The 144,179-nt window shown below is 38.5% G+C and overlaps 2 protein-coding genes across 5 annotated transcripts; both read left to right on the top strand.

Moving 5' to 3' along the window:
• Positions 1–23,620: 23,620 nt before the first annotated feature.
• Positions 23,621–54,497, top strand: CFDP2_12 (Craniofacial development protein 2). 3 transcript variants are annotated; one of them, XM_051210088.1, is made up of 23 exons: positions 23,621–24,041; positions 24,074–24,189; positions 24,222–24,280; positions 24,312–24,398; positions 26,429–26,693; positions 27,263–27,445; positions 30,968–31,052; positions 31,861–31,938; positions 38,798–38,916; positions 40,432–40,617; positions 43,153–43,380; positions 44,757–44,819; positions 45,062–45,108; positions 45,366–45,412; positions 47,607–47,650; positions 47,891–47,940; positions 48,207–48,277; positions 48,384–48,513; positions 49,354–49,517; positions 50,731–50,843; positions 51,701–51,848; positions 52,555–52,691; positions 52,873–54,497. In XM_051210088.1, exons 1-23 carry the CDS (start codon positions 23,753–23,755, stop codon positions 52,948–52,950), a joined length of 2,787 nt encoding a protein of 928 aa, XP_051075582.1. In that variant the 5' UTR covers positions 23,621–23,752; the 3' UTR covers positions 52,951–54,497. The 3 variants fall into 3 exon arrangements, with proteins under 3 accessions (XP_051075582.1, XP_051075583.1, XP_051075581.1); XM_051210089.1 differs by having other exon boundaries at positions 47,610–47,650; positions 52,873–53,066; XM_051210087.1 differs by adding an exon at positions 44,948–44,997 and having other exon boundaries at positions 23,621–24,189; positions 27,263–38,916; positions 40,432–43,380; ... (1 more) ...; positions 48,384–50,843; positions 51,701–52,691.
• An 18,673-nt stretch (positions 54,498–73,170) lies between these two features.
• On the top strand, positions 73,171–139,326 carry MS3_00002485 (uncharacterized protein). 2 transcript variants are annotated; one of them, XM_051210086.1, is made up of 30 exons: positions 73,171–73,525; positions 73,558–73,673; positions 73,707–73,765; positions 73,797–73,883; positions 84,488–84,761; positions 86,531–86,710; positions 90,685–90,769; positions 91,744–91,806; positions 96,771–96,999; positions 100,392–100,534; positions 102,744–102,862; positions 105,739–105,814; positions 109,008–109,566; positions 111,729–111,835; positions 112,799–112,890; positions 115,253–115,318; positions 117,925–118,015; positions 119,679–119,809; positions 124,607–124,740; positions 125,558–125,634; positions 126,740–126,872; positions 128,953–129,026; positions 129,551–129,588; positions 131,680–131,729; positions 133,905–133,972; positions 135,023–135,152; positions 136,122–136,288; positions 136,791–136,903; positions 137,537–137,684; positions 139,121–139,326. In XM_051210086.1, the coding sequence occupies exons 1-30, from the start codon at positions 73,453–73,455 to the stop codon at positions 139,153–139,155; spliced, it is 3,717 nt and encodes a 1,238-aa protein (XP_051075579.1). In that variant the 5' UTR covers positions 73,171–73,452; the 3' UTR covers positions 139,156–139,326. The 2 variants fall into 2 exon arrangements, with proteins under 2 accessions (XP_051075579.1, XP_051075580.1); XM_051210085.1 differs by lacking the exons at positions 126,740–126,872; positions 128,953–129,026; positions 129,551–129,588; ... (5 more) ...; positions 137,537–137,684; positions 139,121–139,326 and having other exon boundaries at positions 73,171–73,304; positions 73,338–73,525; positions 90,685–90,760; positions 125,558–126,648.
• Positions 139,327–144,179: the final 4,853 nt, after the last annotated feature.

Here is a 144,179-nt window from a genome sequence, read left to right as displayed (position 1 = left end):
ACTGAACCACCATCCTTAAAAATCTCAGGAGTAATCCTGTCAGGGCCTGCTGCTCTCCCTCGCTTCAGGTTTCCTGTGGCTTTTTCAACTTCGTAAAAGGACGGAGGACCTACATTAACTTGCCATTCAGGTTGGCTGGAGATCGTGGGAAACAGAAATGTGGTTGGAGGCCAGTTGAACTGATCCCTAAAGTGTTCTGCCCATCGATCCAATCTCCTGGATTGAGAATGTATGATATATCCATCTTTCGCTAACAGTCGCTTTCTTAATACCGGTTTCCCTAACAAGTCTGAACAATTGTCTGCTATTACCTATTGCCGCTGCCTTTTCCATCTCTCTTGCTTTCGCTACCCACCACTGTTCACGATCATTGCGTAGACTTCTTGTCAGCTTGCGCTTAATTTGACTCCGCTCCTCATTATGTTCAGAGCCAGATGGAATGAGTTTCCGAGCATCTATCAGTGCGATAGATGCTACTGAGATCCAGTGTTGCTCCCTAACCTTCTGGTTTACCTTACTAGCAGATATCACTGCTGTTTCCACAGCTTTTTGGATATCATGTAGAATTATGGTCTACTATGATATTAGTGCTGCTCTAATAATAGACCTAATCCTAAATTTTTAGATCTGTCATGATATAACTGCCTAATCTATAAGATCTTACGTGGAAGTCACACCATCGACTACGCCAACTCACTGTATCGTATCAATTACCAATACGTGATGTAGAACAAGGTTAGGCTAGAGAAAGAACAATATATTTAATATGAATAGAAGATATAAGATAACATTCAGCAGGGACCACGCCTGCATGGCCGAGCCATGCCGTTCGATCAACTCTAGTCCATTCAACTCATTCTCCGCGCCTTCCCCATGGTTAGGTATTTCTCCGTGTTAAATATTGAATATCTATTTTCTGAGTAGTCTTGTGTGGTTATGGTCAAATGCCACTACACTACTCTCCCACCAGAATCAACGTGATGTTGGTTCGATACCAAATTGGATGGGATCGTCGCGCGCTGGAGGTTACCAAGGATAATAAGAATCCTCCGGGTATTGGTAAGCTGAAAGATAAATCAAAAAGAAAGCGGCAGCATCTGATCGGGAAATACATGTAATAATTTTAAAATATCTGCCTTCATGCTTAACATGCTTGAAAATAAAAATTTGAGTGAAGATTATTTGAACTATAAAAAATGGGGTTACAATAATAATAATAAAACGATGCGTGTTAATAGCCGTTGGTTAGTAACTTAACGTATAGGTAGTAAGTATTTTGTGTTTAGAAATATTAAAGTAATGAATGTTGTGGAAATGTTAACAGTGGTATTAGTTTTGGTTTAGATTATGAAATCAAATAACGATTATGCCGTTAAGCTGTCCATATGTGTTGAATTCCAATTACATCTGTATTAGTAGGCTAACTGAAAGAACAAAAGTATTACCATGGAAAAGAATTCCAGCTAGTGTTTCAGTTAGTTTGATACGGTTTATTTAGTTACGTGGAGATTTTCTCAACCTCGTTTTTACTTGACCGTGATAGAATTTATTAATACTACTAATACACATGAATGGTTATTAAAACAAAATTTCAATACATGAGTGATAATTATATGAGTTTTGGACAGATAGCTAAGAACAAGTCGTTAAACATGAGTGTATTCGTAAGAGACGTGCTCTAGACTCAATGTTCTGATTTGCGGCAGACTATTTATATTTATACTTGCCGGCTGATGATGCATACACGTTAGTTGCAAGTACGCAGTTTATCATAAGGCGGAATACGATTTAATTGAGATATAGTGGTTATAAGTTATTGAAATCAGTTAGGCCTATGTGTCATATTACTAGGTGATGTGGTGCTACAGGATGTATTCGGCTAAATAAACTTTTACAAGATGATTAACAGTGAGTGATGCTCATGTGATTATCAGGGAGTACATAAGTTTTAACCAGGGGGAGTACACTCCCAACTCATGTCTATGATAATGGCTTGAACCTTAGTCAGTGTTGGGGTAAATTCGACATTGATGTTTTCAGTTTGCGGGAGATTTGCTCGACTGCTTATGTTGGTTATTTGCATGCATTATTGTGTCGCTAAACCTCCAATTAGACTGACAAGGTTCTGAGATATTTACTGAATAAACAACTGGTAGAGAAACATACTGTAATCATCTGTAGTGAATGAAGATAAAAGAAAAACAACACTAGTGATAATTATAAGTCAATTTGCTGACCAAATTTGTTAATAGTTTCATTAATTTTATCAGTCATATTACGTGATTGTCAAGTCATGACAATGCTTTATGACGATATCCTGAAACTATTATGTTTAACTAGTTATAGTGTTGATTGAGGATTAGCCAGTGGAAAAAATAGGTATTTTTGCTTTAGGTGATTCAAAATTATCGGGAATTTATGTTACAGAATCCGAGACGCCTAATTATATTATAATTTTCAATTCAGAAATATTCGTTTAGTGGTAATTTTAGTAGGCTACGGAGTTTTGGTTTTAAACGTTTGTTTAGTCAACAGCCACCTGGGGATTTAGTTATTTGACTAGTGCAGTTGATAGTACTTAAATTTGTAATCGAATTATCTAAACTATGTCTGCATTTTAGGCTGCTACTATGATAAACCAATACATAAACCCAAATACGATTAGCAACAACAACTATGATGAGTTTATTGATAAATGTTAAAGGCGATTCAGATGATTTCTAAATTCAAAAGACATGAAGATATAGTAAAACGTATGTACGGGCCAGATTAACAAGCAGGTTGTTGACGCATATGACGATTTAAAAATAATGAAAATGACCAGAAAATGGTTTTAAAGTTTAGACTGCTTGTGAAACTTTAGGCAGGAATATGATGCGTTATAAACATTCCATAAGGAGTTACAGCATTTAGCCTAGGGACACTTACAAATATATGGCAAAAGGAACCGGAAACATATACATGTTAAGTAAAAAAAATCATTACGTAAAATAGTTGAACTCGCCTGGGTTATTTTTGAAAATTAGATTATTCAGTGGACGACATATATAACGCCATTCGTGAGGAGTAGTAATGATCCAAAAGTATCCAGAATAAAACATGCAGTATGGCAATTAATCCCAGGGTGCTTGATGCTGTTGACGTTTTTGCCACTCGCTCGGATTAGAACAATCGAATGAATTCAGATAATTGTATGGTTGTTATTGAACGAGCCATCTAAAATGACCTTATGATTGCAGAAAACCTATAGATGAAACTCACCGTATGTTTTTGGAGAAGTGTCATCCTTGTTGTTTGGCAATGGAACTCGAAAATATGAAATTAGGCAGGCAGTGGTCGGAAGAAAAGATATTACGGGATAGTGCATAGTTTAAAACAAGATGAGGTGTTAGGTGAAGGAACACTGATAATTAGATCCAGATAACTATTTAGTCCTTGACTGCATTGTTAGTCAATGTATACTTACGCTATTTACAGGTCATATTTACTAGAGCTTGATGTTTAAACAAGTGTATGTTGCTTAAGCATGTAAATGCTATTAAAGCTTGTTAACGAACCATCAAAGCTAATTAGTTGATATAGATGATCAACTTTTATTATCGATTGAGCTAGTAAGTTATGTGAACTAATAGATATAACATTACGATAATATATGTGACCATTAATCAAAGGACTATTAGAATAGTGGGTTTACAAAAATAAAATCCGATTGAGAAGGTTAAGGTGGAAATAAGGATTAACAATAATCAGTCTTCAGTCTTCAGTAATAAGGATAGTAGGTTGATGAACCTGTTTTAATCCTGACACATTGCTTTCCAGTGAAGGTCCAGCTTTTCCTTGAAAGTATTCACTGATGGGGCTGATACCACTTGTTCGGGTAAGGCGTTCCAATGATTGACTACTCGATGAGAAAAACGGAACCCCACTTTAAGTTTATTAGATCGCGGTTTATGAACCTTCTTGCTATGACCTCGGAGATTATTAGTGCTGGAGGGAGCAAAAAGATAAGACATATTAACACCCAAATCATAATTAAAGATACGAAATGCCAGTATAAGGTCACCTCGTGTCCTACGATACGACAAGGGGAAAAGATTTAGGCGTTTTAAACGCTCATCGTAAGGAAGTCTAGAAAGACCCTTCACTAATTTCGTTCCCACACGCTGGACACGCTCAAGGGAGTTAGTATCCTTTACTAGCCACGGGCTAGCTGCTTGGATACAGTACTCTATATGTGGTCTAACATATATGGGATATGAAATTCGAAACGTTTCCTCGTCAAAAGATTTGAACGCTCGGCGAAGTGACCATAACGCACGAAAACCTTTGACAGCGGCTGCTTTGCAATGCGCAGTTGTTTTTAAGTCATGACTTAATATTACTCCTAAGTCCTTATGCTCTTGAACGCATGGAAGAGGTTTACCCTCAATAGTGTAACGGTAACTATTACCGTGACCGACGTGCATTAGTACACTCTTCCTAGCATTGATTTCTAAGCCCCACTCTCGAGCCCATCTAACTAAATCGTCTAAGTCAGCTTGAAGATCCACATGATCAGCCGCACTTTTTATTGTTCGCCAGATTTTTACATCATCTGCAAACAATAATGTCGACGACCTAAGTAACAGTGGTAACTCATTAACGTAGAGAAGGAAGAGCAGAGGGTCTAAGATGGTGCCTTGGGGTACACCACTTTTGACCGGCTTCCAATCGGATAGCGTTCCATTGACCCTAACTCTCTGTCTGCGGTCACATAAGAAATTTCCTATCCACTCATGTACAGTACCTATTATTCCGAAGCTCGTGAGCTTCTGCATAAGACCTACGTGTGAAACCTTGTCAAACGCTTTGCTAAAATCTATGAATATCACGTCGACAGACAGACCGTGATCTAGGGCTGCTGTCCAATCCTCCCTCGCAATAAGCAAGTTAGTCAAGCAAGAACGCTTGTTACGAAATCCGTGTTGTTCAGGAGCTAACAGATTGTGTGAATCTATGTGGCTTAGCAACCTAACCCGAATTATCTTTTCGAGTAACTTAACGACTATGCTAGTTAGACTGACAGGCCGGTAGTTAGATACTATCTGTCGCTGACCGTCCTTAAATATAGGACTAACTATAGAGTCCTTCCAATCTCTAGGGAGTTGAGCGAGTGAGAGGGACATGTTGAAGAGTGTCGCAAGCGGTTTTGAAATAATGTCCGCAAGAGATTATAGCAACCGTGGATGTAACCCGTCAGGGCCCGGTATCTTACCAGGTTTGAGGTTAGTTATCAACGGAAGGACAGTTTCCTCAGTCACCTGTACAGATTCAATGGTTGCCATCTCGGTGTGAGTGGGACAAGTATTTGTTACAATAAACGTAGAGAAGACTTCGCTAAAATAATCTGAAAAAGTCTCAGCTTTTGCTCGATCTGATTCAGCTAGTAATTCTGAATTTTCGTGTAACAGCAACGGGGGAATACCATCACTACGTTTCATTTGCCGTTTAACATACGAAAACAATCGTTTCGGACAAGTACGGCTATCATATACTAACTGTCGTTCGTAAGTGGTACGGGATTTGGCTATGGTTTTCTTACAGATATTACGGTATTTTTGATACTCACGCTTAAATGGTGCATGACCTGTCAACAAGAATAAGTCCCAGAAACGTTTCCTACGCTTTAACAGCTTCCGGGTTTCCTTACCAATCCATGGAGGGCAATGTGATAGCTTACGTGCTGACTATGGGATAAACGGCGACGTTACGGACTCGAATGTTGCCTTAAACTTATTCCATTCATCTTCGATCAATCCATCCGCGTCGACCGACCAATCGGTCAAGATAGCACGGTTTCTGATTTCCGGAATATTAGCTCGCCAGATATTGGGACGGGGTGGAGCAGATACGAATTGTATACCATGCGTCCTAAACTTAAAGTGAATTACAACGTGATCACTGTTCACTAGTGGAGGAATATGCTGGATATCAAAGACATCCTCAGAGTGGTGGGTGAGGGCAAGGTCCAGCAGTGACGGAACATGTTGCAAATCAATATGTGTCGGTTTTGTGATACATTGTACAAGTGCACACTGAATAACGGTAGATAAAAGGTCGCTATCGAAACCACTACCTGGAGCTGTAAGCTCTATCCAGTTAATATGCGGTGCGTTGAAGTCCCCAATGATGAGACAACATTCTGCCATACTCCAAGAACAGATGTGTCTTAGGATAAAGTCGTCAGCCAGACAACACGGACTACGGTAGATTCCCCCTATAGTCACTAACCCATTTCTAGATTTAATCTTACAACATGCAACCTCACATGTGCCACTGATATGAGCCTCCGATACGGTTGATTGTATACGAAAGTGATCCCTAACGTAAAATATTATACCTCCTCCCTTGCGACTTGAAACTCTATCACTTCTGATACAGATATAACCAGCAATGAAAGGAGAACAGTCTATATCAACGGTGAACCAAGTTTCTGTAACAACAATTATATCGGGACATAATTCTTGCACCATCAGACTTAGCTTGGACGTTTTATTTCTAAGACTAAGAGCGTTCGTGTAGCACACACTTAAGGTGTTTTGGAGATCAATCGTTCTACCCATACAGGCCTCGGAAGCATTGGCTTCCAAGACCTGACTACCCGAAAACCCTTAATGGTAAGGTTATTTTCGCCATTTAATTTGCGAGTCCTCAACTCCGTAAGAGCATTCTTCCACTTGATTCGATCCTCAAGCGGCCAATCTGGTCGAATACGGATATTTGAGGCACGAGTTTTTAGTGCGCTTTTCAATAATATGTCTCTTTCTTCGAAACTCCCGAGAACCAGCTTCAGGATCCTTCTTGGTTGGGTCTCGCCTCCAACCCATTTACCAAGTCGTATTACTTTTGTAATATGTACCCCTGAAACCTCTTCAGGTAGTACATTCCTCACCACAGACTCCACTAACTGCAGGTCATGTGCGTGTCTTTTAGCAGGGTCGTTGTCTTTCGACTCCTCTAGATTCCAAATAATTAAACTAGGGATGGGTTTAGCTTCTTTTGAAACTGTGTTCACAGCTTTCGACCGTGACGTTAGATCCTGTATTTTAACTACTGGTAGCTTACGATTAGTTTTTATTTTAACAGAGTCCTGGGAGTCAAGCGAATGACTAACAACAATGTTAGACGAAGCTTTACTATGAGACTTTGGCGGATTGGTCTGAGAGTCCACCAAGGACTTACCAAATAAACAGTCATTAGTTTTAGCTATCTTTCCTACTCTTCTGCGTTTTCGCGTCATCCATTTTCCATCAGTCGAAACGTCTACATTAGAACAACTCGGGACAGTAATTGTTTTATCTGGGTCACCGGTTGCTGCTGTAGCAATATGGCCACCAACGTCTTATGACGTGTCACTCGCTGATCGTTTCGGGGGAGAACGTTTAACTGCGGGTTGCACGGGTAGATGTCTAGCTTGAGCCATGATAGCACTTACGACACTAACGCAATCTTCGCCATCCGTACCAATGTTATCAGTACAGCCCTCATCAACCTTCTTATTAGCCAACACCAGGAGACTAATTGCTTCCTGGATAAGCAATGTTTTGCTCGAGCAACAAAAACTACAAAGCCAATGAGAGTTGGGCTTTGAGCACCTTTTATATGCAGTGGGGCTTAATCGGGTGCACATCTTATGGAACCACTTATTACACTCATCACATTGCATCCCTTCACCCACGGGAAATAAGCAGTATGGTTGTCCACATTTATGAGTAGACCTAGCCATCTTGAAAATCAACTAGAACGGTGACAAAAACAGGATATGTAAAAGGATTTTCAAACCTTAACTAAATAAACCAAGTAAAAGTCGACCAAGTATGCCTCAATGCAATAAATACAGAAAAGCAAAATCGAAACACTCAATAAAATATCACTTTAACTGGGGTAGATGCAATTAAAGTGTAAACAGCAGTTTTGATGCGTAATTTACGATCAAAACAGTTAATTAACTCAACGAGAAAGAATACCACTGTCCTTTTAAATAGAGCGCGCATCAATAGGTTGCGTTTCTTTAGTTGGGCTCACCAATGTAGAATTATGGTCTACTATGATATTAGTGCTGCTCTAATAATAGACCTAATCCTAAATTTTTAGATCTGTCATGATATAACTGCCTAATCTATAAGATCTTACGTGGAAGTCACACCATCGACTACGCCAACTCACTGTATCGTATCAATTACCAATACGTGATGTAGAACAAGGTTAGGCTAGAGAAAGAACAATATATTTAATATGAATAGAAGATATAAGATAACATTCAGCAGGGACCACGCCTGCATGGCCGAGCCATGCCGTTCGATCAACTCTAGTCCATTCAACTCATTCTCCGCGCCTTCCCCATGGTTAGGTATTTCTCCGTGTTAAATATTGAATATCTATTTTCTGAGTAGTCTTGTGTGGTTATGGTCAAATGCCACTACAATCACTCCATGCTGCATCAGGGTGGGCATCACATATACGGCTGCCTAACTGTTTTCCTAGTTGTTCCTGAAATATACTCTTAGCTTGACTATCATTAAGTAGAGCCCTAAGAGGTTTACTTGCAGCGACTTTCCTACGTCCAGTAAGACGCAGACAGATACGCGCTCGTACTAGAGCATGATCTGAATCTAACCATGTGCTCCAGAATGAGCGACAGTCTTCTATCGAGCCCCTCCATCAATGGCTGATTACGATTTGATCTATTTGGGTCCAACGTTAGGACGAATTAGGGGGTCGCCATGTTAAAAGATGTTCTTCCTTATGCTTAAAGTTAGTATTTGTAAGGAACAGGCGGTTATCTGAGCATAGCTGCAACAGACGGTCGCCATTATCTGTTCTTTGAGCCACGACACCATAAGATCCACCCAAGTATCTTAATTTACATACTTGAGCATTAAAATCACCGGCCATTATTATTACATCCAAGCACCTATCTTTTCGGAGAAGGTCGGAGAGCTTTCTGTAAAACTCATCTTTTACATCATCTGTGCTGCAGTCAGTGGGAGAATAGGCAGAGACGACGAAGAGGCAACGACGAGTGTCCCCATCTTTTCGGATCCTTACTGTTCCATTTAGTTGGACAGCACACAAACGACTGTCTACTGGGATCCACTCTAAGAGAGCTAGTTCTTCCCTAGGACTCAATGCTATACCTACGCCGGCGAGGCCACAGGAAGCAGAATCAGGGCTTCCAGATACACGAAGTGTGAATCGAGTCGGTTCTTTATTTTGGCAAGGTGAGGTCAAGTGAATGACGCTACTCGGATCCTGTATGCGCGTTTCGAAGACGCAGCAGACGTCGATGGCGCGGGATTCTAAAGTCCTAGCTAAGGTAGACTGCTGTCCTATTTCGCACAGTGTTCGGACGTTAAAAGCTCCTACGTGTAGTTTAGACTAGGAATAGCATTCCGCGTACTCGAATCGTTTGCCCTAGCGGTGCGAGGTGATAAAGAGACGTGAGGAGGGTTAGTCGGGGAGATAAGAGAGGTATTAGGAGGTGTAGGAAGGATTTGAATGTGACCAACTTGGTCTCGTGTGCTGTTAGGGGTATATAGGCTGGTATCACTTCCCGGCTGCCCACACCGTGGAAGGGTATTTCTTGAGGAATCTGAAATAGAAGTCGGATTAGTGTTGATCTTAACGACCTGGGAGCGTGACCGCAGAGCCCAAGGGACAACTGCTTGAGGCCGGTCACGCACGGCCTTTTCGTGGAAGGTTATTAATGTGTTAGCTCCGTTCTTCAAAGGGCCTTACAGCCGGAGACGGAAATCCGTGAGGCAAGGTGAGGTGTGACATTTTTAGGGTCGACCTTTTCTAACCCCACTCCTCCTTGTGGGGTGGCAGCATCGCTGTCATGCTGGTTGTCCGAGGGAAACACCTGTCACACCCCTCTACAGTCAGCAGTAAGACTTCGCCCTCAGACCTTGAGTTGCTGCTTTTGGTATTACCGTTCTCCAACCGACCTGCCTGGCATGGTAGAACCTACAGGAACATATGTTCCAGCCAATATAGCTCGGTTGGGTCATCACGATAGGCAAGCTCGACCACCGCGTCAAGGTAGCAGCTTCGGTCGAGATGCGAGGAGGTGGTTGCATTATATATGCTTTGGATACCCTAACAACTAACAAAGTTGAAGATGGTTTCTTGAACTGTTTACCATAGTCAGTCTGAATATCAGTCAACACCCTGAATCATAGTCTACTCCTTGGATGTATATACAGAGCTCCTGATAGTTCGAATAATAGGAATGATCTAATTATCAATGCATTCATACATTCATCTTCTCTAAACTTTAATGCTAAGGTTATCATTAAGGATTTCAATCATCCTTGGATTAACTGGAGTACCGGTAGTTGTCAGTCATGTAATGATGAGTTCTCGGCAACCATTAACATGCATTGCTGGTCACAGTGGGTTCGTACCCCAACTAGAGGCGATAGTATACCCGATCTAATATTTAGTAGAGATGTTATCCCACTACCTGTAAAAGTATACGATGAATTTGAAAGCAGTGACCATAACATAGTAGTTTGCGCTCTCCCTATATATCCTATTTATAAGCGACTCATTCAAAAAACATGTCAATTTAGGGACTATAAACATGCGGACTGAGACCTTCTGCAAATGGTTCAAATGGTTGTGGACGGAATAGAAGAAGCTTTCGAGAGGTCATGGGGTAGACGGGATTTCATCCTATCTCTACAAATATGGTGACCCAGATATTCCATTTCTTCTTCTAAAGCTGTTTACTCTCTCCATGGAAACTGGTTTTTACGCTTACTGTTGGAAAACCGCGTACATCATAACACGTTACATATCTGGAAATAAGACTGACATGAACAATTACCGGCAAATAAATATTACTCCATTTATTTCTAGGATTATGGAGAAAATTATAAGTGATGAACTTTCCAACTATTTACTCGCTGAAAAATTTATCAATGATACTCAACATGGATTTCTTAGAAATCGTTCTTGCATGACATGTCATTTTGACTTCTTTAATTTAATCTATTCTCTACGTAGCCAAAGATATCTAAGATTAGTGCTATATCTGGACATTTCCAGAGACTTTGACATGGTTAGCCACCAACTTCTTACAGGTAAACTCGCATCTTATGGGGTTCAAAATCCTTTGCTTGCTTGGCTTGATTCCTTTCTCAGCAATCGACATCAAATAGTTAAAATTAACTCTTCATTGTCTAACGCTGTTCCTGTTAGAAGTGGTGTGATACAAGGTAGTGTCTTAGGTCCTTTGCCCTTTTTAGTGTTTATCAATGATATTTGTGAAAGTTTTTGTGTCGGTAAGCCCCTTCTATATGCAGATGATCTTAAAGTAGTAGAATTGCATCAGCATGGAGCTTAAAAAGGTAGCACAGTGGTGCTTAAAATGACAACTGGAGCTTATTACGGCTAAATGTAGATGGATATGCTTTGGCGATACATCACTCAACCTAGACATTACCATAAATGGAGAAGTGTTATCTAGGTTATACACAGTACTAGACTTATGACTTAGACAATCACAAGACTTAGCGTTTACAGAACAGATATTAAGACAGATTTCTAAGTCTCAATGTCTACTTAAAACGGACAGTGGTATTTTTTCTCGTTGAGTAAATTTCATTGTTTTGGTCGTTTATTACGTATCAAGACTACTGTTTTCACTTTAATTGAATTCATTTCAGTTAAAGTATTCGGCTAGAGTACCGTTTTTACTGTTCTCTCAATTAGTTGATACTCTTGAGTACCTCTTTTTCAACTGTATCTGTTAGTACTTTTGGTCCTAGCCATCTGCAGCTTTTCACGTTTTTGTCATTGATTATTTTTTTGTTTCTGAGCATCATCGCATCTTGAAAAAGGACCCCTTTTATATGTTCGGACAGTGTAAAAAAAGCAGTTGTCAACATCCGGGTTGTCGTTATCCTGTTGAAAGCGGCATGCAGTGCGACGAGTGCAAAGGCTGGTACCACGAAGTTTGCACGAACTTAACGCCTGTGGCTTTCAAACGGTTCGGTAAGAATGGCTGCGTATGGCTTTGTCAACAGTGCTGTTTGGATGCAAACAGTCTGTTAACCGAGGCCATCTCATTGGTTGATGCTGCAAAGAAGTGTTTTAGCAAGCGTAGTCGGAAAACGTTAAACAGCACTCAATCTGTCGACACGCAAATCAACGTGAAGGAAACTAAGGTTAGTCCGATGATAGATGACTCACGCCCGTCAAAGAAGGAAAAGCAGTCTCCAAAGGGGCCCGCCTTAAACAAAAGCTCAAGAAAAGTAGGTTCTTCTGTTCCCCGTCTCTCAGATGGGGTCCAACAGGAAACGCCTAGAAGCCGCAATCGCAAGGCTCGAACGGTTTCAAGCGGTAAACATAACCTGACCTCTCAGGTCGTCGACAACTCTCCAGAATCCAACACTAGGTTTGACGCAACTGTTATTGCTTCTCCCAGCACCGTTGACCAGTGGGTACAGGTTGTAAGGGGGAAAAAAAGTAGCGATATAAATGGTAATCCTACCCTCGCGAAAGTAGTCGTAAAATCGAAAGCTGATCATAGCGACAGATCAGCTCTTTTTCATAGAATCAAGGACAGCGAGAGCTCTGAACCTAAAGCTTGTTTTGAGCATGACATTGTGCTGATTAAGCAGCTGCTTAACCAACTCATGCTTCAAAATATGACCGGGGTCACCTTGCTAAAGGTGTACAGACTAGGGAGTCTAGCGGACTCGAAACCAAATCATTCCAGACTGCTTAAAGTAGTATTCAACTCTTCGAACGAACGTGACCTAATTTTACAAAATGGACACAAATTAAAGGGTTCAGGAGTCTTTATCCGAAAGGACTTACCGTTGGCAGACCGTGTAAAAAGACAGGAAGCCGAAAAAGAACTACAACTTAGGTTAGACGCTGGTGAAAAAGACCTAAAGTTGTAAGTTTTCGGGTTGTAAGGATTCGACAGAGAATGATGTCAAGGCCACTCTGGGTGAAGCACGAAGCCACTTAAATAGGCTTCGGATCTGTTACACTAATGCCCAAAGCTAGGCGTACAGATTGACTCTACAAAGCCAGACATAATTGCAGTTACAGAAACCTGGCTGACACAGGCTATAGATAGTATGGAACTTGATTTCGAGGGTTTCACGTTAGTAAGGGCCGACAGAACACAAAAGCGTCAAGGAGGGGGAGTAGCTCTACTCATTAGGAATGCTATCCCACTTGCCATTATCGATAGTGTATCCCATGAGAGAAGGACGTGTGAATTAGTTAGTTGCCGCTTGAAATGCAAGGGACAAGAGCTGCTGATTGGTTTGGTCTATCGCAGTCCAAGCTGTGAGGTAAATGAGATCCTGTTAAGCAGTCTCAATACTTGGTCACAAAGTGGTCGATATCTCATCCTAGAGGACTTTAATGCATCTATGGTAGACTGGGAAAATCTGCTAACTAAATCGTCGGAAAATTCCTTCGAGCAGGAACTAGTTGATGCGGTTATCACATGTGCTCTAGTGCAACATGTGAAAGAAGCGACAAGGTACGACCCGGACACTGAATCATCCTTACCAGATCTGATATTGACTCACTATGAGGATGATGTTGCAAACCTCCATCATATGCCACCCCTAGGTAAAAGTGATCACGCAGTTTTAACTTTCGACTTCCATATAATTGTCAGTCACGAGCACGCGTCAGTCCAATCCAGACCAAACGTCTGGAAAGCAAACATACCAGATATCATGCACTCAGCAACGTTAGTAGATTGGCCAATAGACCCAGAGTCCTCAGTTGAAACGGCCTGGTACGCATTTCGAAATTCATACCTAAAAGTTACCACACCCCACATCCCTTGGACTATACCAAGGGGGCCGCGAAACTCTCCACCATGGTTCAGTATGGATGTCCTCATCCTTCTCCGTAAGAGAAGGAAAATGTGAGATAGATTTAGATTACTGTGGACCGATGAGACAAAATCTCGGTATCGAAAAGCTCGGTATACTTGTGCCTCGACCCTCCGCAAGTCTAGAAAGTTGTACGAAGAAGACAATGTTAAGGAATCCATAGAATGTCCTAAATGCTTGTATTCTTATATAAACCAAAGGACAAAGAGAAGAGGAAATATTCCTGCTCTGTTGGGAGACAGTACTGCCACGTCACTAGTGGAGGACGACTTTGGTAAGGCTCAAGTGTTCTCGAACTACTTTAGCAATGTATATACTACAGAAGCGCCCTTCCCGTCAGCGCATACAGATCCCCCACATATACACTGGATAGCGTGACCATTAAAGAACTCGATGTCTTTGGTCTGCTAAATAAGTTTGACATAGGTAAATCCACGGGGGCCGATGAATTAGGCTACTGAAGGAATTATCTAACTTCGTTGCAAGCCCTTTGAGTACATGCTTTAACCTATCCGTTACGGAGGGTCGTTTAGCCAAAGACTGGAAAAACGCCATAGTAAGTCCTGTCTTTGAAACAGGTACGAAACACAAACCTGAGAATTACCGCCCCGTTAGCCTAACTAGTGTGGTTGCTAAAATCTTAGAAAAGATTATTCGGAAGGAGCTTTTAAAGTTTCTCGATGAAAACCGGATTTTTTCGGAGAAGCAGCACGGTTTCAGGATAGGTTACTCTTGTCTCACTAACTTATTAGTGGCTCGTGAAAGCTGGTGCGCTCTTAAGGACCAAAAGTTACCTGTAGACGTAGCCTTCATTGATTTCAGTTGAGCTTTTGACAAAGTTCCGCACAACCGGCTGCTATATAAGTTAAGAAATGTCGGGATTGGAGGCAATCTATTGATGTAGATAAAAGACTTTTGAGTTGGGCGTCAACAAAAAGTAGGGATGAATTCAAGGTTATCTAGCAGGGAAACTGTGCTTAGTGGAGTGTCCCAGGGTACAGTTTTGGGGCCAGTGCTATTCCTCTTGTATGTAAATGACCTTCCTTGTCTCCTATCATCATCGGTCTTGCTATATGCTGACGATGTCAAGATATGGAAAACGATACGATGTAAGAGTGATAGCTTAAAACTTCAAAATGACCTGAAGAAGTTATCTGAATGGTCTCAAACATGGCAGTTGCCGATAAATACTTCCAAGTGTGTTGTGATGCACATCGGTCATCAAGGCACAGATACATACACGATGAATAACACTGAGCTACCTGTCGTCCAGACATATAATGACTTAGGAGTTATCGTTAGCCAAGACTTAAAGACTACTGCACACTGCCGTGCAGTAGTCACCAAAGGTTTTAGAACGTTATGGTCAATACGTAGGGCTTTTAGTTATGTCGACGCTAAGACGTTTTTGACTTTGTATACAGCGTTCGTACGTCATAAACTTGAGTACTGCATACAAGCGGCCAGCCCCTGCTTAAAAAAAGACGGTGAGCTTCTGGAAAAGGTTCAGAGAACGGCGACTAAGCTGATTCCCGGAATAGCGAAGCTTCCGTATGAAGCTCGGCTGGCCAAGCTGAACCTTTTCCCGTTGTCATATCGCAGAACTAGAGGCGACTTGATTACAGTTTTCAAATTGCTTAGTGCCAAATTTGCACCTGATATGCCCTCATTTTTCTTGTCTTCCAAAAAAGAGGATTTACGAGGACACTCCAAAAAAGTTCACAAGCCAAGAATAAATTACTTGTCAGCTGACTATCGACTTTCCCACCGAATCATCAACGAGTGGAATTCATTACCTCAGCAGGTGGTTGAGGCTCCATCCGTTGATTTTTTCAAAAGAAAGTTGGATCAACTGAGGGACCACCACTGCCAGGACTAACACAGGCCATCAAGCCTCCTGTCCTTCTCAAAATGAAACTAATAGGTTACATAACCCGAAACCTTTGCAACAATGAGTCACGTATTGTAATGTACAAAGTTTGTGCTCGACCTCTTCTAGAATATTGCACATTTATTCTTAGCAGTGCGCGCATAAAGGATAAATTAAGGCTGGAATCAGTACAGAGACTATTTTCACTTCGTATCCTTGGAGCTGATTGTACCTTAACTTATAATTCTAGATGTAATAAACTTGGGCTAAACTCTTCATGGAGGAGAAGACTCAAACTAAATGTTATCTTTTTCTTCAAACTACTTAGTAAACTATCCTTTACATCCAATCACGTGATTCAATATGCAAAAACTTCTCATTATGACATCCATAATTCCTTGGCACTAGTGAAACAAACTCATTCTAAATCATCTCTTTATATGAATTACTTCACCTGTAAATTTTCTAGACTCTGGAATAACCTACCACAATCTATCCGTACGATAAAATCACTCCTATTATTTGTTCGCTGCATCGATGCATACTGCTCCTCTGAAAATGCATTGAATGGTCTAGCGCCTTTAAGTGTATCTCATTCCACAAGTGATACTTTAGGAACCTTAAATGTTTAGCCATCTTTATTAGTGAATTCCCTTAGTAAAACCACCCACTTGCTGTCAATATGTTAACACCGACCCTAGCAACTTTAACTAATTTGAATAACATGACCAGTATATCACTGTGTCACATGACACACGCATTTAGGTAGACCGGATTGATATATTTTGGTAATTACTTTTTTGTTGTTCCGTGCTCTCTGTTTTCGTTTTAATTTCTCTAGTTGTAGATAATTATCATTATTTCGATCTGGCACACGAATTGACCTTAATTACACCGTTCATAAATCAACAGGCTGTCCATTTAAGAAATATTAAAAATTCCTGGATGATGCATAGGATCGCTGTAATATATATACTACTTAAACAACTACTGAACTAGTATACTTAAAACTTTCTTTTATCACATGTTTGTTCTGCACGTCTAATGTTATTATTTATATCAAATTGATCATGCCTGTAAACTGGCGTGAATTCTGTAGTTATTATTTTCAGAATATAAATTATTATTATTATTATTTGCTACAAGTCAGTCTGTTCCTCAAATGATTCCCGAAAGCTACAAGCAAGCTACTATCAGGAACCACACTCTTCGTTTGTGAAACCCTAAAAGGCTCTGTTGGGCGGAATACAAATGAATTGGTAACAAAAGGGCATACAGGGAATGCAAACAAGTATGGAACATGTGTAGAATTATGGTCTCCTATGATATTAGTACTGCTCTAATAATAGACTTAATCCTAAAATTGTAGATTTGTCATAATGTAACTGTTTAATCTATAAGATCTTACGTAGGTGTTACATCATTATCTACCCTAACTCACTCGTATTGTAACAATCATGAATATGTGGTGAGGAACACATTTAGGCTAGAGTTAGAACAATCTATTTAATATAGATAAAAGGCTGTTACATAAATAGGAACACACCTTCAAGGCCGAGCCATTCCATCTGATCAGTTCGAATTAATTAATTCTTCCCGCCTTCTCCATCGTTGGGCTTTTCTCTGTGTTAAATGTTGAATATCTATTCTCTCAGTCGTCTCGTGTTCAACTTTGAGGATTTTGTGGTTAGGGCCCAATGCCACTACACATATACAAGGTTAACAAGAGAAGACAGACTCCGGTACCAAATAAAGCATATCAGTAAATCCGTCTCCAGTCCGAAAAGCTTATTCCGTTGTGTAGCCTTTCTTTGACAAGCGAAAACTGGAGTTTACCAGCTGCCAGGTCTTGATAGCCTGACCAACAATGACGAAGATGCTGCTAAACTTCTGGCTCGTCAGCACTCTCGAACGTTTCAACCGATCCACACTAACTATATTGATCAAAGCTTCATCTGCACCTGCACAGGACTCTCCGAAATGAACCTGAGCGCTGACTTGATGTACCAGAAACTGCAACAACCAAAAAAACACTTCTCCCGGTCCAGATATAGTTCATTCTGCTATACTGAGGAAAGCAGCTTCAATCCTGGCAACACCGCTTAGCGTGATGTTCTCACACTCGCTAAGCCGAGGCACATGAGCGAAAATTTAGGAGCTGGCTTATATCCCACTAATTTTCAAAGGAGGTCGACGAAGAGAACCTTGAAGCTACCGGCCGTTGGTTCTCCTCCTTATACCTTTAATAATTATGAAGTCCCTGGTATGCGACGGTATATACACGGCCACTTGTTATCCTTAAACTTCTTTTCTCCCCAACAGTATGGTTTCAGGAACGGTTACTCTTGTATAGCCAACCTGCTGACTGCAGTGGACATATGGACAACCATCCTTCATTGCAAGGGGATAGTAGACGTCATTTACCTTGATTTCTCAAAAGCTTTTGATAGGACCGACCATGTATGTCTTATCAATAAGCTCAAACGATTACATAACAAATCACCTACAAGTGACTAGCTTACTTCATATCTAAAAAATCGATATTTTAAGGTTAGGGTTAACTGCACCTTATCTCAGCCTATGGAATGTCCTAGCGAGGTTCCCCAGGGCTCAGTACCAGGACCCCTTCTCTTCTTATATAAATGATCTTCCACAACAGGTATCGTCAGGCTCATTACTTTTTGCTGATTCTGTGAAGCTGTGGAGGGAGACACGCAATCAAGTGGATATACTAGAACTTCAGGAGGATCTGATTCGACTTCGAAGCTGGGCAGATGGCAAAGGAATTACCTTTAACTACTCAGAAACCTTACTTATTCAGCATGTAAGATAGTTCATGCTCGAGTTTCACATGAATACGAACTTCGAAACAAAGTATCTACCGTCAAAGTTGAGAAATACAGATCAAAAACTCGGTAAAACTTCTTCCTCATAAAGTATGCGATAATATGGAACAGTCTTCCCTCCGAAATACACATGGCAGATGAATTACATACGTTTGCAAAACTGCTTGATCAAGCCGTCACTTGCACTGATCTAGCACGTACGAACACATCTGCGCCCCACTCAGACATCATAAGCTCTGTCCATGTCTAGACTAAAATGGACATCAAGTTCAGTTTGCCTTATTTTTCCTATTTTGCAACTGTATTCGTTATTTTTTCCACCCTGTTTCTTCACTTGAAGTAGACAGACAACTCGCTGGACCTATCGATACTGTTTAACTGAACTCGGTTGCTAAGGGACACAAACTACCACCCTAAAAAGTCAAGAGAACCGTACAATCGACTGCCTACTACCAATGGTTTTGCATCTATGGAGCCTTTTACCCATCAACTGGTTAGGACAACACAAAATAACATAAGCACCAAGTTAGTGTGAGTTTCCTCCTGTTTATTATTTATTAACATTTTACTCTTCTGTACACTATGTTGACTAGCAATTATTATTATTTCTCCACTCGTCACCTTAACTACAACTCATATATTTCTATACTTTTCCGCCTGCTTTGGTAAACCATTATTCTATAATATACCCTTCTTATAGCCAATACCCTGATCGGCAACCTATACTTTATACTACAGTCGATTAAAGCATTGCATCGATGACTTACCCACAGTCCATAATTTATAACTGCTTGATAAGCTTGTAAAATGGTACTTATAGAAATAGTGTGAACAGGATGTGAAACACAGAGGATTGTGTGAGGTATGATATATATCCAAAAAATAAGCTTAAATGAGCCTAACATCACAAAAGGAGGGAGGGTGGAGTTACTAACCAGCAAGCATTGATGATGGGGGCGATGACTTCAATCCCCCGGGTTTGTGGGGCAGAACATTTTGTATATATCAGGCTCTTTGTGATTGGGAACGAGTCAATCAATCCGTGGTATAGATTGTCTTCCTATGATCACCACTCGGATTCATGTTTCCAATTTTATGCTGGATTAACAATTCTACTAAGACAACCTATAACATGCACACTTGGACTTTGTGTGGCTGGTGTCGGGTGGACAAAAAAAGAAATGGTGGAGAACAAGCTTTGAGACACATATGGAGAAATTCAAACACTTCACTTCTATCTGAAGTTTGTGCTGATGATGTCGTTCAGAAGAACGATGAAAGCTCCACGACCAAACCATCCAGCTCAGAGAACGAAACTCCAACAGAAAAAGAAAGAAAAAATGAGGCAATAAAAGATAAAGTCGTTAGAATTCTTAACACTTCACCCTCTATGTGCACACTCGCTTCTAACAAACCGCTTTCCTTGTACCAACCTTGACTTCCCTTCCTTCATGTGAGCTTAATCAAACTTGTTAAGCATCACAACTCATTGTTCTTTATTACTAAATTCTCTAATATGGAGCCTCTGACTTCATTTCACTCTAAAAAGAGATAATATGGATTCAATATAATTCATTATACCTCTGTCTGTTCTACTACACAATGTTAAGCAACGTTTTGCCTTCATATCCAAGTGCCTTGCTGCTCTTCTGTTTCTCTTTTTTTCTTCCTCAGAAACTTGCTCTGACAGCACAGCTATGGAACTTCTGACGTCTGGGGCAAACTTGGTGTACGCGCCTCCTTAAGGTCAAGGTTTACAGCAAGCGCTCTACGAGTCTACTTTATAACAAGGATAAACTTAATAAGTTGGGAAGCATGCTGTGCTCCGAAAAATGTTGTAGTTTATAGATCATGCCTGTAGAAATGGAGTGCACCTGCTCATGCAGAAATATATTATTATTATTAACACGTCAAAACGTAACGTGGTCCATCTCCGATACGATGCAGACTACGGCTACAACTTAGGAGACTCCGTTCTAGAAGTACCCAAGTTGAAAAAGATTTAGGAGTGGTGGAACCCTGCTATTTGAAGTCTTACACTGTAACAAAAATGCTTTTCGAGCAAACCTTGCAATAGCAACGTTGAAGCACATTTTAGCCAGTTTGACGGCAGAACTGTAGTGGCATTGGACCATAACCACACAATCCTCAAAGCTGAACACGAGACTACTCGGAAAATAGATATTCAATATTTAACGCGGAGAAATACCTAACGATGGAAAAGACGGGAACAATGAATTGAATCAATGAGAGTTGATCGTACGGCATGGCCCGGCCATGCAGGCGTGGTCCCTGCTGAATATTACCTTATATCTCTTATTCATATTGAATATATTGTTCTGTCTCTAGCCCAAGCTTGTTCTCTATCATGTATTGGTAATTGTTACAATATAGTGAGTTGGTGTACACGATGATGTGACTTCCACGTAAGATCTTATAGATTAGACAGTTATATCATGACAAATCTACAATCATAGAACTCGGTCTATTATTGGAGCAGTATTAATATCATAGTGGACCATAATTTTGCATAACTTTCCATATAATTTCCAACGGTTTTATTTGTCCCAATTTAGAGTGCGGAAATATAGTTTTTCTCTCCTCATTCTAAAAGGATAAGGACACTCTGGAACGAATTCAACGACAAGTCACGTAATTATTTTAGGACTCAAGTTCGAACCTTATGAAGAGCGCATTCAATCAATAAACATTTACCCATTAGAGTACAGGCGTCTTAGAGGTGACCTAATGACATACAGCATCTCAAATACTTCTGGACATCCCTTTAAACATCTACTTAAGTTTCGCGCCGACAAGAACCTAAGAGGAATCACCCTGAAGCTGGAGACAGCTCAGCAGAACGGACTGTAGACACACCTTTTAACCCTTAAGAGTAGTCAGATGCCGGAATTCGCTGCCGTCTAAGCTCGTCCAAGAGACTTCTCAGGGTTTTCAAACTGTAAACATTCGGAGAAAAACGATCTTCAAAACACTCTAGGCGGTAATGGAAAATTCTCCACAGGATTAAAAATGTGCCACACAAAAGCTTGCAGCCTTCTGAATAAAATGGCGAGGCCCAAGACAATCATGGATAGAGAAAAACCGAATGATATTGCAGTCTCAGGAACATAGTTAGCGTCAGAAGTGTTCGATAATGAAATTCAGTTGACTGGTTTTTTATCCAGTAGGGTTGATACACTAAACTCCGGAGGAAGCGGGCTTGTCCTGTACACGGAAAGTACTTTAACCACACGAACAGTTGAAACAGTGGCACATGATTCAGGAACATGTGAACTGGTTGCGTTTCAAGCTGAAATGTAGGCGGCAAGATACTGAATTAGTTGCTGTATATCGCAGTTCAGAATTTGTAATAGACGACTCCTTTCTTAGCAAACTTAAGTCCTGGTGTAGTACGGACAAAAGCCTTATGGTAGGTGACGTGTATAAACTGGGTAAACTTAGAAGTGAGGCCATCGATAACGTCATTCGATTGCAAACTGTTAGAAACATCGATTGCATTACCTTTATTCAAACACATTAGAGGTTCCACAAGATATAATTTACGAAGCTCCTCTTCTCCTCTCCATTTAGTCTTCACACATGGTGATGACATCGGCCAAATGACCTTCCTCCCACCACTAGAAAGAGGCGGTCTTGCAGTCATATCATTCAAATTCATGGCCGAACTTTCCTGTCAAACAGTTGAGCTCACACATCCTAATATATGGAAGGCAGATATGGAGGCAATCAACTCCTCAGCATCGGCTGAGAACTAAGAAATCAAGTCAATGGCATCAGCACAAGGAGCATGGACTCATTTCAGGCAGATATACGATCAGGCAACTCAACCATGCATGCCCTGGACAGTCGCAAAAAGAAGAAGAAGCACGGCCATCTCTGGATAGGCCGGTATATTCGATGTTTATTAAGACAAGAGAAGAAATGTTGGAATGTTGCTATCAGTCTTGGCACAGCAGGTACCATGGAACGCTGCAGATCGGTAAGAAACACGTGTATAATTAAAATTCGGGAAGCTCAGAGAAAATATGTTATGCGATTGGCACAATCTGCACTCAAGCAGCCTGACAGAATATTCTCGTGGATAAATTACAGAACAAGGATGCATTGTTGGATCCCCAACCTAATTGAAGAAGGAAGTGAATCTGAAATGATAGAGGAAGATCAGGAAAGAGCAGAGGCTATGGCTGAATATTTTGGTTCAGTTTCACTCAGGAACCTCCTCTAGACAAAGAACCAGACCAAACTACAGAGTCAACAAACCAGCTGCTCACCGTGGACCTCGACCAAAACGATGTGCTTAAGGCTCTTAGCACTTTAAACGTGGAAAAGTCAACAGGACCAGATGGACTACACCCCAAAATCTTGAGACATATTGCCCAATATATCGCGGCCCCACTGACTGTGATATTCAATATGTCACTTGACCAAGGTTTGTTACCTATGGACTGGAAGGACGCCATCGTCACTCCCATACATAAAACAGGTACACGACAAGTTCCATCGAATTACAGACCCGTAAGCCTCACCAGTGTTGTAATTAAAATACTGGAAAGAATAATCAAACGGACCATAATGGCATTTATGGAAACCAATAAATTGCTAAACATGGAACAACATGGTTTAAGAAATGGTTTATCTTGTACAACAAGCCTCCTTATAGCAAGGGAATTTCGTATAAATGCGCTAGACAATGGAAACTCAGTGGATGTTGTCTACATCGATTTCAGTAAGGCTTTTGACAAGGTGCCAACTAATAGACTGCTCAGTGTTATTTATCGTGTATGTATCTGTGCCTTGATGACCGATATGCATCACAACACACTTGGAAGTATTTATCAGCAACTGCCAGGTTTGAGACCATTCAGATAATTTCTTCAGGTTATTTGGAGTTCTAAGCTACCACCTTCACAACAGACACTCATATAGTTGGAAACTACCATGTTCATTACAGCATTCACAACCTTTAAAGTTTTTTCATGGGTAACAAATAACGTGAAGTTATCTTATTTTGTATTTTAAATTTGAGTTTTGCATTCCATAGTTTGAATTTAGGAAAACTGGGTCAAAAACGCTCTCACTTTAAAATCTTGCGCTGTCTCGCCATGGCTGGCGTATTTACAATGTTGGCAGTTCGCCGACTGTTCAGTAAAAATATCGTTTTAAGACATTTGAATGCTACTAAGTCTGTCTCGTGTCCAAGTGCCAGATGTATTTCAACAGTTGAAGGCGCCCAGAAAACTTACAAACCAAATTTGGCTCTCCGTGTTTCTGATGAAAATGACTTGACTGATATAGATAGGTTTCTGCGCAAACAAAGAATTAAGGGTGCTTTGTACAGCCGCGACGAAAATGAGCAGGCTACAGAACGTTTTTGGAGTCGGATTCTAAAAGGTACAGTACTTATTATATTCATAGTGAAGCAGCTGGGGATATGGACTTGATCGAAAGATATCTAAATATGAGAGTCAAATTAGGACTTCATAATGACCCGGAAAAGGTTTTAAAAGATATGCGAGGTGCTGGATTGACGCCTAGCTCCGTAGGTTCAGTTTATCAAGTAATGTTGCTTAGTGGATATACGCCTCCTTTATATCTCAAAGTTGTGCTGTCGGAGATATGAATCAAACAAAGTACCCTGTCAATATATAACATTAATTTCAGCTTTTGCTTGCGTATGCTCCGAGATGCTGGATTCAAGCCCAATCGTTACATTTTTTCCCAGATTTTACACGGTTACGTGAAAGCCGGGTAAGTGTTAACTGTTTACACGGTATTTGCTCATGATAAGCCCTAAATTATATAGATAGTGTTTTCTGCTCTGATTATGTTATCACCTGTCTGCTTGTTTTCGGTGTTCGCTGCACCTCCTTGAATCCAGAATCCCGAAACCTTTTATCATTACATATTTTTACATCTGATACTGTCACTGCTTTCATTACTCTGAAGTGTCTGAATAATCTAATACATCTGCGATAACATAGTGTAACAACCCTAACTGATGTATGTGACAGGTATTACTTTGTATATGGCTGGTTATAGTTTAAGGATCTAGGTAGTAAGCCAACCTGTGATAGTGATTAGAATAATCGTTTTACAACATCCAGTAATTTTATCTTATGGTAAGCAGGGTGTTGGTATGAGTGACTTAAGTAAACGCTACGGTACCCTTCCTGACCAGTAGTTTGTAGTTAGTCATTATTGACGCTTTAGGTAAAAATCTAAAAATAGAAAGAAACTTAACGTCCTGGCTAGAACAGAAGCCAAGGCACAGGCCGGATACATTGGAACGATTGAGTAAAGAGGAGCATTACAACTGACAGGCGAGAATATCTAGAAGACCTAGCAACTGCTGCAGAAAACTACAAGAGGTAATGTGAAACAACTATATGGCAACGAAAAAACTAGCAGGGGAATGTAGTAAACCAGAGTGACTAGTCAAAAATTAGGTAGGCAACTCAATCATTGAAATTCAGGAGTAGTGGAATACGTAGTTAGAGCTCCCGGACAGACCAGTTTTTTAAATTCAATCGGTCAGTAACAACGTAGAACTTCGTACGTACGTACATCAGTTCGAGTTGCCACACCACATTAGCACAGAGACGCAGTTGTCGACTCAAATCCCGTAGTGCTAGATGTAGTAAAATTATAAGCTGTAATCAGAAAAATTAGGGTTTGGAGATGTTATTTAAAGAGTATAATCCAGTGAAATAAATTTGGGAAGAGACAAGGAGAATTCAGATTAGAATTTAGGAGAACACAAAGAGTCGATTCACCTGCGCCATTACAAACGATTTTGAGCCATGTCATTCAGGGTCTCTAACCATCGGTTGCTATCATCTCGCGGTCCCCAACCAGGTAGTCTACACCTACGAACATGGCTCAGTCCACTTGTCAGTGACTTCATGGACTTGTGCCATGTTTTGGTCTGGCCGCCCCTAGCTTTCTTCCAACCTACTCCTATACCACTGAACATCGCACGTCGAGGCAGTCGGTCGTTGGGCCTACGTAACACGTGTCCAAGCCATCTCAACTGATGAAGTTTCACTACGTCATCAATTGATTTGCCATCCTTACCTAGTACCCGTTTCCTAACAACTGCATTACTTACTCGATGGTCCCATGATATACGAGCAATATTTCGAAGACACCTATGATCAAATACTAGTAACCTACGAATATCCTCTACTCTTACCGGCCATGTTTCGCTGCCATAAAGTAGGACGAAACGATCTGCTGCGCAGTAAACACGTCCTTTGGTTGATAGACGGAAATCTCGCCTACGCCATGAATGACGCAAGTTGGTAAAAGCTAGTCGAGCCTTCTGTACATATTTGGTTTTTTATGTTTATTCTACCAAAGATAAAACTATTGGCTATTGTCTTCACTCCTAACAGTATATGGCTTGTAATACAGCATATCTATAATTGTTTAGTTGCATCATCGGCTGGTCTTTCGACGGATGTTCTACTAGTCGATCTTGCTTCCTAATTGGTACAATCCATCGCGCCTCTAGTGACGTTTTATGTTGATCCACAAGCATATCATCTTAGTGTTAAATCGTTTACATTTTATCCACATAATTATTTCCACCTCCGTGCTACAGCTTCCAACCTTAACTCACTCCAGTCTAAGATATTAGTTATAATCACTATCCAAGTATATTGTCATCAAGTTATAATAACATTTACTTGTTCTGAACACTGAATAAAATTGTTTAAAATACCTTGGTTTTATTTTGAGTTAATTTGTATTCTCTAAACTTCAAAACAACCTTTCAGACTACCTGAGGAAGTTTCTTCTACGCAGGAGTTACTATCTCAAATAGGTTTGTGGCCATCAAAGTTTGCATATGAAGGCCTTTTGTCCGCTTACGCTGATATTGGTGACAAAGACAGTTTATTACGAACTCTAGATGAGGCTTACGCTGTACTCCCTTCAATAGATGACAAAACAGCATCCCGTGAAATCTCACCTATTTTACTCTTGGATCTGTACACAAGATTAGTGTGTTCGTTGGCATATACTGATGCAACGTGCAGTGAGGTATTTGGTCAATTTATTGTTATGTATATTTGAATTTGGTATTTTACTCTATTAAATTATAAATCTTTCCAAAATAAAATGTGAAGGATTTTTACAAATTGTATTAATTGTTCAACATACTACCATAGATGTCGCTTCATACGATCTACAAAATTCATTCTTATATGAACTTGGGTAACACTGTAGAAACCGGGGTTCACATTTTCTAAGCTAATAACTTTCTAAACAGTAAATTTCACCTCATGATAATAAAGTTACTTAAAAAGCCAAAACATGTAATGTCTCGTGAATTTCTGCATTGAGAATTGTGTGGGAGTAGATGAATGTAGATCAGGTTCACGTTTTTGTAGATATAACAATATGCATTAAATCTGCTAGATAATGTGACTCCCAGCTGTTTGCCCAGCTTCTGTCTGCGTTAATGTAGTTCTGCTCCCTCTGTCTTGATTTTGTGCAATTTATTATATCAGTCTAATCATATTTCGACCAAGCTCTATTCAATAGCCTATTCAAGATTGTATCTAACTGTTGATAATTTGTTCCACATATTTTTATTTATTAACCTACAGATTACAACAAAATTACTTACAACAGATTACTTTCCGTTGGAGTTTGCTATTGACACTGTCAAAGTGCTCTTAGCGAAGGGACGCCCAGCTGCTGCTCTGGAAATTTTCAAAGTAATACATAAGTATCAAAAACAAAATGATCATCTATCTTCATTTCCGGTTTATGCTGCTGCTGGTGGTTTGGTTAGTCACTTTTTTGTTTATATATACTACACAATTCAAGCGTTCCCCCCAATTTTGTTTTTGCTACAGTTTCACTCTTTCAGCTGTTTGGTTTATTCGTGAAGCTTATTGTTCTGAACATCAGCATAAACTTCAGATAGAAGTAAAAGCGACATATTCGAATCTCTCTACGTATGACTGATAACTTGTCTTGTCGACTTTGATCTCTTAAATACATCCGTTACACCTGATGGAGAAAATAGGCCTTCCATGTACGACTTTGTAGTGTAGTCCGTTGTAAGAAATCCGTATGATGTCGATGATCTCCTCAGTTACTCACTCCATAGTGTCAAAGTCGGTTCCATAAGGTTCTCCTACTCATGCCGTCGTTTGATTTCTCATAGCCAAAGAAGGTGATTTATAGTGAGACGTTCCATATAATTGATTGCCCAACAATGATCTATAGTTTCGCGATTTGGCGTGTGCTCGCCTGGTCCTCACAGAATCCAACTTGTTGAACTCGGAGTTGAGCGTCTACTGAATTTTCCATTCGGTTCAGCAACACTGTTGAGAACTTATCCTGATACCGATAGTAGTGTGATTCCTCTGTAGTTTTCACATTAGCTGATATCTCCAGTTAGTTGGCACTTGCTCTTTCTCCCAAATGTTCCTGAATGGAGAGCAGAGCATGTTTGCAGTTACTTCTATGTGTGACTTCAGTACTTCAAGTGGCATATTTTCAGTTCGTGCTGCTTTCCCACTATTGATTTGTCTGATGACGGGCCATTCTGGTCTCTTCGTTCGTTTGTGTAGTGACAACTATAGGAGGGTCTGTGTGTGATGCTTCGATGTCCGTTGGGTTAAGTGGGGCGGGTCTACTCAAGAGTTCCTCGAAGTATTCTACCCATCTGTTCTTGAATCTCTGTGATGGTCTTATCCCTTTTATCCTTGACCGGTCGCTCTGGTTTACTATATTTCCCTGTCAGTTTCTTCGTCTTGTCATATAGTTGTTTCATATTTCCTCCTGTTGTGACTTTTTCCCTCTTCGTTGCTAGGTCTTCCATATATCTTTGTTTGTCAGCTCCAATGTTCCTCTTCACTTACTTGTTGCTTCTGTGTATTCAGTTTGTGCCTTGACTTTCTCTGTTGTCAGTTTCTGTCTTCTTGTTCTTCCTTTCTTGAATCTTGTTGAGGGTTTTGATGGAGATGTATTCCTTATGGTGATGCTTGTTGCGACCTAGCATTTCCTGAAACGTTGATGTTAACGCCTCTGTGATCCCTTTCCAATTGTCCTCCATAGTATTTTCTTCTTCTTTGAGTAAATCTTGTACGGCTTGAAACCTGTTGTTGAGAGTTATCTTGAATTGGTTGAGTTTGTCAGTATATCGAAGGAAGTCTGTATTGAACTTTTAGAGTACTATTTCTCCAGTTGTCCAGTGTTTCTCTAGCATCAGTTTTCTTCTTGGCAACCACCAGGTAGATGGTGATCTGAAGCTATGTCAGTTCCTCTCCAGGTTCTCACGTTCTCCATTGACCTTGTGAATATTTTAATGATGCAAATATGATCGAGTTGGTTTTGTGTGGTATAATCCAGTGAGACACACGCAACTTTGTGTATGTGTTTGTGGAGAAATATAGTAGTACCACCTATGATCATTTTTTGAATGCATACTAATTTGCAAATCTGTCACCATTCTCGTTCGTTTCTCCCAATCAGTCAGTGTCGTTCCACGATATCTGGATACTCGGTGTTGTCCACTCCGAATTTAACGTTTAGGTCTCCCATCATGTCCTTCCCTGCACACATGGCTACGATTGATTGTAGCCTCTCATAGAACTGATCTTTATCATCATCATTGCTATCATTGGTTGGTGCATAACATTGGATAACATTGTGACTCCCTCCTTACCTTCTTTTGAAAGATGCGTTGATTATTCCGGGTTGATAAGGTTTTCATCCTGTGAGTGCTCCATATGCTTCTTTGTACATTATCAGAGCAAGTTCCTGAGTGTGTAAAGCATTTCCTTCTTCGTAACCAGAGTGCAGCAGCAGCTCTCCTGAATCTAACCTTTACTGTGCAGATTTGGTTTTCATTGATTCCGTGAACATTCATGTTGTATCTCCGCATTTCCTTAATTATTAGATCAGTCCTTCCAGTCTCGCACATTGTCCGAACATTTCAATTATCTATGTTAACCGTTGCTGTTGTTGCTAGAATGGACATTGACCTCGTGGCTTTCGAAGAATCTTGACTGTCACCATGAGGTGTCATAATTCTTCTGGATGAAGATCCTTCAACTCCTAATGAAGAATTTAAATAGTTTAATTTGTTCCTGTCGTTCGGCGCTTTCGGCAAGGTTGTTTTCCGCGTAATAGTATTGCTGACTCTGTGCCAGACCCTCCTCTTTTTCTCGAGCTTAGAACCGGTGTATCACTAGAAGGGCTGCAGTTGAAGTTGCCACTTCTTCAGAGGAATAAACAAATTAAATCTACACAAGTTTAAATAGTGCAAAGGAGCGGAGCAATGTTTAATGGCATTAATCGAAAAATCTCTGACTACAGTTGAAAATTTTTTCTGTGTGAGTTGGTTCCCAATATACCTTTGCTTTTTTTATTTTTTCTGTTGTGTTTCTTGTGTCTAACATGTCTAAAAATGACAGTTTTTGTCCGATTCTTCCATTGTAAAGTTTGTGTACTCAAAGACCTTGACGTTGTAGATATTCTCCAGCTCCTTTTTAATGTTTACGAATTTATCATCTACATAGAGCTGTAGCTTCAAAGGACATTATCATTTTGTCGTCATTGATTTAAATTTCCCTAGTCTTATACTTTAATTGTGTGGAAGATGTAATGATATAGACGGATAAGTTCACCAAAGGTTTCAGTATTTAACTTCCTCCTGATAAACTATATGTTAAGGTTCCGAGGAGTGATTAGACTGGCCGTAGTGGGGCATTTGGTTTGTGTAGTTTCAGCCCACCATAGAATAGAAAGAGAATTTATTCATTGTCTTTCATTCGTGATTTGTCTTATATCGATATTAGTCTTGCTCTGTCAAGCTTTTTTGACGCTTTGCAAGTCTTTTTCCAACCTTTCATTGGATTTGTGTCCGTTGTTTGTATATGCTTATATCCTCAAGTAGCTTATCAATTTTTCATTCATCGTTCATAATTACTGTGGCACATCTCTTACTTTCGAGTATTATGAAATTGTCTCTTTTTGAGTTTCTTCATGGTATTTCCTGTGCCCTCAGTTGAATATGGTTTTTCTGCCATTATGTTTGGTCATTAGTAATCTAGTCCAATCTATTTAGTAGATTGTGTTAAAGTGTGTTTTTTCAAATCGATTTCATCATTGTTTTGTGTCATTTGCCGGATATTTCAATCAGAGTTGTCAAGTATTTTGGTGAGTATTCTAACATTGATCCAAGATTTGTTTGTCCATTCACTTAAAAGAAAAATCTTCCAAGTCATTGTTTATTTTATCTCCATACCTAACATTAAATATTTATATTTGCACCTCACCTGTCTTTGTTTTACCAGGATTACAAGGCACTAGAACCTTTCTGGCATACAGCTAATGTGGATAGTAAAGAGCTGTTTATGCTTAGAAATAAATGTAAATTGTGTAAGTAATATGATTTGTAATGTTCATATTTGTATAAATATAACCGTATTGAACTTTGTCCAGTTTAATAGACAGAATCATCCGCCTAAGTGTTTGCACTCGTGGTTAATTTTTACGACTGTTTTGAATTCATATCTTTTTGTGGTAAACCTTATAGAAAATACATACCTACATTGTAAATACTTTCTGCAGTGTTATTTCAATGGGTTAAAACTGACATATCAGTTGTACATGTTGAGTAAACTAGCTGTCTGTTTGTTGCTGCTGCTGTGTGTGATATGTTTTGCACCAGGTTTAGCATATTGTTATTTTTTAAACGATTCTTGTAAATTATTGTTCCATTCATTGGTCGCTGCTACTGTTTCTGTTTGTAAATTGAAGTGGATTTTACAAAATAAGATATAACGACTGTAAAACGATGCATTAATTGTACATTACAAACTCATTCATGCCTTAGTAGATAACCAGGACATCTGAACTTTATGTTCCCAAAGTTTTTACATTTTCTGTTATTCACTATTTTAGACATCCATATATTCACGTGTCCAAATATTGTAGCTGGGTAGTTTTCAAGACCTTTATTTGCATATGTCGTAAAAAGTCTTATCAAGAAGAAGTAGTTATTTATTTCATAATTCTTGTTTAATTTCACTGTTTTCATTATAATTTTGAATGTGTATTATTGTCGTGAATCACAGGAGCAAACTTGTGTAATTTACTCAACATTTCATCCATAAAATTAATTCTTGGATAATAATATTTTAATTTTGATTCTGTATATCCATCTAAAGAAAAGTTCTCTCTTTAGATTTCCATCGGATCGGTAAAACAAACAGTAAATTGGGCGATCAATTTCAAACCTGTCTTGAAGAGCACAACGTACAAGGTTGGTTATTTATCAAAAAGTGTAAAGCTATTAAAACTAACCTGCCATCAGTTTAATTCACTACAACTTATGCCTGTTACCCCTCGTGGAGGAGCATAGGCCACCCATCAATATTCTCCATCAAACTCTGTCATGGATAATCCTTTCCAGTTGCTACTCATCCTTATGATATCTACTTCCAATTCTCGACACAGCGCTCTTTGGTCTTTCTCATTTCCGTCAACCTTTAGGATTTCAAGTTAGAGCTCGCCTCGTGAAGTCCCTCCGGGGGCTACTGCCGGTCCCAAGCCCGGATAAAGGAGGAGGGTTGGGCATGGGGTTAGCGTCCCCATCCCGTAGAAAACTAACTCGCTAAAAAACGCCAACCAAAAAAGAATTATTCAAACCTTTTAAACTCTGCCCCGGGAGTCAGGTCTTCATTTAGAAGAATTATGACGCCTCATGATGAAAGCCGAATTCCTTCGGAAGTTACGAGGCCGATGCCCCTTCTGACAACCAGAGAAACCATTTATTTAGGTGCATGGAATGTTCGTTCAATGTGGGACACCCGGAGAGGCTTCCAAATTGCTGCAGAAATGAGGAGATACAACCTAGAAGTGCTTGGGATCAGTGAAACGCATTGGACGCAAGTTGGACAACAACGACTAGCTTCATGGGAGCTTCTGTTATACTCCGGCCATGATGAAGAAAATGCTCCACATACACAAGGAGTTGCATTGATACTGTCCAAAAGAGCACAAAAGACACTTATGGGATGGGAATCTCATGGACCAAGGATCATCAAAGCCTCGTTCAAAACAAAGAAAGAGGGCATTTCAATGAACATCATCCAATGCTATGCGCCTATCAACGACTACAATGAAGACGCTAAAGATCAATTCTACAATAGGCTGCAGTCAATCGTCGAGAAGTGCCCAACAAAGGACCTGACCATTCTGATGGGAGATTTCAATGCCAAGATTGGAACGGACAACACTGGATATGAAGACATCATGGGACGACACGGACTGGGAGAAAGGAACGAAAATGGTGAGAGATTTGCAAATTTATGTGCCTTCAATAAACTGGTCATAGGCGGCACCATATTCCCACATAAACGCATACACAAAACCACATGGACTTCACTGGATCACACCACGCAAAATCAAATCGACCATATTTGCATCAACAAAACGTTCAGGAGAACTATAGAGGACGTGAGAACCAAGAGAGGAGCTGATATAGCATCAGATCATCACTTGCTGGTCGCCAAGATGAAATTGAAACTCAAGAAGCACTGGACAATAGGGCGGATAATATCACAAAAAGTTCAATACGACGTTTTTTCGGGATACTAACAAACTCAACGAATTCAAGATAGTCCTCAGCAGTAAGTTCCAGGCGTTTTTCATGATCTACTCAATGGAGAAGGAACTACTGTGGAGAGCAACTGGAAAAGGATCAAAGAGGCAATCACTTCAACATGTCATGAGGTTCTGGGCCACAAGAAGCACCATCACAAGGAATTGATAACTGTTGATACACTGGATAAGATTCAAGAAAGGAGGTACAAGAAGGCAGCAAACAATACCATCCGAACAAGAGCAGAAAAAACCAAGGCACAAGCTGAATACACAGAAGTAAACAAACAAGTGAAGAGGAGCATTAGAACTGACAAACGTTGATATGTAGAAGGTTTAGCAACGACGGCGGTAAAGGCTGCAACAGAAGAAAACATGAGACAACTGTATGACACGACAAAGAAACTCTCTGGAAATCGCCGCAAACCAGAACGACCAGTGAAAAGCAAGGAAGGCGAGGTAATCACCAACATTGAAGAGCAACAAATGAAGGACTCCTGATCAAAATACCGAAGAAAGGCGATCACAGCAACTGTGATAACTACAGGGGCATCACTCTCCTCTCAATACCGGGAAAAGTCTTCAACAGGGTATTGTTAAACAGAATGAAGGACTGCGTAGACACCCAATTTCGTGGCCAGCAGGCAGGATTCCGTAAGGATAGACCGTGTACAGACCAAATCGCAACTCTACGGATCATTGTGGAACAATCAATTGAATGGAATTCATCACTCTATATCAACTTTATTGACTACGAAAAGGCATTTGATAGTGTAGACAGAACAACACCATGGAAATTTCTTCGACACCACGGCGTGCCTCAGAAGATAGTCAGTATCATACAGAGTTCGTATAATGGATTAAACTGCAAAATCGTGCATGGAGGACAATTGACAAAGTCGTTCAAAGTAAAGACCGGTGTCAGGCAAGGTTGCTTACTCTCACCCTTTCTCTTTCTCCTGGTGATCGACTGGATCATGAAGACATCAACATTTGAAGGGAAGCACGGGATACAGTGGACATCTAGGATGCAGTTAGACGATCTAGACTTCGCAGATGATCTGGCCCTTCTATTCCAAGCGCAACAAAAATGCAGGAGAAAACGACCAGTGTAGCAGCAGTAGATCTCAATATACACAAAGGGAAAAGCAAGGATCTCCGATACAGCACAGCATACACCAACCCAATCACACTTGACGGAGAAGATTTGGAAGATGTAAAAACCTTTACATATTTGGGCAGCATCATTGATGAACACGGTGGATCTGATGCATATGTGAAGGCGTGGATCGGCGAAGCAAAAACAGCATATTTACAACTGAAGAACATCTGGAACTCAAAACAACTGTCAATCAACACCAAGGTCAGGATTTTCAATACAAATGTCAAGAGAGTTCTACTGTATGGGGCAAAAACCTGGAGAACTACGAAAGCCATCATCCAGAAAATACAAGTGTTTATTAACAGTTGTCTACGCAAAATACTTCAGATCCGTTGGCCGGTCAGTCTGTCAGTCAGTACCAACGTACAACTTCGTACGTACGTACATCAGTTCGAGTTGACACACCACATTAGCACAGAGATGCAGTTGTCGATTCAAATCCCATAGTGCTAGATGTAGTAAGATTATAAGCTGTAATCAGAAAAATTAGGGTTTGAAGATGTTATTCAAGGACTATAATCCAGTGAAATAAGTTTGGAAAGAGAAAAAAGAAAGGGACATGAAAAAATCAGAAGATTAAAATTTGGGAGAACACAGAGAGTGGATGCACCTGCGCCATTGCAAACGATTTTGAGCCATGTCATTCAACCGTTGGCCGGACACTATTAGCAACAAGGTACTGTGGGAGAGAACAAACCAGATCCCAGTGGAGGAAGAAATCAGGAAGAAGCGCTGGAAGTGGATAGGACACACATTGTGGAAGGCACCCAACTGCATCACAAGACAAGACCTCACATGGAATCCTCAAGACCAAAAGAAAAGAGGAAGACCAAAGAACACATTACTTTGAGAAATGGAAATAGACACGAGAAAAATAAACAAGCATCGGATGGAACTAGGAAAGAAGGCCCAGGACAGAGTGTGTTGGAGAATGCTGGTCGGCGGTCTATGCTCCATTGGGAGTAACAGGCGTAAGTAAGTAAGTAACTCGTGATGCAGTTTGATGGTTACCCTAATGTATCTCGTATCCACTACCGTCTTTTCGTGATTTCCTCCTCAGCTCAAAGTCGGATTGTTCTTTCCCACAGTTAGCTGTTGTTGATGGTATCCAGCCAATGGATTTTGAGTATATCGCGTAGACAACTATTTATAAATACGTGTGCCTTTTTGATGATGGTTGTATTAGTTGTTGAAGTTTCAGATTTGTACAGTAGAACTGTCTCGACGTTCGTATTGAAGATTGTGGCTTTGATATTGTTTGACATTTGTTGTAAGTTCCAGATATTGTTCAATTGTAGGAATATTGCTCTTGGTTTACTGATCCTCACCATTACATCTGCATCAGATTCTCCCTGTTCGTCGATGATGCTGACCTTGTCATGTGCTAAAAGTTTCCACCTGCTCCAGAGTTTGTCCATCAAATGTGATTTGTTTGGTTTGTGTTCTCTGCGTTGTATTTGAGGATGTTGGATTTTACCTCGCGTATGTTAGGACCTACTGATGTAGTCTTCTGCTACACAGGTTGTTTTCATCTGCATTTGTTGGTGTATATAAGATAAAAGAGTTGGGTCGTCTTGGAAGTTCAAATCGTCTAGTTGCATCCAAGCTTTTCATTGTATTCCGTGCTTCCCCTCACATGTGTGGGTCTTCATAATCTAGTCAACCACCATATGAGAGAGAGGGAAAGAGTAAGCTGCCTTATCTGACACCAGTTGTCAATTGAAATGCGTCTATAAGCTGTTATCCATGCCCGACTTTGTAGTGTAGACCGTCGTATGAATGCTGTATACTACAACTTAGCAATAACTTAAAAATAATTATTATTTTATGTTATTCTTATAATATATTTATTCTCTGTCTTCATACATTTAGCATCATAGTGTTGTTTTGATTTGGTCAATCCTCATTAACGTAGAGCCTGGGACAGATGTCCATTGGCTCAATTCTTCATATCATATTAGGACTTCAAGATGTAGATAACAAAAAGTATGTCAAAAGAAATCAAAATAATGTAACAATGATAGTGAGAAGGAATAAGCGTGAAGTAATTTAAAACTACAAAGTTGAAAGTTATCTGTAAAAGAAATATCGGTATCTAAGATTGAGAGGAAGTTCCAGAGTATACAAAACTGGGCCACCATTCAACTCTGCTTAGAATGCTTTTGGCTGAATAGATTGTCGACGCAATCTGCACATGATAGACAAATCCCAAAGGAGACTAATCACTTGGGGCCTTAAAAAACAGTGAAATGATTCAAACAACCAGTACGCATGATTATCCCATACCATCTCACGGAAAGTCTCTGAACACTGGTTGTGGTTGTTGCGCACACTCCTACCAGGGAGTCTGCATCAATCAGTATAGTTAAGGACCAAACAGTCAACAAATTCGTGGACTACTGTCATGTTTTAGATATTTCATCGTTAGTCTCCCGACTTCCACTACAATGATCCACCGAAAGCTATTTCAACTCTGAGCCACGCAGAATAAGAAATTTGGTATCAGTGAAACAATCTCTAAAGCTGATGATACCCCAATTAGCAATGTTCAAATACGTCGGAAACGATTAGCCGAGTTTTCGAAAAGCAGTACAACTGTTCTGTTGCCCCAGTCATCGATTAGTTTATTCTGCTCTCCGTGATCGCCGACGAATGGACCACCTAACAAAAGAAAGATCCACATGGAACTCCATCTTATAAAGCGTCATAAGTTAGCGAGACCAAACAGTTCACCACTGGTTATTTTTTGGGAACGTAGCAAACCTCTGATCAGGAAAGTGATAGGTCTGTTACGAAAAGCATAAAAAATTAAGTGTCCCAACATCTTGAACTAAAACAAAAATCCTGCTTATCCTTGAAAAAGGCTTTGTCATCTAAACAATAGCTATCAGAGTCTACTGTCGATTGCATTCAAACGATTGGCTCCCGTCATACTACACAGGTTGATCAAAATTCTTGAAAGTCTGATACGGGTGGGGGCAAGGTGGTTTCCGTTCTGGTCCAAGAATTAACAATTACATATTTGTACTGTGCCAAACGTTAAAACATCACCGTACTTATTGCACATCAATAATCGTTGTGCTTCTTGATATGACGGCCACCTTTGTTTTGTTGAATGAGATTGTTCTCTCAGATTGTTTGTTTAAGAAGGGTATCTCCAAGAGTTATTAATATCTTGATGACTCGGTATACAAACACGTCAGGGACAGAAAAGGCGTACAACCACCTCTCTGCATTGTTCCATTCCAACAGCATGGTTAGACAGGATTAGTTAGTCTCGTCATTTCCCCCACAACTTTGCCATCGATGATATTCTGAAAGCGTTACTCATGGAAGTGGGTAGTGGTGGTGGTGTGGGTCATTTTACTGAGGAAGTATTTCTAAACTTGAATATACGAATGAAGTTGTTTGGCTGAGTGATAATACTCAGGATACGACATTTTATTATTCGGTACAATGAAATGATGCAACTCAGTGTCTTGAGACTTTGTCAGAAAGGGCTTAAATTAGAAGTCAATGGCGATCCCATCGCAATCTCTCTTACATTTCTCTTGACAGGAACAAAGCAAACTAAACGAAGTATTTCGGTTTGGATTTTCACCTGAATTATATCTTTAAGGACATGCTATTAAAGTAATAATCAGAAACTGTGACGGTAACTAAATTCGATGCACATGTGTCAAGTCCTACTTTACACATGACTGACTGGTGCGAACTTCCAAGATAAATTTTTAAAGGAGTAGTGTATGGCTTCTGTCCGGGAAGTTCTACTCCTTGCCTTAAGCCAATAGGGATATATTTGTATAAGAAAGTAAAAAAATGAAAAGAGGAACTTGAACCTTTATGGTGTGTATAGAAGATACATCTATGAGACATTACAAACCCTGATCACTCACTATGTTTTTCACATTACGCAAAATTTAATCCGACAAATGCTTTTTAAATCCTGCAGCTTGCGTTTGTTTCTTTTCAAAGACTACGTTTCACAGCTGTGAAGTAATACGTTGGGAGCTGATCCCGTCACGGACATCCTACTTACACTATTTATGATGTATGTTGTCTAAGGTTAAATCTTTGTCGCAATTTTGTTAGATGCCAATCTACCTGGGCAACAATAAACTGACAGCTGAGAAAATCAGCTTTGAGAATTTTCTGTTCTGATTATTGACAGTATGTACTCAGCATATTTGCTTGACTTCTTATGCAAGTATTATGTTGACTTTGTGTTGATATTTATCTGTTCAACCTAATGATACATTAATTCTTTTATTTCCTATTTAAGCTTTACTCCTACATTCACTGTTATACTCGTTTATGGTGTAAAAGCTTGTTATTATGTTCACTACTTTTTCTGTAGGCGCTCTTGATTTATTGAAGAATCTAAATAAAACGAACATTACATTAGCGTATTCATTGTTTCTACCAAAATTAAACCGCTCGGGGTTTTCTTTACAGGACTTAATCAATCAAACTCAAGTACGTTTTATACGTATTATTATTTTTACTAATCTTGAATAAATCTTACGATACGGGTATTCGTCAATATTAGAACGAATAGTCTGCCGAATATAGAAAAGCCATTATACATGTAAATTATATTTGAAGTAATCTGAGCGACAGAAATTCAAATAATTTTGATCTTGGTTACCCTGAAGAAGTTTACTCAAGTTTGCTGGACGAAACGTTGGAATCATTTAAACTTCAACCTCTGAGATTAAGTCAAATATAATTTTCACATATAATTAAATCTTAGTGTTAGTCTGTATGAGTTTAAATATAAAGTTATTTATGATACCTGAAGTTATCTGAAGATCTTTAATGCCTTATTCAAGAAGTTACAAGTCCCAGTCCTTCGGCACTTTGGTTTGAGAGACCGGGTGGGCCACGTGCTACGTATGCCTGAACACCGATTACCACGACGTGCAATGCTAACCGGTGTTAAAGATGGTTGGAAGAAAGTTAGGGGTGGCCAAACCAAAACGTGGCATCAGTGCTTGCAGTTACTATCTTCTAGTCTGAGCCATGTTGGTAGATGCAGACTACTTGGTTGGGATCCTCGTGACTATCGTAACCAATGGTTGGAGACCCTGTGAGACATGGTTCAGAATCGATCACAATAGCGTCGGTGTATACACTCTGTCTTCCCCTAAACTAAGAGGTTAAAATTCTTCATATCTTTCTTTCTTCCTGTACTATATTCTTATTGCAATCTTTCTTTTATATATAACCACCTCTGTATTAACTACTTTTATGAATCCGGTGTCCATCTTGTTGTGTTAATGAGGTATTGCAACTCGGACCGATGCATATATGTGCCTGGTCCTACGTTGTAGCTGACTGACCAAACCTTGCCAAATGTGTGAGTTTGCGCCCAGTGAAGTAGCTTTATGTAATTATTAAGTCTGTTTCTGCTAGTTCAATATGTCTTGAACATCTCCAAACCCTAATCTTTCCGATTACTGCTTATACTCTTATTACCTCTACCACTACGGGATTCGAATCGACAACTGCATCTCTGTGCTAATGTGGTGTGGCAACTCGAACTGATGTATGTACGTACGAAGTTCTACGTTGTTACTGACTGACTGACTGTATGTGAATGCCCATATCTAAATATCATAAGAGTAATGTCTCATTATGTTAGTGGATGTTCTGCTAAGATTTTCATGATATCCAGTTTTAATAGTAAATATTATCATTAATCATAAACACCATAATTGTATTTTCAGCGATACTATACTTGAGTGAATTTTGTTTTGATTGCCTTCTTATCAAGAATGTATCGCTTAATATTCCTTCGTTATTGAATAATAATAACACAAAACGTTTATCCCGTTTCGTCTAGGTCATTTCTGGTTATCGAGACTTCTTTTGTTAGAATTCGATTCTACTGCAATATTCTTACAGGAAAATGATGACATTCTTTATTTTGCTTATATATGATAAATCTATAATTTTAAAATTATTATTTTCTATGTTTTTGCATTTTAGGATCATGAGATTAATAAGGCTTTAGTGTTTGGATATGTGTTTAATAACCTAGTATCAATACAATCAACAGACGATTTAAAATCACGTTTAACTAGCTGTTTGGAATTGGTGAATGAGTATCGCGCTAAGGAATTACTACCGTACAATGATGTTGTTCGTTTGGGCAACCCCATTATAGTTAAACTGGTAATTAGTCAATTATACATTTTGTTTATGTTGTATGAAGTAAAAAAATATCTGGACACACATTACTTACTTACGCCTGTTACTCCTAATTGAGCATAGGCCGCCGACCAGCATTCTCCAACCCACTCTGTCCTAGGCCTTCCTTTCTAGTTCTATCCAATTGTTGTTCATTCTTCTCATGTCTGTCTCGGCGTAATGTGTTCTTTGGTTTTCCTTTGGCCTTGAGGTTTCCATGTGGGGGCTTGCCTTGTGACGCTAAAAAACGGGAACCGGGCACATATTGCCCTATGGTAAATTGCATTTACGTTTAAGTGGAGATAAATCCATCAAGTTTTGCATTTGGAAACTGTATTTATATTTCGTCAAAGTGTTATCTGATTAACTGTAATGCATATAGCATAAGTTATTAGTAAGACCTGTTTTTCACAAACTTCCTATCTGATCCCAATAACTAATGATAGTTCAGTTTTATTCATTGCTTTTATTCATCATCTCGGAATATTACATTGGTTTGAAGACCCCATGTGTGGACGTTATTTGCAAATACTTACATTTCCTTATTGTGAGTGCTATAAAATAGTACGACCAATAAATTTCTATTGCCATATAATTACTGAATGGCCGTTTTCCGGATACCATTAGCAACAACTTACTGTGGTAAAGAACAAACCACTTCCTACCTGGATAGGAAATCAGGAAAAAACGTTGGTATTGGATACAACATACATTAAGGTAACCATCAAACTACGCAAGATAAAATCCAACATCCTCAAATACAACGCAGAGAACACAAACCAAACAAATCACATTTGATGGACAAACTCTGGAGCAAGTGGAAACTTTTAGCACATGACAAGGTCAGCATCATCGACGAACAGGGAGAATCTGATGCAGATGTAATGGTGAGGATCAGTAAACCAAGAGCAATATTCCTACAATTGAACAATATCTGGAACTTACAACAAATGTCAAACAATATCAAAGCCACAATCTTCAATACGAACGTCGAGACAGTTCTACTGTACAAATCTGAAACTTCAACAACTAATACAACCATCATCAAAAAGGCACACGTATTTATAAATAGTTGTCTACGCGATATACTCAAAATCCATTGGCTGGATACCATCAACAACAGCTAACTGTGGGAAAGAACAATCCGACTTTGAGCTGAGGAGGAAATCACGAAAAGACGGTAGTGGATACGAGATACATTAGGGTAACCATCAAACTACATCACGAGGCGAGCTCTAACTTGAAATCCTGAAGGTTAACGGAAATGAGAAAGACCAAAGAGCGCTGTGTCGAGAATTGGAAGTAGATATCATAAGGATGAGTAGCAACCGAAAAGGATTATCCGCCCACCGTTGAAGTGGGCTTTGGCATAAATTGATGAATATTTAGTACCTCATCACTCAATTCGCTGTTCTAACCTAGTATCCAGATCTTAAACCGAGGCATAGCTCACTTCGTGGTCCCAAAATACACGAGCTATGCTTCGAAGTCACCTATGAGCAAACCGCTGCACAGTAAACTCACCTTTGGTTGGTTAAAGGATATCTCAACTACGCCACAAATGAAGAAAGTTGGCGAACGAGAATCGAGCCTTATGAATTCGTGTAAAAATTTCATCAGACGACAAACTCTCATGACTGCTCCCTAAATGCATTAGTACGGCCGGAATAGAGGACAGCACGCCTATTTTTGAAATGTTCTCAAATGGCCTCCCATATGCAGCCACTGCCAGAAAGTCATCGCGGCGAAGGTGTTTACGAAATTAAAAGGATGAGAATCGGATGTCAGGCGCTGGAGATGATAGTCACCATTATAGATCCTGTGAAGAAGTTACCGTAAGCCAACACTCGACTCCTATGTGTGTAGACGCTTGTTTTTCACAATTAAATGTCTGACTCGCGCTACTCTATCTTTCAATAGTGCTTTCTCTTCCGTTCAGTTGGTGGTACAACTTATCTACGATAACACTCGGGTTGTAATCTGTTGAGGTATGGGTGGTGTTTACATTAAGACACCGTTTTCTCACTTTTATAGAACTTTCTAATCGAACAAAGAAAGCCAAATCTCTTTTCTGATCTGCATCTGTGTGCGAATGTTTTAGTAGTCAGTATTTTCAAACATTCGGAAACTTATATTTTCTTATCACTAATTATTTCATAATCTGTACTATTATTGGCTTTGCTGTGTTAATGAGGCATGACAGCTTAAACCGATGTACTTATGTGTCAGGTTCTTATTCAGTGAATCAAGTTAAAATTTCGACTAGACAGGTAACTAAGGTTATATCGATGAGACAGGATTTGTCCCATAGGTACTCAGGGTCAGGAATTGGTAGAGTGTAATTGCGTTGTTAAGTTTTAATAGTGATCATGCTATTATCATGCTCAGAAGAGTACTTTTCTTAATTGTTCATTACTTAGTTTCTTTTTCAATCTATGCGTTTTTCTATTATGCAACGTCTGAATTTTTTTCTGACTTTTGATGGATGTGCTTTTCTTGTTTTGTTTTCTTAAACCTCAGGTGACAAATATAATATCCGTTTCAGATATGGCAGAAATTGCAAAGTTGAATAAATCAACCGTAATGCATGACGTTTTCCGCATTTTCAGCCATACACTAACAAAACGTTCGTTACGTATGCTGTACTTGCAAGTTTTCGAAGCTTTGATGTTATCCAACCTTCGTTCATTTCATGGCATCCCAAAAAATATTGTAATTCAACTTGTAGCTGATGTATGCGCTCATCAAGTAAGCGGAGAATATTTTCGTTTTGGTTTGTTGATGGTTGCACCTATACTTGATTTCTGTTTTATTGATAGTAAATGATTTAAACATTAGAAAAATACACTTGTTACTGAGTTTTATTGAACTTCGCAATTATTTAAATAAAATTATCACTTAAGGAGCTAGTGTAATGTGCATTCAAAACTACCTATTGTTAGTTTGAGAGTATTTTGATTAACGTAGGTCATCGTAATGTCTTATTGACATTCTGCAAACGAATTCTATCACGTAGAGCTGCTCAATAAAACTTGAACATTTTAAATCAAAGTATGCTGTGTAACTGCAGACTATATGTGAATCTAGTCGCCACATTGTAACTTGGTCGATAGATTTTGATCCTTTTAATTTACCCGTCGTGGAAGAGCATAGGCTGCCAATCAGGAATTTTTGGCCAGTGTTTTAAAGTAAGATTGTTTTCTACTTGATGGTGTTTCTGACTCCATGCCCAACCTCCTCGTTTACCAGGGCTTGGGACCGGGAGTAACCCAGGAAAGGCTACAGGCATCAACCAATGAATTAAAACATTTTACTAACTGCAACACTGCTGCATGCATATGAGACAGTGTATTGATAAAACCAATTCCTATTACAATACCCTTTATTCATAGGTTCTTGAATTCATCAGTAATGTTTACGGAGTACTCTTATCGAAAGATGTATACTTTTTACAAAAATTTAATTTCTGGTGAACACTTACTCAAACTTGGTCTCCATGTAGGACGATCTTTACGGTCAAAATAGGTAGATCGTATACTAAAAACTCAAAATTCTACTATTAATTTATACTATTTGTGTGCTAATTATTTTTACTGTTTACACCAAATGTGTATGGAGTACTATTACTCCTACAGTTGTTGCTGATTTACGAGTTTCTGAAAGGTACATATTTATTTGTTGCTTCCTAAATCCCCATTTTTATCCGTCGACAATATTTTTGACCCTATTTCTCAGCATAAGTTACGTCTCAAAACTGGTAATCTCTTTTTGAAGAACAGTGCTTTCATGGGTAAACCATTTACTGAGCTCTCAACTACCGTACTAGTCTAAATATGTTCACTTATGCGTTAAATTTCATCTGCTAACTTTTATTCATTGATTATAAGTTCACTGGTTTATTTGAGATCTCAAACTAATATAAGTTAAACAGCCAGTTATTGGTTTGTGATTTCAACGAAATTTAACTATCTCCACAACTATCGTACTGATAGTTTTCTAGCACCTGTAGTTATTAATCTGGATATTTTATTAAAAATATTATTGAGTTCTTGACCCTAAGACATCCACCTGCGTTATTACCTAGTATTTTTTTGTATTCATTTGCCACTTTTTTTTTCTCTTAGAATGTCACGTTTGGTTATGGTGATTGGATATTATCAGGATTGAAAGATGCCGGTGTACCAAGGGTACGTTTCGCGCACATGAATAACATTAATTATATGCATATCCTTGTAATTTGTCACTTTTTGAAACCGTTAGTATTTGCATTAGTTATAATCAATTTTCTGTTGTTTTTATTTGTGTTAAACACTAGGATTGTTGACATGTGATTTGCGAAGTTTGAGGATGTGATCATATCCTAAAGTACATTGCATTTTTGTTTGAATATGTGTTTCATGATCGCATTTTCTTTTTCCTATTATTCAAGCACATTATGGCAAAACTTTCTTCTGATCAATCTGTGGAACTATCTTCGTAAGTTTGATAATTGTTTCTCGTTTTTTAAATCCAATCAAAGTCTGTAAAGTTAGTTAGACATCAATAATCCACACTTCTTTTTAACATCATCACTTTATTTATTTATAGGTGGAAATTATACCCGGGTACTAAACTCGAAGCATTTGGTTTTCGTAAGGGGGTTATTCTCTGAGCCCTCATGTCAGACAACTAATTCACATGTCCTCACTTTTCTTACTAATGCTTCCTTTTTCCATTATGCTCTTCAATTTCAGGTTTTCAGATCTTAGCGTTGTGCTTTTTGGTGGGCGAACGAGCAACGGTAAGCACAAAATCAATTAAAGACCATTCTTGTAAGGTGTATTGTTCGATTTATATACTTGGTTTTTTGTATGGGTTGTACTATCATTGGTTACTGATTTTGAAAGAAGATTAGAACGTTTTTGGTAATACTCATCAATGTCGAGCCGTTATACCGGTTTTGTGTGTATTAAGCGAATTTCCCTGTTTCTTTGCACCGCTGTCGCTGGAGATATGGTACTATAAACATTTTGAAAATAGTGTCTATCGCTTTTGTGATTGCCACTTCGTTTATTTTTGAAGTGCATCAGCGTGATTTATCACATTGCCATTAGTGGTAGCCTTTTCCCCATCATTATATTAGTTTTTTTATCGATTAGTCACAAAAAACAAAGCATCATTTCAAGTTTCCGCACCACATTAAGGCATAAAATAACATAACGGTAATTGTTAAAAATATTGACTTCCATAACACTATTCAGATTGTCGGAAAAACAAGAAAGGCTGAATCGGGTGGAGGTGGTTCTGTTATTGTTCTGTTTCAAGAAGCATCAACCATATCTGCACCCTTTTCCAAATGTTAAAAGATCGTCATAATTACAACACGCTTACAGTCGTTGTGATTTTTGGTATCCTGGCTATCTTCGTTACGCTAAATATGATTGTCCTTTGGGATCATCTGTGTTTTTCCTGTCATCCCAATCAAGTCTGTTGGAGAACAATAAGAGTAAACTCAGCGAACTCATGGTTCATAGGGGATGTTGTATGGCTGACTTTATTGTTTGACTGCAATAAGTTGTTTGTCTCAAACAACCAACTTCTGAAGTAATGTTACCTTGTCACAAAAGAATGAATGTTTTAGAAAAGGTATATTCTAAAAACAAAACTTCACCTTACGTCATACATTTCGATCTCTGGCAGAAATATGATTTAAGCTTTATGATGAGATCTTTTTAATTGATCAGTACAAAGCAATTTTAAAACTCAAGTTTCAAAAGAAGAGAGATTTTATCGGTCTACGCCTTGACGATGTATTTTAATTGTTATAAGGCCCAATAGTTTGTTCGAGGTAGTATCCAAGCGGTCTCTTACAAAACTTCGTAAACCGTTACACCCTCGCTTTTTTGTACGGTGCTTAAATATTTGAAAGATTTCCCCACTGTTATCGGATATTCATGGGACAATGTTAGATTTCATACAATTACAATCGATCATTTGTAAATCCCATCTCTTGTTTTGAAAAAGTATGATACAGGATGTCTTGAGTAAATACTTTACTGGCGTCACACCTCAGTTTAGTCACCAATACTGCTTCACACTGCAACCATAAATTGCTGTTTTTTATTTGAACACATATGTTTTGGTACAAGGAGGCACCAGATACATATCCGCCACACAAATCTCTTTTGATTTTTATGAGGGCTGTGGTACTACTCGGGTGCTCAAACCCAAGCAGGCTGTTTTATTAGGGGGCGACACCCAGAGCCTTTGACCTAAAGGTCTGATCCACAAGGCAGTGAGGTAACATCAGGAGATACAGTTCCATGGTAACCGGTGACCAATAATTGGTTCACACGCCATTTGTTCCCTCAGGATACTGAAACCCATGTGCACCATTGGTTTTACAATCAGGGTTTTCCAACTCTCCTAGGTTGACTCCTCGTGTCCACCAATTTAGTTAAAGCGCCGGACATTCGCTTTTCATCCTATCAATTTCGTATACAACATCCCTATCACGAGAAGGCAGTAATTAGGACTTCCGTGACAGTGGTTGTATGCAAATGGTCATGTGAGAGCATTTCGTGATGGAGGGTTGACTCTCAACACTCTCGGCTGTGCCAGAGCATTCGTGAGCAAATTGCTGCTTGGACTTGTATAATTCTTTACCTACGTACTTCGTATCGTAAACCCTAAATGTGAAAGTGTTTCACCCAATATCGCTTGACTAGATCATCACAATGTGAATGCCTGAGCATTGTGTCATTGTCGCAACTACAGTTATGATCGTTTTCCACCAAATATGTATGGTTTATATTGGGTTGGTAATTTCCTCATATGCATGTTTCGTTTGTTTTACTCATCTTTTGAGAATTCGACATATTGAAAATTTTTAATGATAGTCATTGACACAGCTATTATGTAAACATGTGATTCATTATGAATATTGTAGGAATATATTAATATACATTTCCTTTTTCACTTTTTCTAATATAAAGCAGTCAGAAGAAACAAAAATGAAGGTTCATTAGCTAATCAAATGGTATGTTGTGTATATTATACATATTTTTATAGAATGAAATACATAGGTACAATTTCCCATAAATAAAGCGTTTTCTGTATTTAAAACTCTTGGAACGTTGATTGTAGCACAAACTTGTGCGCTACGTTTATTGAACACTGACTATATTCTTTACGCTTTCTGATAGTGTGTATTATTGTGTATGTGTTTCAGTTTTGTTTATTTTACACGTTGTTCATAATTACTTTAATGTTTTTACAGAAGTTGCCTTCTGAAGAATCAGTACCAATTGCCGCCGAATCACTTGTTAAGTAAGAATATTATGCGATTATTAATTTGTTATTGTTTGATTTTTCTAACTAATTGGTTTCTTTTACTTCTGGGTTGACATCTAATATAATGCTTTCAATTGAATGTAATGTTAGTCAACCATTTGTAGTCAGCGTAGTGCCTGAAATGAATTATGATCTAGTCAGTATGTATATGTTGTCACATGATAAGATTACTGTTTTTCTCGTCAATATTACCTTTTATTTCCCTACTAAAACGTGCTTGATTTCATTATCCCTTATTATAGAGCACTAAAAGATGATCCTAAAAAATTGGAAACGGAATTAAAATCTATTGAAGCTTTATGGAGTTTACAAAGTATGTTTGTCATTTGTTTTTAGATATGTATATATTTCGTAAATTTTTATTTTATTATTCTATAATAATAATCATTGCTAATCTATATTATTTTGTTGCTTTCAAGAGAAATGCATTTTATTGAGCTATCTCGTAAATCTTGGATCAAAAGATCTGGTTGAACGTGTGTTACAATTTTTGCCTGAAGAACAAAGAAAACAACGTGAACCAATGAAATCACTTGCACATATAATAAAGTGAGCGTATTTTATTGAAAGAAAAGAAAATAGTTAGAAATTTCCTCTTACATTGTAATGTAATTGAAAATTCCCTCCACTTTACTTGTTCAACAAGTATACGATTTTATAAAGACAAAAAATTATTTAATTTCATAGTGTGGTTGTTTTCATTACAGAATAATATGTTATCAAATATTATTCGTATAAATACTTTTAAAGTCGTCAACTTCTCGATTAGTCAGTAACAACGTAAAACTTCGTACGTGCGTGCGTACATCACTTCGACTTGCCACACCACAGAAACAATTCTCGACTCAAATCCTGTAATAGTAAAGGTAGTAAGAGTATAAGCAGTAATCGGGAAGATTAGGGTTTGTAGATGTTATTCAACGAGTATAATCCAGTGATATAAATTAGAAAAGAGAAAAAAAGGACATGAATAATTCAGAAGAATTTTGGACAACACAAAGAATGGATGCACCTGCGCCATTGCAAATGATTTTCAGCTGTGTCATTTAAGATCTTTAACCATCAGTTGCTATCGTCTTTCGGATCCCCCAATATACCCTGGTACGGCCGAGAGTGTTGAAAGTCAGCCCTCCCTCTCGAAATGCTCTCACATGACCACGTACATACAACCATCGCCACGGATGTCATTTTCGATTCAATAAAATTAATGCCTAACTATTACATCATCATATAAGCGTAATTCAATAAATGCGTAAAATTTAACTGTATCCTTATATTAGAATTTTTATCTTGTGTTCAGTCGGCATAGACGCTGGATTGTCCTTATTCGTTTAAGATGTCTTTGTTTCTTTTATTGATTTAATAAATATTGTTATTTATCATGTACAGGTCATCCTTAGAAAATGATACGGAAAAAGAATCATCTTCAGAAAGTGTGAAACAGTCGATTCAAAATTTACAAAATCTCTCACCTAAGGATTTATACTCTACAATGAGGGGTCCACACTTAGATACACTTTTCAGATGTTGGCCAACTGAACATATTTCAGACTGTATGTTATATATTAATTAATTTTTTTAACTTGTAAATTCAATTAGTCACAATAATTTATGGTCAGTTATAAAATTTATACTCATTGTTATAATGTTCTATTCTCCCCAAATGCCCTGGTACGGCCGAGAGTGAGGAGAGTCCTGTCTCCCTCTCGAAATGCTCTCACATGGCCATGCGTATATAGCCTCTGCCAGGGAGGTTCTACTCATTGCCTTCTCGTGGCGCGGGTGTTGTTTACGAAAATGAGAAGACGAAAAGCGAATGTCCGGCGCTTTAACCGGAATCCAAACCAATAGTGCACATGGCATCCAGTATCCTGCGCGAACAAATGGTCACAGTGATGTTGACTGACAGTTGCTTTGAGTTTCATGTGTTGTCAAACTGTAGGAATGCGGTCCCTGCTTTGCCAATTCGTACTCAAATATTTACATTAGGTTCTCCTTGTTTAACAATGATGCTGACCAGGTACGTGAAAGTCACCACCTCTTCCAGTGCTTCTCCATCAAGTATGATTGGATTCGTTGGTATTCTCCGTGTTGTGTCTGAGGATCTTACGTTTTCCCCTGTGTATGTTCAGGCCTACTGATGCAGAGGTTGCTGCAGCTACACTGATTGTCTTCACCTGTATTTGGTCATATGCATGCTAAATATGTATTTAGTAAGGTGAACAAATTATTTGTATTACTTTTAGAAAGAGATGAGTGAGTAGTAAATAAAAAATTTGTGAAAATTATCATAAGAATAAAATAACGTGAATGTGGATCATATTTGTATACATATGAGCGAAAAAATATCTACTATAAATAGGCTTGTAAACTGTGGTTATGGTTAAGAAGGGAATCTAATATTTTTTACATGCCATAAGGCTTTCTATCCATAGCTATTCATAACTTCTTCAATATAAGGTTAGTTTAGCCGTGTATCTGTAGGATCTTTATCTGATATCGGGGAATAAATCTGAAGCTTAAAAGCATGTATTTACTACACATTTCGGAATTGATGGTGTTGTTGACCTTTGTCGTCCTTCGCTGAAGCTCATTGGTAAGTCTATCACTCCGACCAACAACGTACATGCCAGTATCATTTATTTTACATTCATATATGTCATTATCTTTGGAAAAGTCATGTTTTTTTAATTTGCCAGAACTAGTTATATTTATTGCTCTTTTAAAAAATATTCATATCGTATTTCCTTTTAATTTTTTTATCAGTGATTGATATCACAAAAAAGCTTTCCAAACTTGGTCTCAATTCTGTCAATTTACAGTTGGCTGGAGTTTTGGTTAATCGTGGGCTGAGTGACTTAGTTTCTACTTTGTTGGAGGTAATCATCGTTATACTTTTTATGACGAAAGATAAGTAGGGAGTGGGTTCACTTTGTTTTGTAGACAGTTAGTGATGGGCAACAAAGTTACATTGATGTTGGAATCTATATATAGCCAGATATAGCTAAGCGAAATCCAATCAGTTTTAAATTTTGCTCACTAAAACACTTATACACTACTAGCAGGTTCTTTGAGTAAACACGTTTGTTAATACCTCAAAATTGTATGTCTACGTAGTTTGCGAATGTGAGTTACTATACAAAATATTTTGTCATGAATGGCCATTAGTACGTCGATAGTTAATCAATGTGATATATTTTGTTCTAGTTACTTGAAGACATTATTGTGTTAAATAATCTTTCCATCACTTGATGATAGCTCAGTTAGAGTTTATCCACCTGAGAATTTTCTTATTCGACACCATTCTTTAATTAGATATTATACTAGCAATCCTCTCCTTAGTTATTGTACTACATAACAGAAAGAAGATGTAATGAGATTATCACCCCTCTAGACTTGTTAAGAATTATGCGTTGCATGTCAAATTCAACTCCATGTATTATCTCATTTATTTCTTAGTACTACAAACGTTTGCGGAATACATATCAATTGTTATGATATATGTATATAGGAGTTATGTTACTGACCTGTCATCCTAACAAAAAACTACGGGAGCAATAAGAAACCGAATGATTATACTTTCGAATATTGTAATGGTTTCCTATTCCAACAGTACCAATAAGTTTTTTTTTACCTTAACACAATGTGCTAGACACCTTGTACACTGAATTCGTGTGGTGTCATGATCATTTTAACAATGAATATTAATTTGTCTTCAATGTTACTTCTGATTTAGAATAACAAAACAGTTCCGTTTACTTTCCTGGTTGGCAATCCACGAAATTCATTGACGAAATCTGAATTTCTGTCTTCGGTGGAGTATCTAAAATCTGTTGATTCTCAACATATTCCTGGTTTTGTGGATCATTGTCTCCGCAATGCAGGTACTATTTCTAAATATGTTTGTTGTGGTTTGTCGCTGAGTTCACGGTAAACTCAATCCCTTTTTTGTCGTTGTTACGTTACATTGTACATATTTTTGACAAATTCAGTAAAATCGTAATTAACATAGATTGAACATATTCATGAGTTTCTACAAGTGATTGATTTCAGAAAATTACTTCTCCAACTTTCATCATTACATCTTGGTCGAACGGTAGGACTAAAATATATGCTGCTCGTTACGGTGTATATAATACAACCAGCCATCGAAATTTTATTATCACTAAAGTGAATAGTCGATCAACAGCCTATTAAGTAGATTGAGATCATCATATATAGATATCCTTCTGTCGCATCATCAGTGACCACCCTACTTTAATTCACCACACATCACATTTATGTCTACAATTAGTATCCGCTAATTCTATGCAGTTGTGTGGAATGATCCCAGAAGTCGGTATATAGCCGAAAGCACTTGACTAATAGTAATAATATTCAAGGGATTATTACGATCTCATTTTCCATCCGTCATCCGAAGATAGATTCTTTTAACTAAATACATTAATTTCGGTGTCAACAGTTCAACTTAAGTCGACATCTTACATCGTAATTCAATAGACGATTTCACTGACTTGAAATCATACCGTTTAAAATAGTACATTATTTGTACCCTTGATATAGTCCTGATGTTTTTTTATATAATTTCAGCTTTGTCGACAAACGATGACAACTTATACCAGTTAATTCGTACAGTAGTATCACCACCGTTCAATATGGATCTTCTTCAAGTTTGTATACAACCCACTCTCCAAGTTTTACATCATCGTTTGGAAGTGAGCGAAAATGTAAGTTTTTTACTCATACTCTAAGAAGTTATTATTCCTTTTTAATCGCTTAGCAGTAGTTTCTGGCTGAAATTACGGGTTTTAATCTTGAGTATCAGATCTTACTTTGTGCAACTGTTGACTGTCTCTGTTTTCTATGGTTAATCTAAAAAAAATTGATTTCTGTCTTTTTTCGTTGTAGTTACCAGAAGATATACTTCAAGCTACTCAACCAGTTGTTCAAAAAATTAGTGCATTGAAAGCAAAAGCTTCCAATTGAATTAGAAAGCTCTTGCCCCTCATTTCTTTCTTCAAACTGCAAAATTATAGGTTTCTTTATGAAGGATTTTAATTGTCTTTAGTCATCATCGTGTACAATAAATTATTCGAATCAGCTTCTTCACCTTTTGGTTTGCGCTTGAGTTATTGATTAGCAGGTACTAACTAGAGCTAAAAAGGGTTATAACAACAGCACCTGCAGAGTTAGTAACTTATTAGTGAGATAATTACCGAAGAAGATACCCTCTCATACTATAAGACATTAACTGCTAATATTACATTTTGAAAATGGATGTGTTTTTAGCGAAAATGTCAAATGAAATATCACTGAGTTCACGTCTGGTCTTAAACGATACAAAGAATTGCCATGCTTTACCATGGGTACATTTATAGACCTGACCAGCCCTTCTCGGAAGTGGGTGTATTATCCAGTGCAAAGTTTGAATAGGTTTATCCAAACCTCATCTCAATGGACAGTCATTTGTTGGCAATCCCGTCAAATGGCGGTGTGAAATCATAACAGTTTAGGAATATACCGTTTTCTATTCTTTGTTTTACTGCTTCTGTTGACTGCCAGGGAAGTCCTACTCACTCCCCTCTCATGATAGGACTGTTGTTTACGAAATTGGGAGGGCCAAAAGCGAGTGTCCGGCGATTTACCTTGGTTGGCGGGTATGTAGAAGTTGGAAAACATTCCAAACAAATCCTGCACATTGACTTCAGGATTTTAAGGGAGCAAGTGGTGTATTAACCTATTTTTGGTCGCCGGCTACCACGGGACTGCATCTTCTAACGTTGATGCACTGCCTTGGGACTAGAAGGTTAGGCCAAAGGCTTCGGGTTGGCCCCCTAAGGAAACTACCTGCTTCTATTTGAACACCCGAGCGGTATCCTAGCTCTCACACAAATCGAATTATTTATGTAACATACCTCTTTGGTGTCTCCTCGTACCGATCTTTATGTGTTTAAATAAATAATTGACTCAAGTTCGGATAAAAACAGGGTATGGCTTGTAATAAGCTAATGCAAAGTTTCTTCCTAGTGTTCAAATTAAAGAGTAGACCTCAGGAATCACTTAAGAAGCGGTTAATTAATCGTCATATTCACGTAATTGTCCAAGTGGTATTGTCATTTACGAGTGCTGTAATCAAAATGTTAAGAACTAATAGTGGATTTCTATAGTGTTCAGTAAGTTTACATAGTCGGAAACTTGCTCTTAACCCTTGAAAGTGCTGTAGGTTAAGTGCACTGGATTGGACCTGGCCGTTTTATTTCATGCATATGACCAAATACAGGTGAAGGCAATCAGTGTAGCTGCAGCAACCTCTGCATCAGTAGGCCTGAACATACACAGGGGAAAACGTAAGATCCTCAGACACAACACGGAGAATACCAACGAATCCAATCATACTTGATGGAGAAGCACTGGAAGAGGTGGTGACTTTCACGTACCTGGTCAGCATCATTGTTAAACAAGGAGAACCTAATGTAAATATTTGAGTACGAATTGGCAAAGCAGGGACCGCATTCCTACAGTTTGACAACACATGAAACTCAAAGCAACTGTCAGTCAACATCACTGTCATTATTTTCGATGCAAACATCAAGATAGTCCTTCTATACGGAACGGAAACGTGGAGAACTACCACAATCATAATCAAAGCTGTACAAATATTTATAAATAAATTTCTACGAAAGGTACTTAATATCCATTGACCGGATACTATTAACAATCGTCTACGAAGGATACTCAATTTCTATTCGCCGGATGACATCAAATAGATGTACACATGTGTGTTAGAGACTTTTGGCGAGTCAATAGCCACTTGTTACCTTTTTACAATTTCAATTTCTCACAGGGAGATATAGGTTTTGCCCACGTTCATTTATGTTAAATAGGTCCTTTATAGAGTTCTGCTGGTTTTAATTGTATATGTACATGTGCAGGACCCTAACCAAATCAGACGGCTCACTGGACGTTGAACTGTTCACTGACTTATCAAAGTCAACGAAAACCAACACGTAGCAATTAATTGCACCCCAAGAACTGGTCCATACTGTGATGATCGCAACTTCTTCCTCGTAATTAATTTAAGTGATACATTTCTCTAATAACTCTTTTTGTGTTTTACGGTCTTTAACGCAGCCATAGTGCCTTGCTAGGACGAAAGGTTAATTCATGTTAGGTGCTTACTGCGAGGCGTGACTTCGAAGTTATCTGGTTCGTCACAACATTCCCATCTATTTCACGTAGGCCCCCAATCATCCGAATCATATCATTTATGTTGGTGATCTACACATGCCTGGGCAGATTCACGAGTTTTCGAAAAGCCATACCTATAATGGGTTTCACAGCTGAAACGGTTGCCTAAGCTGTCATTCAGAACAGGGTAACCGTTTTTGGTACACCTGTTACAATAAAGACTGATATTAGAGCACAGTTTGAATCTAAACTATTCAACAACATGTCTGAGTTCCTAGGCTCTAACTGAATACGTTGCACTGCATACCATCCTCAGGCTAATGAGATGATTGGACGTTTCTGCCGTCAGTTAAAGGCTGCCCTAATACCACATTCAAACCCCGGTCCGTAGACAGAGTTCCTGCCATTAGTTATGTTGGGAATAAGAACGGCTGTCAAAACTGACTCAGTATTCGGCAGCAGAACTAGCCTTCCGGAAGAATCTAAGGTTGCCGGATGAGTTCCTCAATCCTCGTACTGATAGTAAAAACGCATAATTTAAAAAGTTTCGTAGACTAACTACGGGATCAAATGTCCAAGCTTAAACCAATTACTACTCGTGAACAATTGCGAGCGACAAATGTAACTAAGGACCTAGGCAATTGTACGCACGTGTGGATAAGGTGTAACAAAGTAAACGCACCATTTATTCATCAGTTTGAAGCCCATGCAAAGTTATTTCAAGAGAACTCAAATATTTCTTTGTACAAAAAAACCCAGGAAACACCGATTCAGTAAGTATTGATGGGCTAAAACGGACTTATCTAGATAAAGAAACATCACACGTGCTATTAGGCTGTTTATCTGACAAAACAATCGCAGAATTGAGAAGTACGAATGAGAATTCTGCATAGGTGAATAAAAAGGTTTAGATGGGCACTAAGGGATATCCACGGATTTTGTTTTAGCCTGAAATGAAACCACATATCTACTAGAATTTCAGTTTATTAAATTTTGTGTTTATTCAAACAATAAGAAAATAAAATAATTTTCATACCGTTTTTTGGCTATTACCGAAATGGTCGTAGTCTCAATCAACATACTACCCGCTTTTCTTCAGATCTTTTACTTTTAATGTATGAGTGTTGTATTAATACTGAGTACATAAACCATTTATTACTAAACAATCCGCTAAGTAATATACATCTAAAACATATGAGTATACGATCTTCGACTGAGATTTTTCCACTAATAGTAGAAGACAATGAGAACGTTTGATAGAAGTATCGGACAAAATCACTATGAATACTTAGTAAGACCCACACAATGAACACTCTCTATAACGTCGAATCGCGAAAACAATCCAGACGAGTTTCACTAGTGCACTAAGTAATCTGTTATGGTTACAATACTTTATAACGTGCATCGTTTTATAGTTATATAGACCAGACATATGTGTATTTTTATTGTTAAAATCACCCACAAACTCATTTTTGGTACAAGATATATTCACTGGTTTTATATGATACACTATTATTTAAAAGTGGTTTTTAGACAAAGCACTTTGGATTAAACAATAGCCAATATTTGTTAGTGGTTCTCATTTTTAAATTTAGTGTTGCTTCTACACAGCATTAAGTTCCAGGCCTTTCATGTTCTACTCAATGGAGAAGGAACTACTATGGAGAGCAACTAGAAGGGGATCAAAGAGGCAATCACTTCAACATATCATGAGATCTTGGGTCACAAGAAGCACCATCACAAGGAATGGATCACTGTTGATAAACTGGATAAGATTCAAGAAAGGAGGAACAAGAAAGTAGCAATCAATACCAGCCGAACAAGAGTAGAAAAAGTCAAGGCACAAGCTAAATACACAGAAGTAAACAAACAAGTGAAAAGGAGCATCAGAAACGACAAACGTAAATATGTGGAAGATCTAGCAACGACGGCGGAAAAGGCTGTAAGAGAAGGAAACATAAGACAACTGTATGACACGACAAAGAAACTCTCTGGAAATCGCCGCAAACCAGAACGACCAGTGAAAAGTAAGGAAGTCAAGGTAATCAACAATATTGAAGAACGATGAAACAGGTGGGTAGAACACTTCAAAGAACTCTTGAATCGACCAGCTACACTGAACCCACTCAACATCGAAGCAGCACCCACGGACCTTCCAATCAATGTTGGCCCACCAACGATTGAATAAATCAGCATGGCCATCAGACAAATCAAGAGTGGCAAAGCAGCGGGACCAGACAACTTTCCAGCAGACGCACTAAAAGCAGACGTAGCGGCAACTGCAAGGATACTCCACATCCTCTTCAATAAGATTTGGGATGAAGAACAAGTACCAAGAGACTGGCAAGAAGGACTACTGATCAAAATACCGAAGAAAGGCGATCTCAGCAACTGTGATAACTACAGGGGCATCACTCTTCTCTCAATACCGGGAAAAGTCTTCAACAGGGTATTGTTAAACAGGATGAAGGACTGTGTACACGCCCAACTTCGTGGTCAACAGGCAGGATTCCGTAAGGATAGATCGTGTACAGACCAAATCGCAACTCTCACCCTTTCTCTTTCTCCTGGTGATCGACTGGATCATGAAGACATCAACATCTGAAGGGAAACACGGGATACAGTGGACATCTAGGATGTAGTTGGACGATCTGGACTTCGCAGATGATCTGGCCCTTCTATCCCAAACGCAACAACAGATGCAGGAGAAGACGAACGGTGTGGCGGCAGCCTCAGCAGTAGTAGGTCTCAATATACACAAAGGGAAAAGCAAGGTTCTCCGATACAACGCAGCATGCACCAATCCAATCACAATTAATGGACAAGATTTAGAAGATGTTAAATCCTTTACATATCTGGGCAGCATCATTGATGAACAGGGTAGATCTGATGCAGATGTAAGGCGCGGATCGGCAAAGCAAGAGCAGCATATTTACAACTGAGGAACATCTAGAACTCAAAGCAACTGTCAACCAACACCAAGGTCAGGATTTTCAATACAAATGTCAAGAGAGTTCTACTGTATGGGGCAGAAACCTGGAGAACTACGAAACCATCATCCAGAAAATACAGGTGTTTATTGACAGTTGTCTACGCAAAATACTTCAGATCCGTTGGCCGGACAATAATAGCAACAACGTACTGTGGGAGAGAACAAACCAGATCCCAGTGGAGGAAGAAATTCGGAAGAAGCGTTGGAAATGGATAGGACACACATTGAGGAAAGCACCCAACTGCGTCACAAGACAAGCCCTCACATGGAATCTTGCGTTTAGTGATCGTTCCGGTATTCCGGAAACCTTACCCTTCCTCCAGAACGCGTTGTTCGAGGTCGGTTGTCAAATACCACCGCAGTGTCGTAGTGAATGTTGATTGTCAAGTGATGTACTGTGATTGTGATACTCGTGTCGTTCGATTGTACCGAAGGAAAATCGACGTAACTAGGGTTTCCTTCTAAATAGGTGACTTTGAGACGATCGATGTTGATGTTACCGTTAGTTCCTTTTTTTATTGATTTTATAGTACTCAGGTTCACGCTAAGGAAATTTAAAGGGTCCTTCTTGTGCTGTTACGAGAGTTTGTAGTGATCTACTTTTATGAAGGGAACGTGATTGGTGTGATTGGTACAATTATCATTATGACCAACTTTACCAGTGATTGTTTTACTGTACCATTTTTTTAACTGTACCAAAAAAACACTTCCACTGGTTGTGTCCTTGCACGAACTCTCGTACGCTCGATAGGCTCGCTTGTAGATTTTGGCACGATTTCGGTATTGTTTCGATATCACGAGGTTGCCAACAAATATATCTTAACTACAACCATCAACTACCTTCTGATATTTGGCCTACGGAGGAGTCTAATCTGGTAATTGGCACTTAGTGTATGTGTAGTGGCGATCATAGTTGTAGCGATAAATAAATCCCCAAAATAAATAGCTCTGTAAGTTTTCGACATTGGATGATGACCACATTGGTTTTAATGGACTCACCCGGCTGAAGGCCCTCGGTCATGCATCCGCACCAGATCACGAGTGGGAACGCCGTGCTCAACATCCCCTGCAATCGCTAGCGAGATTTGTTCAGTCGATCCTCGATAAATTGATAGCCTATCAAATATATCTTCGAAACTCCTCACTTCTGTCATTTGATTCCACTTGGTGGGTACGATTCATATTAGGTGTTACTGGCTAAAGCGTTGTCAAACTCCGAATACCTGTGGCATCTTCAGACGATACTGCTAATATGTTGTAACAGTTCTACTCAGGTCGTTAAACTCATATTCTAATTAATTGAGTTTAGACAATTAAAATATCAACGAGATTTTACAACGCGTCCAGACAAACAGTAAAGTAAATGGATTCGGTGAAAATGGGAACATATCTATGAGTTTCTTCAGTCGCAAGGAGCGACTGCATCTGAGCTCGCTATCCAAAAAAGACAGTGGTATTTTTCCACTCTTTTTGCTTTCATTGAATTTTTATCAGTCAAAGTATTCTCCAAGAGTACCGCTCTTTCTCTAAACAAGTTTGTCATCTGTACTTTACGAGTACATATACAAAAAACTAAAGGCACTGGTACTTATTCTTCGTCGTTGAATATATCTTTGAGCGTTGTTTGTTACCATAGGCGTTAAGGTCTTTCTGTAACTGAATTCGGATTTTTTATTTTTTTCATCTACACATAAACATAAAGAAAATTTATGGTGAAGTTGGAACGTCGTTGTGGTAGACATGCATGCTATTTCCATGTCGATGATGGGATGCAATGTGTTAACTGCAATAAGTGGTACCACAGTGTGTGCACCGGACTTACACCGGCTGCATATTTACGGTGCTGCAGGCCATTATCACGTTCGTTGTGCGAAGAACGTTGTTCTACAAAGTCTCTACTGATTCTAGAGGCGATTGAGCTGATAAAGAAAGCTGGAAAATTGCCCTCTGATAAACAGGCAGCAGTAGACGAACAGAATTCCGCTCTTGAGGAAACTGAGAGTGTTATCATGAGCACAGCTTTAGACTTAAGTGGGACCATAAAAGTGAACCTATCAGGGAAGCAAATGAGCATATGGACCTAGACATTGTCATAAGAAAAAGAACCGCATTGAAAAGAAGAAACAGCCCGTAGACAGTACTGAGTTCAGATCCGGACTCAGATATCAATGCAATACAACATTTTGTTTAATTACGGCTCCTCATGGTCTAGTGGGATGTCATGAACTTATGGTATTGATGCTGATTTATCATGCAAAGTACCTCATTAAATCGTGTTTAGAACGTTGAATTGGTTTCACTTCCTACCTAGTAATCCTATTACAAGCAAACTAGACAATTTGCTAGAATACGAAGCCTACTCAAGACCCTGTAAAATCTATAAAAGAAACTAATATATAAATAAAAGGGCTCCAACAGCTTCGAAAAAAAGGGAGATAGACCATTGTGTATCACAATACTGTTTTTAGCACTATATTTTATAACTGCACATAATCCCATACTCTCAGCTCTTTTCTGAACCACCTCAGTTTGTCAGCTGTTTATTCACTCATACATTGCTCACGTTTATCTCCTTTAACCTATTAGAATGCTCTTGCTTAGTAAATACTCTAATAAAAGAAAGTTAGACTGAGTAGCCATAACTTAAATTTTCTTTCATAAACAATAGCTGTTCTGCCTCTCGCCCTTTATTTTACTTGGTCCCATGTTCAGCCCCCTTGAGATATGGAACGGGTGACTTCATTCTGCACCATTCTTGAAGCCTCAGATATTCCAAAGGGATATAAGGTTGCGATTTCTAGAAGTTCTCATCTTCAATGGATCTATCCTTGACCATCAATTGCACGTCGCAACGCCACTTTCATGAAGCGCGCCTACTGTTATACTGACCACAACCATTTACATTCCATATCTTATAAATCATGAACCCTGCTGAGTAATTTACTACAGTGGATATTGTATTATTTATAACAATTTGATCTTGCCTATAAACTGGCATGCCTCGTGTAACAAACTTTTATTTTAGAATAAATTATTGTTTTTATCATTATCATTATTATTGTTATTAAAGGGGAGCTAAGTTTGAGTAATCAAGAGGAAGTGATCAAGAGACAAAATAAGGGAAATTAGTGGCTCACAGTCACACATAGGAAAAGAAAAGTAGGAAAACAGAATGTAACCTGTAAGTTTGACGCTGAATTGAAATAGGATTGCGGGGAAGAGACGAGTTCAGGAATTTAATTTCCACAGCGTGTCAAGACGGGCCTCGCCGAGACGTCAGTCGTTTTTCATAAGTTAAGACGACCTTCTGATAAGGAAACAAAGGCTAGATTTGAGCACGACCTCAATCATATTAAGTCATTAATAACGTCAGAAGTGTTCGATAATGCAGTTCAGCTGACTGTTTTTTTTTCTAGTAGGACCACTAGGGGAAGGAGGCTTATCATGAACACGAAAACTACCTTAGGCAAATGATTCAGGAACATGTGAACTGGCTGCGTTTCAAGCTGAAATGTAGGCGGCAAGATACTGAATTAGTTGCTGTATATCGCAGTTCAGAATTTGTAATAGACGACTCCTTTCTTAGCAAACTTAAGTCCTGGTGTAGTACGGACAAAAGCCTTATGGTAGGTGACGTGTATAAACTGGGTAAACTTAGAAGTGAGGCCATCGATAACGTCATTCGATTGCAAACTGTTAGAAACATCGATTGCATTACCTTTATTCAAACACATTAGAGGTTCCACAAGATATAATTTACGAAGCTCCTCTTCTCCTCTCCATTTAGTCTTCACACATGGTGATGACATCGGCCAAATGACCTTCCTCCCACCACTAGAAAGAGGCGGTCTTGCAGTCATATCATTCAAATTCATGGCCGAACTTTCCTGTCAAACAGTTGAGCTCACACATCCTAATATATGGAAGGCAGATATGGAGGCAATCAACTCCTCAGCATCGGCTGAGAACTAAGAAATCAAGTCAATGGCATCAGCACAAGGAGCATGGACTCATTTCAGGCAGATATACGATCAGGCAACTCAACCATGCATGCCCTGGACAGTCGCAAAAAGAAGAAGAAGCACGGCCATCTCTGGATAGGCCGGTATATTCGATGTTTATTAAGACAAGAGAAGAAATGTTGGAATGTTGCTATCAGTCTTGGCACAGCAGGTACCATGGAACGCTGCAGATCGGTAAGAAACACGTGTATAATTAAAATTCGGGAAGCTCAGAGAAAATATGTTATGCGATTGGCACAATCTGCACTCAAGCAGCCTGACAGAATATTCTCGTGGATAAATTACAGAACAAGGATGCATTGTTGGATCCCCAACCTAATTGAAGAAGGAAGTGAATCTGAAATGATAGAGGAAGATCAGGAAAGAGCAGAGGCTATGGCTGAATATTTTGGTTCAGTTTTCACTCAGGAACCTCCTCTAGACAAAGAACCAGACCAAACTACAGAGTCAACAAACCAGCTGCTCACCGTGGACCTCGACCAAAACGATGTGCTTAAGGCTCTTAGCACTTTAAACGTGGAAAAGTCAACAGGACCAGATGGACTACACCCCAAAATCTTGAGACATATTGCCCAATATATCGCGGCCCCACTGACTGTGATATTCAATATGTCACTTGACCAAGGTTTGTTACCTATGGACTGGAAGGACGCCATCGTCACTCCCATACATAAAACAGGTACACGACAAGTTCCATCGAATTACAGACCCGTAAGCCTCACCAGTGTTGTAATTAAAATACTGGAAAGAATAATCAAACGGACCATAATGGCATTTATGGAAACCAATAAATTGCTAAACATGGAACAACATGGTTTAAGAAATGGTTTATCTTGTACAACAAGCCTCCTTATAGCAAGGGAATTTCGTATAAATGCGCTAGACAATGGAAACTCAGTGGATGTTGTCTACATCGATTTCAGTAAGGCTTTTGACAAGGTGCCAACTAATAGACTGCTATTGAAGTTAGAAAAATCTTTTTAACTTAGTTTTGAAATCAGAAGATAGACTTTCAAATCTATTTATAATTCATTTGGAATTTTAGCTGTGCATAAAGCAGTAATAAAAGAGTAACGCAATAAGTATCGCGATACCACAGCTCAGTTTCCCAAATGGCGTCCTTCAAACGGTTGCAGGAGGGATAAGACTATAGTGGTAAATAAATTCCCAAAATCAGTAGCCATGTGGGTTTTTGATATTTGATGCTGACGGCACTATTTTTAATGGACCCATTTGGCTGAAGGAGATCGATCACGTATCCACACCGGACCACAAGTGGTTACACTGTACTACGCATCTCCTACAACCCCAGCCAGTTTAGACCAAGCGTTAATTTGACATACCAAGAACCCACCAGATACATGTTCCAACCTCTTCGATTCTAATATTTGACGTGACGGGGTTGGCAGACATCGATTAAACGTGTTACTGGTAAAAGGTTTTCAAACTCCGAATACTTGTAGCATTTTAAGTGGTGAGCCTGACGTCATCTGGCACACCAGCTCATAAAGTGTGAATCTGTTCCTTGTGTGAACGTTATATATAATTTTTCGACTTTCATTTTTACATATTGTGATTTCGTCTTCAAATTTTCGAATATTTTTTTCTCGTTTATTGGTATTCTTTTTATTCGTCACGGCAGAACAGACGCCCAGATTACTTACGATCAGGAGTCTTCAGCCGCCTGCATTTCAGCTAATGCCATTCTGGCCCGACAACATCGAAGTCTAGTTCTGTTACGCGGGAGCTGTCTTTCATGAACAGATCATGTCAGGCCTACGTGCACGGTTCTTCTCAGTAGTGGGAGCACTACCATACAGCTACTCCACACCTAGTATGTTTACTAGTGATGTTTCAGAATCTCACGAAGCTTTATCGAAGGCTATTCTCAAGCGTGGAGATTTGACCCACCGACAAAGGCTGTGTCAACTCTTCAATGACTTCAAAACACAACGTGGTTCAGCATCCGGAATGTTATTGCGAATGCGAGAGTTTATTGGTCAACAGATTCTCAGGTATCGAACCCTTTGGTATTAATTGTTTCTTTTATTGTTTAGCACGCTACTTTGCGTTAGAAAAACTTCTGACTGTATAGCACAGGCTGCACTGTTTGAGATATTTTGTATTTTTGATGTCACTTGTTCTGTTTTCTAAATTAGAACCGTTTATATTGAGTACAGAGTTTGTGTTTTGATATAATATAATACGAGTATCTCAAAAACGCGTTGTGAACTATACAGTGGAACGTGGTCTGGTCTAATCAAATAAATTTTGGGTTCTTCAGTCCGTTGTTCCATCCGAATATTGGTTGTTCGGTCGCTACAAGGGGCCTGTTTAGACAGATCTTCTTGTCTAAACTAGCTTCATCACCAGGACTCCCATCATTGAGGTTTATTCTGTCAAAGAAAATCCTCGAACAGCACAAAATTGTTACGGACCTCTACCATACTCTGACTCGTTGCCTTCCTATTCGTCATAACTGTAGACAACCACGGGGCTCCTCGAAAGAGTTCTCCCCGAAAACGATCTGTCTGTAGATAACGAGACAAATCTTTGGTGCTGGTAAGACAATCAGTGCGGACAATCTTCTCGAAACTGAGGAGAACCCGAACTCCTAGCCATACTACAAGAAAACCTTTTCGGGAAACTTCCAAGCCGGCACGCATTAAGGAAAACCATGACTGTGCGATCATAGCCGTTTGTTATACACCAGTGATGTGATAAAAAAAGTCAACACTGGCGCAGAAGTAAGCGCTCTTCCTGCAAATTTCAACGTCCAACTGTAAAAAGCAGTTTTTAAAACAAAGGTATCCGAAATCTGAACAGCAAAGTGGCGGCCATTCTGGATTGCCCGGAACCGACCACCATCAAGCAAATATGAACGTACAATGGCCTGGTAAGTTTCTATGGACGGTTCATACTAAACTGCGCATCCCTTATGAAACTGCCAACCGACCAACTTCGTGAAAATGCGAAATTCATCGATCTGCACGACACCGCTCGAAAAGCTTTCTCCACAATTAAGGAACTCATCGTTAAAGCAACGATGCTTGCGCCACAGGACACTAAAGCACCCATTAGTATTGCAGTAGACGCATCCGACTCAGCAATCGCAGGAGTCTTACAACAATGGGTCAACCACTCGCGGAAATCTTTGGCATTCTTCTCTAGACGGTTTCTAGGCGCTGAGCCGAGGTATAGCACTTTCGGTAGGGAACTCCTAGTTATGTATTGTGTTGTACGGCACTTTCAACACTGTTGAAGGAGGAGAATTCACTCCTTCAAGAGATCACAAACCTCTTAGCATCTCTTTAAGCCAGTGACAGCATGGGGCAGGAGGATTTGTTTTTGTCTGTTGACCTGAACTAGATGTTGCTGGGGCGGATTTATATGGGTTGGGTAATTATTGGACAACATGAACTTCTGTATGATCTGAACCACCACACTGGACCATCGTGATGTCACGCTGTAGATTGATTAGACGTTGATATTCGTTTGCAATATCAATAAGAGTTAGTTTTTGGTCTTGATCCAATCGACTTAGCAGGCGTGTCCTAATGTTTTTGAGCGTCGGCGACTAAAGACTGTAGATGAGAATGGGAGCTTGAAATCGGTCTTCAGTAAGCAACTTCAACCGAAAGCGTTCGCATTCTCGGTTAACGACACGCACATTTGTGAGAATATCAGCATCTTCGTTCATAGTGAACTTCAAACATCGATAGCGCGCATTGAATAGTGAGGAGTTGTCTCCGAATCGTTGGCTCAATGACTGGACAGTGTCCGAGAATGGGCGATCACGTGGGTTTAGAGGTAGGATTAGGTTGCAATACCCGCTTAGTTCACTAGGACCCAACTTCCGAAGTAGCAGCCGAATCTTTTAAGCATCATCTTGATTGGCAAACATCAAGTAGCAGTCAAACGCCATGATATCTCTTCACTTATATCAATACACGTGGATAACTACGGACATTCATTCGATTGGGAAAATGTAGAAATCTTAGACAGAGGAAACTCCAAAAACACCAGAGAATTTTTAGAAGCTTGGCACTCAGGTCAATCAGCAATCAACAAACATATTGAAATCAATCCAATTTATCAACCAATCAGGAAAATCATTCATAAATATAGGAACAAAAATCAAACCAATGGGAGACACAACTAAAACAAAGAAGTAAACAATGATAAATTTAAGGTCAACAAGAACCAATCAACATCGAGGTGCACAGAACAAGCTGTGAAACACATATGGAGAAATTCGAACACTTCACTTCTATCTGAAGTTTGTGCTGATGATGTCGTTCAGAAGAACGATGAAAGCTCCACAACCAAACCATCCAGCTCAGAGAACAAAACTCCACCAAAATCATCCACCTGAGCTACAAATCTTCTCCACCATCTCAAAATCTTATGAGCGTAATAGGTTTTCATAACGCCGGAACCACATTTCAAAAGTAACGTTAGCATCAGGATAATAATGAAACTCAGCAATGCTACTTGCGAGGCCGTCTACTGATAGTGCTGTGGTTGCATTAGATGTGCTAGGCTGTGTGAGAGGCGAAATCTTGATATCCGTCGACATCTGCAATAGTTTCAACTGCTGCTCAAGTAATAATTCAATGTTTCCAAAACCACCGTCGCCAAATTTGTTAGTTTAGAAGCTATTACGAGTTCACTTACTATCCGAACGAAATAAAGACTTGTGACCTCTTAGGCCTATTATGTCAGTGGTCAATTCACCATACCACAAAGTTGCAAGATGGCTGGGAGATAAATTAGAACCACTTCGTCAACGATTAGCCACTTATACACTGAAGGATTAATTTGTATTTGCTGATAGCATGAATCTCATAAATATTGCTGGTACGTTTATGGTTTCCTTTGATGTGACATCATTGTTTACAAAAATACCACTTCTTGAAACCATAGACATAATTTGTCAACATCCTACCTCAATATCCTACCTCTACCAGCAATAGAATTCAAACGACTATTACTCATGTGTACAAAAGATGTTCAGTTCCAATTCAACAATACTATATACCGACAAACCGATGGTGTAGCAATGGGAAGTCCGTTAGGCCCCATCCTAGCAGACATTTCCATGGCTAGCCTCGAAAGAACCGAACTCAAAGGAGCGATTGATGAAATGATGTATTATTCGAGGTATGTTGATGATACATTCAACTTATGTAATAATCAACAACATGCAACAAATCTGTTAAAGTGTTTCAATGAAGCTCATCCAAATATTCATTTCACTATGGAACATGAAAAAGATAACATGTTCCATTTCCTCTATATAGCGATAAAACGAAGAACGGATGGCACAGTTCAACGCTCAGTTTATAAGAAAGACGCATGGAATGGAATTTATCTCAATTTCAACAGCTTTTGTCCAATCAATTATAAAAAGGCACTGGTCAAAACACTGTTTCACAGAACAGAAAGAATATGTACTTCCGATACACTAGAAGAGAAAGTTATGAATGTTAAAGTGTTTAAGAAATAACGGATACCCATTAAAATTTAATATGAAATATGTTAAACGTGAAGATAAAATACCCGAAGAAACTACAGTAAATAAAAAACCTGTTTTTATTCAACTCAAATTCAAAGGCGATATGTCACAGGGTCAATCAATACGAGACTAAAAACTGCACTGACAAAAACATATCCTGCAGCTTAACTGATTGTTCTGTCCAAAACGACATGTTCTTTGACACAATCAAAGGTCGACAGGTATCCCTTTCATGTTACCACCAACTGTGTATACAAATTTACATGTATCTGCCAAAGCAGTTACATTGGTAGAACAGAAAGGAGAGCCTACGTCCGATTCAAAGAACATATTCCGAACAGTTTGAGATCAAACGGACTAAAGGCATTTAGCAGCGCTGTCGCAAGACATCTCCTTGACACAGGACACGAAGTCGATATACTGAAGTCCTTCAAGGTGACCAACAAACAATCAAATTCAAACCTTTTGAAATTCGCCGAAGCAATAGCAATCAAACGTTTAAAACCAGATCTTTGTATACAAAAAGAAACAGTAATAAATCTTTCTTTGCCCTGGTAACATTCACCCCACCCCCTTTTATTTACATTCATTTTTATTACGTCATTTCATCTCTTTCTGAATTTTATAATAACGTCATTCATAACTGACCAATTTCAATTCATATCTCTCTTTATTAACATTAATCTATTTTCAGTTACTTCCTTACATAATCGTCTAATGTGTTTTAATTCCATGATTTCTAATCACTATTTCAATTTTCTGGAACCTTCCCTCCCAAACTCTATATATTCAAAACAAGATTTTATGACCTCAATAACTCTAACGAAATCTTGGCCACATAATGTTACATATATTCATCCTTCATCGCCCTCTGTTGTATAAGTATGTCAATATCTATAATAATGTTGAATTTCAAATATTTTAGGTTGTAAGCAGCTGATGAGAACCTAACGAAATAAAATGAATTCATATTATTCTGCACCAACCTTTGTTCTTGCTCTCTTTAAAACAATAAAGGGAACTGTGTATGAAATTTCTCAAACTTGTATATACAGCATAAAACTGTCCTTGGGAAGTGTAGCGAGAATAGTATACTATAAATACACAACGGACCAATAGCGTTAAAGATTCTACAAGTGGGAAAAGAGATATGAAGGTGAAACGTACGCTTTTGGCGCGAAAACAAGGAAGTTTAAATTTCCAAAAAAATTGTATAAAATTAAGGCATTTACCAAGTGAGTTCTGGGGATCTAACATCATCAACACCTCCCCTCTTTAATAACGTGCGTTTCTTGGGTCCACTTGCTGTTGTCGGAGTTACCACCTTCTGGGTCGCAGATCGACCCTTCGATGAGCTTTTTCCTGTGTCGGGACTGTGGGTAGACTTAAGGTATCTAATAGGATGTCAAGAGGGGGATTCCCTTCTGTCGATGGCCAAACTGGGGCTAACCGCTTGCGTAGCTGGTTCCGATGTCGGGTCCACCTGTCTCTTCCTACCCCTACCTCATACATGACATGGCCTAATTCATCGCTCTCTTAATGACGAGTCGTTCCTGGAAGTAGTTTGTATATTAGCTACTGAGACTGGTAAAGCATGAACATCAGATGTCAGGTAACATTGCGCGTGGTCCTCTATCATTAGGGAGGCAATAACTGCATCTTCGTCCGTCGTATGGTGTTCGCTGATATGCCGTGGCAGGGCGTCTGTCTGACCAAATTGTTGGGTGCGCCGGTACTGGATGTCAAAACCATAACCCAACAGTATCAAAACCCATCGCTGGAGACGGTTTGCAGAATGGACTGGAACACTAGATTTCGATCCGAAAATTGTGAGAAGAGGCTTGTGATCAGTGAGAAGCGTAAATCTTCGACCGTACAAGAATATGTCAAAATGGCGTACTGCGAACACAAGGGCGAGAGCCTCTTTCTCTATTTGACTGCACTTTCTTTCCGCTGAAGTTAATGTGCGAGATGCATGCATAATAGCTTTCTCTATTGCGTGCGGGAACTGGTGCGAGATGACAGCTACGAGTTCAAAAGCTGAAGCATCTGCAGCCACAATGATTGGCATGGATGGATCGTAGTGTGTCAATAATAGTTCAGAGTTAATGATTGTTTTCAGTTTGCAAACTGCAGCTTCATTATGCATATATGACTCATGCATATTGAAATTTCATTATCATTTTCATTTAACTAAGACTTTCATAGCACCACTCCAAACTATGAGTGCACAATTACTTATTCTAGCGTTATATCTTGTTGCAATAATAAATTGTTTTTTCTTTGTTATCCTCTATTTTACTTTTTTTTTACCAATTTGACGATACATATATAGTCGTTTATTCTTGTTCTGTGTTCATAAAAACGCCTATTAAACTATTTGCGTATTTCAGATTTCCTTTATTTCTATTCCTTATTTTGTTCCTTTCCTTCTTTAAACTCAATTCAGTACTCTTCTCAGTTACACAGAACCTGATTTATTCATATTACTCTATTAATATTACTCTCTTTTTTCAAATATGGCAAATATAATGCTATCATTATTAAAAATTGTGTATTATTGCATTTTTAAAGAAACACTTATGTACCCATTAGATGTTTGTGAATAATAATAATAATAGTTATACCAAGTGAGTTCTGTGGATCTAACATCCCCAACACTGGGTAATCCAGAATGGCCGCCACTTTGGTCCTAAGGGGTCGATTGCCTTGATCATCGGTAGTGTGTCTTAGGAGGTCTAATGAGTCAGTTCCGATTTGGCATTTCTGAATGTTTACAGTAATGCCTTGTTTTTGTAGTCGGTCGAAAACAAGATCCAGATGCTTGAGATGCGATTCTCTGTCCGGACTTGCTATTAGACAGTCGCCAACATACGCACGTACAAAGTTGAGACCACGAAAAACGTCGTCTATGAACCCTTGGAAAGTTTGGGCAGCGCTTCTTAGACCGAAAGGCATTTGCGAAAATTCGTAGAGTCCGAAAGGAGTAATGATAGCTGTTTTCAGTATGTCGTCGGTAGCCATAGGGATTTGGCTATACGCTTTAACCAAGTCGATTTTTGAAAAGACAGTTGTACCTTTTAAGGTAGCTGTCAAATCGTGAATGTGAAGCAACGGGTAACGATCTGGAATGGTTTTGGCATTCAATCACCGATAGTCACCAGTTGGACGCCAATCGTCGCTGTCCTTTTTAGGGATCATGTGCAACGGAGATGCCCATGGGCTGTTTGAGGGTCTTATGATTCCTAAGCCTATCATGTGGTCGAACTCGTTTTTCACCAACCTTAGCTTTTCGAGGGCCAGTCGGAGTGCTTTAGGAAATACACGTGGCCCTGTAGTCATCATGTGATGTGCAACACTGCTGGTTACACACGGCAATTTCAGTTGTGTTTCGTATATCCCAGAATACTTATCAAGTAATGGTTGATAGAATGGTTCTATCGTATGCTTAATTGTGACTGGAGATAATCTGCAACTAGAAAAAGAAGTTATGCTAACGGATGAATTAGTGTTTCCGTCTACTAGCCTCCGTTTGCGCGTATCGATGATCAGATTATGGTGTTGTAGAAGACCCATACCAATAATTGGCATAGAAACATCTGAAACAACGAAGATCCAGTGTATGTGTTTGCGTATACCGACGTTAAGGTAAACATACATTTTGCCATACGTAGCGATAGCCTTTCCGTTTGCTACATGTAGATTTAAAACCGATTCGTGAAGCCGGTCGTTAGAATTCGCTGGGAGAACGCTAACTTCTGCTCCAGTATCGATGTCACATCTGTGGCGTACAACAGACGGCTATGCTCACCGGCTACGGTTGCCGTTAACGCGTGCCGGCTTGGAAGTTTCCCGAGTTGTTTTTCGTGCCGGTCGATTTTGATATGGGAAAGTTGCAGGGTTTTCTGCAATTTCTGGAAGACTTTCTATACTGGTTATGGTACCAGCACCAGTCGGGGTTATCCGTCTCTCGTGGTTTAGAGACAGATCGCCTACGTAAAGTGCTTCTTCGCGGAGTGTGTGACCATTTATGTTCGTTACGAAGTATAAGATAACGTGTAAGTGGATGACATAATTTTGTTACGTCATTCCAAATCGTTTGAGGCTTTTCTTTGACTGAAAAACCTCGGTATTAGAGGATTTGGTGATTTCTAAAATACGGTCGGCAAATGCAGCCAGCCCGTCTAAGGCGTTGTTGTGAAACGAGATCAGCACAGCTTGCACCTGTTGGGGAAGTTTGGATATGAAAAGTTGTTTGAATGGGCCATCAACGAAATTTCTTTGGCCGATAACCTCTCTCATTCGTTGCAACACGTCCGTCGCAGAACCGTGTCGCAGGTCGATGTTATTAAGAAGTTAGTCTAACCTTTGTCTATCGGTTAGATATCCGCGTTTAAGAATAGAACGTTTCAGTATCTCGCAATTTTCAGAAACATCACTAGCAAACATACTAGGTGTTACATACTTGTTGAATTCACGCGGTAGTGCATGGACTACTGCGAGGAATTGTTTACGTGTGTCGATCACGCCGTGCTCGGAGAAGTCGGCTTCTGCGCAGCAGAACCAGACTTCAAAGTTGTATGGCCAGAAGGGCATCAGTTGGAACGAAGGTGGGGACATAGTCTTCAACTTAAATACCTTGGGTGTCTGTTCAGTCATAGTGAATTATCAAGTACGAGAATGAACGAGTGGACAAAAAATATATATCCAAAAACACGAAAAAAATATCACAATGTATGAAAAATTAGAATAACGCAATGATATATAGAATCCCATAAAAGAACAGACTCACAGTTTGCAATTTGGTGTACCAGATCACGTTGGGCTCACCAATGAAGATGCCAAAGGTATTCGGAGTTTGACAACGCTTTAGCCAGTAACACCTAATATGAATCGTACCCACCAAGTGGAATCAAATGACAGAAGTGAGGAGTTTCGAAGATATATTTGATAGGCTATCAATTTATCGAGGATCGACTGAACAAATCTCGCTAGCGATTGCAGGGGATGTTGAGCACGGCGTTCCCACTCGTGATCTGGTGCGGATGCATGACCGAGGGCCTTCAGCCGGGTGAGTCCATTAAAACCAATGTGGTCATCATCCAATGTCGAAAACTTACAGAGCTATTTATTTTGGGGATTTATTTACCGCTACACGTCCTTGGTAAGCGGTTTGTGGAACTTCCGAGAAACCAGATGTCGTAAGCTTCGAGTTGGTGTATTACTCAATAGAAACGGTCTCAAAATTATATTCGTTCACTTGACGTTAACTGTCGTCTTGAAGGATGATTGTGAACAGTTTAACGGGTGTGACTTTTGGCTCACCATTTACTGCACAGACCCAAAACCCAGATTTGTAGTGGCGATATTTCCACCTCAAGGATAAATTCATTTGTGGCTGAACTCAAATTAAATCTGAAATTGTCTTGATTTGACCGCTTCCGCAAAACCTTGCCAATTATCGAGGTAACGCACAAATCGTTTGACGATGTTGTGACCTTCAACTGCTCAGCAGCCTCCGTCAGTGGACGATGAGGCGTTGCTCGCATTTTTTGTTCACACATAAAGTGCTACGTTCCGTAATAAGGCGTCGATTGCCGAGTTATGGATTGTCGCTCAGGTATGGTGAACAGTTATTTGGTTAATGATGAAGTTATCAAAGGTTACTGTCTACTTTAGTATCTGGAAGTGATTCTGAAAGGTGCCATGGACCCATAAAATATCCACCAAATGTTTCTGAAATCCATTACTTTTTGCAAAATCACAAGATGAAAGCAGTTGCTAGTAAATCAGAAGAAGTCGAAAGAGTAGTACTCAGTATCTGGGATAAGATCCTTGAAAGTAGAACGTTTTCACTGTTTAAATGTTTTTAGTTGGTGATATCGCTTTAGTAGAAAAATACTTAAATGTGAAAATCAATTTAGGAATGATCTTTAATGCGAGCGATGTGTTGGCTTGTCTTAAGAAGAGGGACATGAGTCCTAGTGAGGTATATTTCATTGTTTCCCTTCTTACTTAACAGTGCATTTTCGGAGCTTTCATTCGTCAAAGTTGTGTGGCCGGAGATATTAAGCAGGCAAAGTAAGACAAATGTCTTTCATTCATGTCCCAGATCACACTTACGGTCGTTAAAGGAGTCTGGGGTCATTCCTAGCTCACATACGTTTTCCCATTTTCTTCATGGTTACGTTAAAGCTGGGTAAGTTTCACAGTATTTTCAAGTTAGCTCGTTGTTCTGTAACCAGTTATGATTTTGGCGCTACGAATCAGGCGTAGTTAATTAGTAGCTCTTGATATTTTTTTTAAAAATTTGCTATTGGCACTTTTTCTTTGCATAAATTTTACGTACTCGTAACTCGTCCTTTGACAGAACATAGCCATATCTTTTTTAGAGGCTACACAAAAGCTATAATCAGTGTATTTTTACCTGTTGAACCGTCTAAAGTGGGGGATTGTTCATTTATTTTTCCTGCCTACTAGCTAAAAATGTTGGAATCTCAGGTAGTTTGACAGCATTCTTTAGGTTTATCGTTGTTACTTAGATATTTATACTCCCACAAAACTACATGGAATTAGAATCGGTCAGTGACAACGTAAAACCTAGTACGTATGTACATCAGTTCAATCTACCATAACAGACATACTTTCCGACGACCGACTCGAGTTGTATTCCTTGACATTAAGGTGGCGTTCGACTGTCGATCGTGTCTATCATTAAAAGGCATATCAAAGAAGTATATTAACATTGTACAGACTCCCCACTCGAACACTTCGTTGAATCAGGGATTATGGCGAAATCTCATAGGGATTATCAACTTTGGTGTTGGTCAAGGTTGTTCGTTTCCCCCACTTTTATTTAACTTCGTCACAGACGCTTTTAAAGATAACACTTATCGTGAATTATGAGGAGTCGATCTTTTACCGGGAAGTTCTCTTTTTGATTTAGAATGTGTAGATAATATAAATCTGTTTGAAGACACTAACAAATTGCCGAGTCGTTTGACCACTTTAAGCAGCAATGTAAGCATGTCGGTAATGTGATTAGCTCTGTCTACCGACTAAAGGACGGGTATACTACTTATCTCTTCTCTTTGTTATGGCCGTGAAACATAACCCTTAAAGTTAGAGGATGTTCGTAAGTTACCAGAATTCGATTATCAATGCCTTCCAACATCGCTCATATGTGTTGAGAACATCGAATTTACAATTAGGAGGTTATGTGGAGAGCACTACGTATGGATGACAAATCGATTGATGGTATGGTGAGTTTTTACCGACTGAGGTGGTTGGGACATGTATTACTTGTGTCCAACCACCGACTACCTTGACAGACTGGTGTATGAGCAAGTTGAAAGAAAGCTAGGGGAGGTTAGACTAAAATATGGCATTACTCTATGATCTAATTGACTGTTGACCTGGGTCATGTTGGTAGATACAGATTAATTGTCTTGGGTCCACTCAATAACTTCTATCAATTGCTGGAGACTGGTTGAAATCTCACAGTTCGCAATAGCACAGCTGTATTCGCTGTTTTCTACCTCTCTACCTAACTGCAAGTTTAAAGCTAAAATGAAGTAGGACGATTGAGCATAGGTTCAACAATCTCTCGCCGTAGAAAACTTATAACTTTAGCAACTGGATTCCTTGCACAACCTTGAAATTAAGGATAGTCGGATTCACTATAGTCCACCTTTGTGATGTTCTGGAATTAGATACAGTTGAATAACCATTTTTTATGGGTCTTACTTAGATGATTCAGATGTAAGGCTTTTAAAATGGGGTTTCTGGGACGAAACAGATTCTGTATAGAAAATTAATTTTTGGTTGTCTTAAACGTCGAGATGTAACTATTTGGCATTCTGAAAAGAAAGTCAACCATCATCGGTTCCATACTTCAAAGTGGCAGACTAGCCCACAAATGTGACAGTCAGTCAGTCAGCTACAACGTAGGACCAGGCACATATGTGCTTCGGTCCAGGTTGCCATACCGCATTAGCACAGCAAGATGAACACCGGATTCATAGCAGTGGTTAGGTCAAAGGTGGTAATATATAAGAGAAAGATTGCATATAGAGATATAGTACAAGAAGAAAAAATTGGTTCGTAGAAAGAAAGGTATGAAGCGATTTTAATCTCTTAGTTTAAGGGAAGACAGGGAGTGTATACACCGACGCCATTGTGATCGATTCTGAGCCATGTCACCAAGAGTCTCCAACCATCGGTTACGATAGACACACGGACCCCAACCAAGTAGTCTGCATCTACCAACATGGCTCAGACTAGAAGTTAGTGACTTCAAGGACTGATGCCACGTTTTGGTTTGGCCGCCCCTAAGTTTCTTCCAACCATCTCCAACACCGGTTAGCATTGCACGTCGTGGTAATCGGTATTCAGGCATACGTAACACGTGGCCCAACCATCTCAGTCGATGAAGATTAACAACCTCATTAACTGATTTACCACCATTACCTAATACCCTGCGTTTAACCTCACTATTACTTACCCGGTGATCCCAACAGACGCCAGCAATATTTCTAAGGCATCTGTGGTCAAATACTAGTAGCTTACGAGTGTCTTCTACTCTTAAAGGCCATGTTTCGCTGCCGTAAAGTAAGACAGAACGGACTGCCGCGCAGTATACTCGTCCTTTTATTGATAGACGGATATCTCGCCTTCGCCATAGGTGACGTAAGTTGGCAAAGGCCAAACGAGCTTTTCGAATCCGTGCTGAGATTTCGTCCGATACCAACCCATTAGGGCTGATCAGACTTCCAAGATAAGTGAAGTTGTCGACGCGTTCGACTACTTCACTCCCTATCCTTAGTTCAGGTGTTGACGCAGACCAGTCCTGAAGCAACAACTTGCATTCAGAGGGAGAGAAGCGCATTCCAAACATTCTGGCACTGTTGCTTAGTGCTACCAGAAGACTCTGCATTTTATCAGCGTCTTCACCAAACAGGACTATGTTATCTGCGTATTCTAAGTCGATAAGTGGACCTCCTGGTAGGAGATCAATACCCGAGAAATCAGTCGACGAGAATGTTATTTCCATCAGTAGGTCTATGATGAAGTTAAACAGAAATGGAGGAAGTGGACAGCCTTGACGGACACCACTTGAGGTTGCAAAAGTAGATGACAGTTCGTCATAAGCTCTGACTCGACTAGTAGTGTTCGAGTAAAGAGCCTTTACAAGGTTTATGTACTTCTGAGGTACGCCTTTCAATGACAGACACTGCCACAGAATCTCGCGGTCTACCGAGTCAAATGCTGCTTTTAAGTCAAGAAAGACCACCACTGTCGGACGCCGATAAGTATGCCTATGTTCTAGAACCTGATGAATGGTGAATATGTGGTCGATGCAGCCACGACCAGGTCTGAAGCCAGCTTGATTCTCTCGTGTTTGCAGTTCACGAGTCTTAGTTAGGCGTCTGATAATTATCGAGGCTAGTATTTTAGATATTATATTAGTTAAACTAATCCCTCTGTGGTTGTCACAGGATGATTTTGACCCTCTCATATATAATGGGACGATAAGTGATTGTGACCAGTTAGATGGAATAACGTCTAACTCCCAGATCGTAGCTAAAATATTAGTCAACCTAATCGCTAAAATTGGACCACCATCCTTAAAGACCTCTGGAGCCAGTCCATCTGGACCAGCTGCCCTTCCTCGTTTCAGATTAACTATAGCCTTTTGAACTTCAGCAAGAGTTGGGGGACCTACTTCAATGTTCCATTCACACTGTCTGGGAATGGAGGATAGTTGTAGAGTAGCTGAAGGCCAGCTGAGCTGTTCTCTGAAATGTTCCGCCCATCGTTCTAAACGTCTGGACTGGGAGCAGATGAAGGTGTAGTCTTTTTTCGAAATAGTCTGGCTTACACTTGATTTACTGATTCCAGTTTCTTTTATTAGTCTGTAGATCTGTCTTGCGTTCTGTATAGTCGCCGCCTTTTCCATCTCTTTTGCTTTCGATGCCCACCACTGCTCACGGTCGTTTCTTAGACTTTTTCTTAACTTAGATCTGATTTGTTGTCGCTCTTCATTATGTTCGGAACCTGATGGGACGAGTTTGCGAGAATCCATCAGTGTGTTAGACTTCGAAGAAATCCACTGGTTCTTTGTAACTCTGTGGTTTAAGTCACTAATAGATGTTATTGTTGTTTCCACAGCTGCTTGTATATCTTTCCAAGCAATATCTGGGTCAGCCTCGTCTTCAGAAGTACCTAATTGTGACCTCAGTTGTTCCTGGAACCTATTTTTGGTTTTCTCGTTACTCAACTCAGTTCTAATGGGTCTTTTTAATGTGGCTTTTTTGCGTCCATTGAGGCGCAAGCAAATGCGTGCCCGTATTAGGGCATGGTCGGAGTCCAAGCAGGTACTCCAGAATGAGCGACAATCTTGTACCGACCCTCTCTAACGATGACTGATGGCAATATGGTCTATTTGAGTCCATCCCCGATCGAAGCTGCTACCATGATGCGGTGGTCGGGCTTGCCTATCGTGATGACCCAACCGAGCTATATTGTCTGGAACATATGTTCCTGCAGGTTCTACCATGCCAGGCAGGTCGATTGGTGAACGGTAAGACTAAAAGCAGCAACTCAAGGTCTGAGGGCGAAGTCGTACTGCTGACTGTAGAGAGGTGTGACAGCAGTAAGGTGTTTCCTTCAGACAACCAGCATGACAGCGATGCTGCCTTCCCACAAGGAGGGGTGGGGTTAGAAAAGGTCGACCCTAAAAATGCACACCTCACCTTACCTCACGGATTTCCGTCTCCAGAGGTAAGGCCCTTTGAAGAAGGGAGCTAACACGTCAAAAACCTTCCACAAAAAGACCGTGCGCGATTGGCCTCAAGCAGTTGTCCCTTGGGCTCTGCGGTCACGCTCCCAGGTCGTCAAGACCAACACTAATCCTATTTCCTTTTCAGGTTCCTCAAGAAATACCCTTCCTTGGTGTGGGCAGCCGGGAAGTGGCATCAGCCCTCATACCCGTAACAGCACAAGAGACCAAGGTGGTCACATTCAAATCCTTCCTACACCTCCTAATACCTCTCTTATCTCCCCGACTAACCCTCCTCACGTCTCTTTATCACCTCGCACCGCTAGGGCAAACGATTCGAGTACGTGGAACGCCATTCCTGGTCTCCTGAAACCACGCTCTAAACTATACGTAGGAGCTTTTAACGTACGAACACTTTGCCAAATAGGACAGCAGACTTCCTTAGCTAAAACTTTAGAATCTCGCGCCATCGATGTGTGCTGCGTCTCCGAAACGCGCATACAGGATCCAAGTAGCGTCATTCATTTGACCTCACCTTGCCAAAATAAGGAACCGACTCGATTTACGCTTCGTGTATCTGGAAGCCCTGATTCTGCTTCCTGTGGCCTCGCCGGCGTAGGTATAGCATTGAGTCCTAGGGAAGAACTAGCTCTCTTAGAGTGGATCCCAGTAGACAGTCGTTTGTGTGCTGTCCAACTAAATGGAACAGTAAGGATCCGAAAAGATGGGGACACTCGTCGTTGCCTCTTCGTCGTCTCTGCCTATTCTCCCACTGACTGCAGCACAGATGATGTAAAAGATGAGTTTTACAGAAAGCTCTCCGACCTTCTCCGAAAAGATAGGTGCTTGGATGTAATAATAATGGCCGGTGATTTTAATGCTCAAGTATGTAAATTAAGATACTTGGGTGGATCTTATGGTGTCGTGGCTCAAAGAACAGATAATGGCGACCGTCTGTTGCAGCTATGCTCAGATAACCGCCTGTTCCTTACAAATACTAACTTTAAGCATAAGGAAGAACATCTTTTAACATGGCGACCCCCTAATTCGTCCTAACGTTGGACCCAAATAGATCAAATCGTAATCAGCCATTGATGGAGGGGCTCGATAGAAGACTGTCGCTCATTCTGGAGCACATGCCTAGATTCAGATCATGCTCTAGTGCGAGCGCGTATCTGTCTGCGTCTTACTGGACGTAGGAAAGTCGCTGCAAGGAAACCTCTTAGGGGCCTACTAAATGACAGTCAAGCTAAGAGTATATTTCAGGAACAACTAGGCAAACAGTTAGGCAGCCATGTATGTGATGCCCACCCCGATGCAGCATGGAATGATATCCGAAAAGCTGTGGAAACAGCAGTGATATCTGCTAGTAAGGTAAACCAGAAGGTTAGGGAGCAACACTGGATCTCAACAGCATCTATCTCATTGATAGATGCTCGGAAACTCATCCCATCTGGCTCTGAACATAATGAAGAGCGGAGTCAGCTTAAGCGCAAGCTGACAAGAAGTCTACGCAATGATCGCGAACAGTGGTGGGTAGCGAAAGCAAGAGAGATGGAAAAGGCAGCGGCAATAGGTAATAGCAGACAATTGTTCAGACTTGTTAAGGAAACAGGAATTAGGAACCCGACCATTAGCGAAACAATCTCAGAGAAAGATGGACATATTATACATTCTCAATCCAGGAGATTGGATCGATGGGCAGAACACTTTAGGGATCAGTTAAACTGGCCTTCAGCCACACTTCGGTTTCCCACGATCTCTAGTCAACCTGAATGTCAAGTTAGTGTAGGTCCTCCGTCCTTTTACGAAGTTGAAAAAGCCATAGGAAATCTGAAACGAGGGAGAGCAGCAGGCCCTGACAGGTTTACTCCTGAGATTTTTAAGGATGGTGGTCCAGTATTAGTAGTGAGATCAACTGAGGTGTTGGGTAGAATTTGGGAACTGGACGTAATCCCATCTGACTAGTCTCAATCACTGATTGTGCCAGTCTATAAGAAAGGACAAAAGTCCTCTTGTGACAATCACAGAGGAATCAGTTTGACCAATATAGTGTCTAAAATATTAGCTTCAATAATACTTCGACGCCTAATCAAAGCTCGTGAAGAGCAGATTAGAGAAAACCAGGCCGGTTTTCGACCTGGACGTGGTTGTATAGATCAGATATTCACACTACGTCACGTTCTAGAACACAGACACACATTCAGACGCCCCACAATGGTAGTATTTCTCGACCTTAAGGCGGCATTTGACTCTGTTGATCGTGAGGTTCTATGGCAGTGTTTGTCACTGAAAGGAGTACAAAAGAAGTACATTAACCTTATAAAGGCTCTCTACTCGAACACAACTGGTAGAGTGAGAGCTTATGGCGAACTGTCATCGGAATTGATTACCTCAAGTGGTGTTCGTCAGGGCTGTCCACTCTCCCCATTCTTGTTCAACTTTGTGGTCGACGTACTTTTAGAGATAACACTCTCCTCATCTAAATTTCCAGGGGTTGAACTTGTACCGGGAGGTTCACTTGTTGACTTAGAATATGCCGATGACATAGTTCTATTTGGTGAAGATGCTGACAAAATGCAGAGTCTACTGACCACTCTAAGCAACAATGCAAGCATGTTCGGGATGCGATTCTCTCCCTCGAAATGCAAAATGTTGCTTCAGGATTGGGTTACATCGACACCCGAACTAGTGATAGGGAGTGAAGTAGTTGAGTGTGTCGACCGCTTCACTTATCTTGGAAGTCTCATCAGCCCTTGTGGTCTGGTGTGTGACGAAATCTCAGCACGGATACAGAAGGCTCGACTAGCTTTTGCCAACTTGCGTCATTTATGGCGTAGGCGAGATATCCGTCTATCAACCAAAGGACGTGTTTACTGCGCAGCAGTTCGTTCCGTCCTACATTATGGCAGTGAAACATGGCCGGTAAGAGTAGAGGATATCCGTAGGCTACTAGTATTTGATCATAGGTGTCTTCGAAACATTGCTCGTATATCATGGGACCATCGAGTAAGTAACACAGTTGTTAGGAAACGGGTACTAGGTAAGGATGGCAAATCAATTGATGACGTAGTGAAACTTCATCAGTTGAGATGGCTGGGACACGTGTTACGTATGCCGAACGACCGACTGCCTCGACGTGCTATGTTCAGTGGTATAGGAGTAGGTTGGAAGAAAGCTAGGGGCGGCCAGACCAAAAGATGGCACAAGTCCATGAAGTCACTGACAAGTGGACTGAGCCATGTTCGTAGGTGTAGACTACCTGGTTGGGGACCGCGAGATGATAGCAACCGATGGTTAGAGACCCTGAATGACATGGCTAAAAATCGTTTGCAATGGCGCAGGTGCATCCACTCTCTGTGTTCTCCCAAATTCTAATCTTCTGAATCCTTTATGTCCCTTTTTTCCTCTTTCCAAATTTATTTCACTGTATTATACTCTTTAAATAACATCTCCAAACCCTAATCTTCCCGATTACTGCTTATACTCTTATTACCTCTACCACTACGGGATTTGAATCGACAACTGCATCTTTGTGCTAATGTGGTGTGGCAACTCGAACTGATGTATGTGCGTACAAAGTTCTACGTTGTTACTGACTGACTGACTGACTGATTTGAGTCCATCGTTGGTTTGGTGTAGGGGGTTGTCATGTTAGACGATGTCTCTCCTTATGCTTAAAATGAGTGTTTGCTAAAAATAAGCGATTGTCTGAGCACAGTTGCAGCAGACGATCACCATTATCTGTTCGTTGTGCCGGAATACTAAAATACCCACCTAAATGTCTTTCTGTTTGGTTTAAACTACCTATCTCGGGATTGAATTCACCTGCTACGAGTACTGTGTCTGAGCGTTTAGCTTTCTGAAGAAGTTCAGAAAGCTTTCTGTAAAATTCATCTTTCACATCATCTGAGCTTCAGTCAGTGGGAGCGTAGGCAGAAACGATAAAAAGGTAACGACGTGTGTTCCTATCCTTCCGAGTTCTTACGGAGCCGTTTAGCCGAACAGCATATAGACGACTGTTGACGGGGATCCACTCTAGCAGTGCTTGTTCCGCCCTCATGCTTAGTGCTATGCCTACACCTGCCAGTCCACGAGAATTGGCCATCGGGTCACCAGATACACGTAGGGTGTATCTCGTTGGCTCTCCGTTTTGACGAGGTGAGGTCAAGTGAATGACCACACTGGAATCCTGTATGCGTGTTTCGGAGACACAGCATACATCAATGGTAAGAGACTCTAGGGTTTTAGCCAAGGAAGCCTGCTGACCGATTTGACATAGGGTGCGTACGTTGAAGGCTCCAATGTGTAGTTTGGAGAGAGGTTTCAGTAGATCTGGGACAGTGTTTTGAGCACTAGAATTGGTGACACTTGAGGAGGAAGCCGAAAGAGGAAGTTTAGAGTTGAAAGTCGATGTAGGAGGAATAATAGGAATTGAAGATGGAGGTTGATTATGGATACAGTGGTCTTGAGTGCTGTTAGAGGTATGAGGGCGTTTATCACTTCCCGGTTGCCCACACCGTAGAAGGGTTCTTCTGGAGGTACCAGAAAAGGAAATTGGATTAGAGGTGGTCTCAGTGACCTGGGAGCGTGACCGCAGAGCCCAAGGGACAACTGCTTGAGGCCGGTCACGCACGGCCTTTTCGTGGAAGGTTATTAATGTGTTAGCTCCCTTCTTCAAAGGGCCTTACCTCTGGAGACGGAAATCCGTGAGGTAAGGTGAGGTGTGCATTTTTAGGGTCGACCTTTTCTAACCCCACCCCTCCTTGTGGGAAGGCAGCATCGCTGTCATGCTGGTTGTCTGAAGGAAACACCTTACTGCTGTCACACCTCTGTACAGTCAGCAGTCCGACTTCGCCCTCAGACCTTGAGTTTGTTGCTTTTAGTCTTACCGCTCTTCAACCGACCTGTCTGACATGGTAGGACCTTGAGTAACGGTTGTTCCAGCCAGTATAGCTCGGTTGCTTCACCACGATAGGCAAGCCCGACCACCACGTCAAGGTAGCAACAACGGTCGGGCACAAATGTGACAGTTCCTGAGGGACTATAAGGTGTGATTAAGTGTCGATCGTAGACTTCATGAAGTAAAAGGAGAGGGTGATTTGCTTAGTTACATCACATCTTAATGTATATCATTGTAAAATCTGAAAAATTCCCATCATATTAAAAACACATGTGAATGAAGAATGTTCTTTTCAATAAATCCTCTTCAGGTTCTGCAATTATTTACTCAAATTAATAGTTCCTAATTCACATGCTATAATTTTAAACAATGTATTTGCCTTGAACCTGGCCACTTGTTGAATTATTAATTTGAATATATAACTGTAGAATCGGAAGAGAATTTATTAAAAAGAATATGTTTCTATATCACTGTCCTTGTAAGTTTTTCTCTATGTTTATTTCTTTCATTCTTGATGCTGGGAAGTGTAGCAGTTTTTGTTACAATATTCCTAAGTCTTGATGATCAGATGAAAGTCACATCGGCACATTAATCCAATTTAGAACGCTTCATAACAGTACAAAAGAAAATCAAGTTTGAATGTATATACAATGAAAGAGATAAAAGTAACTAATGTCTAATACTATGTTTAAGATCTGGAGATCAAATGCGATTTTCGCTTATTAGGGAAATTCATTTTGTATTTCTGGTTAGGTGCCAATCTAGTGGTTATATTTCTAGATCATTAACTGTTTGGTTATGACTGCGAGCCCTGCTTTACTCGATAACGTTTGGCTACTGTTTGACAACAGTAGACGTTTCGTAACCGATATTGCTCATAACCACTTCATAAACATGTATTAAATTACTCAGCTACGCTGTTCTATTATTCAGATTTTTTTCTAGCAGTGACTAATGCTTCATTTCTATTCTCTGAGGTCTAGACTTCATTTAGATTTAGAATAGCCATATGAAGTATATACCTAATGGTTTCTGCAACAGAACAATGAATATGCAAATATTTTATCAACAATCATCTACCGTCTTTTATGTATCTTAAAATTGTACACCTGTTTTGCAGGTTGCCTAATAAGTTGGTTTCTTTGCAAGAAAAGTTGTCAGTTATCGGTTTATGGCCATCGAGAATTGGGTATGAAAGTATCTTGTCTGCTTATGCCGATCTTGGGGACAAAAGTAGTTTGATGAAAACTCTAGATGAAGCCCTCACTGTTCTTCAGCCTGTAAAAGCCGAAATGAAGCAAATTGATTCTCACGTATTTCCTCCGTCATTTATTTTGGATATTTACATAAAGCTCGTTTGTTCGCAAAAAGACCCCAGTGCAACATGTCGCGAAGTACGATATTTTTTATGTTGATTATAAAATTTTATTTTTCTTGACCTTAATCGAATGTATTTTCCACTATATTGTTGATAGCTTCAAACATTCCGTTTTCGTTCATCTTATATTTTCTTTCTCAATTTTATAAAGCTAAGTTGAGGTAAGATAATTTTTTATCTGATGATAATCCCGATTTCATTAATTTGTTTCACAATAATCAACGAAGTATTTGGGATAAATCTAGTGAATACAACTCCACATGTATCTCTTCTAGAGTTGATGCCGGTCCCGAACCTGAGTAAAGAAGGAGGGTTGGGCATGAGGTCTGCAACCCCATTCTGTAGAAAATATCTTCCTGAAAAAACACTAACCAGAATGAACAATTTCAACCATCTAAACCTCGCACTGGGAGTTGAAGGATCTTCATTCAGAATAGTTATGATGTCTTATAGTGAAAGCCGAGATTCTTCGGAAGTCACGAAGCCGATGTCTTTTCTAAAAACCACACAAACCATTAATACAACCAAATGCCCTGGTATGGCCGAGTGAGGTGGGCTCGCCCTCCCTCTCGAAATGCTCTCACACGGCCACTCGTATACAGCCTCTGCCAGGGAAGTCCTACTCATTGCCTTCTCGTGGCATTACTGTTGCTTAAGAAAATGAAAGGACAAAAGGCGAATGTCCGGCGCTTTAACCGGATCCCAAACCAATGGTGCATATGGGCCCCAATATCCTGAGGGAACAAATGGCGTATGAACCGACCGTTGGTCACCGACTACCATGAAACTGCATCTCCTCACGATGCTCCACTGCCTTGTGGGTCAGACCTTTTGGTCAAAGGCTCGGGTTGTGGCCCCACTAAGAAAACCACCTGCTTCGGTCTGGGCACCCGGGCAGTATCACAGCCCACACACAAAGATGATGAAATGTCGATATTTTGGAAAATAATCGTCTTGCTTCGATCAACAATCAAACGATTCACATCATCATTATTATTACTATTATTGTTACTATTATTATTTTTTACGTCATTTATTCACTCTCTTTTATTCCCACTTTATTTATCCTTATTTTTAGACTCATTCAGCAGTTCGCCTATGGTGGAAATTCGGTTCGATCTAAACGTTCTCGAGTCACTGCCTGGTTGAAAATTGTATGCTACCAATACATACGAATACTAAATCAGTTTTTCTGAAACCACGTGCACCATTCAAACTGTCTACCTTCAACGTTCGCACACTTATGCAGGTCGGATAACAGATAGGGCTGGCTATGTCTTTGGGAAGTCTTAATATCGACGTTTGTTGTCTATGCGGGACCCGTATTCAAGATTCTGGTGAAGTATTACAAATTCGTTCTCCATCTGTCGCTTCAAGAAGCTTGTTTTACGTGCGTTTATCCGGGGACCCTGTGGCATCTTCATCTGGTCTTGCTGGCGTTGGTGTCGCACTAAGCGCTAGAGCTGAGGCAGCACTGATCGATTGGATTCCGATTAACAGTCGGTTATGTGCTGTTAGATTAGAGAGTTCCATCAAAGTGAGAAGAAATCGGTGTGAGAAACCATGTCTTTTCGTCATCTCCGCCTATGTCCCGACAGATTGCAGCCCGGATGCAGTCAAGGATGAATTCTACCACCAGTTAACTGTTCGTATCCACAAATCAGTTGTTTACGAAAAAACGCAGTCTAGTTACGAATCAAAATTATTGAACATTTTTTCCAAGTGTATTTTATATTCTTGTTTAAAACGACTGAACATCATCGTACTACTTTTCTTTCTTCATAGATATTGAAAAAAATGCCTCTAATACTTGGCCCAAACACTTTTGCATCGGATGCAGTCAGAATTCTCCTAGCTCGTGGACGTCCTGCAGCTGCTCTAGAAGTTTTTAAGATGATGGATCCGGAGAATATGAATAGCGCATATTTGTATTCATTACTTCATTTTGCTGTTCTTGGCGGTTTGGTTAGTTGTCCACGTATTATTATTATTACAATTATTATTTCGCTTTATATTTCCATTGTGACTCTTTTTGTAGATAGTGTGAATGTGTTGCTGAAATGTTGGACATATATTATATGTTTGTCCACGAATTTTCAGGTTCAGTTTTATTTAGATGAATGTTTATGTAATATACAAAAAATTGTGTAACATCACTGTTGTCTATGATTTTTACTCATATCGTATTATCTAGAGTCAGTCAGCCAACTACAACGTAGGACCAGGCACATATATGCATCGGTCCAAGTTGCCACACCTCATTAGCATGACAAGCTAAACACGGAATTCATAGAAGTAGTCGCTTCAACGGTAGTAATATATAAAATAAAGATTGTGTACAAGGATATGATATATGGAGAAGGAATTAGTTGGTAGGAAGAAAGATATAAAGCGATTTTAATCTCATGTTTTATGGGGACATAAGGAGTGTATACACTAACGCCATTGTGATCGATTCTGAACCCTGTCACCAAGAATACTCGTTCCTTTATTAATAGACGGATATCTCGCCTTCGCCATAGGTGACGTACATTGGCAAAAGTCAGACGAGTTATTTGGTTCCATGCTGAGATTTCGTCAGACACCGACCTATTAGGGCTGATCAAACATCCAAGATCAGTGAAGTTGTCAACGCGTTCGACTACTTCACTCCCTATCCTTAGTTCAGGTGTTGACGCAGACCAGTCCTGAAGCAACAACTTGCATTTAGAGGGAGAGAAGCGCATTCCAAACATTCTGGCATTGTTGCTTAGTGCTACCAGAAGACTCTGCATTTTATCAGCGTCTTCACCAAACAGGACTATGTTATCTGCGTATTCTAAGTCGATAAGTGGACCTCCTGGGAAGAGACTAGTGCCCAAAGATCGAGTCGACGAATACGTTATTTCTATCAGTATGCCTTGATGGACACCACTTGAGGTTGCAAAAGTAGATGACAGTTCGCCATAAGCTCTGACTCAAGTAGTAGTGTTAAAGTAAAGAGCCTTCAAGTATAGACAGTGATAAAGAACCTTTCGGTCTACAGAATCAAATGCTGCTCTTAAGTCAAGTAAAACTGTCATTGTCGAACGCTGATAGGCATGCCTGTGTTCTAGAACCTGACAAATGGTCACTATATATGGTCGATGCGGCCACGACCAGGTCTGAAGCCAGCTTGATTCTCTCGTGTTTGCAGTTCACGAGTCTTAGTTAGGCGTCTGATAATTATCGAGGCTAGTATTTTAGATATTATATTAGTTAAACTAATCCCTCTGTGGTTGTCACAGGATGATTTTGACCCTCTCATATATAATGGGACGATAAGTGATTGTGACCAGTCAGATGGAATAACGTCTAACTCCCAGATCTTAGCTAAAATATTAGTCAACCTAATCGCTAAAATTGGACCACCATCCTTAAAGACCTCTGGAGCCAGTCCATCTGGACCAGCTGCCCTTCCTCGTTTCAGATTAACTATAGCCTTTTGAACTTCAGCAAGAGTTGGGGGACCTACTTCAATGTTCCATTCACACTGTCTGGGAATGGAGGATAGTTGTAGAGTAGCTGAAGGCCAGCTGAGCTGTTCTCTGAAATGTTCCGCCCATCGTTCTAAACGTCTGGACTGGGAGCAGATGAGAGTATCGTCTTTTTCCGAAATAATCTCACTTACACTTGACTTATTAGTTCCTGTTTCTTTTATTAGTCTGTAAAGCTGTCTTGTGTTTTCTATAGTCGCCGCCTTTTCCATCTCTTTTGCTTTCGATGCCCACCACTGCTCACGGTCGTTTCTTAGACTTTTTCTTAACTTAGATCTGATTTGTTGTCGCTCTTCATTATGTTCGGAACCTGATGGGACGAGTTTGCGAGAATCCATCAGTGTGTTAGACTTCGAAGAAATCCACTGGTTCTTTGTAACTCTGTGGTTTAAGTCACTAATAGATGTTATTGTTGTTTCCACAGCTGCTTGTATATCTTTCCAAGCAACATCTGGGTCAGCTTCGTTTTCAGAAGTACCTAAGTGTGACTTTGGTTGTTCCTGTAATCTGATTTTGGCTACCTCGTCACTCAATTCAATCATAATGGATCTTCTTAATATGTTTTTTGGTGTCCTACGAGGCACAAGCAGATGCGTGCTCGTATTAGAGCATGATCGGAGTTCAAAGAGGTATTCCAGAACGAGCGACAGTCTTCTATCGAGCCTCTCTAACGATGACTGATGGCAATATGGTCTAGTTGAGTTGATCGTTGGTTTGGTGCAGGGTGTCGCCATGTTAGACGATGTCTCTCCTTATGCTTAAAATGAGTGTTTGCTAAGAATAAGCGATTGTCTGAGCACAGTTGCAGCAGACGATCACCATTATCTGTTCGTTGTGCCGGAATACTAAAATACCCACCTAAATGTCTTTCTGTTTGGTTTAAACTACCTATCTCGGGATTGAATTCACCTGCTACGAGTACTGTGTCTGAGCGTTTAGCTTTCTGAAGAAGTTCAGAAAGCTTTCTGTAAAATTCATCTTTCACATCATCTGAGCTTCAGTCAGTGGGAGCGTAGGCAGAAACGATAAAAAGGTAACGACGTGTGTTCCTATCCTTCCGAGTTCTTACGGAGCCGTTTAGCCGAACAGCACATAGACGACTGTTGGTGGGGATCCACTCTAGCAGTGCTTGTTCTGCCCTGGTACTTAGTGCTATCTATAGATCTGTCAGTCAACGAAAACTAATCATCGGGTCGCCAGATATACAAAGGGTATATCTCGTTGGCTCTCCGTTTTGACGAGGTGTGGTCAAATGAATGACTACCCTAGGATCCTGTATGCGTGTTTCGGAGACACAGCATATATCAATGGTACGAGATTGTAGAGGTTTAGCCAAGGAGGCCTGTTGGACGTTTGGACATAGTGTGCGTATGTTGAAGTCTCGAATGTGTAGTTTGGAGCGAGGTTTCAGTAGACCTGGGACAGTGTTTTGAGCACTAGAATCGTTGGCTATGGTGACATTTGAGGGGGAAGCCGAAAAAAAAGTTTAGAGTTTGAAGTCGATGTAGGAGGCGTAATGGAAAGTGAAGACTGAGGTTGATTATGAATACAGTGGTCTTGAGTGCTGTTGGAGGTATGAGGGCGTTTATCACTTCACGGTTGCTCACACCGAGGAAGGGTTCTTCTGGAGGTACCTGAAAAGGAAATTGGATTAGAGGTGGTCTTAGTGACCCGAGAGCGTGACCGCAGTGCCCAAGGGACAACTGCTTGAGGTCGGTCACACACGACGTTTTTATGGGCAATTTTTGTGTTAGCTCCGTACTTGTTGAGACCTTTCCGCCGGAGACGGATATCCGTGAGGTAAGGTGAGGTGTGCATTTTTAGGGTCGACCTTTTCTAACCCCACCCCTCCTTGTGGGAAGGCAGCATCGCTGTCATGCTGGTTGTCTGAAGGAAACACCTTACTGCTGTCACACCTCTGTACAGTCAGCAGTCCGACTTCGCCTTCGGACCTTGGGTTTGTTGCTTTTAGTCTTACCGCTCTTCAACTGACCTGTCTGACTTGGTAGGACCTTGAGTAACGGTTGTTCCAGCCAGTATAGCTCGGTTGCTTCACCACGATAGGCAAGCCCGACCACCACGTCAAGGTAGCAACAACGGTCGGGTGATAATATCAGTAATTCCATACAATTCTTGTTGTTGAGATGTTTCTCGTTTTAGAATACGCAAACATTTACGCTGAAAATCCATTTGTTTTACACCGTTTACATACATTTTGTTTATTAACTAACATAGTTTTCCTCATTTATTGTATTCGCTTAACTTAATATACTCGTTTTATGGTAAAATAACGATATATTTTTAATATACTAATGAGCAGAAATTTTATAAATATATTATTTTACGATTGACATGTTATCCAATGCTTAATTGGTTGAAAATTATTAAACCTAACCTTGATTATGATAAATACTTGTTTCACAGAGTGAAGAACAACTGCAACCATTCTGGAAAATTCCGACTCGTGATGATTCACACCTTCAAATGCTGGTCAATAAAAGTAAATCTTGTATGTTGTTTATAGGAAATAAAAATTATTGCTTTCTTAATCATGAGTAAAATTATGTGTATTTTAGTGAATGCGTTCAGCTACTTTTCGTTATGTTATCTCGAAACTTAATCTTGCTATACGTAGTGGTAATAATATTACTACTACTCTGAGATATTAAGTAATATCAATCGATTCACCTCAGTTTTGTTCATTTCCTACTTAATTCATAGTCTAGACAACAGCCTTGATGTGGAAATAGTGTAGGTGGATGGAGTTGTAAAGTTTCAGGCAAAATTCATTTTTTATTGTTTGTTTGAATCTTCTCATTGATGTTTAAGACTGCAATTGGTCAGTCTCTTATTGGCATATGTGCATCCTGTTTGGATTTCCTCGATATTGCCTTCACTCACAAACATTATAAGCAAAGATGGATTGCGGCTAGCAGTGGAATCCAGGACGCGCTTCTTTCGTATTTAGGACTCGACAGCCAGTTGTACTCGTACCCCTGAGATGATGTTCACTCCAGGACTCGAACCCAGTGTCGTTCACTTCGAATGCCATCGTGTCACCCACTTAGCTACTTAGTCTTGATAGCCACTGGTTTGTGCAATGGGGTTAATTTTTAATTCACTTTGTATTGTTTATTTAAATCTTCCTATCGATGTTTAGAACTGCAATTGATCAGTCACCCCATTGCACAAGATAGTGACTATCCGGATTCAGTAGCTAAGCCAATAAAGCAACGATGTTTGAAGCGAACCGTACTGGGTTCAAGTCCCGGACTCAACATCAACTCTGGGATGCAAGTACATCTGTCTGACGGGTCCTAAATAGGACGAAACGCGCGTCCTGGATTCCACTGTTTGAGTACCTATCCTCCATCCAAAACTACCTAGTCAGCACTCTACAGACTTTCTAGATAAAGTTTGTATGTTTATTGGACACAACCTCCTAGTCTTTCTTTTGACCATAAAATGTCTTTTTTTTCATAGATTTTGAACGGAACATTTCACAAAAATCCGGAAATCTTGCAAACGAATGGAAGAACCCAGAAGGTTAGTACATCTTCAAGTGGTAGTACTCTATCATATTTGGCGAAAAATTTCAATTTCGTTGTGTAAACTTAGTTTTATTATTACTGCTGAAAACCTACATGTGTTATATTATACACCTACAAATATAACTCTTAAATGAGAAATAGTATTGTCATATATTATTTCTTGTGTTTAGAAGTTACATGGAATCACCTAGAAACTTTAAGCTAATATTTCTTGTTTTTACATAATTAGAACGTCTTAATATTCAGATAGATAACACTTTTGGAGATTTAAGCACATCAATTAACTTATCAGTTAAAGAGGGTTTGGATAGAAGTGCGTTCCCAACTTAGAAAACACAACTTCATGAAATTCATTCTCCTAAGCTACAAATTTTTTCCACCATCGCAAAGGTTTTTTATTAGGTGTTTTAAGTGCAAAAAATAATAAAGGCATTGACCTCTGGTACGAAATACTAGATTATACTAGATAATTTGACCACTATACTAGGCCACGTGATGCACAGATACACTTCAAGCGAAATTTTTATTTCTTAACCTTGATATTCTACTGTCGTGATGTCTCACCTGCGTTACAGTCCTTAAATTTGATCTTAACGACACAGTTCTGACGTTCTTTTCTTGGCACTGTGTCTTTCACTTTTACTGGTTTAGAACTAAAAATCGTTCCTTCAAAAATACTCTTATGTTTCAATGGTTCAGGATCTTGATTTCATCTGGAGCCTATTTGTGATATGAGATCACCACCGTGTTAAGCCATTCTTTCGGCTTATCTCTCCTCTTAACTTCTTAAAGTTTCTTGATTAACCTTTTTACTTTTCATCATCAAAGTGGTCACAGTACTGAGATTTAAAATACCAACTATATCGAGTCAAGATTGATTTCACGTATAGAAGTTTTCAATACAATCCTATTCTCTTCTGTCAATCAATCAATGTCCACGTAACAGACCTCTTAGTGAGCGAATAATATAGTTCTCCACTCTCTAGACCGAGTAGTCACAAGTTGTACTCACTCGTTTGCCGTTTTAAGGTTATTTTAAGTAGCTTGGTTCTTCAAGGATATTAAATAGTCTCAAAATAAATTTTCCTGCATACCAAACTACATGACCTGTGGTCAAAACAGGGATATATATTCAATCTGTCCTTACCCACACCTGGATCATCCCAAATAGAAGCCAAGTAATATAAGCTTTTACCATCCAGTCCTCTTTTATTTCTATTTATCTCGCCATATTCTCACTTTATATAATAATAGTAATATTATTATTATTATTATTGTCATTATTATTATTATTATTATTATTATTATTATTGCTACTCTGACATTTCAACTAGTACATGTCATAATCACCTGACTTTATCCTTATTATTATTGCTACTATTATCTTTATTAACCCCATGAAACATTTAACATATGAGTTATATCCACATGATTTATTTTACTATATTAATTGTAAATCAGTCCCTTCTTTTTGGAGGAGTTTCGTCTTCTGAGGTGGATGATTTAGTCACGAAGCCTTCATTGTTCCTTTGAATAACGTCATCAGGGAAAACTCAAGGTAGAAGGTAGGTATTGGAATTTATCCCTATGACTGACAGCATATCCCGTTGGCCTTGATCCTGATTGGTTATCATTGACCTTAACTTTCTCATTGTCTGTGTATTCATTTTCATTGTCTCATGCTTCGACTTAATTCTCGACCTTATATTTGTCCATGATGTTTTCTAATTGATTGGTAAATTGTGTCGATTATGGTGTGACTACCGGTTTTTAGTTGACCATGTATGCCAAGTTCCTGGAACGTCTGTTATCTTCCTTGTATCCTCCGTATTCAAAGGCATTTTCCTAGTCAAATGTGTGCTCACAATTGTTTACGTGTGTCGATATATGCGATGTTAAATCTTTTTGACGGTAATCGACAAGATACCCTAGAAATATGTTTCGTGCTATTTTACACTCATCAACGTTTTGTATGTGTAATTTTGAGCAAAATGATTCTCCCTGGTAGATTTTATCCTGTGTCATCCAGCTTCATAGTCAAAGATGTTAACACGGAGTTATTTGGGTCACGATCAGCCTGCTATCGGACTAACATTTATTTTTCCCCTAAATGCCCTGGTACGGACGAGAATGGGGAGAGTCCGCTCTCTCTCTCTCCCTCTCGAAAAGCCCTCACATAGTCACGCATATACAGCCACTGTCAAGAAAGTTCTACTCCCTGCCTTCTCGCAATGGGGTGTTGTTTACGAAATTGAGACGACGAAAAGCGAATGTACGGCGCTCCAACCGGGTTGACAGATACAGAAGATCCACCTAGGGTAGTTGGAAAACCCTAATTCAGAACCAATCGTGCACATAGGCTCCAGAATCCTGAGGAAAGAAATGGCGTATGAGCCAATTATTGGTCACTGGCTACCATGGGACTGCATCCCCTAACGTTGCTCGTTTGCATTATGGATTAGACCTTTAAGTCGAAGACTCCGGGTATGGTCACCTAGGAAAAGTATTTGCTTCAGTTTGTGCACACGGGTAGTATTCCAGTTCACGCGCGAACCAATTGACTTATGTGAAGCATATGTATTCGGTGCCCATTTGTACGAATATTGATATGCTTAAATAAATAAATGAATGATACATCCATTTAAAATTGATTGATAACTGAGAAGGGGCCAATCAATCTTAGATACATCAAGGCGTTCGATATCTAGATGTAGTTTTCGTGCAGACGAAGGTGTAGATGACGGCCAATTTGTCTGATTTTGTGTTTCTTGTAGTTGGTGCAATTTATTTGCTAGATGGAGCTCGTCTTTTCCTCTTTTGTAATCTCATGCTTTGGTTTGCATATATATATGATACGACGACCATTTTATTGGTTTTTGCATTTGGTTTTCTTTTTGCCAATCACTGATTGATATTTTTGACAATGTTACTTGGATACTTTTCCCTTAACACATTTACTTACTCCTGTTACCCCTCGTGGAGGAGCATATGCCAACCATCAGCATTCTCCATCCAACCCTGTCCTGGGAAATTCTTTTCATGTTTGCTACCGATTCCTGACGTCGTGTGTTCTTCGACCTTCTTCTTTCTGTTTCCCTTCACCATTCCAAGCTGGGTTTGCCTCGTGATACAGTTTGGTGATTTCCGTAATGTATGTCGTATCCACTCCCGACATCTTTTCCTAATTTCTTATTCGCCTGGAAGCTGGTTTGTTCTCTCACACAGTAAGCTGTTGCTGATGGTATCCGGTCAACGGACATTGAGTATCTTCTATAGACAATTGTTTACCGATACTTGTATATGTTTGATTATCGTTGTGGTAGTTCTCCAAGTTTCAACTCCATACAATAGATGTGTTGTGTCGTTCGTATTGAAGATTCTGACTTTGGTATTAGTTTACAGTTGTTTCGAGTTCCATATGTTGTTAAACTGTAGGGATGCGGCCCTTGCTCTGCCAATCCTCGCCTTTATGTGTGCATCGAATCCTCCTTGTTCATCGATGATACTGACCAGGTACATGAATCATTCCACATCTTCCAGTGCTTCTCCATCAAGTCATCAAATATTTGTCTTCCTTTTTCCGTGGTATAAATGTTTTGTAGTGTCAGCGCAGTGGATTTAGTGAAATCTTGCGTTCATTTTCATCGAGTTATCTCCATGCTTCGTCTCTTTTTCTCTACTGATACTACTATTACTCCTACATCTTGATAATTTTATCTCACTGTGCTGGTGTGATGTGCCAACTATGTCTAGTACACATATGTCCTGGGTTCTGTTTCGCTTATAACTGACTAACATGAATCGATAATCGAATAGTAACTTGGTTTTCTGAATAGTTAAAGGTTATCCTGCATGCCTTTTACATTTTTGTGTATAACGCAGTACAGTTCTACAACTGTCTCGAATGTTTTTTTTTATATTTTCGCTTCAACATAGTCTTCCAGTTTTCTGTTGTAAGCTCATACAAAAAATTCTCCTTTCTGTTAAGTTTTTCACTACACATGCGCCCCATCAAAAGATGACATCATATGAATGTTCACTACATCTTATGTTACACACGTGTGTTTCATAGATGTTCAAAAATCTAATCTGATGGTATGTATTCTTGTTTAAATTAAATGTTTAACTTATAGACATTGACAAGTATCAAGTTGTCACTGGGATTTTGGTCAAGACAAATACTTACTTTCCTATTGATCTTGAAATAAAGGATGGGATACTAAATAAGAACTGCAAATAGGATGATGTTGTAGCAATTCTTCATCAACTGTGGCTCGGACATGTACTAAGTATGCACAATCACCTCCCGTTTCGATGGACGGAATTTTTTGGTTTCGGAGTATGCTGGAATAAATCTAAGGGGACACAAGACCAAAAACGTGCTGTCAGTCCATGATGGATGATGGATCACATAACTCGGAATCGTTCATAATAATCCAAATGCATTAGCTCTTTGTCTCCACTTAAGTCCTGAGTCCCAGAATCTAATACTTTTTTCTTTCTATAATTAGTCTTTTCAACTCCTGTTACTGTCACTGCTGTTACTCTAGGATTTTTACTGGCAATTTTATCTCGCTATGCTATTGTAGTTTGGAAATGTAAATCGATGTACATATATGCCAAGTCCGACGTTTCATGTGACCGACTGATTTTAATTTAAGGTAAAGTGCCGTACAATCATCTGTTAATTACTTGGTCTCAGCTAAATTCTCTGTCAGTTGATTGTTAAGGAATTACTCTTTCTCTGTCCGAATTAATATAATCTCGGTTTAACTGCTATTTAATTGCTACGACCAGTATTGTTCAAGCTGTTTAATTTAAATATTCGCTTGACCGAGATCGCTTTTTTCAATTTTTAATCCAATACAAATGATTTTGGCGTGAAGAATAACCACATTTTAAAGGTTTCCTACATATTTAACTTACAATATTACTAATTACTTATCGTTCCAATTTTAGATACCGCTCATTCATCTAGGACTCTATCTGATCTTGAATCCATATTATCGATCCACAATGTTTCCGACCCTGTTCTACGCGCTTGTGCTTTATTTCGTGAAAATATGTATCACAAATTGTCATTTCGTGTTGTTGACATTGAACATGTTTTCTGGAATGCCGTTAGAAAGAATTCGCTTAGCAATGTGCCTCGCTCAATCGAAGCGCTTATTGATCTGTTCCTGTTGACGTATGTTACTTTTAAAACAATTAGTCGCTTTGATAAATTTCGATAATGCAATGAGATGAGGTTTATCAAAATTATGTGATATATTTGCGCAATACATTTCGAACAGTCTGATCACACAACTCATTGACCTTTTAATTGTCATATAAAAATGTCTTAACAAGTATATGTGTGATCAGATTGTTCGAAATGTACTGCGCAAATATACCACATAATTCTGATAAACTTCGTCTTATTGTATGTTACTTTGTTAAATATGAAATAGCAACGCTTTTAGTCTGAATAAGTATATTTCTCTCCGGGTTTTCTTATTTATTTCGTAGTTATTACTGAAAAACCATTTTATACTGTTACCTTTCATAGTAATAGCTTGTTTACGAACTCAAGATAATTCATGAAGGGTTAGAAATTTTAGTAGCGTTGATCATCTGTCGAGTTAGAGATACCACTTATCAGTAATTTGTCTTGTAAAAACGACCTGTGGTCGTAAATTTTCTTTTATTATGATTAAGGAATCTTTGGTGGTTTTTGGGGCCCTTTATTTTGCCGTCATTTAGATCGGACAATGTTTGTTGACGAGCTCTCCAATTTAGTGGCCCGGGATCTGACTCCATGTAGATCGTATGAATGTTTGTTATCGCCTATCTTCGTATTTAATCATCGACTTAAATCACGTTAGTCGGAATTCAATAAGTCAAATAGCGAGAATGAACTTTTGAATACATATACTTTGTACATGAATATTTATAGCCGCACAAAATTAAGTTACAGACATGTGATGAATGGGATAAGAAGTGCACGCACACGCTCATACGAAGACAATCAAGATTGGTAAGCGAATAATTAACACGGTAAAAATATGACTCAAGTAGAATGAGTAGATTGGCCTGTCCGGATGCCAGAATGAGGTATGTGGGCTTAACATAATAACTGACACTACAGGTTGTCAACACTAGCAGTTTTGCATACAAATAAAACATGAATGATGAGTCCCAATCTGTCTAGTTCAAAATGTACAACTACCATTTTATTACATCATGGATATCATACAGGTTGTTTCGGTGACTTAGTAAAGTACTGATTCATTAGTCAAAATACTCAACTTTGAACGATTGTGCTGCATCTGCAACACTCACTTAACATTGTTGGATACTGACAACTAAATAGTATCAGTATTTCCTCCATAAAACTGTCTTCTAGTCAAGTTGATTATTTATTTATATATTTATTTGAACACATAAATATTGGTACAAGAGGGCACCAAATATATATGCGCCACACAAAACAATGAGAATGGGAAGAGAAAAAAAGGAGGTAAGGAGCGTAAAAGAAAACAAAGAAGAACAATAACGACCAGATTAGTGCAAGATAGTATAATAATAATAATATCTTCGGATGATATTGTCTTACTGTGCGATAATGTCCAAGCCATGCAATCCGCATCTAATCAGTTGGCGATCAGTGTCCGTAGGTATGGTATGTGCTTTGCACCTTCGAAGTGCAAAGTACTTCTACAAGACTGGCAGGATTCTAATCCTGTACTCACCCTGGATGGTGAGAAGATAGAAGTAGTCGAGTTGGTGTATCTAGGTAGCTGCATAAGTGCTGGTGGTGGCATGAGTGATGAGATCAATGCGCGTATAGTGAAAGCCAGAGTGGCTTATGCCATTCTGGGCCACCTTTGGCGCGTTCGTGATGTTAGTCTGGCTGTAAAAGGTTGGATCTGCAACGCGTCGGTGAGAGCAGTTCTGCTCTATGCTTGTGAAACCTGGCCTCTGTGGCTTGGACATGTTCTACGAATGTCTCCCCAGAGAATTCCACGTCGTGCATTATTTGCCGACTCTGGGACTAGTTGGAAAATGGGGAGAGGTGGTCAGTATATGACATGGTGTCGTGGCATGAAAGAAAGCTGCAAAGGATTGGCTTGTGTTGGTCTTCACGACTCTCTGGCTGAGGTCCGAGAGATGGTACTACACAGTGGCTAGAGACGTTATCAGATATAGCTGAGAATAGAAGCCAGTGGCGATCCTGCTGTAACCTTCTACTTTCTTCATAAAAAGTGGTTGTATCTTCCTTGACTGAATGATTTCTTCTGATTGTACCTTTCCGTTCCCACATTATTACTGTTATTATTACTACACTACCTTACACCAATCTCTTCGTTATCGTTCTCTTTTTTTGACGCTTCTTACCTTTTTTTTCCCTCCTCTTTAAATTCTCATTGTTTTGTGTGGCGCATATATATTTGGTGCACTCTTGCAACAATATTTATGTGTTCAAATAAAGAAATAAATAAATAAAAAATATTAATATTATTATTTGTTATATCCGAGCTAAGATTAAATCACGAGTAACTTGTGAGATATATAAATCGACTAATATTATCTATACATTCTACTGGTATAACTATTCAATAATTAGGTTATGTATATTTATATTCCTCTTATTATAAGCTTTATTTTGTCCTATAAGTTTTTTTTGTACGGTTTACTGTTCTTAAGCTATGTTCAGTTTATTGACTACTGCCTCCCACGTTCACAGCCACTTTTTGACTTTATTGTGTATGAATGTTATTTCCTATTTTATGGTGCGTTGCGGTCTGTTTGATTGATATATAAACCCAGTATGTCTGAAATAAATGATTCGATTCGATTCACATACTGGGAGCTGGTATTTGTGTTTGTACTCAAGTGGATGGGCTAAGCGGACATAGAACCAATAAGGACGCTAGGCTGCTCATACCGGTTGAACGTCATTGCCTTGGCACCGTGCTAAGATTGTATAAGTCGTATTTCCATTAGCGGATAAATCACGTGATAAAAGCCGGACATAAAGTCATAACAATTATTATTACACTACCTCACAATAATCTGCTCGTCATTGTTCTTTTTTTCTCTCCTCAAATTCTCATTGTTTTGTGTGGCGCATATGTATTTGGTACCCTCTTGTACCAATGTTTATGTGTTCAAATAATGATAATAATAATAATAATAATTTATGGTAGCATACAATTTTCAACCAGGCAGTGACTCGAGAACGTTTAGATCGAACCGAATTTCCACCATAGGCGAGCTGCTGTATAAGTAAAAAACTAAGGATACATAAAGTGGGATTAAAAGAGAGTGAATAAATGACGTAGCAAACAATAATAATAATAATAATAATAATAATAATAATAATAATAATAATAATAATAGCGTGAATTGTTTGACCGTAAATCGAAGCGAGAATACAATTTTCAGTAAATATCGTCATTTTCATTTTATTTGTGTATGGGCTGTGATACTGCCCGGGTGCGCAGACCGAAGTTGATTAGTGTGCAACATGATTCTGATTAGCTTTTTATAGTCTTTATTACGCATTAAAATCGCTGTTCTATTTCCATGTACCTACAGAAAAGATTATGATGGTTTCAAAATTTTCTTTCATCGTGTTGCATTTGATTTACCAAACCATGCACATCTTTTCCTCAATCGGAATACGGTTAAAGAATTCTTAACTGAGCATACTCAAGAGAACTGGGATTTTCTAGTGTCCGGTAAGTGGTCATTTTTGTGTGTCTGTTCATGCTAAATTTAGCAGGACATTTTTAAAATTATGATCCTGATACTACTATTCAAATTTTGAAAAAACTTAGTTTATTTATAAATTCCTAGGTTGATCCGCTTTTCTAATAGTGAATGCTGGGTGGCAGCATACAATTTTAGTTGTTTAAACGCCTTCATAGAACATTCAGAATAATGAAATTGCGCATCGGTTACTACTCGAGTATGTCTGAAATCTTCCCTTTGTAGAGTTGTCAAATTATTCAACAGAGAAAGAGAAAACGTGTCACGCTTGTATGATTTTATGGTGGTGTAGCTCAGGTATACGATTTTGGTAGGATACATATTCATCTTCTTGTGCACGAACACCAACTATCTGTCAAACGCTATTATTTAATTCCGCTCGCACCTATGAAAGTGAAAAATCGTGAACAAATGTTTGAATGGGGAAATGATAAGATTTTGGATAGTCATAATAAAAAGAAGACCGTAGAAGTTTTAGGGATTTGGCATACATGGTCAACTAACAACCAGTGGTCACACCAAAATCGATCCAATTTACCAATCAATTAGAAAACATCATAAACAAATATAAGGTCGAGAATTAAGTCGAAGCAGGAGACAATGAAAATGAATACACAGACAATGAGAAAGTTAAAGTCAATAATAACCATTGATACTGTTACTGTCAGTATTACTCTGACATTTGTCCTGATGGTTTCATCTTGCTATGTTGATGTGTTGTGGTAGGTTAAGAGGACGAACATGTTTGCCAGGTTTTACTTTTCGTATTACTGACCAAAACCAGTCTACATCCAATGGATTCTGAACCTCGCCATTCACCCTTCGCTATGAACGTATCTTTTTAGAGTGGAAGATTTCTCTTATTCTGAGGACTCCACTTTAAATATCTACTCATGTGTCACAACTCAAGGAACTAAAATTGGCTTCACAGACTACTGTCATCTATTGGTTTTGTCAGTAAAAGATTTCTAATAACTCAATCGCTTGAGCTGCCTTCTTGTTTATTTATTTAAGCATATCAATATTCGTACAAATGGGCACCGAATACATATGCTTCACATAAGTCAATTGGTTCGCGCGTGAACTGGAATACTACCCGTGTGCACAAACTGAAGCAAATACTTTTCCTAGGTGACCATACCCGGAGTCTTCGACTTAAAGGTCTAATCCATAATGCAAACGAGCAACGTTAGGGGATGCAGTCCCATGGTAGCCAGTGACCAATAATTGGCTCATACGCCATTTCTTTCCTCAGGATTCTGGAGCCTATGTGCACGATTGGTTCTGAATTAGGGTTTTCCAACTACCCTAGGTGGATCTTCTGTATCTGTCAACCCGGTTGGAGCGCCGTACATTCGCTTTTCGTCGTCTCAATTTCGTAAACAACACCCCATTGCGAGAAGGCAGGGAGTAGAACTTTCTTGACAGTGGCTGTATATGCGTGACTATGTGAGGGCTTTTCGAGAGGGAGAGAGAGAGAGCGGACTCTCCCCATTCTCGTCCGTACCAGGGCATTCGGGGGTTACCTTCTTACATCGAGAAATATTTAGTTGGTTAACATGTGTAACACGCCTTCCAAAGTCATCTCCGTCAGTAATTAACAATAAAAAAAAAGATGAATAATCACGTGTATGCTATTTCAGATGCTATCATAATATTAATTATAGTGGTATGTTTTGTGATCTGACATTACTAATACATCTACTTGGGTATTATCTGACTGATTAGGTGATAAGCATCATAAGATATTTGGTTTTTGATAATACAATGTCTTCTAAGGGGTTGTTAAATCAATAAGGCAGAACCTGCACGTAGTAATTAATACACATTTTTGCCTTTGAAGATAATTTTTTCAACTCTTAAATGTTTACCAATGCTTTTTTGCAGTCTTTGAATGCACTTTTAATACTCGTTATTCATGCTGACCTATTAACTTTGGTATTGGACTATTGAATAAAATGTACTAATACTTATTCACATATATACCATTCTAATCTTTATGAAATCTATCTATCTCTCAGCCAACGAAATGTATTTTTTATTTAGGTCACTTGTGATTGCCGTAGATCGACTTTCTCATTAGGCTCCTTGATTGGCTCATCATATCAGTCGTGAGCTATTAATCCAATTTAGTTTCGGTAGATGATTATTGATTTTTCCTGTGGTTTTTTTTACTAGTTTTGAGATCAAAAGTTATTCCGGATGGCATTGCTTGTTACTGTATTCGTGCAATGGAAGACCAACGTCCTATGTATCCGGCACTTAATGATCATGTTCAACCTTCATGGTTTTCAGAAGTGAGATACATACATATATATATGTCATTAACCAATTCAGAATTGGATTTATTTATCCTTTCATTCTTGAATATTTCCTGAAAGTCGATAGTCTATGGTCATCTCTGTACTTTTGTGTCAATTAATGTTCACCTATTAAATATCGCAACTCCACCGGGTGTTCTAGGGTTACTGCCAGCCACGATCCCGAATAAAGGAAGCGAGTTAATCATGGGGTTGGCAAATTCATATGGTAGAAGATAAGTTTGCTAAAAAATGCTAACTACAAAAAATTGCTAAAAATATTTAAGCTATTCCCAGAGAGTCGAAGGTTCTTCACGCAGAAAAGTTGTGATGTCTCCTGGTGAAAATTAAGATTCTTCGAAAGTCATAAGTCCGATGTCCCTTCGTATAACCAAAGCAACAATTCTTATGGATAATGGATTGTCCACAGAATGTGGGAGACCGGAGTACCATTCGAGTGGCGGCGTAAATAAGGAGATACAACTTAACGGTACACAAAATTAGTGGATAAAAATGATTGGTTTCGGGAGAGGTCACGTTTTATGCAGGACATAAATAAATTACCTTGCTGCACCAGAAGTTGCACTAATGTTATTAAAAGAAGCGCGAAAAACGCATGTCGGATGGGAATTTCATGCATCCAAAATCACCAAAATATCCTTCAAAACAAAGAAGGAGGGTATTGAATATGAAAAGGAGAATTCAGCGAAGAAAATTTTTCTTTTCGACGAAATCATTTACTTAAGCTGTACATTCGTATATATAGTTATATGGAAAATGTATGTCTATTGAAGGATAGAAAGGATTGTATCACAAAAAAATGGATTCGACAGTAAATAACTTGCTCATGTGGGGTGTTACATAGGACACACAAAGCGATCATTATCCAAACGCATCTCGGAACATTATCCGGCTTGGCTCTTGAAAGGGGAACGAAAAACAATCACTAGTTCGATACAGGAGCACTTAATCAACTGTGGACATATCGCTCCAAAAGACTCTTCGTTTAAGATAGTTTACAGAGTCAAAGGAACTGGATCGAAGGGGGGTTCGAATAAATATTTTATGCACCGCAGAGGCATTGGCAATCCACAAACTAAAGCCTGAACTTTGCGTGCACAAACGATTTGTTCAACCTCTCATCCTTCCCTGGCCCTAATTCCCTTAATGGGTATGTTTCTAGGTGTTTTTTTCTGCATTTTTATTATTATCTATATTTTTAAATTAATATTTTGCACCTCAAACTCTAATCATTTATTATTATTACCTTTTACAAGTTTTCTTGATTATTATTCAGTCTATTATTATGACCTTTGTTGTTTTGTCGTTTTTCCTTCATATCTATCAATTGGACTATTATCTGACCCATAAATTTTGTTCTTCCTTACCACTTGATTAGTACGTTAACCTCATTTGTTATTTATTGTCGAATCCATTTTTTTGTGTGATACAATCCTTTCTATCCTTCTATAGACATACATTTTCCATATAACTATATATACGAATGTACTTACTTACTTACTTACACCTGTTACTCCTCGTGAAGGAGCATAGGTCGCTCACCAGCATTCTCCATCCAACCCTGTCCTGGGCAATCCTTTCCAGCTCCTTCCAGTTGTAATTCATCCTTTTCATATCTGCTTCTATTATCCGACGTAATGTGTTCTTTGGCCTTCCTCTTTTCCGCTTCCCTTCAGGATTCCAAGTTAGAGCTTGCCTCGTGATGCAGTTTGACGATTTGCGTAATGTATGTCCTATCCATTTCCATCGTCTTTTCCTAATTTCCTCTTCAGCTGGAATGATTTCGTCGAAAAGAAAAAATTTCCTCGCTGAATTCTCTTTTTCTTATTCAATGACACTATGGGTTATTTTAATTATCTGAAAAGGAGGGTATTATAATGAGCGTTATCCTGTGTTATGAACCAACCAATGATAACAACGACGACGATAAATATCAGTTCTACGAGAGGCTGCAATCAATCATAGTGAAGTGCCCAAGATAGGATCTCACCATCTTGAGAGAACTGAACGCCAAATTGGGAATGGGCAACACCGAGTATCCAGATATCATGGGACGACATGGACTGACTGGGAGAAAGGAACGAAAATGGGGAGAGATTTGGATCTCTATGGAAACCCTGAACAAGACCCAAGAAAGGAAGAACAAGAAAACAGTAACTGACAACGGCCAAACGAGAACTGAGAAAGTCAAGGCACAGATATCCTGACCCTTATATCCCATGCACACCAACAAATGCAGATGAAGACGACCAGTGTAGCAGCTGCAGCCTCTAAATCAGTAGGCCTCAACATGCACAAGGGAAAACGTTATATCCTCAAATACAACACGAATAGGACCAACCCAATCACACTTGATGGAGACTCTGGAACACGTGGAAAAATTCATATACCTAGTCAGCATCATCAATAAACAACGAAGATCAGATGCAGACGAAGAGAGGATTGGCAGCCAACAACATATGGAACTCATAACCACTGTCAACTAATATCAAAGTCAGAATCTTCAATGCAAACACTGAGATAGTTCTACTGTACAGAGCTGAAACTTCAACCTAGAACCTTCAGGACTAGCGAAAATTCTGTAACACTGATACCATTCAGTTACCATCCAAATAGTTCATATATTTTAGACTTCAATCGGCTTGTATATTTTCCGGTAGAAATTTTTATTTTTAAAAGTTATTAATCTTGAATGTTTCTACTTGTTACCACTAATTATTTTTTAAAGTAAGTTACTGTTTAATAATTTATCTGAATAGATCTTTTTTCTCTCTCATTGAACTCATAATTTCATTGAAACTCATTTATCTCCATGACCCCCATACTAATAAATATTTCTTAATGCTTTACAGTTACTACTTCGTCGTTTACGTAAATTCGACCATTCAAAAATATTGAAAAATCTTCATTGGATAACTAAAAGTTTCTGTATGTGAAAATATTAATTTTTATTATCTATTACTTGATTATTTTTGAATTTTAATTGATAAAACCCGATACCTTTGATTAATATTAATCCATAATGTCTATGGCCTGTAGCTCTTCAAGCCCGGGTAAAGGAGCAGAGTTGGGTATGGGGTTAGCGACCCCATCCCGTAGAAAACTAACTCTCTAGAAAAACGCTAACCAGAAAATGTCTACCACTTTGGAGGGAATTTAGTATCCATTTACTCTTTGAGGAAAATTCATAATTGTTTTGTTTATTTTTTATAACACACAAATATAAGTAGGTATTTGTAGAATAAAACAATAGAACCAAAATCTAATATTTATGGTCAGTCAAAGTTATCTGTATAATTTGTTCTGTTTGGTTTTTTAAATTTCTATAAAGAATAAAATCGTCATTATTAGGCAGTTTTTTGTTGATCTTAAACATCACCATCTTTTAACTGTATCAGTCAATGATTGTTGTATCTATTACGATAGACTCATCTCTGTCTGATGTAGTTTTATTCAAATAGTTGCTCATGAGAAACATAGACCCTAGCACATATGTCCATTCTTTAAATTTCCCATAACATATCAACACAGTGAGATGAAATTATCAAAACAAATATCAGAGTAATTTCATCATTTTGAAAAGAGCAAGAGAAAAAATTCTAAGAGAATAGAATGAATTCATTTTATTTCATTGGTTCTCATCAGCTGCTTACAACCTATGATATTTAAAACATAATTACAAAATGGGTTTAAATTACTTACATGAAAGAGGTTAGTTAGAAGTTTTGTTGAAGACACATTAATATAATATAGCAAGGGTGTAAATAAATTTAATAGACTGAATATTGTAAATAAATACCGTATGTGAAGAAAAATTCTATAACATTGATTATGACAACAGTTCAAACGGCCATGGCCGTTGAGATCAACGATCATCGACTTAATGAAATGATGCTACATTCAAGCTTGGTCGTCCTTACCATTCATCTGACTTACTTCGGTATCGGAATAAGTCATGAATCGAAGGAAGTGGGTTGGTTGGGTATAATTATACATGTTCTTAATAATTTGCCATTTCATTTAATTGATTTCAAATGTGAAAATCCCCTCTTTAGTTATTTCTCATCCCCATGATTTCGTTCAGAATTGTTTCTGATATTACTTCATTCACTTTAATTCTTCTAAAACCTTTAGTTATTATAGCGAAAAATATTTTAATGATCTTATTCCATTCACACCCCCTTTTGTTTGAAACACATCCGGTTGAAGTTGTACAATTTTTGTTGTTATTTGTCCTATAACCTAGTATTATGATCTCGATACTGCATCATTATATGTGTTAGATTTATCGAAGCATCCAAGTCACCCGATTGAGATACGCGCAAAACCGAAGTTTCCAAAACAACGATTTGTCTACAACAGCGGTTCTTTACTGAATAATAAACAAAATTTAGTTACAAACCTCAACTTGTGAGTTGTCTAGGCGTTTGAACGCGTCCGTCAAGAATGAAAATAAAAAGGCTTCAATAGTACAAAGGACAGCTGATAGCTGTGTCTAAATTTGATAACAGTTTACGAACAACCGAAACCCGAACCAAGAGCAAACAATATGGAAACTGTTGCGTTTAAACAAATGCACAAAACGGTAGATACCCGTTACAGTGAGTAAGATACAGTAATTATAACGATAAATACAATGATAAGTACAATAAACGTTATAAGTATATGTTAAGATTTCAGAATATTACAGTACAACTTGCGTTGGGAATACAACTGCTTACTGAATATAAATAAGTAGTATAAGGCAATATACAAAATAGTAGAAAAGGAACGAGTAGGAACAATGTAAGACCAACTTAACAATATGTATTCATTGTGTTTATATTTTACCACGGAACTATATATATATATATATACTTTCCCGACCATATCTGTTACCTCGACGTGTTTCTCGAGGATCGTAATGATTCAGTCGTGTCGTGTTGGCTGAACCATTTTATCTGTAGGTCCTACCGTCCCAGTCATCTCGGTTAGAGAACCGTAAGACAAAGAGCAACAAACTCATGATCCGAAATTGAAGTTTTGCTGCTGGCCGCACCGAAGTGTGACGGCAATCGTGAGGTTAGAGGACGAGCACTAGCTATAGATGACGAATCGATTGATGGTTTGGTAAGTTTTTATCTACTGAGGTGGTTGGGACATGTATTACTTGTGTCCAAGCATTGACTACCTTGACAGACTGGTGTATGAGTAAGTTGAAAGAAAGCTAGTGGAAGTTCAGACCAAAATATGGCATTACTCCATGATCTAATTGACTGTTGACCTGAGTCATGTTGGTAGATACAGATTAATTGTCTTGGGTCCACTCAATAACTTCTATCAATTGTTATTATTATTATTATTATCAGCTTTATTCAATATTATATTTTTGGTACAATATAGAATTCTCAGCACAAAGTATTTCAACAAGTTTCCATTTTTTTCTTCTTCGTCGGTCCTGGCGATAAATATTGAGTGATCGCCAGTTAGATGTTAGCAGTTCACTAAATGAACATCTGAATAATGTGCATTCTTTCCGTTGTATATTGCCAGCAACCACATTGTCTCTTATTGAGTTTTTTGTAACTTTGACAACGAAAGGTTGTACACTTTTCAGAAACGCAGCAGAATAGGTTATGTGATTAATAAACATAATGATATATTAAAACAAACAAAAATAGATAACTTGTTGAAATATTTGGATGGCAGGAACAGGTAGCTCAGATGCTTAAGCAGGCCGCCGTTATTTATGGAGACTGGTTGAAATCTCACAATTCGCAATAGCACAGCTGTGTTCACTCTTTGTTTCCTCTCAGATCCTAAGTATCTAAGTTCTTCATATTCTATTATTTTTTATTTGAACGCATTAATATTGGTACAAAGGAGTGCCAAATACATATACGCCACATAAACTTTAATTGTTTCAGTGTCTAACATTGGTCCAAATAAAGGAACCTAGTATTAAACATCATGTTCTTGCATTTGGCTTGGAACCAAATTCAAGTGATCTAACGAGTCTTGTCGAATTATGTTTTTACAAAATATACTATTTTTTCTGTAACTGTAGTCATTTTAAAATCTATGTTATTTACGTTATTATATGGCAATTATGTTATATCCATTTTTGCTCTTCTTATCTTAGGCAAGTCTAATTCTGCTGATATTGTATATTCATTACAACAAAAAGCGATTGAACATGGTTTTTTGTTATTACCTGAAACAATTAAATCAATAATTATCACACCTTATCTTGTTCGAGGTAATCTATTAGAACATCGTCATTTATGTTTTAGAAATCATGAATTGACAAGTCACTATCCTGTTAATTTGAACAGTGATGATAATAAAAATGCATTTAAACAATTCGATTCAATTATTAAAATCTCATCGACTACAAGTACTGAAGAAACAGTTGATAGGACCGTGAATTGGTTAGTAAAACATATTCCGTGTCATTTATTCAAAACACCAATTGATTCGCTGACTTTTGATATACCGACTTGGTTAATTATTTGTCAACGATTGTTACAAGACGGTTCAACGTTTAGTGAACCTATTAACTGGATGAATTTAGCTTTGAAATGGCTTGAACAAACAAGTAATGAGCCTAATTACTTGGATTGTTTCAAAGATTGGTTCAAGTATGCACCAAATAACAGTACTTCTACAGCATTATTGATTGCTGGTCTTATTAATCCCAAGTAGGTAGTATATTTCTTTTGTACAAACTAATATATACTATCAAAATTTAATCTCTTTGGTATGTTCATGTTATGGTTCGTGTGAAGAGTAGGTAAATCATGTTGTCTGTGGTTTCGAAATTGAAAATATCAGTGTAGGACAAACACACTTATGTTTCTTTATGAAAGAGATCTGAATACTAAATGAATACGTCCCAGTCACATATGTACCTAAAACATTCTGCTTACTAAAATGTATTTCTAGCATTTAGCAGTATTTAGCATGTCTAGCGAAATCTGTGAATATATATATATATATATATATATATATATATATATATATATATATATCAGCCAGTAAGCTCGAACATAGGACCACGCACATATATGTATCGGTCCAAGTTGCCACACCTCATTAACACAATAAGGTGAACACCGGATTCATAGAAGTAGTTAATTCGATGGTGATAATATATAAAAGAAAGATCGCATATAAGGATATAGTACAGAAACGAAGGCTTAGTTCGTAGAAAGGAAGATATAAAACAGTTTTAACCGCATAGTTTAAAGGAAGACTGAGAGCGTATACACCTACGCCATTGTGATCGATTCTGAGCCATGTCACCAAGAGTCTCCAACCATTGGTTACGATAGTCATGTAGTCTGCATCTACCAACATGGCTCAGACCAGAAGTTAGTAACTTCAAGCACTGATGCCACATTTTGGTTTGGCCGCCCCTAAATTTCTTCCAACCATCCACAACACTAGTCAGCATTGCGTATCGTGGTAATCAGTGTTCAGGCATACGTAAGAACACGTGACCCGACCATCCCAGTTTATGATATATATATATATATATATATATATATATATATATATATATATATATATACTGTTCGATAAAATTTTGATGAAAGTTCTTCAATAAATATTCATTTCAAGACGACACTTGGCCCCTGATAACGGTTCATTTATGAAATATCGAACCAAATTTATAAATAATTTTGAAATTATTCACCTAATAATTTTACATGGTAAATTTTTATGTTCTTATAAATGATTAATTCGATTAACTAAAGCAATAAATAATTGAACTTAGTACAGATACTTGAAAATCGTCGAATCGAATTAGTTTCAAATAAATTGAGCGTTGGGTAGATCAACAACCCGATTGCTTATTTACTCTGAAGAAGTGGCATACATTAGGTCAAAATCATCAAAAATACGATTTTCCTACTCACTCTATTGTGTCGAAGAAGCTTCCATAAGGTTCTCCTATCCACAGAGCCAAAAGTTTTCTCGGTCTCAAGGAAGTGGATGTATAGTGACGGGTTTCGTTTAAGTGACTGCTCAGCAATGATACTTAATGTGACGATTTAGTCCAGACTGCTGCTTTCGAAGTTGGGAGTCCACTGAATCTTTCATTTGGTTCATTAACACTGTTGAAAAACGTTTCCTGATACGGATGGTAGTATGATACCTCTGGAGTTTTTAAATTTGCTCAGATCTCCTTTATTTATTAGCTTGATTACGTATCGTTCTTTCCAGTTTCTCTGTCAGTGACATTTGTTCCACCTCAACTTCGCAATTATAGATTGCAGCCTCTCTTGAAATTGATCTTCATCGTTGTCTTTGCTATTATTGGTTAGTGCGTAACATTGGATAAAATCCATTTTTATTTACTCCTTTGTTTGTGGAGCATTTTCCTGGTTGTGACCAGATAACAGTAGCATCTCTCCCGAATCTATCCTCTTCTGTTCAGGTTGGGTTCAATGGGTTCCACTGATCCTAAGCACCGTCAACTTGTTTCTCCTTATTTCCGTAGCTTTTTGATCAGTCCTTTCTATCTCCCACATTATCCGGACATTCTGTGTACTCATGAAAATTGTTGCTCTGGTTGTTAGAAGGGACGTCGGCCTCGTGACTTCTAAAGAATCTCGTCGTTCACCATGATGCGTCATAATTCTTCTGAATGAAGATCCTTCAACTCCCAATGCAGACTTTAAATGGTTGAAATTGTTCATTCTGGTTAGTATTTTTTTAGTAAGTTTTTTTCTGCGGGATGGGGTTGCTGACCTGATGCCCAGCCCTACTCTTTTGTTCGGACTTGGGACCTGCAGTTACTTTAGAAGAACTACAGGCGTTGTTTTGCTTACACATTTGCAGATGTTTTCTTTTATAGGTCTCGAGAATGGGCTTTATCGGTTCTTTCGGAGAGAAACGATGCAATGTACGATATTATTGTTTCTGATTCTCTTAATCACCTTTCTGTCAAAAATCAATGTTCTCGTAAGTCTCACCAATCGTAAAACTCTTTCAATGTTTCTTTTAAAGCTCAATATCTGGTAGATGGTTGAAACTATTTTTTAAATTTAGATTTCTCCTTTTATATTTCAAATATTCATTATTGTTATTGAAAGTTGTAGGGACCATGGAATGAAATAAGTCATGCTTTTTCACCTTCCAGTCACGACTCTAAGAAATGTCACTTTTATTGCAAGACCCTGGATTACTATTTACCAGTAATTTTACGATATTCGGAACTGTAGTTTGGCCATTCAAATTTCATTGCTTTGGTTGAGGACATGAAAGTTTCAAAGGATAATCGTTTACATTGACTGTTTCACAGTCGATTCGAATTTATCACTAAGTTGTTAGAATTTGTGATTACTCTTTCACACACTATTAATCGCAGTCAGATACATTAAGAAACGGTTAGAAACTTTATAAGGAAAGATAAATGGTGGATAGCAGTGGAATCCAGGACACGCGTTTCATCTTATTTTGGACCTGTCAGCTAGATGCACCTGTATCCCTGAGATGATGTTCACTCCGGAAGTCGCGTCCTGGATTTCGCTGCTAGCCACTATCCATCTTTGCTTATAATGCTTTTGACTTAAGGGAATACTGTGGCAATCTGCACAGGATACACATATGCCAATAAGAGATTGATCAATTGCAATCCTAAACACCAATGGGAAGTTTCAAACAAACAATACAAAATGAAGTCATTAATTTTGTAGGATATAACTCAGATGGATATCAGTTCAATTCCTTACAACATCTAACTTCCATCCTCACGGGATACAACACGACGAAAAGTATCCACCTAAACTATAAAGTTACGTCATTTCATATTTGTAGAATGCATCTCTAGTAACGCTGACAATGATGAAATCTAGAAGTTGAAAAGTTTTCCCAATACTTTTCTACTTCTGATAGTTTAAAAACCTTTACTATTGTTTGATGTAGTAGCTGAAATTATCTCAGGATTTGGAAAAACAAATACATTGGCAGTTGCACGTCAATTATACAGAAATGGTTTTGACGCTCCCACTTTACAGGTAATTTCTATTTTCATCATATATCATTTTTTGTACTTATGTAATTTTAAATAATTCAAAATTTCCTTTGTACATATATCTTGTGATATAACCTTGTACACTCATATTTGAATCCACAGTAATGATGCCTCGACTTAGCGACCTGATATGTTATCTCTTATTGACCCACAAAGAACTCTTCTGTTAACAAGTTTTAATCAAAACACGAGGAAAGATATCCGATGGTACCTTTCTATCTTTGATTCAAAAACCTTAATTTCAGGATAACAGGGTACCTTACATCTGAGATCATAAGCGCCTATCTTTAACATTCACGGCACAAAATCTGTAAAAGAGGTTTGTGATCAATTATTTGTAAACGGGTAAGCATATAACAACCGTCTATCATTCAAACGGAAGCTTACAGGCTAAAGATTATAGAAATCTCAAACTGAGTGTTTGATGAAATCCACGTTGAAAAGAAGCCTTATGATGTACATTCAGTACGGCAAGTTCACGAAATAAGGATAAAATGTCTAGTTCCTCAACCTCTATGTGTGTTTACCTTTTCAGCTGCTCTTGCATAGCTAGTTATATTGGTCGCAAAACTAGGCAAATGAATCGTCGTATTTATGAACATTCACTTGTTATGGTTTATCAAAAGGTAGTTGATATTAGTCATCACACGACGGCTAGAAACGTTATCGGACGTGGCTCAAAATAGAAACCAGTGGCGATCCTGCTGTAACTTCCTCTTACTTCATAGAAATGAACGTAACTTCTTTAACTGAAAGAATTCTTCTTGATTGTATTTTTGTTAACTGAACTGTTTCACCAATGTTACTTGACTCCCATACATTAATTTCTGTTCGTTGTTGTTCTTTTCTTATACGCACTTTACGTTCTCTATCTCTTCACAACTTCATTGTTATTTTGTGGCGCATATGTATTTAGTGCCCCCTTGTACCAATATCTATGTCTTCGAATAAATAATAAAAAAATAAATGACGTCGACAAAAAATCCAGCGTTTGTAATTACCTATAAAATCTTACCGAACATACTCTATGGTTCAAAAATCAGACTCTTATATATACAGCAGAAGCCATAGAAATATGTATCAAATAAACCTAACCTCTATATACAGCCTCTGAATTAACCCTGAGGTTTTAATTAAATACTATTAAGTTTTTCAAAGATTTTCTTTTAAAATTTTCCAGGCTTCGGTTTTGTTAATATTTTTATTTCTAATTCCTACTTTACGTAACCAGTTTAATGACCTTCTTACCTCACTTTCATTACACCCGCTTTACTAATGACTTATGATTAGTCTCACGGGTAACACAAAACATAAATTTGTGATAATTAATTCATTATAAAAATCCACCTTAGTTTTACTTTTCCAAATGTGTAACTAACTGATTATTATATTTCTAAATTAACGTATCAACACCTAATTATTATTGACTTCCTACTCAGTTGTAAAACATACTAGTGTGGAGATTTAATGAAGAACTAATTGAAAACGGATATTTCTTCACTCATGTTTTTTTTAATGTCACAATGGGAGTGTTCAGTGAAAAGATATCTCTAGATAAAGATTATTCTCTGGTTGTCTCTCAGTAATATAGAATAGCTGTAATCTTGAGGTAACTGTCGCTTTCTTTAGGATTGAACCCCACATGACTCATCTTCACAGTCTAAAACGCTTAATTATTTACTGAAACCTGTTGTCTCTCGTAGAGCATAGGTCTCCAGCCAGGATTCATCAATCACCTCTGCCGTGAACTCTCATTCCCAGTTGTTACCGAGTGCTATTCATTCTTTTAATGTCTGCCTCAAGTTACCAGTGGAATGTATTCTTCAGTTTGCCTCTTCTATTGTCTTGGGGATTCCAAAATAAGGCTTGGGATGTGATGTGGTTTGATGACTTTTGCAATGTACGGCCTATACACCTTCATTGACTTTTCCCGATTTCCCCTCCAGATGGAAACTGGTTTATCCTCTGCTAGAGTAGGATATTGCTAATGTTACTTGGTTAACGGATGTGGAGTATCTTGTTTAAACAGTTGTTTATAAATATCTGTCCATGTTTGACGATGGTTGTAGTGATTTCATAAGTTTCAGCTCTGTACAGTAGAACTAATACCCTACCACTGAGCTATTCGTAGAGTAACTGACATCCTGTAGAGTTTTCATCTGATTGGTATCTAATACTTTTATGGAGTTTTGTTCTCTGAGTTGGATGGTTTGGTCGTGGAGCTTTAATCGTTCTTCTGAACGACGTCATCAGAACAAACTTCAGATAGAATACTTTTTAAAAAATTAAATTATGTCTATATCAATAACCTTTTATTAATAATAATTATTTCTTTTGTCTCACAGTATATTATTAGCAAATCGCCTGAAAATGAATACATAAATGAGCTTGTTCAATTGTCTGTAGCAAAGGTCAGTAAATGCTTACTCGTTTTTTTTTTACAAACTTCTCATGTGTCGGCAAAATATACCAGTAAATTTGACAGACTGATGATATTGCGTTAATTTGCTTTGTGTTTAATGAGTACTCATACTTCGCTAACTGATATCAAAGTTGCTTTGTGGAATTTAATTTTCTAGAATAATAATTATGAGTATTTGTCTTATATTTTCATAATTGCTCCTTTTAGTACTTTACAAAATCATATATTTTTGGTCTTTATTCAGAGAACATATTTCTCATAATGCTCTTAGATACATCATATCAATAAGTGCATTTACCTACCGATTCTGTGATGTATTGGTCCATCAGTGACCAATATGCAAAACTTATAGCTATAGACTAATTTCATTCTATACCAGGATGGTTAGTATGAAACTGCTTCAGCACCCTTGATCGTAGAGATTTGGGCACCACCACTCTGCAAACATCACGCATTCGTTCATGTCGCATTACGAGTCCCGATGATGGTAAAGTTGCTTCATATGACTATCAAAACCGGTAGATGGCCAACCGTTAGTGACGTAGTTCATCGTTTTCTTAATGATTAGGTCATTTCTGGAAGCAACTTGTATCTCTGATGCTGAAACTTGCAAAGAACGAACGGCAGTCCTCAGGTAGTATTCTGCGTTGTCTTCTGTCGAAAGCGAGGCGATAACCGTGTCTTCCTCTGCCACAGCGTGTTCACTGATAAACCGCGGCAAAGCATCTGCCTAACCAAAGTATTCGGTGCATCGGTATTAAATGTTGAAGTCAACCCAATAGTACCAAGGCCCAACTCTGGAGACGATTTGCGGAATGGGCTGGAGTGCCAGCAGAGGGTTGTGATGTATTAGAAAAGTAAGTCTTCAGTCGTATAAGAACAGTTAAATTAAGTACAACTGCCTCTTTCTTCATCTGGTTTTACTTCTTTTCCCCTGAAGTTAACATGCGGGATACATGCGTGATAGCTTTTTCTGTGGTACCTGGAAATCGATGTAAGATGACAGCATCAGGTCCAAAAATTGAAGCATCCGCAGCCACGATGATTGACATGGATGGATCGTAGTGCGGTAGTAATAATTCCCAAATAATAGTAGTTTTAAGTTTACGAAAAGCTACCTCACCTTATTTTGTGCGATTTCAAGTTCTTTACTTATTCAGCAGATAATTCGGTTCTCGAATGACATGCATCGACGGAACAAAGGCTGAGTAATAGCTAATTAATCCCGCAAAGGATCGTAGGGAAGAGACGGTGGGAGTAGGCATCGATTGTATAGTTCGTATATTTTCGGGATCTAGTCAGCATCAAAGAAGAATCCCAAATACTTTACCGATTTAAAAAACGACACTTTTCTGAGCGTAACCGGAAATCATTATCACTGACGCGTTTTAGAACAACCGTCCTACGTTCCTGTAGCTGTTCTAACTAAGTGGCAACAATTAAGATAGGTTGTGACCCTCAGAATACCCGATAGGGTGGTATCCCTAAGTTGTTGGAAAATAGATGGGGTGGTCTGAGCTCCAAATGGTGAACGATTATACTGAAACAAACCACAGTGAGTTTTAACGGCCAGTTGTTCCCTTAATTCTTCAGCTGCTTCCACGCATCAGCAAGACCCAGTTTTGCGAAGAACTTCCCACCGTTTATCATAGTGAACGAATCTGCGCGAACTAGCAGCGGGTAATGATGCCATTCTAGAACTGCGTTGAGACCTGTAGAGACATCTGCGCATATCCGTGTTGTGCCATTAGCCTTCTTGATAACCTCAATAAATGCTGCCAAAACAGAATGAGAAACAGGTGTGATAATTCCTTGTAGATGAAGGCGATTGAGTTTTTCATGGTAATGCTGCATATGACAGTGGTCTCTTTGGACTGAAAAAAATGTTTTAGCCTCTGGCTTCAACCGAAGGGTTGGTTTCATAGCAGAGCACCGACCCAACGCAGACTGGAAGATGATTGAAGACTGTGCCATACTTCAGGGGCTTGTCTTATCGGATGTCCTACGGTACTTAACGGGACATCAGCTAGCTGCAGCTTGTCGAACCAACCTAAAACATGTAAATTTAGATCAGCTGGCGCTACGTAACACACCTCAGTGAACAGCGATTCTGATGTTGTATCTATTTGCAACCTAAATGAATGCCTATTAATATTAAGGGTAATGAATTTCTTCTCATCTAGTGTTGTGCTCTCATAGGATTCTAATAGGTTCAACGAATTTGTGCAGGGTTTGGTGACAGACTGTCTAATACTTCTGGACTGATTTGATATCCTCGTTTACCAGGATTCATCTCTGTAACCAATAGATTTACATCTCTTGCAACGATGATGTTTAAATGGACAGGTTCGTACGAAATGCCATATACCGCAGTGCCAGTACGGAGCTGGAGTATTGTTCATCGATTGGACTGAGCTCGAGTGAGATGAACTAGGGATATTAGGTGTGGATTTAACTGTTATAGATATCAAACATCTTTCGGACTACAGCAGCACAGTTTTCTTATTCTTAGCATAAACAATTATTTGTTTATTATCTTTGCTTACTTATATTTTATTACTGTTACATTATACTGTTTTTTTCTGTATTATTTAGACTAGTTGGATTACTCCAATGTTAGATTTCATATCGGAACACTACCCTGATAAAAAGTTAACGTTTTATAACAACCTATTAACTGTGTTGAGTAAGTTTACTCTTTTCCTATGTTTTATTCGATGTTTTCCGTAATGATTCGAAAGTAGCTTACTATTTTATACTTTTATTTAAATCTTATCTGGTTTATATAATGTTCTTGGAATTCTAGCATAATGTATTTCGCAATTATGATTGCTATTGATTATTGATACACAGGATATAAGATATTTTTGCCAATCAGTAGTCAGTCAGTCAGTCAGTAACAACGTAGAACTTCGTACGTACGTACATCAGTTCGAGTTGCCACACCACATTAGCACAGAGATGCAGTTGTCGATTCAAATCCCGTAGTGGTAGAGGTAGCAAGAGTATAAGCAGTAATCGGGAAGATTAGGGTTTGGAGATGTTATTTAAAGAGTATAATACAGTGAAATAAATTTGGAAAGAGGAAAAAAGGGACATGAAGGATTCAGAAGATTAGAATTTGGGAGAACACAGAGAGTGGATGCACCTGCGCCATTGCAAACGAGTTTTAGCCATGTCATTCAGGGTCTCTAACCATCGGTTGCTATCATCTCGCGGTCCCCAACCAGGTAGTCTACACCTACCAACATGACTCAGTTCACTTGTCAGTGACTTCATGGACTTGTGCCACGTTTTGGTTTGGCCGCCCCTAGCTTTCTTCCAACCTACTCCTATACCACTGAACATAGCACGTCGAGGCAGTCGGTCGTTGGGCATACGTAACACGTGTCCCAGCCATCTCAACTGATGAAGTTTCACTACTTCATCAATTGATTTGCCATCCTTACCTAGTACCCGTTTCCTAACAACTGTGTTACTTACTCGATGGTCCCATGATATACGAGCAATGTTTCGAAGACACCTATGATCAAATACTAGTAGCCTACGGATATCCTCTACTCTTACCGGCCATGTTTCACTGCCATAATGTAGGACGGAACGAACTGCTGCGCAGTAAACACGTCCTTTGGTTGATAGACGGATATCTCGCCTACGCCATAAATGACGCAAGTTGGCAAAAGCTAGTCGAGCCTTCTGTATCCGTGCTGAGATTTCGTCACACACCAGACCACAAGGGCTGATGAGACTTCCAAGATAAGTGAAGCGGTCGACACACTCAACTACTTCACTCCCTATCACTAGTTCGGGTGTCGATGTAACCCAATCCTGAAGCAACATTTTGCATTTCGAGGGAGAGAATCGCATCCCGAACATGCTTGCATTGTTGCTTAGAGTGGTCATAAGACTGCATTTTGTCAGCGCCTTCACCAAATAAAACTATGTCATCTGCATATTCTATGTCAACAAGTGAACCTCCCGGTACAAGTTCAACCCCTGGAAATTTAGATGAGGAGAGTGTTATCTCTAAAAGTACGTCGACCACAAAGTTGAACAAGAATGGGGAGAGTGGACAGCCCTGACGAACACCACTTGAGGTAATCAATTCCGATGACAGTTCGCCATAAGCTCTCACTCTACCAGTTGTGTTCGAGTAGTAATCACAACAACTGTATATTGTATAAAGTTGACAGTATGTTTGTTTAATAAAATCTAGTAGTTGGGTAGTGCACTTTGTTCTTTACTACTTTAGACTTTCGAATGTAATTGGATGACTTTAGTTGATTCACACTACTTATTATGACAAAAACAAGCATGTTATAATTGTCTATTTTTCTTCTTAATACTAGGAACAAGAGCAGATTCTCGAGATACCTTGATTTTGGTTTCCAAACTTCCTCATGATTCAATATCACAGTTAGATCCTATTAATAGATGGTTCTTAGATGCAATTTCAAAATTGATTATCTTTTCTAAAGTGGTAGGTTTTTGTTTATCGAAAAAATACATAACAACTGTTCATCTCTCTTCCTAAAATTTTGTTCTTAGTTGTTGAGTCTATTCAGTGTAACGGTTTAAAATGATATGGTCAACCGAGTCCTTTCTTTAGATAGTAACTCTGTTACTCGTTAGCAGTTGATGGTTGCTTTTTCTTTAATGATGCGCCTTTAGAAATATTAAAAAAGTTTGTGTGTAAGTAACTTTGTGAGAGCCAGTTACAGTGTTGCGGATCCATTCAACTGTAGAATAAGTCACCTTTGAAGCTTTCTTGGCTTTCACTTTGCAACATAGAGTTGTAAAATAAAATAGTTCTATATTTTCCTAACATCTGTCAGGCCACCATGACTTCTTGTTTGGGATCATAGTGGTTGTCAAACAGCAAAGGTTTGAGATGTCTTCAGATACAACTTAGTGATTTTACAGCTGTTTTTTTCAGCTCGATTCCTTTTCACCAAGTTAGTTATACTTCTAAACTGAACGAAATCGACCAACACTGTTTTTAACCTGAATTTTATCTTTTAATTTGTAATTTTCCTATTTATTTACTCATTGATTGTATGATCTTCCCACTTCTTTATTCATAATATTGTCATCTCTTTTTGTATAGCACAATTGTACTGCCCTATTGTACCGAGTTTTTTGTGTTGTAGTTGAATGAATTCCGAGTAATTTGGTAGCTTACATTGTGCCTAATTGAAGAAGACAAGCAGATTATCTGATTTCGGTCCATGTGATTATTGTAACTGATGATCGGAAACGATAGATAACATGGTTCAAAATCTTTTACAAATGGCACACGTACATTCACTCTTTTCTCTGCCTGAAGTCCCTCCGGGGCTACTGCCGGTCCCAAGCCCGGATGAAGGAGGAGGGTTGGGCATGGGGTTAGCGTCCCTATAGCGACTCACGTGCAATTGAGTTTATTCTCATTCAACTCAGTTAAGCCCTTTTGCTAACTTATTTGGCGGACAAAGTCGTCCGCACTATAACAATTTATTGTACCCTTATTATTTTGTGCTTGTATGAAATACGTATGCTTGAATATTGCTTACGGCCTACGCATTTATTCATTCTGCTAGTCTTACTACTAACCGCTTATTTGATTCGATTACTCATTCATTTCACATGGTATATATATGTCCATGTTATTCATACTCACTCACTTACACACTCTCGTCTCGCTCTTGCCCTGGCTCTCGCTCGCTTGCTTGCCTTTCGGCACAACTCTTCTATGCTTGTTTAACGCATCTCTAAATTTGGATATATGTGTGTGGTCTCGCAATAAACGTAATCAACACTTCGTATTTGCCTTCTGATTAATATACCGTTGGTACATTATATAGAACGGTTATCAAGACGAACTGTATACGAAGTTTAAGGATTATATCGAATACCGACCACCACATCCCTATCCCGTAGAAAAGTAACTCGCTAAAAATACGCTAACCAGAAAAAATTATTCAAACCTTTTAAACTCTACCCCGAGAGTCAGAAGGTCTCCATTTAGAAGAACTATGACGCCTCATGATGAAAGCCGAATTCCTTTGGAAGTTAAGAGGCCGATGCCCCTTCTGACAACCAGAGAAACCATTTATTTAGGTGCATGGAATGTTCGTTCAATGTGGGACACCCGGAGAGGCTTCCAAATTGCTGCAGAAATGAGGAGATACAACCTGGAGGTGCTTGGGATCAGTGAAACACATTGGACGCAAGTTGGACAACAACGACTAGCTTCAGGGGAACTTCTGTTATACTCCGGCCATGAAGAAGAAAATGCTCCACATACACAAGGAGTTGCATTGATACTGTCCAAACAAGCACAAAAGGCACTCATAGGATGGGAATCTCATGGACCAAGGATCATCAAAGCCTCGTTCAAAACAAAGAAAGAGGGTATTTCAATGAACATCATCCAATGCTATGCGCCTACCAACGACTACAATGAAGAAGCCAAACATCAATTCTACAATAGGCTGCAGTCAATCATCGAGAAGTGCCCAACAAAGAACCTGACCATTCTGATGGGAGATTTCAATGACAAGGTTGGAACGGACAACACTGGATATGAAGACATCATGTAACGACACGGACTTGGAGAAAGAAAGGAAAATGGTGAGAGATTTGCAAACCTATGTGTCTTCAATAAACTGGTCATAGGTGGCACCATATTCCCACATAAACGCATACACAAAACCACATGGACTTCACTGAATCACTCTACACAATACCAAATCGACCATATTTGCATCAACAAAACGTTAAGGAGGACTATAGAGGACGTGAGAACCAAGAGAGGAGCTGATATAGCATCAGATCATCACTTGCTGGTCGCCAAGATGAAATTGAAACTCAAGAAGCACTGGACAACGGGGCGGACAATATCACAAAAGTTCAATACGGCCTTTCTTCAGGATACTAACAAACTCAACGAATTCAAGATAGTCCTCAGTAACAAGTTCTAGGCCTTTCATGATCTACTCAATGGAGAAGGAACTACTGTGGAGAGCAACTAGAAGGGGATCAAAGAGGCAATCACTTCAACATATCATGAGATCCTGGGTCACAAGAAGCACCATCACAAGGAATTGATAACTGTTGATACACTGGATAAGATTCAAGAAAGGAGGAACAAGAAAGCAGCAATCAATACCAGTCGAACCAGAGCAGAAAAAGCCAAGACACAAGCTGAATACACAGAAGTAAACAAACAAGTGAAGCGGAGCATCCGAACCGACAAACGTAAATACGTGGAAGATTCAGCAACGATGGCGGAAAAGGCTGTAAGAGAAGGAAACATAAGACAACTGTATGACACGACAAAGAAACTCTCTGGAAATCGCCGCAAACCAGAACGACCAGTGAAAAGCAAGGAAGGCGAGATAATCACCAACATTGAAGAGCAACAAAAGAAGGACTCCTGATCAAAATATCGGATAAAGGCGATCTCAGCCAGTGTGATAACTACAGGGGAATCACTCTTCTCTCAATACCGGGAAAAGTCTTCAACAGGGTATTGTTAAACAGGATGAAGGACTGCGTAGACACCCAACTTCGTGGTCAACAGGCAGGATTCCGTAAGGATAGATCGTGTACAGACCAAATCGCAACTCTACGGATCATTGTGGAACAATCAATTGAATGGAATTCATCACTCTATATCAACTTTATTGACTACGAAAAGGCATTTGATAGTGTAGACAGAACAACACTATGGAAACTTCTTCGACACCACGGCGTGCCTCAGAAGATAGTCAATATCATACAGAGTTCATATAATGGATTAAACTGCAAAATCGTACATGGAGGACAATTGACAAAGTCGTTCGAAGTAAAGACCGGTGTTAGGCAAGGTTGCTTACTGTCACCCTTTCTCTTTCTCCTGGTGATCGACTGGATCATGAAGACATCAACATTTGAAGGGAAGCACGGAATACAGTGGACATCTAGGATGCAGTTAGACGATCTAGACTTCGCAGATGATCTGGCCCTTCTATCCCAAACGCAACAACAAATGCAGGAGAAAACGACCAGTGTAGCAGCAGTAGATCTCAATATACACACAGAGAAAAGCAAGATTCTCCGATACAACACAGAATGCACCAATCCAATCACAATTGACGGAGAAGATTTGGAAGATGTAAAAACCTTTACATATTTGGGCAGCATCATTGATGAACAGGGTGGATCTGATGCAGATGTGAAGGCGTGGATCGGTAAAGCAAGAGCAGCATATTTACAACTGAGGAACATCTGGAACTCAAAGCAACTGTCAACCAACACCAAGGTCAGGATTTTCAATACAAATGTCAAGACAGTTCTACTGCATGGGGCAGAAACCTGGAGAACTACGAAACCATCATCCAGAAAATACAGGTGTTTATTAACAGTTGTCTACGCAAAATACTTCGAATCCGTTGGCCGGACACTTAACAACAAGGTACTGTGGGAGAGAACAAACCAGATCTCAGTGGAGGAAGAAATCAGGAAGAAGCGCTGGAAGTGGATAGGACACATCGAGGCAAGCACCCAAATGTGTCACAAGACAAGCCCTCACATGGAATCCTCGAAGCCAAAGGAAAAGAGGAAGACCAAAGAACACATTACTTTGAGAAATGGAAATGGACATGAGAAAAATCAACAAGAATTGGATAGAGCTAGAAAAGAATGTCCAGGATAGAGTGTGTTGGAGAATGCTGGTCAGCGGCCTATGCTCCATTGGGAGTAACAGGCGTAAGTAAGAGTCGTGAATTGTCCTTATACATGTTTTAGTCATATACAACTTCCGATTGTGTTACTGCTTCTGCTATTCTGAGATTTGCTTTGATAATTTTATTTTGGTGTGTTAACATGATGCGGCAACCTGAACCAATGTACATATCAGTCAGGTTCTATATTGTACGTGATAAAGACTAAATGGATTGTGAATACATAGCTTTCGAGGAATATATTCTGAAAACCTTGTCAATCTCCTTCCAGTCTATTCTGTTAACTTTCTGTCTCAGGTAATATAAGAATTCACAAATTCATTTATTCGAAAATGACTAATATTAATGTAATCGAGTTTACATTTATTTTCTTTGAATTATATTAAATTAACGTTTCCATGGATTTTGTCTCTATTCTTCTTTTATCTCATTATTTTTTTCTTCATTTCTTTGTGTAGTTATCTAAGTTTGATTATATCAAGTACACCAACTAGACACTATTACATTATTTTACATTCTAATTTAATCAATGAATATCATATCATTTTTTTTATTTTAATTTTTGCTTTCAGTCTCAGAAACTATTGTTCAGTGATTTGAACTCTGTTTTATCAAATACTGGGTTATCATCAAATTTAGTTTTCTATGATCTTTGTGCAGCGATCAATAGTTCGAAATATCAAACCCTTATTGAATCATTGAAAAGGTTGGTAACTGGCATATTTTCCAGTCTATATTCCGTTTTCATTTAACAGAATAATCAGAATTGTAAAAATTTGATTAGTGCTACAACACTATTCAAATTTTGTTAAAATATATCTTTATTACATGGATTCTCAGATTAATTTATCTTACGTTAGTTCTAGACCCTTAGTTTAACAGGTTGTTGGGTGAATTGTTTTTAGAATAAACCAGTTTAGCTTGTTAAGGTTAGTCGAAAGAGAATTATTAAGTTAGGTTTTGACTTAGCTGTCACTCGTCTGCAAGACGTACCTGTTATCTTGAAGTTATTAGTGCTTCCTGTTAGATTGGAATCCGTATCAACCAATTTGATAGCCTGAGATGTTGCAAATGAGCTATTCGAACCGTGACTGGTGAGTGCCAACTAACACGAAACACAGGCTGAGTTTCTTGCTGAGTACCTCCGATCACGTAACATCGAAAAATAGTGGATGAAATGTCGAGTCACTCAGGCTAGCATTGAAGTTGCAACTTGATCGATAGAATTCATAAAACATCGGGAAAGAGTAAACCTACTCAACAAAGTTAATAGATAGTTATAAAATGTTAGCTTCTTATCAAGATAGTGTTCTGATATAAAACCAAATATTGGAATAAACTATCTATTTAGTTCAATTGTTTATGACTTCAAAAGTTAACCCAACGAATGAATTACTTTACTCTGTTTTCCAAAGTCTATTCTAGTAAGTTTTTGTATTGAATTTAAAACGACCGATTGTGCAATAACTTTTTTGTCTGTAATTTAATCGATATTTTCCTTTTTTTGTATCTATATTTCACAGTATTATGGATGAAAAGTCATTGGATATTGTCGTATCGTTTGTAATATACTTTATACTGATCAATAAGGGCGTTACTGGTAGGGAGTTATATAAAATAAACACTTTTTTATGTTTTCGATATATTTACTTACTAAAACCCGTTGCCCTTCGTAGATCATAGGTCGCCAACCAGGATTGATCAACCACCTCTGCTTTGGGCTCTTATTCCCAGCTATAAGAATGGTTCTTTGGTCTTCTGTTTTTCTCCTGTAATCCTCTTTTTCACTTGTTTGTTTGCTTCTGTGTATTTCGACCTGAACCGTGACGTTGTCTGCTATTGCTTAATACACAGACGAAAGAACTTATAGCCGATTCAATATAAAACGTGTTCATAGAAGATGAGTTACACATATATTTTGGTATTTATTTCTGTCTCAGTTATTAGACTTTCACTCTCTGTTCTTTCACTTGCCTGTCATTGCAATTCATGTGGTGCTTTTCTTTGTGTAATAATTTTGCTTGCATTACAGACAAAAATATCAAATAATGGTACAGTCTCATCCAACAAACTATTCCAATCACATCAAACCGTCATATATCTTCGGCATTGGTGTAGAGCTCTTCTGGGGTTACTGTCAGTCACAAACCCGCCTAAAGGAAGTAGGTTAAAAGCTCCATCCCTTAGAAAAAACCTGCTAAAAAATCACTAACCATAAAAAATTATTAAAACTATTTAAACTCTACCGTAAGAGTTGAAGAGTCTTCATGCTGAAATGAATAGATACAACTTGGCGGTGCTCTGAATCACTATGACCCATTGTTGTATTCAAGTTGGACAGAAAAGATTGGCTTCAGGAGAAGTACCGTTCTATACTGTTCATAGAATAATTGTCTTACACACAAGGAGTTGCATATTTTACTTGGAAGCTAAAATGTAAATGAATGCTTCAGACAGATACACTGCTTTGTATGGATTGATGTAAATTTATAAACCGTGATATAGCCAACTAAGTTTAATGTAATAATGATGATGAGGGACTTCTGTTACGAATTTCAGTAATTCTACGATTCATTATGGATAAAATTATACTTTGCAATTAAATCGCTTTACGAATAAATAAATAAATAAATAAATATACTACTGATCATTATTATAGCCTTTTAACTATTTCCTTCTTCTTGTTCTTTTTTTTTTATAAAAAGATTTATATCAACTACTTCATTTTACATCTCATACTCATGAAAAGAAGATCTTATTTCTGTTTTGTAAATATTCTCAACCATTCATAAAATATAATCTAAAGTATTGCATCCTTTCACAAGGACAACACTATAAGTAAGAAAATTAATTCATTGTTTTAATATTCTTTTTTTTTGAATTGAATTTGTAAGATTATACTTATAACAATTCGAAGTTGATAGAATGTTATTCAATTGCCTGTGTTATTAATGGTTGTCAAGAGGTTAGAAATCATTAATCAGCTTCTTTTGATTTTAGTAGTTAATTCTGTCATTAAATGGTGTATCATAAAAGTACATTTACCTTAAACAGGCTCTTCATGAACGCTATTCGTCAAGTCAGAGGTTTTGATGAACTATTATCACCATTATGGGACGCCGATAAGCATGCCTATGTTCTAGAACCTGACAAATGGTCACTATATATGGTCGATGCAGCGACGACCAGGTCTGAAGCCAGCTTGATCCTCTCGTGTTTGCAGTTCACGAGTCGTAGTTAGGCGTCTGATAGTTATCGAGGCTAGTACTTTAGATATTATATTAGTTGAACTAATCCCTCTGTGGTTGTCACAGGATGATTTTGACCCTCTCTTATATATTGGGACGATAAGTGATTGTGACCAGTTAGATGGGATAACGTCTAACTCCCAGATCGTAGCTAAAATATTAGTCAACCTAATCGCCAAAATTGGACCACCATCCTTAAAGACCTCTGGAGCCAATCCATCTGGACCAGCTGCCCTTCCTGGTTTCAGATTAACTATAGCCTTTTGAACTTCAGCAAGAGTTGGGGGACCTACTTCAATGTTCCATTCACACTGTGTGGGAATGAAGGGTAGTTGTAGAGTAGCTGAAGGCCAGCTGAACTGTTCTCTGAAATGTTCCGCCCATCGTTCTAAACATCTGGACTGGGAGCAGATGAGAGTATCGTCTTTTTCCGAAATAATCTCACTTACACTTGACTTATTAGTTCCTGTTTCTTTATTAGTCTGTAAAGCTGTCTTGTGTTCCCTATAGTCGCCGCCCTTTCCATCTCTTTTGCTTTCGTTGCCCACCACTGCTCACGGTCGTTTCTTAGACTTTTGGTCAACATATACCTGATTTCTTCTTCATCGTGTTCAGAGGCTGGTGGTATGAGTTTACGAGAATCTATTAGTGCAAGAGACTTAGTAGAAATCTATTTGTTTTTTATTACTTTAGTTTAAGTCACTAATAGATGTCACTGTTGTTTCCACAACTGTTCGTATATCTTTCCAAGCAACAACTGAGTCAGCTTCGTTTTCAGAAGTACCTAAGTGTGACTTTGGTTGTTCCTGTAATCTGATTTTGGCTACCTCGCCACTCAATTCAATCATAACGGATCTTCCTAATATGTTTTTTTTTGTGTCCTACGAGGCACAAGCAGATGCGTGCTCGTATTAGAGCATGATCAGAGTTCAAGGAGGTATTCCAGAACGAGCGACAGTCTTCTATCGAGCCTCTCTAACGATGACTGATGGCAATATGGTCTAGTTGAGTTGATCATTGGTTTGGTGCAGGGTGTCGGCATGTTAGACGATGTCTCTCCTTATGCTTAAAATTTGTGTTTGCTAAAAATAAGCGATTGTCTTTGCACTGGTGCAGCAGACGATCACCATTATCTGTTCGTTGTGCCGGAATACCAAAATACCCACCTAAATATCTTTCTGTTTGGTTTAAACTACCTATCTCGGAATTGAATTCACCTTTGGTTTTATTGCTTTTAGTCTTATCGTTCTTTAATCGACTTTTCTGGCGTGGTTAGGACCTTGAGGAACGGTTGTTCCAACCAGTATATTACGACTAGTTCATCACGATAGGCTAGCCCGACTAACACATCAAGTAGCAGCAACTATCGGGCAAACTAACCTTAGAGTAAAACGTCTACTCGCGATTCGTGTCCTCTAGTGTGCCAAATGACGCAAAAGTAGTTGGGTTCATCAGAACTGGTGAAGAATGCTGTTCACGTGTGTCACTAGCAAGACTTTGTACTTCTCATGATAGAAAATGTTTATAGAGTTAGTTATATTATTTTCTTTTATGTTTAATTGAAATAGTATTTTGTTATAATATAATATCTGTCCTGTAAAACATTTGTATTTTCTATCCAATATCTATTTTAAAGTACTTTACTTTATATTTTGCTCTTTTTTCCACAGTGGTGATTCATTAGATTGGTTATCAATGTCTGGTATGCAATTTTTGGAAATCAAACCATTCCCGATTAAACAAAGTGAGTATAGTAATAATCACTACTTATAGTTAAGTTGTCTGTTTTTTTATTATTACCGTACATGTCCTATTTAATTAATCTGTAACTGAGCTCTTCAAACGTTATCCTTTGTGGTTCATAAATATTTATGGGCTTGGATATTGAATTGTGTACACAAAAATCAGTATTCATCAAGATGTATGTACGTACTCTTGTTGAAAAAAGGTAAACGACCTATTATCTGAATTATTTTGTCTAATTGTAAGCTAATGGTGTCTAAAATGTTCAGTAGTCATTCTAATAAAAACCTGATATTCTTCACCCTTTTTATATGATACAAATCAATAATCAATAATTTATATCGTCTGATTAAGGCCATTTCTTTTTTCTACAAAGAAACTTGAAATTGGCAATTCTACATTATGAAACCATAATTTACATCTAAAAAACTTTCACTTCTAAGATTTATATTTTACAGAAACAGTTTCAGCTAAATCGAATTGATTTTGTTTATTTTATTTTCTGTTTTAAAAATGTTTGTATAGAGGATAATGTACCAGTGAAAACAATTGAGGATTGTATGGTAAGTTATATTTTTGAGTGTCTATTACCTTTCAGTAGTTGCTTACCATTCAAAATAAGGCAGCACTAGATAGTTGTTCTGATTGTAATCAGACTTTAGCAGGGAAGAAGCTGGAAAAAAAACATGTGCATATCGATTGAAGCTATTGTATTACATCAACACAGAGATATAAAAGTCTTTAAAGTGTTAATATATCTGCTTTTTTTTAAAAATCTATTCCTAGCTACGTTTCGATTTTAGTCTAGGATTCTAGGTGACGAAACAATTCTCGTAATGGAAATTTTCTATACAATCATTTTTTAATCAGTGATTCAGTGCCGTTCCTGTGTAACGTAAAATTATTGAAGAATGAACAGTTAAGCCTACATTTTCTTTGAAAAGGTTAGAGGTCTTGAGATCATTCGAGCCTGTGCTACAAATATGGAATCAATAATTGATCTAACTTGAAATGCCAGCTTAAGTCATAGCAACTACTTACTTACTTACTTACTTACTCCTGTTAACCCTCATGGAAGGACATAGGCCATCCACTAGTATTCTCCATCGAACTCCGTCCTGAGCAATCCTTTACAGTTATTTCCACTTGCTATTCATTCTTTTCATGTTTGCAAATCCGTCACCATTCTCGTTCGTTTCTCCCAGTCAGTTCTTGTCGTCCCATGACATCTTAATACCCGGTGTTGTTCATTCAGACTTTGGCGTTTACTTCTCTCATCAGGTTGGTCAGGTTCTTTCCTGGGCACCTATCTAAAATCCACTGAGGCCTCATTAAATTGGTCATTATGATCTTCATTGCTGTATGGATGGGTGCACTACACTGGATAAGAATAATCTTTTTTCCCTTCCTTCTTTGTTTTGAAGGATGCTTTGATGATTGTGGATGAATAAGATTTCGTGCTTCTCTAAATAGAATAATTGCAACTCTTTGTATGTGAACCATTTTCTTCTTCATGACCAGAAAAAAACAGCGTCTTTACCAAAACTAATCTTTTCTGTCTAATTTGGGTCCAATAGGTTTTACTAGTTCCGGTCACTGACAAGATTTCTCTCCTCATTTCCGCAGCCATTTGATTGATTCTCTCGCTCTCCTATATTGTCCGGACATCCCATGTATCTATATTGATTGTTGCTCTGGTTGTTAGGAGGAACATCGGCCCTGTGACTCCCGAGGAATCTTGACTTTCACCATGAGGCATCATAATTCTTTTATGTGAATATCTTTCAAGTTGGAGGACAGAGTTTAAATGGTTTAAATTGTTTTCTTAACTGGCATTTTTTTCAGGAAGGTTGTTATTTAGGGTATGGACTCCGTGACTCTATTTTCAATCCTCCTTTACTCGGGCCTGATATCAGAATTAACTCTTGAAGTGCTACAGTCAGAGTTAACTTATTAAATAGCTGACATTAACCAAATTATGATATAGTAGTTATTCATAAAACTGGTAATTGATTGTTTGAATCATGTTTGTAAATAAATTCACGCTAATTGGAGTCCTTAAAATTATATAACTCAGTAAACCATTAATTATCCTGTGTAAAATTCCTCAGAATGTTTCATATCGACACAGATTTATTTCATTTTCTTTCACATTGTAAGCATAGATTTCTCTGATTTTTTTTCCGTAAGGGATTTTCATTATACCCTAATGCTAAAATAATTAATGCTTAACAAAATCGTCAAATCGTGAATAACAATGGCGTGGTACTTGTGAAATCACAGTTCAATAAAGCGGAGATATCCCATTCATTGATTTGCTCAAAATAACATTTGTTATAGAATCAAATTGAAACGCTATTTTCTTTTATTAATATCTAAATTAGATTAACTGATTCACCATTTACTTTGTTATAAGCCACACTCTAAGCATAAGAGTTAATCATACGTGGTAACTCAAATTAAAGTATATCAACAGGTCTCGAACCTGGAATATTGTGTCTGAATGTCTAATGACTTAACCGTTAAGCTACCGCTATTTTGGATTATAAAGTTGCTTAATCCTAATTCTGTTACATAGTGTATTTTCATATATTAAAAAGTACTTGAATTAGTCTACCCTTATTGTAACTTGTCATATTTATCTTTTATTCCAGGAACTGTCACCCGAAAAATCTATAGCTGATATCGCTCAATTTCTTGTTAAGTAAGCATACATTTTTTCTCGTTCCATCACAGTTTCGTTTCAAAAAAACTTCAGTAACATTTTCCTTTATGTCAACATAACATATACATTTGATGGACGCTTCTTCATTACACTTATTTCCTTACCACAAATCTTGTGTGTCGATCATATTCAGCTTATTACCAGTTATGGCATAAACGATATAGCTTCACCTAGGATTATGATATTGAAGAAAGCATCCACCCAAACTCCCATGTATAGTTTCCGTTAGTAAAATCATTGTTTTAATCATCAAAAATTACAAGTTCACATATTTGATTTCTCATTAATCATAATATCTTTGGGATTTATTTTTATTGAATCAAGTCACTTATATGTCCCATATCACAAAATGTGAGCTTAACTCAGAGTTTCTTCTAAAAATTTGGTTATTACAATACATTATAAACATGGATCATTCATTTATAGATAATTTATAAGTTGTCTCATGGTTTCTGTTGTCTGTGTATTGAGTTAGTTGTGTGAGTGCTAGTGGTGGGGTGACTAATGAGATCAATTTACTTGCTATCTTTGATATAATCATGATGTCAATCTGAATGTCATAAGTCAAGCTTTTAACGGATCAGTGACGGTAGTTCTGCTTTGTACCTGAGAGTCAGTCAGTCAACTACAACGTGGAACCAGGCACATATATGCATCGGTCCAAGTTGCCATATCTCATTAACACAACAAGATGGACACCGGATTCATAAAAGTAGTTAATTCACAGGTGGTAATATATAAAAGAAAGATTGCAATAAGGATATAGTACACGAAGAAAGAATTAGTTCCTAGAAAGAAAGATATGAAGCAATTTTAATCTCTTAGTTTAAGGGAAGATAGATAGTGTATACACCGACGTCATTGTGATCGATTCTGAGACATGTCACCAAGAATCTCCAATCATTGGTTACGATAGTCACGCGGACCCGACCGTTGTTGCTACCTTGACGTGGTGGTCGGGCTTGCCTATCGTGATGAAGCAACCGAACTATACTGACTGGAACAACTGTTCCTCAAGGTCCTACCATGTCAGACAGGTCGGTTGAAGAGCGGTAAGACTAAAAGCAGCAAACCCAAGGTCCGAAGGCGAAGTCGGACTGCTGACTGAACAGAGGTGTGACAGCAGTAAGGTGTTTCCTTCAGACAACCAGCATGACAGCGATGCTGCCTTCCTGCAAGGAGGGGTGGGGTTAGAAAAGGTCGACCCTTAAAATGCACCCCTCGCCTTATCCCACGGATATCCGTCTCCGGCGGTAAGGTCCCAAAAAGTACGGAGCTAACACAAAAATTGCCCATAAAAAGGCCGTGCGCGACCGGCCTCAAGCAGTTGTCCCTTGGGCACTGCGGTCACGCTCCCAGGTCACTGAGACCGCCTCTAATCCAATTTCCTTTTCAGGTACCTCCAGAAGAACCCTTCCTCGGTGTGAGCAACCGTGAAGTGATAACCGCCCTCATACCTTTAACAGCACTCAAGACCACTGTATTCATAATCAACCTCCGTCTTCACACTTTGTGCCTGAGAAGCCTCGCCTCTCCAAGTTGAGGATGTTAAGAAACTCTTTGTGTTTGATCATTGTTGTTTCCAAACGATTGCTTACATTCAGTAACATTTAGTGTCCGTTATAGAGTTTTGATGGTTTATGCTCGAGTGGAGTAACGATTTTTGCGTTGGTATCACCACTTTAAATGACCGGTTTCGGTGTGGTGTGAGCTACTTATATTCATATAAGTAGTATATAACGTGCGTTAAATAAACGTAAGGTCCGGCAGCAGAAGATAGCGTAGATCAAGAAAGGTAGAGCAAGAGCACAATGGAATTGTAAGAAAACGCATGTACAATGGAATGGGAGACAATGGATTAGTGTTTGCAACGGGAACAGTACAGTTTGATATGATGGAATGATATTTTGCAAATTGACGATTGACTTTATGGTATTCACATTTTATTGAGATAGTCTGTAATCTTTGTGCTAAATACAATCGATTGTCCCCACCCGTGTTCTTGTTCACTACATCGGTAGCTTGTACATGTGCAAAGTTACCATTACTGCTGCTGCTATCACTGTCAGTAATAGCAAAGATTAATTTTTTTAAATCAATCTTTGTGGGATACAATCGTTTTCACCTTTTTTTCTGTATTTTATTTTCTGTTAGTCAACATAAAAGTAATGAACGTGTGGGATATACTGTACAATCAATAGGACAATTGTGGGATTTGCCAAGTAAGGGATTTTTGATACTTTACTACAATATTTGCACTCCAAATATTTATCTTTAATATATTGGCCAGTAAATGAAAATTGAGAGTTCTAGGTGTTGATCTCATAAGGTGGCTGACTGATTGACTCTCATAGGTTGATAATTAACCTAGCAAACTCTTAGCTTATAGTCATTCATATTTGAAGTGACTTTCAATCTTATTCACTACTTATACTTCACATAATATGTAATTAAATGTATTATTTTGCTGCATAAAAATGATGCAATTTATTGACTAGTTAATTTTTTTGTTTTATTTACCACTGGTTTGGGGAGCTGCAACAAAAATGCATCTTCTGTATTTCATAGTATTTTTCTTATTATATCTATTAAAATAGCGAATCTCTCATTCTTACACCATTTACTGCTTCATGGCAGTTAACAACAGAGTTAGAACATAAACCCACGTTGAGAAACCTTAATAAATGAAAGGAGAGACTATGGTTAATAAAAAAGTCACAATATCTTGACATACGTTACGACAATGGTCAATCACTCTATTCAACCAAATTAAAAATTAACTTGTTCCACAAACATGGTGTAACTCTACTACTTGGAACTATATTTATTAGGTTCAGATCATAATGTTCACATCAGTACTGGGATGGTTGTACATGTCGGCAATTAGTCTCGAATAGAACAAAATAATTATGCCAACCTCCACTTATAGCTCCTATTCAATATAAACGTAGCTTATAAGCTCAAGTAATATAAAAAAAATATTTCTTCAATAAGTTCATATTTTAAAAGAAACTGAATAATCAAAACTGAATTTACAAAACGTTGTAACTGTTAGTCCGAAGTCAATTAATTTTCTATCCTTTTATCAACATCAATTTTGCTTATTGTTGATCCTCTCTTTCTGTGTTGTTGCAACGTCGAATAAATTACATTTATACTCCATTATGCCAAATCCCTCCTTGTTGTATATTTCGCAAATTGTGTTCATCGTTTTATACCTAACTAAATAGAGTCGAAATCATTAAAAAAAATTCTTCGCACATTTATTTCAGGTAGATTGATTTTATTACATCACTTTGTGAATCTTGGAGCTGTATCTTTATTCAAACGTATTTTGTGGTCTCTGCCTAAACAAGATCGGGAAATGTTATACCCATTAAAATTTGTTGCTTATATAATACAGTAAGTCTGATAATTTAGATGTCTTATTTACATGGTTTGTAATCATATGTTAGGTGTTAGTTTTTCTCATTCTATTTATGATGGCTTCTGAAAAATGGTATTTTGCGTCCGGATTACGTATGGTATCATGAGTATAAAGTAACAGGTTTATCTCTGTTCCTAATGAAAATTGTCTTTAAACTTTAATTATTCCTCTTTCCTAACAAGTGTTTGATCAAACGTGTCTTCGAAGAATTGGTCACACATATGTTGAGACTAATAGGTGATCAATCCTGAGTTTAGGAATATGGTACGAGGGAAAGTTGTCAAAATGATTGATAATGTTGTGAATTTTTATCGACTAAGGTGGTTGCAGCATGTATCACATATATATCAAACCACCGCCTACCTCAACGAGCGATGTCCGATGGTATAGGGATATGTTAGAAGAAAGAGGTGGTCAGACATGAACTTATTCATAAATTCAATGACTAATTATTCCTTCCATATTGACTGGTACGAACTATCTCTTTGGAAACCGAGAGTTTACCGTTATCAATGGTTTGAAATGTTAGTTGATAGAATCGTTTGTAGTTATTCAAATGCATTCATTATACTGCAGTATTTCAATTTTTCTCTTCATCATATTATTTTCTCATGTTAATGCAGTATGGAAACGTATGCCAACGCGCATTTATGTACCGTTCTACGTTGATAATAACGGATTGACTGACTATTTTTATTTTCTCTTAGATCTTGAGTTTTAAAATTAGCTTATTCCATTTTTCCCAAGTTCATCCTCTCTTTTCGTTATATTAATTTGGTTTAATAACCTGCTCTGATTCAAATATGTACCAGGAACTATTTTGCTTCTGAACTATCTTTAAGTTACTTACGTTTTCATACCATAAGTTTACTTTATCAATTTACTTAATTATTTCATATCACATTTATCATAATAAACAATTTATATACCTTTAAATTTCTTAGGGCTTTTTCGAGTTCTGCCCTTACTGGTGGTATGCAAAATGCGGAAAATGCAAATTTCGCTATTCAAAAACTAACAGATTTACCATCTAATCAATTAGCTACTATTATTTGCAGTCCACACATGGATACTTTGTTTCAGTGTTGGCCTACTAAACATATAAAAAACTGTAAGCAGCATTTTTCTGAATGTCTTTTCTGAGTTTTTCAGAAGTATGTCGTGTAATGCTTGTGTAGTGGAATTTTTTTTTGTTATCCTTGAGAAATTTGTTTTTGAGGGTCAGTGGCATGTTGGTTAGGACTCTTAGTTCTCAATCGATAGGTTGCAGGTTTAAAAACCACTCTGACTGGTTTTTATAGTCTCACTAATCTTAACATAAATAGTGTGACTAAAATCGAAATACATAAACTTGTAATTATTTTCTTGGAATGATTAGTGAAAATTTATCCAATTTTTGAAGTCCTGGTTTAAGAAATATCTGAAAAATATTCAATCTGGATTTTTATTTTCTTTAGATTCACAGTTCCTTGTTAATCTTATCTCCTTGGAATGTAACGATGATAATTATTCAACTATTCAATGTTTAATTATGAACTTTTATATTCCAAGATTTTTTATCAAAGAAGGCATATCATATTCATTCATTGATTCTTTGTTTACTTTCTTATTAGTGATTACAATTGTAAATAAAATATCCGAAAATGGTAATAGTTCAATTAGTTCACAGTTAGCTGGAGTTTTAGTCAATCGTGGATTATATAGCCAGATTGATCATTTGATCAAGGTAAGTAATATTGCTGTCGCTTTTCTTTCTTGGTGCTTCAACAACCGATCTTCACGTTAGACATAGTATATTATCTGATACTTCTTAAAAGCTCTTCTCTCCCTCTCTCTCACACACACACACTAACAAATATAAGTGAAGACAGCTAGTGACGCAGTAGTAGGCCCCAACATACAAATGGGAAAAACAAGATTCTGGAACATGGCACACTGAGCACCAACCCAATGACACTTGATGGAGAAGCACTGATAGAGGTGGAATGTTCCACATACATAACTTGGTCAGCATCACCGAGATACAAGGAGGATCTGATGCAAATGTAAAGGCAACGATAGTCAAAGCAATGGCAGAACTTCTACAACTGATGATGATTTTGACCTAATGTAAGCCACTTCTTTGGAGTAAATAAATAATCATATGGTTTATTTAGTCTGAAGAATTGGCTTATATCATGTCAAGAAACGTTAGAATTACAATTTTTCAACGCAATGGGATATAACAAAAATTGTTTACTATTACCTTTTTACTCAACGCTCAATCTATTTGAAACTATCACGTCCAATCTTAGTTTTATTTGTATATTTCTAGTCAGTAATATATAAACTATTGATTTTTCTGCTTTTAAATCTTTAGATCAATAAGCCTATACCGCCCATATTTTTGGCTGGTAGTTCTCGATTTCCGCTAACGGAATCATCTTTCCTATCAACATTGGAATTTGTGAATACTCATAATCCTGAACATATTTCCGAATTTTTGGATCATTGTAAACGTAACGCAGGTATGAAATAATAATGGTATTAATGATTAAACAAGTGCACATAATTATAGTATGCTTCAAATGATTCATAAATATTTTTCACTTTAATAATTCTCATTTAACTGAATGTTTGCTGCTTGAAGATATCCGCTTCTGGGTATGTTGTAGGTTATTTGATCATTGAATTAGTTGATAAAACACTACATTCTATATCAGTAGCACTCAGGTTTGAACCTCTCTTCCCCTTGCTTATCTGGGACGAATTGTATGCATTTAGGGTTTTGGGGATTTTATGCTACTTCATTAATACTTTTTTGAAGAAATGCTCACAGTTTGATGATAACCTTTTTCATGAAAAAATGAATTATTAAAAATCAGGGAGCACTGAATAGATATTTTTCTCCAGTTTGAGAATCCTTAAAAGTACTGATTCACGATTACAAATATGGTTACGCTCAAGAGAAATCCTATTAAAGGTATCTAGTGTGTCGTATGTTGTAATGGTGATCTCATGACCTTCGGTTTTCTTGATCCTACCATGGGCTATGGGACAGTTCACGACGCTATTGTTGTGTGATTCTTTGTCGGTCCATGAACCTTATGTATTATATTGATATCCTGGTCGGATTTGGATATCGTGGTGACGTTATCGAGCTATTGGTTCGAACACTAGGTCCTACCCATTGCAGGTAGGTTGAAGAAAAGTAGGAATAAAAGAAGAAAACTCATCGTCCTAAAATCAAGTCATACTGCTGACTGTACAGGACTGTGACGACAGTAAGGTATCTCCCTCAGAAAACCGGCATCTGCAGAGACTCTTTCTTTCCACAATAAAAGAGGTAGGTTAGAAAAGGGTAAGCCTAAAAATGCCACACCCCATCTTACCCTACAGATTTCTGTCGTCTGAAAAGTACAAAACTAACATCTTAAACTACTCGAGAAAAGGGTGTACGTGATCAACCTTGAAATTTGAAGTGACGCCTAAGTCGTCAAGACCATTTGTAATTAAGTTTCTTTTTCAAATTCTTCATGAAACAGTACTCCTTTTATTATATGGGCCACGGAGGAGTGGAAACTGACCCCATTCTTCTGGAAAAAAACTATAGATTACCGAATTAAATTAACACCTGCGTCAAGTTGTGCTACCATTTTAAACGCTTGGATGTAAACTACACATTTTCATTGGCACCATCTGATTTTCCGTACATACATGATTCGAACTTGTGATCTATTGGATTGATTATTCTAAATCATTAATCCCCGATTGCCCGTCAACTTTAATTGTTATTAATATATTAACTTTGAAAGAGTCTAATTTTCAAAATATAAAAAAAAAGAACATATATTCTTTCTTAAAATGACTATTTACTAAGATTTATATTTTTGGTTTACAATGTTTATCAACTAAAACTATTTTCATGGTACTTTTGTTTGTTTCTTTCGATCTTCTCTTCTAGAACGGTATTCTTCAGAGAAACAAAGCAATACTTGATTAGAGAATAATTGTAAATAGAAAATTTTTAATGACCACAACCAAGTTATACGTCATACTCTCTCTCTCTCTCTCTCTCGATTAATCTCTAGTTTGTTATTATCAAGTAATGATGAGAGAGAAAGACTGTTGTACAAAATAAAGAAATATATTTTTTTCATATTTGGATAATATAGTTGTGTTATTTTGTTGTTGTTGAACATATTTTACACTGGTACTTGCTTTCAGTTATGTCTTGTCTAATTATAGAACAGTTATGTAATTTTACTACGATTTTCCTCCAATAGACTATAGTAATGTCAATTAATATCTTTATACAAATTGTGTAGCAAATGATGCTTTCAATTTGTATACACAAAACGGAACTCATATGACGAAGCAGAATACAATATCTTTGAATAAATTTTATTATTCGATAGTTATATAAGTGAATTTGTGGTTATTTCTCTGCAGTTTGTGATCTTGTCAGTTATATATGACTAAAGACTATCTTTGTGTTTGATGAAAGAACCATTTCGTTTAATATTAGTGTTACTCTAATTCTTCCAGTCAGGTAATGAATTCACCCTCATACCTCTAACTGTACCCAAGATCATCTCGTTTACGATCGAATCTATTCCCACAACTAACCATTCTTGAATATCTTTATCACTCTGTGGCACCAATACTAATGATTTGGGTTCAAAGAAATGTTATATCTGGTTTCCTGAAACCACGCTCTAAACTACATGTTGAAGCTTTTATTGTTCGAACCTTGTGTCAGATAGGAAAACAGGCTTCTTTAGATAAGACTCTAGAGTCTCACATTATCGATTTATGCTGTCTCCGAAACGCGCATAAAGGATCCACGTGCAGTTATCCACTTGACTTCATCTTGTCAATATAAAGAACCAGCATGATTTACCCTTCGTTTGTCTGAAGATCTCACTGCTATCTTCCGAGTTCTGAAGCAGAACAGGCTTTGTCAGACTTGGTTCCAATAAGCAGTCACTTGTGTGGTGTCCGACCAAACGGGCCTGTAAAAACTTGAAAAGATAGGGACATACGCCGTTGTCTCTTCTTTGTCTCTCCCAAAGATTGCAGCTCGGATGAAGATAAAGATGAATTTTATGGGAAGCTATCACACCTCTTTCAAAATTCTCAGCGCTCGGATGCAGTAATAATCTCAGGTGATTTCAATGCTCAAGTAGGTAGACTAATCCAAATCAAAAGGTATTTTGCTGGATAATGGCGACCGACTATTTCTAGCAAACACTAACTTCAAGCATAAGAGGAAACACCGATTGACGTAGTAACCCCCATAATCAACTCAAATAGACCACATCGCCATCATCTATAGTCGAAGATGGTTGGTAGAAAACTGTCACTCATCCTAGGACACATGTTCAGACGCAGATCATGCTCTAGTCCGATCACATATTTTTCTGCATTTTACTGGACATAGGAAAGCCACAGTAAAAAAACCCTTAGGGTTTAAGTTAATGATAAAAAGGTTAAGAATGTATTTTAGGAACAACTAGAGAAATATTTAGTCAATCATGAAAGTGATATCCTCCCCGAGAGAGCTTGACATGGGATCGGAAATGCTGTGAAAAAAGCAATGATTTCGACTAGTAACTTGAATCAAAACGTCAGGAAAAATCAGCAGATTTCATCGGTGTCTATTGTATTGACAGATGCTCGGAAACTCATCCTGCCGAACACGATTAAAAGTGGAAGCAGTTTAAACGTTAACTGATAAAAAGCCTATGGAATGATCGTGGGCAGTGGTGGGAAGCGAAAGCAGAAGTGATGGAAATGGTGGTGGCGATGAGTAACAGTACATAACTGCTAAGACTTACCAAAAAAATGGCTGTTAGTAAGAATATCTCGGAAAACGACTGAACTATTATTCACTCTCAATCAATGGACAGAGCACTTTAGTTACCCACTATCTGCAAGTAACCTTGAAGGCAAACAGATGTAAATTTTCCATGTCTTAGTGAGGCTATTAGCAATCTAAAGTGAGGGAAAGCAGGAGGGCTTGATGGACCAACCGTTGACAATCTTAAGGATAGTAGTCCAGTTTTTGGCAATTAGATTAACTGAGATCCTAGCTGAAATCTGGGAATGGGACGTTATCTCATCTGACTAGTCTCGATCGCCGATCATCCTGGTCTATAAGAGGACAAAATTCCTCCTGTGACAATCTCAGAAGAATCAGTTTAACTATTATAGGGTCCAAAATATTAGCCCTAATAATGCTTCGTCGTCTAACTATGGCTAGTGAAAAGCAAACCCGAAAAAACCTGGACGTGCATATATAGATTAAATATTTACCTTTCGGCAATTTCTGGAACATTGTTGTATACCTTGACATGAAAGTGTCGTCCGACTCTACTGATCGTGATGTTTTGTTGGAAGGCGTATCAGCATAGATTGACTAGTAAGCTTCATCATCCTTGCGATTAGTGGGATTTCTGTACGTATGTTGTAAACTCGTTAGGCATTACCCGTACATATTGGAACTACGATTTAGGCAGAGAGCAGTGGATAGAGACGGCAAGTCGGTTGATATAGTGAATCTTGGAAAATACTCAACAGAATTGGTTACTATGAGCGTCATCCACTTTCCCTGTTTTATTTGACCTTGTCATAGACATGCTTTTAAAGATATTATTTTTGTCGTCTAAACTACAAAAAGTTGATTTACCAGAAAATTCTCTTGTTAATTTTAGATACATAACTGACATAGGTCTGTTGGATTGAGATACTGACAAAATTCAGAGTTTACTAGCCACCTTTCGAAATGATGTAAACGTATTTGGAATGCGGTTCTCTCCCTCCAAATACAATCTATCAGCTTACTTCACAGCCTGAATTATTGATGGAGAATGAAGTAACTGTACGCATCAATCGACTCACTTACCTTGGGAGTCTTATTATTTCTGATGTCTGACAAACTTTCTGCGTGAATTCAGAAGGCTAGTTTGATTTTTGCCAACATGTGTCCTTGAAGCGTAGGAGAAATATCCGTCTTCCAACCAAAGGAAGTGTATACTGTTCATAAGTTCTTTGTATTTTAGTTTATGAATGTGAATCATGACCACTAGCATTAGAGAATATTGGTGGTTCACTGGTATATGTTCGTATTTAGTCATTACGCTCATTTCATAAAATAACCGAATGAGCAATATTGAAGCTCCGTATCAGTCAACTACAACGTGAGATCAGGCACACATGCAACGGTCCAAGTTGCCACACCTCACTGGCGTAACAAGATAAACACCGAATTCATCGAAGTGGTCACTTCATTGGTAGAAATATATGAAATAAAGATTGTGTACAAGGATATGATACATGGAGAAAGAATTAGTTGGTAGGAAGAAAGATATAAAGCGATTTTAATCTCATGTTTTATGGGAACACAAAGAGTATATACACCGACGCCGTTGTAATCGATTCTGAACCCTGTCACCAAGAATACTCGTCCCTTAATTAGTAGACGGATATCTCACCTTCGCCATAGGTGACGTACATTGGCAAAAGTCAGACGAGTTATTTGATTCCATGCTGAGATTTCGTCCGATACCAACCCATTAGGGCTGATCAAACTTCCAATATAAGTGAAGTTGTCGACGCGTTCGACTACTTCACTCCCTATCCTTAGTTCAGGTGTTGACGCAGACCAGTCCTGAAGCAACAACTTGCATTCAGAGGGAGAGAAGCGCATTCCAAACATTCTGGCATTGTTGCTCAGTGCTACCAGAAGACTCTGCATTTTGTCAGCGTCTTCACGAAACAGGACTATGTTATCTGCGTATTCTAAGTTGATAAGTGGACCTCCTGGTAGGAGATCAATACCCGAGAATTCAGTAGACGAGAATGTTATCTCCATCAGTAGGTCTATGATGAAGTTAAACAAAAATGGGGAAAGTGGACAGCCTTGACGGACACCACTTGAGGTTGCAAAAGTAGATGACAGTTCGCCATAAGCTCTGAATCAACTGGTAGTGTTCAAGTACAGAGTGATAAAGAACCTCTCGGTCTGCAGAATCAAATGCTGCTCTTAAGTCAAGCAAAACTATCATTGTCGAACGCTGATAGGCATGCCTGTATTCTGGAACCTGACAAATGGTCACTATATATGGTCGATGCAGCGACGACCAGGTCTGAAGCCAGCCTGATTCTCTCGTGTTTCAGTTCACGAGTCTTAGTTAGGCATCCGATAATTATTGAGGCTAATATTTTAGATGCTATATTAGTTAAACTAATCCCTCTATGGTTGTGACAGGATGATTTTGACCCTTATATATTCTAAACATTCTGGCATTGCTGCTTAGTGCTGCCGAAAGACTGCATTTTACCAGCGTCCTCAACACAACAGGACTGTGTCATCTGCGTATTCTAAGTCTATAAGTGGACCTCCTGGAAGGAGGTCAGTACCCAGAAATTCAGTCGACGAGAACTTTATTTCCAGGAGTAGGTTTACAATGTAATTGAACAAAGATGGAGAAAGTCGACAGTTTTGACGGACACCACTTGAGGTTGCGAAATCAAACGCTAGGTAAGGATGGTAAATCAATTGATGAAATAGTGAGTATTACTTAACTGTGTTTAGGATATGTGTCCACGTATGATTATTTAACAACTATCTCAACCTGCAAAGATGGTCGACGCATAAGTTGGAAAACATTTAGGCGCGTCATCAGTTGATCAAATTATTGAAGTTGGGTTGAGCCATTTTGTTACATATAGACTAACCACATTGAATATATACGTTTATCGTAATCAACGATTGCAAAAATTATTTAGCAGAGGTCAACATCATTCACAACCATAGATGCAGATATGGTCGATCTGGTTCTGCATAGTGTGATGTGATGAGATCCTTGTAGCTTTGTGTATGCATTTGTAGCGGAATATAGTGCCACCTATAATCATTTCAATTGGAATCTTGAGCCCATCGGTGGTAGAGCTCTATTAAAGTCTGAAAGCACTGGACGGCTGTTTTGTTATAGAATGGGATTATCTTGCACTGAGTA

This window comes from Schistosoma haematobium, chromosome 1, assembly GCF_000699445.3.
Source record: "Schistosoma haematobium chromosome 1, whole genome shotgun sequence".
NCBI classification, from domain to species: Eukaryota; Metazoa; Platyhelminthes; class Trematoda; order Strigeidida; family Schistosomatidae; genus Schistosoma; species Schistosoma haematobium.
This window is presented reverse-complemented; position numbering and strand designations above follow the sequence as displayed.

Coding starts and splice junctions, on each gene's coding strand:
- CFDP2_12 (XM_051210088.1), top strand. CDS start 23,753: ATGGCTGGCGTATTTACAATGTTGGCAGTTCGCCGACTGTTCAGTAAA. Junction 43,381..44,756: donor CTGATGTATGCGCTCATCAA/GTAAGCGGAGAA, acceptor TTTTTCTCTTAG/AATGTCACGTTTGGTTATGG. Junction 44,820..45,061: donor AAGATGCCGGTGTACCAAGG/GTACGTTTCGCG, acceptor CTATTATTCAAG/CACATTATGGCAAAACTTTC.
- MS3_00002485 (XM_051210086.1), top strand. CDS start 73,453: ATGAAAGCAGTTGCTAGTAAATCAGAAGAAGTCGAAAGAGTAGTACTC. Junction 73,884..84,487: donor CATGGTTACGTTAAAGCTGG/GTAAGTTTCACA, acceptor CCTGTTTTGCAG/GTTGCCTAATAAGTTGGTTT. Junction 100,535..102,743: donor CTGGGATTTTCTAGTGTCCG/GTAAGTGGTCAT, acceptor TTTTTTTACTAG/TTTTGAGATCAAAAGTTATT.